Below are 138,008 nucleotides of genomic sequence, written 5' to 3'. Positions count from 1 at the left end.
ACCTTCGTTATCGCTCCTGCGTTGTCCTTATTGCAATGTTAAAGCTCCGAACAACGCAGGGTTTCTGGAGAAAAGAGTTATTTTAACTGGATCGTGTTTGAGTGTTGTGACTGCATTTAATATCAAGTGGCTTTCTCAACCACGAACCCATTCTCTGCGAGCAACTCTTCTGCAAATTCAAGCATACACCGATCGATACAAACCACTGACAATCACAACACAACTTCATGTAACCACCACCAAATGTCATCAAGCAAAAATAGTCTTTATTCAAATTTCATGGAAACAGGAATCACTGTACTTTGCAAGACAGGGAAAAAATAAAATAAAAAAATTTAATATAAAACAAGAATCTTGTCACAATACCAGAATATGGAACTATACTTCTTTTCCCTATGGATTACTGCAAGTACCTATATTTTTTTTTTTTCCTTTTGACTGTGCCATTCACAACTTTAAGTCCAAAAAATATGAAACAAAAGTAGTATGAAACTTAAGACTGAGCACTTCCACTAAACGGCATACATCAAAGGGCATCGATTCAAGGGCACAGACTGCTGAAGCCGTCCTACCTACCTATCAGTCATCACTGCAACCCCATAAACCCACCGAGGCGCAGTGCTCATTCCCTGCAAGGCTCTTCCTGGAAAACAGGGTGATTTTGGTGCTCTAGGAAGAGTTATATTTAAAAAGAACCTTTCTCTAGGATAGAAAATGAGCCGAACAGCCTTGCACCAGAGAGCATCGCAGGGAGGGAGCACTGCAGTTAACAACGACAGGCATAACCATCAGGGTTGTGAAAAATATACAGCATCGACATGTTTTCTACTTCAATCACTTGCGCTACGACTACTAAACATGTACAAAAGACTTTTCCAACCGTTCCAAGTGTGGTTGCGGCAAGGTTAGGATCTGGAGCGAGACCTTGACCGCGATTGGGAGCGTGACCTAGAGGCAGACCTAGACCTAGACTTGGACGGGGACCTAGGCTTGGAAACAGATTTAGACCTGGAACGAGAATCTGATTTGAGATTTGGTTTTGACTTGGAAATCGACCTAGACCTGGAGCGAGACACCCGACAGGCGGCTGCATCCTCACCCTCGCCCTTCGCCTCCTTTTTGTCAGAATCTGGTTTTAGATGCTCCTTTTCTTTGGAGGCTGACCTGGACCGCTCGTGGCTGTCCTTCCTTTTCTTCTTGCTACTCGGTTTGCTGTCTCGCTTGCTGCGCCTCTTGCTTTTCTCACTCTTGCTGCGGCTCCTGCTCCTACTTCTGCTCTCATCCCTGCTTCTCTTCCTACTTTTCCTTTTATCCTTACTGCGGCTCCTGCTCCTACTCTCATCCCTGCTCTTGCTCCTGCTTCTAGCCTTGCTAATGCTCTTCTCCCTGTCTTTGCTTCTGCTCTTCTCCTTGCTCCTACTCCTCATGCTCTCCCTCGTCTCCCCCCTGTCCTTACTCCCGCTCCTGCTCCTACTCTTCTCCTTGCTGCGGCTCCTGCTCTTTGCTTTCTCATCACTGTTATGGAGAGTGGCCTCAGATTTATCTTTACTTTTGTTTCGGGATTTCTCTGCACTCCTGCTGCGGCTCCTACTTTTATCCTCTTTACTTGGAGTCCTGCTTTTCTCTTTTTGGCCTCTGCTACGGCTCTTGCTTCGACTACGGCTCTTGCTTCTGGAACGGGACACAGACCTGAAAGTGCAAAGGCAACAGACAGCTCCGCTTTAGTGCGGCTTGGATTTCACCAGCACTTAAATAGCGTGCCTGATACGGCAGGGAAAAGAGAAAACAAACAGCATTCCTACGGCAAATTTAGGACGATGCTTCTCATTGAAGTGGGCAGCCCCCATTTCTTCCGACGCAAAGACATACCTGGATCTTGATCTACTCTTGGAGCGACTACTACTGGCACTGCGGCTCCTGCTCTTATGAGAATGTCTGCTTCGAGAGCGAGACCTGGAACGAAAGCAACCAGCTTAGCATTAGCACGTGTCCACGGAGAGCTCGTGATCCCCCGGCCCCCTGGGGGTAAAACCCCGTGGTATTAAAGCACTTTTCAAGCAGCCGAACGGTGAGAGCGTTACACAATGAAGTTACAGACCTAGAGCACCCTTCTCCCCGCTGCTCATCCCCTGCTGCCACGTCTGGAAGTGAGCCGGGCTGCTAATCTGGGAGAAAATGCCCAACCTGCCTCAAGATAGGGAAGCGAGAATCGCTCTCCCAATCGAGTCAGAGTTTGAACACAGTGATTCACCAGGATAAAGCGTTGACTTTAGGCTTTCATTTCATAAGCAAGCTGTTCTACGAAGGGTAGAAGTTTGCCTGAGTTTTCTTGCGACAACAAGTTCTACTCCAGCATGGAAAGGGGAAAATACTCGGTGTCGTGTGCTGAAGCAGCCCTCCCCATCACACAACGAAAGCCGCAAACCTCTAAGAAACAGGGAATGGGAGGGGGGTGTCCAAGCCAAGAAAGAACTGCGAGTCCTGGTGCTTACAGCAGAACACACTGTTCAGAGCTGAAGTGTTAAAAGCACCTTCTGTTTCATTCCGTAGGCACAGCTCCACCCGCCACGCAGCCTCCTCCTGCAAGACAGCAAGGACTACGGACCCGACGTAGGTGGGGAGGAGCAGCAGCACGCTGTCGGGTGTTCAGCTAGCAGATACACACCTTCACCAAGGAACTCCTCTCCAAACAGAGGCCTCGTTTCCCTTGGTTACTCACAGGTAACTCACACATTCTCAAAAGCTAGATTTACGGAGAACTCTGACCACTTCCACGGCGCTTTGGAACCTGCTGTATAGTCAAGTCATCGCAGCCAGATTCAGCCCGAGCTACATTATACAGAGACCTACCTCGAATGGCTTCGGCTTCTGGAGTAAGAGCGGCGCCGTCTCGATCCAGGTCTGTCTTCCACTAATCTAATCTTTCTGCCATTTACTTCTGTCCCGTCCAGCTTTTCAAGGGCTCTTTTCATGTCAGAATAGGATTTGAACTCAATCACACCTTCATTTTTCCTTCCTTTGTGTGCATCTGCATATGTCACTTCCCCTGCCTGACGCATATAATCCTAGAGGAAGAGGACAGAATAACCATTGCCTCGAATCCAGAGCCAGGCTTCCAGGCTGACCCTGTTCATTTCTGCAACGACGCTCACTCAGCCTCTTCTAGCCACACGGATGTCAGCAAGGGCTTTAACCAAACCGCGCTGGCAGTGCTAACGCCAAGGTTTCGGAGGAAGCCAAACACCACACTACAATTCCACGGAGTTTGTGTGATTAAAACCAAGGTGGTGGTGACAGGTTTGAGCCAAACGATAATTTAAGGTCTCCCATCTCGAGCCTAGTATCAAATACGCTCTGGATGAGGATAAATTTCAAATTACAGAAGCAATTAAAGAAATAAAATGCTTGCTTTCTAAGTCATGTTTTCAAAGGTAACTTGGGAAAGAGGATAAACTTAAAAGGTCAGCTATGAAAAGCCAAGAAGACTACAGGCAAGCAGACTTCCCTTCGTCCTCCGCGGAGGTAACACATCTCATTCTGCCGGAAGAAATCCCCCCACAAGTAAAAGCTCAGTTCATTTTCCCACTTCATGCTTCCTGGCTTCTCCCTTTCAATTACTAAACACCTCTGCTCATCAGGGAGGGCCTTTCTGCCCCGCTTCGAGCGAGCCGTCGGACAGGGCCACCTTTCAGCCGCTGTGGGCTTTGGCTGCAACGGGAAGGGGGCACAGAACTTCGGTTCAGCCTGGTTTCAACCCAGCTACTCCCACCTTAAGTACCCTGACATGAAAGCTATTCAAAAAAAGCAACGCATCCGGAACAGGATTAATCATGCCATGCTCTACTTACAATTTTTAATACCAGAAGCAAAGACAAGCTATTGATGGTGTGAAGCGCTAACGACAAAAGACATTTGAAGAATCTCAGTACGTACCTGAGCTAGCGTTACATATTCAATTACGGACCAGTTTCTACTACGTCAAAGTTTGCTTAGAACAAATTTTACACATCCTTAAAAGAGAACCCTAAAAGAAAGCGTTCCTGTAAGAACAAAGGGGTTTAACCATTGCTGCTAAGTTTGATAAGGAAACACTATCTTTTGGCACCTACAGTTGAAATCCTGGCTCCCTGGCCTCAATCCATCCTGCAGATAACCACCAGTCAATGCTTCACCTCCACCATACTCGGAGGTACTGTGGGCTACACAGTGCTACCCAGCGCTGAGAATCACCTTCCACTCCTCTGGACTTCAGAAAACACTAGCTTTTGGCAGAGGTTTTGCACGACCGCTCATCCTGGAAGCATCCTTTCCCTGAAACTCCCTTCGAAACAGTTTCACGTGGTGTGGAAATTCTTAACAAAGACTGTGCAAGAGCGACGCTATCGTTCCAAAGAGCTCGAGCACCTTGCAAGTTGGTGAGTAAAATCCAAAGGGAACCCCCCCATCTCTAGTGAATCCTACCACTGGCATGATTAACGTCTGTTTTGATGGGGCTCAAAGATACGATAAAACACATCTGTACGCGACGGCGGTTTGTGTTAAGGAAAAAAGTCCTTCCCCCACTGTCCAGTGGCACTGAGCCTGCAGGTGCCATTCCCAACGTCGCATTAATGATGTCATACATGCAAACACACGGCCATATTTACTTAATGTGTCTGTTACCTCCAAAATCTACTTGTTAACGAGTCTGCGTGCTCACATGCAGACAAGCTGGAGTCAAGAACGCAGCCGTGTACCAGTTTTCCTTGTTGAAACCGAAACTCTCTTACCCTTTGTGCTCTTTAATAGAGAGAGGGTAAAGAAAGGGGCCCCATACCTTAAGGTCTTGCCAACTGCAGCGGCTTGACAAATTTTCCACAATCAATCTGTATTCTGTACGGGTAGGAGGACCGTACTTATCTCTTCCGCTTCTTCTATAACCATATCCACCTTTAGGAGGTGACAAGCAGACAGCAGTACTTCAGCTAGGGAATTGGAGCGCTCGCTCTACAGCCCGGCCGGAAACCGTTCTGCCCCGTACGCTCGCAAAGGCACCAAAACTTCTCCCACCCGCTTCGTCTCCACTCGAGCCCCCCCCAGTCTAAGATGTTACAAAGCTCCAAAGCATTACAAAAATTTTACGGCAAGCACATAATTAAAACAACGCACAGAATTATAATTACGCTACGATTAACATGCAATTAAATTTAAAGTTATTTTAAAAACAGTTTGAAAGAAGAAACCGAATGAAGCCAGTTTACTCATGTTACTTACATTGCTTAAAGGCTTTCTGAATATCTGACATGAATAAAGCTTTTCAGGCACCTATTTCAGATTAATCTCATCTGTCTCTAACCCTTGGGATCCTCACCACCCAGGTCTAATGGGAAAAGGTTGCGGTCGTCACATGGCTTCCTTTTTTTTTTGGTCAGCCAAGGGCCACAAAGGTCAAAGAGCCACTCATGGAAAGGTAACCCAAGGTCAGCAAATGGAACGGGCAGTCATCTTAGCCTCAAAGGACTCTTTTAATTAAAACATTGAGGTCTTTGTTAAATCTATGTTAAACATCACATTGCAAATAAACCATTCAAATAGTTAAACGAAATGATAATAATAAAAATGGTACAAGAAATTGTGTTTATTAATTTATCAATTTAAAAAGTTTAATACAACAAGTTAATAAATATTCAGATCGACAGTTACATTTACAGTTACAGAACACTATTCACAACTTCATATCATTTTCTTTTAAAATTACTTTTTTTTTTTTTTAAAAAAAAAAAGAGCAAAACATGTTTTATTTAAAATAAGTCACAGATACAAATGCATGTTAGTGCTTACTGCGTCCAGAACCGTAACTGCTGTCACGACGTGGGCCTCTGGCATGCTCAACGATCACTCTCTCCCCACAAAGATCTTTACCATTGAGCTCATAAACGGCATCATCTGCATCTCGCAGATCATCAAACTCAACAAAGCCGTACCTAGACAGAGGGAGAGAAAAAGAATCACTCGGAAAGAACCCAACCTGAGGAACCTGTGCTCAAAACCACCCTGCGTCCCACAGCAGGGCCCTGCAGAGCCCGAGGAGCCTCTCCCCGTGCTGCCCCTCAGATGAACATCGGCTGGAACCTCCTGCAGGCTACCCAAGGGTTCAAGGCCACGAGCACGACACCCACAAACCCACTGAATATTGGGGCTGCGCTGCTTTATTCAACCAGTTTGCTCCACAGCAGCGAGGCTGAAGTGCCATTTGACAGATACAGCAGTACGTATGTTCCCTGGATTAGGATCTACCCCGATTTTTGAAGAGCCCTGGGTTCATTCCTGGCTCTATTAGGAAGCTACCTTAATTCCTACACTTCAAATGGAAATATTTGGTCATCTCTGTAAACACAAGTGGTCTGTACACCCTGCCCGAAAGGTCCAACAAGAAAGAAAATACAAAGGCAGATTAGGAAAAGGGATTTTGTTTTACTCAGACTCAATTTACTTTCGACTGCGGACAGCACTGATGGTTTGGGTGAGAAAAGCAACGTGCTCGTGCAACAGGACCGGCTGAGATACTTGCAGCTCCCCACGTACTGCTGAGGAAGTGTTTTATACCCACTGTATCTCCGCTATCCTAGCATTGGAGAGCTTGGCAACAGCAACCAGAAACGCATTTCCTGGGCAAACCAAGAGTCCACCTGTGGCCAAGAGCCCTTGCAAGAGCAGCCCAGGCTGCAGGCCCAGAGACGAGCAAAGTTTTGTGTTTGAAAACATCTGCTGCGCTAGCCCAGCTCAAGACTTGGAAGTCACGGGCAGATCAAGCGCAAGAGGAAGGACACAAATTGGAAAAAATAGATAATGCTTCATTTCAACGTTCAAACGAACGTTGTGGCATCGGTTTCCTCTTGCCAAAGCCAACACAGAGACAAAGGCTTGAGACCACTGCTTGCCTGGGAAGCCAGAGCCAGCAATTCCAGTTTAATTTTCAGAGGTATCACAGGCACCAGTGCCCAGGCCAGGCTGCTGCAAGCGCCTCATCCCCGACGGCCAGGGATCCCAAAAGACTGAGTGTAGGGGTTTTAAATAATTTCTTACAGCTGGTGCTCAGGGACAAGCTGGTGACTTGCTTATGGTTGCAGAGCAAATTCACAGCAGCACTGAAGCAAAACCCAAGCCTGCCTATTTCTAACCTGACAAGAGTTAAACATCTGTGTAAAAACCAGGAGTGTGTAGATGCCCATTATCCCAACGGGTCAGGGGAAGAGGCCAAAGAGCATCCGAGTGCTGTTTGTCAGAGTTCAGAGCCTACCTGCAGCTGAAATCCCTTCTCCAAGACCAGATCCAGGCTCCAGAGTCCCCCAGGCAACAGCCGAGGATGCCGCAGCCCTGTCCACAACTGGGAGTCAGCTGCAACCTCTCCGGCCGCTGTGGGCAAACACCTAATCCTGAACTCAGGTCTTAGCAAGCCACAGGGGGAAACGTTTGTGAGTGCTGGTGTTTTAAATAATCCAGCAGAACAAATCCCTGACATGAAACTGCTGGCCTCCTCTTTTAGGTCACTTCATTTTTAGGGTTTCTCACTACCTCCCCCCCCCCCCCGATGGCGCTACCAGCAGCTACAGCTTGGCTGTGTAATGGTACCTGTGCTCACGAAATACTGGAGAGTGACTCCAAACACCGCAAATTAGGTGGCTGCTTTCGCATGCAAGCGCTGCAGTTTCACGGGAGAAACGAGCGTGATTGATTTATAACAACTGAAACAATCACGGTCATTATTAAAGCACTCAAATTGCGACTTTCTCCCCTGCAATTCCAAAAATAGAGCAAGCGAGCGCGAACGTTTCAACGAGATCTCGCCCTGAAAGCCATCACACACGAGGTGAAGCGCCTGGTACGCACCAGCACTTCCAAGACAACGAACACCCAGACCTTTGAAGCTGGAATAACGGAGGAACGGCTGAATTCGATCAGAGCACCGTGCGGAACTTGTGCTTCCCAGGAGTTGCTCGGGGGGCACTCGGTCACCCCACATCGCACCCCAGACGAAACACAGCACCTCGCTGCCCAGCAGCGGTGGGCTGACACCAGCTCGGCCCCTTGGCCTCCCGTGGGAATTTGCTCCCAAGATGCTCCTACGTCGGCAGGACTCGGTCTGGCCAAACCGCGACGGACAGCGTTAACGCTTTGTCTTCTCCTCACTCGTTCCAAAAGGGAATGTTTATGATTTACCCTGTGCTGTTCACCTTTTTCATCTGGGAACACATAAAATGCAAGTAGCCCTACGATAAGATGCAAAAGGGACAATGAGAAGTTTCTTCTTGTCACTTCTAAGACAAGCAAGCAAGCTCATCCAAACCTGGAGATTACTTGCACTGAAAGAATACTAAAAATCATACCCCCTATCACTCACAAATGAAAGCAATACTGATCCACCTGTTAAATATGTATAATATTGCACTGTATGATCTAAAAACATGCATCAAAAACCTTCAGAAACAGAGTTTCACACCACAGAAAGCCCCAACTGCTGACACAGCCTTAACTACAGCAATCTGAACCTGCTGTTATATGACAGCAGCGCAAGTAAATCTTCTTTTAAACGTCTACTATCGCTACTTCACATGTGGCATAAAACTACTTAGTAAAAACGTCAACGCAATTTACTTCAGCTAATGTGAAGCTCCACCATTTTCCGTCCATGTACCAAAAAAAGGAACAAGCTACACGACCATGTCCTTGTCCCAAGCAATTCCAAAAGACCGAACCTCCCAAAAGGTGTTTTTTAAATCCAACGTGAAACGAAAAATGTGATTTTTCTAAAGTTGCTTAATATCTGAACTAAAAGACAGCCTCTCACCCTTCTCCTCCTTTCAGCTGCTCCCCAACCTGCATCTCTTTCAAAGCCCGCTGGATCCTCCCAGCTGGCTCCGCACCCCCTCTCCACACCAGCCCACCAGGACCAGCACGAAGCCCCCCCTCCTGGGGCATTCCCCAGGGGCCCATTTTTTCCCCACTACTCATCAACAGCTGGTGCTGGAGCCCAAAAGCCCAAGTCCCACGTGTCGAGAAGGGCCTCCAAGCTGCTGTCCCCGCCCTTTGCCCACCCGGGCTGGAAATCCACGCCGCGTCGCCGGGCGGCAATCCGCCGGAGCTCGGCCCGCGGCCGCAGGGTCGGGTCGGCAGCTGCTTTGCAGGTTCCCAACAAAAAAAAAACCCAAACCTGCTCAACGCTCGCCCCGCTCTCCTCTCAACAAACGGAGCTGCCGGCTTGGCAGCTTTCTGGATTTTGTATCACACCGTCGCTTCGGACGGCCAGAAGGTCCCTGCACGTCCACCGCTCCTCCCGTGCGTCTGGAGGAGCGAGGTAGGGGCGAGCAGGCATCCACACAGGGGGAAACGCATGAAAAACTGATTCCTGGCTTCACCTTCCTTGGGAATAAGGAATGCCATGCCTCCAGCCCCACAAACGCTCCGGGAAGGTCACTTGTAGGTGGCTCGGGATCCACTCGGGCTGTCGCTCGAGCCGCAGCCGGGCAGGGGAAGGGCAGAGGTGCTGGCAGCACGCTGCCTGCCGGTCCTGCTCGGAGCAGGCTACAGACAGGAGCGGGGCGTTACCAAGGAAAAGCATCTTCAGGCTGCTCGAAACAAACCAGTCGTTTAAATGAGTCACTGAAGTTACAACCTCAAAAAGAAAAATTTCAATTTCAATACTTCACTGTAAGTTTCGGAAGGGATTCTCTCAAGTTTCCGCACTGATGACAAACAGCATTGAGAATCTCTAGCACAACTGAACACCTTAAAGCAAAAAGAAACGAAAACCTCACCTTATTCCCCCTAATATTAGCAAAGGAAAAAAATAATTCCACAAATCCTCTGGAATTAAAACGCAATCCATTAGCAGGTCACCCGACCGTCAGCTGGGTATCGCTCTGTTGGGACACCAATTTGATTTTTTTTTTTTTTCTTAACACCAACTGCTCTAATTAAATGGGCATTAAATATTTTGGTGAGGAGAGTAAAAGGAAATCAAATCGCTTCTCTTTGGGCAACAAATGCAGACTTTGACGCTAGCTAGATGGCAGAATGGAAGTTTGAAGCGTTTAGTTTTGACCCGTGATCCTCAGCCCATCGGAGAAGTTACACCCCTCTGTCTCGCAGATATTTTCTGAGGACGAAGCTGTGAATTCTCAAAAGCTGCTCAGGGTGATGCAGGGCAGGTGAGCTCACAGGTGGGACTATTTTTTTAACCTAGTGAGACTGCAGATTGGCTTCCCCATCACTGAAGGCTCGCAGCTCTCAGAGCTACTACAGCAAGCTGCTGGCATGTTTCTAGAAGATAAAAAAGCAGGCTGAAAAGTCCAATTTTCTGGTCACTTAGTACACACACTGCTGCCACGCACCGCTCCAGTTGCCAATGCGGTTTTGGGTAGGAAACAAGAATAAGAAAACCACGAGGATACAATTAGAAACTGCAACTTGGAACAGAGAAACCTACAGAAACAGGATTTTTATTTTCCCCATCCTTCTCTCAGGTAGACATTGCTTTAAGCCTTTGAATTGAAGCTTAAATTACAATTAGCAGCTAGCGAGACCCAGCTTAGCTTTTATGACTCCGCTGTATCACATTGCAGCCTCATCCTCTTGCTCAAGCATTTCAGCTTAACTGCTAAAATACCAAACAGCTAATCTCCTGCTGGCTGAGCATCCAAGATAGCTCACAAATTTCCTTAAGAAACTGAAAGGATCTCTCAAGTCAAACACCGTGCGGTAATTTTTAATCATTTGCTAAGAATTACTAAAAATAAGGCGCGGAGAAAGGATGAGGGGGCCAGCAAGGCATGCCACAGAGTGCTCCGGGAAGGCTGCAGCGCGAGGCTATCCCAAGTAGAGACACACAAAAATCTGACGGCCCCAGTAAATTTTTTTGTCAACCCGGGATTTAACTACAACCCAACAGCAGCCTGTTGAAAGATCTTCCGGATAGAAAACTAAATAAGGAGTTCAATTGTGGAGTTAATCCTGGAAGTACAGGCCGAGCTCTAGCTAACCCACAGCCGAAGCAGCAGCAGACACAAGGCGAACAACCCCATCACATCATCTCGACTTTCCCGTATTCCTTCTGTCATCCACAACTTCCCAACTCCATCTCCCCCACGTGAAGCGACCAAACCGACTCCAGCTCTGGAATCACGTACGCAGCACCTCACTCCGAGACACAGGCAGGCCGTGCCCTCCTCCCCGCTGTACCTGTTACCGCTCGGACCGAAGACGCCACAAGCCTGGGCGGCTCAAGCGCACCCGTGAGCTGACCCCCGCAGCCACACCACCACCTCCCTGCAGCCCCTCGCTAAACGCCGAGCTGGGATCGTCGGGCTGCTCCTCAGTAGATATTTTTCACTAAAAGCAAGAAGACGAGTCCGTTACCACATCAGCCACCTAACTTGGCAGTTCTACATCTGCTAAGAAAAAGTCGACGGTTTGTTCGGGTTTGTTTTGGGTGGTTTTTTTTCTCCAACACCTGCCTATGAAATGGAAATACTTGGAGGCTTTAAATAAAACTGACCCCCTCCTCCCAAAAAAACACTTTCAAGGATACACAGCGGGACTGGAAAACAGAGCACTGGGGTATGGCAGTTATGGGCCACCTTCAACGTGGCCTGAAGCTGGGTTGGTTAAAACACTGACACGCGCACACTCTTTTGTTTTAATAATGGATTTTATTCACCTTATAAGCCCGTTAGATGTCCACCTACCAGTACAACCAGCATTAAATCTTAAGGAACCTTTTTGTTTGTTTGTTTAAAGCTCAAGGACTAACTTTAACAAGAAATTCCTCTTCTCCACTTCTAAAGTGAAATTAATAACCAGCTGCCCTGGCTAATAATATTAATAATAATAAAATCCATATTCCACTCAGCCTTTCTATGCAAGACTTCAAGTTGGGTTTCTTGTAAAAAGTAAAGACGCCCACGCTCACGAGGCTGTAAGTGTTGGGGGGAAAAACAACACCAACACCAAAAAAGCCAAAAGTCACCAAAAATAGCAATTTGTTTTCTCTTGAAAAATCCACACTTGAATGTCTCGGGCAAGTCCTGGTGGAGCAGGATCCAAACCCTCTAGATGGAGGCGGGGGCCCCTTGCTGGAACAGCACACAGGGAAGAACACAGGGTCTGTCAGGGCTTCAGCGGGGCTTTTTTTGGGGGGGGGCATCACCCCCCACCCCGGGGGGCTCCGAGAACCCTCTGCTGCTGCAACGACGCCTGCAACGGGGAATCTCTGCCCCCCCCCCCCAACGGGTTTTTTTTTGGGGGGGTGCCCCAGCGCACGGCCTGGCTCACCCTTGGGTGCTCATCCTAGGGGGGCAGAGGGGCGGGGGGGGGGGGGCGCCGAGCAACCCCTCGGGGGAGCTCCCCTCCCTGCAAAAGGGACACCCCCAGCCCCCCCCCAACCTCAACGGGGGTCCAGGCCTCCTGCCCGCCCCGCCCGTTGCCATAGGAACCCAGGCGTCCTGCCTCCCCCCCCTCCACCCCCCGGGGGGACCCAGGCGTCCTGCCCCCCCCTTACCACAGAGGCCCAGGCCTCCTGCCCCCCCCGTTGCCATGGGAACCCAGGCGTCCTTCCCCCCCCCCCCCCCCCCCCCCCCATTGCCACAGAGACCCAGGCGCCCTGCCTCCTCCACCTCCCCACCCCCGGGGGGGGACCCAGGCGTCCTGCCCGCCCCTCACAGCCGCCACCCGGGGCCGGGCCGGGCCGGGCCGGGCCGCGCTCCGCCGGCGGGGCGGCAGGAGGGGCCGGGCCGGGCCGGGCCGGGCCGGGCCGGGCCGCGCTCACCCGTTCTTGAGATCCACCTCCAGGATCTTGCCGTAGCCCTTGAAGAACCGCTCCACGTCCCGCTCCCGCGCCTGGTAGCTGAGGCGGCCGATGTAGACCCGCGGCATCGCGCCCGGCGAGGCCGGGAAAGGGGGGGGGGGGGGGGGGGGGGGAACGGGGGGGGGGGGGGGGAAGAGGGGGGGCGGCCCGCGGAGGCGGGGCTGCACCGGCGGAGCGCGCGCGCCGAGGGCGGGGCGAGGCGGCGACGTAACGTCCCGGCGTCGCGTCTGAGGTGGAGTGGAGGGCGGCGCGCGGGGGGGGGGGGGGGGAGCGATAAGGAGGGGGAGACGTCACGGAAAGCCACGCCTCCTTCCCCGCCTCCCGGCCTGGCTTCGCGGCTCTTAAAGGGGCCACGCCGCTTAGGGCGGCCGCTGTGGGCCGGCGGCAGTGTGGGCCCCACCTGTACCCATACACAGGGCACTAAGGGGGGGTCGGGGGGCTTGCGGGGTCCCCGCTCGCCTGATACGCAGGGTATGGGTGGGATCCTCCCCCCCCCCGTGGGTCTGGGGGCTTATGGGGTCCCCCTTCCCCATATACGGGGCATCACTGAGGTCTGCCTTCCCATGGGACGGGGGTTTTGTGGTGGTCTCCCTTCCCCATGTATGTGGCAATGATGGGGGTCCCCCTTCCCACGGCTCAGGGGGCTTTTGGGGTCGCTCTTCCCCACATGCCAGGCCCCGATGGGGTTCCCCCCAGGTGCCAGGAGGCTTGGGGGATCCCCTATAGGGCAGGGGCTTCTGGGGTGCCCCCTTCCCAACATGCTGATACTGATGGGCTCCTTCTCCCCCAAATGTGGGCAGGGATGGGGGTTCCAAATCCCCACACCTCAGGGTGCTCAGGGGTCCCCCCACAGCACCCCTCATCCCTGGGGACACTCCCCCCATCCCTGGGCGCCCTCAGCCATTCCTCATTCCCACCGATGAGCAACGACGTCCCTCTGGCAGATCCCTAAGTGCCATTTTTGGGGACTTATTTTTATCATTTCAGTCGACACATCAGCTGCCTAAATCACACCAAACCCCAGCAGAGGTTCATGGGAACATTTCAGGTTTAGCAGCCACCACCCACCTAAAAAAGAAAACCCACCATCACCCCCTCCCAAAAATTAATACCATGTATCTGCAACACCAGCAGCTGGATTTCCAACCGTGATCCCGCTTGTTTGACAAGCAGAGTTAAATTAATTTTTTATTCCTTCGTGCCCTGGTGTAGGAGTAAGCACTCAGGAACATTTTGTGAAAGTAAGAGTTCTCTAAAGCTTGTTAGGTTTTACTGCCGAGTCGAATAAACAAGGGAGATAAAAGCTTTGCATTATTTTTTCTGGTTTATGTCATGCTTAATAGTGCTCTTAACGATCTCAAAGTCCTTTTCTTGCTTTTTCCCCCTCTTTATTCTTCGATCAGGAAAGCGCTGGGGCACACAATACTGCTCTGCCTCCAACGCCGGCGGCTTTGCTGTGGGGATAATGAAAATGCCAAATATTGGGGGGTTAATAGCGATGGGAGAGAAGAGGGGAGCTGCTGGCAAGATCTTTGTCAGGGGTTACATCTAGCAGGCTTCTTGGTTTGTTCTTGTCTCAGTGTGAGGAGTTACAGTGGGTTAAAATGGCTTTAATATGTCCAGGCAAACGTAGCTCTTAACACAGGCTGTGAGTTTTCATCTCAAAGTCATTTTCTCTTCCAAAAGCACATGCAGCTGTAGAGGAGCCCCCTCCAACTTTGAGCAATGTCCCTGCCCCATCACACTTCTCCTCGCCCCCCAGGACCCAGAAAATGCCCCAGAATGAAAGTATGATGCTTAAGCCCCCATTTCCACACCCAAAAGCTGAGTTTTTGGAGTGAGACTTCCCCCTGCAGCAGTAATTTTATATATCAGTGTTTTCCATGGCATGTCACCCTCTGGGGAGGTGAACGTGCCGCTTGCGGCTCTTCCCTGCCATCGGCAAACGGCAGCGGTGGAGCAGAGCAGCCGTTTACCACTCTCCACCGGCGATACTCAAAAAGCCCCTATGGGGAAAAAAAATATTGCGTTGACTCAAAAATTGAGGGATACTCAGCTGGAGGATGGTGCTACCCGAGGCAGAGTGTGGTGCTGCACCACAGCCGTGCAGCAAATAACCGAAATACTTGTTCTGAGCTGGTGCAGCAGTTTATTTCGATTGTGAGATGTATTTAGGTAACATTTCACTCCTAGTTCGTCCTGTGGAGCAGCATGGAGGGCCTGCTGAAAGCCAAGAGCATCGCCTGGGCACATGGACAGCCACGACATCCACTGCCTTCCCTTCATCCATGGGGCTTGTCACCTGATTGTAGAAGAATATCAAGTGAATTAAACAGGACTTTCCCCTCGTGAACCCCTCTTGACTGTGCCTGATGATGCCACGCTTCTTTAAAGGCCGTTCAGTAGCACCCACTATGATCTCCAACATTTTCCCAGGTACTGAGGTCAGACTAACAGCTCTGTAGTTTCCCAGGTCTTCCCTCACCCCCTTCTAGTGCATGCCAATAACACTGGGTAGCTTCCAGTCAGCAGGGAACTCCCCAGACCTCTGGTAGGTGATCAAAAGCAGTCCTGCCAGAGCATCTGCTAGCTCCACAAGAACTCTGGGCCGAAGCCCATCCCTCCCCAGGGACGTGGGGACATTCAGTTGACGCAACCGGTCCATTACAATTTCATGGTCCACAAATGGAAAGTCACTCTTCGTGCAGTCATGGTCCTCCAGCTCAGAGGAGCAGCTTGATAGCTTGACAAAAGGTTGAGAGAACATCATTGACTTTCCTGGTTCGGGTTCTGAAGGGTCTTTAGCAAAGAAAAGCAGAGGGACCCAACCCCAGAAAGGGGCAGGGGTGCAGAGCACCAGTTCATTTCAATCACAAGATGCATTTAGGCAACGTTTCACTTCTAGTGCATCCTACGGAGCAGCACGGAGAGCTGCTGAAAGCCGAGAGCATCACCTGGCCACACGGACAGCCAGGACAGACGCAGCGCTACTGAAATCCCAGAGCGGGGGTTATTCCATGGAAAAGGGTACAGGCATTTCTGCACGAGGGGGGGGAAGGTGCCCAAGGGAGAAGATGCAACACCTTCCAGTTAGTTTGCAACCACAGTGGGCTGACCCCGGGGAAGATGGACATTTACCAGCCAAGAAAACCCTTTGCCTAAGGAGGGGATGGATTGAAGAGCAAATATCGGGGTTTAATAAGCTCAGCCAATGCTGCACTTCTTCCCTTTGCATCTACACATCTGTGTGAGGAATTTTTCTCAGCAGCGACAGTCATTAAAACCAGGTATCAAAATAAACTGGACTTAGAACCAGCCCTTTGGATGGCTCTATCACCAAGTGCTAACCCATGATTTTCAAAACTAATGAAGTGTAGGCAACCACAGAGCCCTCCCTACAAAACACCGCTACAACTAATAGTATTTATTTTAGCAAGAGCAAAACCAGGGGGTTGTACCATTAGTAAAAGAGAGTCTACAAATATTGTGCATCTTTATTGCCTGCTTTTTTCATTTCTGCTGCCTGTGTATGTCTTATAGGGTCCCTAATAAATTAGTGCAGGAGAACATACAGATGATTTATAAATAAGTAAATACACATATAGCCAAGGGGGGGGGTGTGGGGTGGGTGTGTGTGTACGCACAGAAATTTTTGATTTGGTGATTCGATAGGAGCCTGCGATCAAAAAACCCTCTTGAATAGCAGACAGCAATGACAACATGGACCTTTCCTTCTCCTGGCCCTCTCCAGCAAGACCTTCAGCCACAGTCCAGCTGTGGCACTGATTGTCACAGAATCCCAGAATTATTTAGGTCGGAAAAGACCTTTAAGACCATCGAGTCCAACCGTTAACCCAGCACGGCCAAGCCCAGCACTGCACCACGTCCCTCAGCACCACATCTACACGTTTTTTAAACACCTCCAGGGATGGTGCCTCCACCACTGCCCTGGGCAGACTGTTCCAGGGCTTGGCAACACTTTTTGGTGAAGAAATTTTTCCTAATGTTCAGCCTAAACTTCTCCTGGCACAACTGGAGGAGGCCTTTTCCTCTTGTCCTGTCTCTTGTGACTTGGGGTAACAGACCGACCCCCACCTCACTACAACCTCCTCTCAGGTAGTCGCAGAGAGCGATAAGGTCTCCCCTCACCCTCCTTTTCAACCCGTTCCCTCAGCTGCTCCCCATAGCACTTGCGCTCCAGACCCTTCCCCAGCTTCGCCGCCCTTCTCTGGCCACGCTCCAGCTCTGCAGAGCCTTCCCACCCTCCAGCAGATCAACACTCCCACCCAGCTCGGTGTCATCTGCAAACTTGCTGAGGGTGCGCTCGATTCCCTCATCCAGATCACCGGTAAGGACATTAACAGAACTGGCCCCAGTGCTGAGCCCTGGGGAACACCGCTTGTGACCGGCTGCCAACTGGATTCAACTCCGTTCATCCCCGCTCTTCGGGCCCGGCCGGCCAGCCAGTTTTCCACCCAGCAAAGAGCACGGCCAGCCAGTTTTCTACCCAGCAAAGAGCACACCCATCCAAGCCACGAGCAGGCAGGTCGCCAAAATCCCACCGCAATCCCTCAGCGAGTTGGCTTAAATCGATGGGTTTTTCGCAGGCGCTGCCGCGCGGATTCTTGCGGAGTTTAAAAAGCCACAGACTCCGGCGGGGTCAAGACCAAAGATCTTTGTTGCAGGAGCAGCTCTGCTCTCCCTGCCCGAGCTGCTCTTCACGCCGCCGTCCACGCGCTCGCAGCGCTTGGCTGGCAGCTCAAAGCCTTGCGCTCAGGCGGCCGTTGCTGGTTTTCGATTGAAGTACTTCTGCTCGCACCCCTTCTCACATTCGCACTTACAACCTGTTTTTCACTATTTCTTCCTCGTTTGATGCTTACTTCATCTCTCAAGGACGCAAACTGTTGCCGTCAAGGTCACTCCAGCCCAGCTCCAACCCTACAGGTTCTCTTCTGCCTGAGCAGAGCTGAACCTCGCTCCCGAGCGAGAGCACAAGGACTTTCATCCCCTCTTACTCCACCGTTGTGTTTTAGGAAGGTTTATAGCACATCTTCGGGATTTTCACTCTTCCAGGGAGCGTGGATCAAACTGGTTGTGGCTCTGGCTTTACTGGTGGAGCCGCTGGGTGAAGGAGAGGCAAAGGCGTGCGTCATGCTTGCAGCATCTCATCCCCTCACAGCTCGGGGCTACACCGTCCTCTTCCAATCCCAGACGTGGGGGTGAGCAGAGGAACAGGGGTGGCCACCAATTTGGGGGGCACTAAATAACCTGGGGTTTCTCTGCTGCTTGCAATGGATCTCAGGAGGCCGGGCAGGTGTGCTCCCACGCAGGCACCGGCCCCTTGCCCCAGGGCTTTGCTGGCCATGGAGCTGAGGGACACCATCAGCAGCTTTTCCCCTGCTTAGTATCATAATTAAGCTCAAAAATTGAAATTAAAATGAACAGAGCACTGCTTTGAAATAGCTTTTGAATGAACTCGCGGCTCTCTGTCCCCCAGCCCTGTTGCCCCGATGAAGAGCCTCGTCCTTCCCATTGCAATAACTGCGGGTGAAAACGTGTCCTTGCCTGCCTTGGGGCACAGATTTGGTGTAAGTAACGCTGCTTTTGGACACCGACAGCAGAGAGCCAGCCCCATCTCCCCTACAGCGGCCAGCAGCTGGCTGCCCAAAACCACGTCCCTCCTGCAGCCACTTTTAGCAGGATGCTAATTGCTTATGTGCAATTGGAATTAAAGCTTGAGAGGATGGAAAATCCCCAGGATTTAGGATGGGGAAAGGGCCAGGCACGTGTTCCATTTGCCCACATCCCCTGCCCACCCTCACTCACCCGACTGAGCACAGAAACATTTATTGGCAGCATCTTAAAAAAATATATGTATATTAGACACGGATTTCCAGGAGGTTCTTCTCACGATCAGTAGTGGCAGTGGGAACAGCAGCAAAACTGACTTCAAGTCCAGGTATTGCAAAAAGCCCTCCTTGCCCTGCACGTGTCCCTGAGTCTTGTCCCCACCTTAAATGCCACCACCCCAGGGCTGTCCCTGAAGGGACTACGGTGTCTTACAGCCCCCACTGGCGCAGCAGCACTGGATCACACTTGGTAACATGGCATTTTATGTTTTTTTTTGCCTTTTGAGCTCATTTTTGAGACGAAGTGATGCCAAGGGAGCCCTTCGTGCCCTTTGCATGGGCATCCCCTGCCCCCATCCTGCCAGTGTTGCATGGGCTGGGCAGGGAAAAAGTAAAAAGTATTTAAAATAAAATAAAAAAATATTAAAATTTGTTTTTTTTTCTGTAATTCAAGGTTGGGATTCTGGTGAACTTACGAGTGGAGGACATGGCAGTGGCTCAGAGGCTGCAGTAGCATAGTGGGGGCCGTGCCAGCTGGGCGAAGGGCACCAAAAGTCACCCAAAAGCAGCCAAAACTCACCTGGAGGGACAGTGCAACCAGCAGAACACCACTGACAGCTGCTAAGCCAGGCAGAAGGTGGCAAATGCAGCCCCCCCCCCAGCCCCAAAAACAGGCCTGAGGGGGAACTGCTGCTCTTTTAACACCCCGAGCCGAGCGAGCTGCCGTCCCTGGGCTCCCTGAGCTTTCTCTTGCACGCGAGCTCAGCTAAAGCGAGAGCTCAGCCCCCTTCCAGGGGCAACTACACACGCTGCCATCCACGCAAAGCTAATGAGGCTTTCAAAACTTCAAGTGGGCACCCCAAAATTAAAAAAGAAAAAGAAAAAACAATGGATCTAGAGGGTTTTTCCACCCCCCAAAGCATCTCGTGTAGCAAGGGAAGCTTGGCCGTGGTGGAGCAGCACCGGGCTCAGTCCGCTGCCGCCCGTGAGCTGCAGCTCAGAGGAGGAGGATCTGCTTGGAGGACGTGAAGGGCTTCATGGCGGCCTCCAGCGCCGCCTTGTAGTCCTGGAGCGGGACCTCGGTGCAGGCCGGCGCGGTGAGCTGCCCTCTCCGGATGAGCTGGCACAAGGCGTCCATCATGCTGGCCACGCTCTCCTGGTCTGCAAGGGAAGGAGGGAGCTCTCACCGCCGCGGGTCCCCTGCCAGAGCCACCGACCGTCCCTGGGGCAAACACCCGCCTGAAGCCCTACGGGGTCCCGGGGGTGCTGGGGTGCGGTGTGCTCCCAGCTTGGGCACGCGGGATGGGGCAAGAGCCCCCAGCGTGGTGGCACGCCACAGTCCCTGCCCAAGCCACACCGCCCAGCGCCTTGCGTTTGAGCTGCCCCGAGGACTATCGGCACTCATGACACAATTAAGAACGACGGGGACGGCACCGGCGGGGGGGTTTGGCACCCGCTCCCGAGCCGCCCCGCCGCCCCGCCGCGGTCCCTCAGCACCCGTCCGGCTCACCCTGCGCCTGCTCCTTCCGCCACTGGGTCATCCAGAAGCCGCGGAGCCGCACGTCCCGGAAGATGAACGCGCTCTGCGGAGAGAGGGACCCGCGCACCCGGGTGAGACCTGCGGGTCCCCTCCCAGCGTGACGGCGATGGGAGGTGGCAACGAGGCGCCTGGCTGCTCCGTTAGCGCTCTCATTTGGGAGTCAGGGCGCAGCGGGACGCGGAGATGCGTCTCCCGAGGTGCGGAGTCAGGGTGGGTTTGATGCTCGGCATCTGCGGGGCCGTTTCCCCCGCTGGGATTTCTCAGCGGCCCAGATCCTCCGTAAATAAAGCCAAGAGACCTGCAGCGGGATGCAAAGCAGCTCGTCCCGTAACAGACCCCATCAGTGAAATAAAAAGAAGGCTGGAGGCTCTCAATCTGCTGAGCTCCCATGGTGCTGAGCGGGAGCCGAGGGGACGGGGACATCTGCAGTGGAGCACAGGGGACATGCCCCGAGGGAAATCAAGAGCACCTCCAGTACTTACCACAGGCACCATCACGGGCTGCTTTGCCATCCCCCCATAGGTGACCATGGTCCCTTTGGGCCTGCAAGAGGAAGGGGGTGTTTGGTTATATGGTCCCCAACGAGCAGCTTTGACCTCACCACCTCTCCCTCTGCCGTACCCAACGCCACCGCTGCAGCGACGGGGCTGTTCTCCCACCAAGGGCTCCCCCAGTTACCCCTCAGACTCCACTTCGGAGAGCTCCCCTCCTGCTCCTATGCACCATTAGCTGAGTTTGCAGCTAAATACACCAGTTAGACCTGGCCAGGACCTGGTGGACCTTCAGAACTGGACTTCAGCTGCTTCGAGCCACCAGCAGCTTTTGAGACACACGGTGACGACAGGTTGACTTTGAGTCACTGCTATTTTCCAAAACCACTTCTCCACTCATCTCCCCTCTCCAAAACTTCAGTGATGGCCAACATCAGCTAACAACACCTTCAGCCACCTCTTGCACTCCAGGGGCTCTGGAGCAGGACCCTCCAGTGCTGGCTGCTGTCCCTGAGCCTGTGCCCAAGCCACCAGCCAGCCAAACTTACTGCAGATGCCGCAGCATCTCCGTAGTGCTTTTGCCTCCAACGCAGTTCAGGGCGAGCCGGGGCTTCGGGATGCTCTGCAAGAGTTTATTAAGAAGGTTCCCAGATTTTAGTGCTACTTCTGAGGATGGGACTGCAGTTCTTGAGCGAGCAACTGCTTTGAGGGAGCAGCAAAAGCCCTCAACTTCTCGGACTAAATCCTGATCTAGAGATTTGTCCTTCCCACCATCCCTGCACCTTTCCCCACAGCGCCGAACCACAGGGACAGCCCCGGATGGTCTCTCCAGTGGGATCAGCATTGAGGTACCTTAAATATATCTTTCATCTCTGGCTTTCTCAGCATCTCCTCCGTGATGACGTGGTCTGCGCCCAGGGCCATCAGCCTCTCCACCAGCTTTGGGAGATCAGGTCTGGGGGAAGAAAAACAAAAAAAGGAATCAATGAGCCAAAAAGAGTGTCACCTTCTCTCCCCTCCTGCTCAGATGTAGCTTGGGGACAACAGGGCAGAGGCTGGAGGACACCTTGGAAGAGCAAACAGGAGAAAAACCTGGCTTGGATGGGCAAGATGACCAGATCCAGCTCCCAAACTGGCCCAACCTCCTACCAACCTCCAGCCCAGGCCAAGGGCAGCTCCTGCCCCGCACGAGACCTTCTCCTCTCCCAGGGGACCCACCTGTCCCTCACCACGTTGATGGTCTTGATGCCGGAGGCTTTGGCGATCTGGATAACAGCCTGGCCCACGCCGCTGTTGGCGGCGTTCTGGATGACGGAGTCACCTGGATACAAACAAATCCAGATTTTCACGGCAGAAACGACCGGCAAATCCTCCCAGATTTCTTCCCACCCGGCAAAGCCATACCCGGCGCCAGCGTCTCGAAGTCAGCCAGCATGCGGTACGCCGTGCAGGGGTTGACGCTCAGGGTGGCGGCGCACAGCACCGGGATGTCGCTGGGCACCTTCAGCAGCGTCTCCTCCGGGAACACCCCCTGCGTCCGCCACGTCCCTGGGGTACCGGCAGCATCGCAGTCGGCGCGGGCAGAGCGGCAGGAAGGCGGGCAAGGAAAGGGAAAGGTGGTGAGTCCTCAACTCACGCCACAGCCTTAAGGCCAGCGGCAGCAGCATCACCACACCGTGCACCGTCTAAATCCTGGAGAGTGAATCACGAAACGTTTTCCCGTGTGGGTACGGCCAAAATATTGTGAGAGAGATGGATCCCCCGCTGCCTGCTGAGATTTATCACCCAGCAAACTCTAATCACTTCCCAGAGGGATTACGGGACCGGCGCTCCCTGGGCGCAGGGAGTGGGCTGAGATAATGGAAATACTCCCCATCCTATGGATGAGCCCATATATTCAAAGGCAATTTACTTAGATTTAGTCCCTCCAAATTTATATCCAGTTTAACCCCCTATCACCCATTTACTTTTTTTTTTTTTTTTTTTAATGTTTAAAAATATCACATTGGGATCTCAACTAGACAGCTTTCCTTCTCCCATTAAGTGAAAAAGCCTTTTAAGAAGAAATAGGCGAAGAATAAGCTGTTACACTAAACCAGAACCGATCGTTTTTCTGGCCATTGGCATTTTGGAGGAGCACAAGAGACATTTGTTGGAAAATAAATTCCCATGCTTTCCCATCAGAGCACTATTAAGGAGAAAACTGTAATGAGATATAACCATGACCTTGCACAGGTTAAAGGCTTTATCCCGGGTCTTTAAGTAGATGTGACAAAATGCGGTTGTTTCCAGAGAAGCACAGATTGCTGCGATGCTTTAGAACGGCGCAGAAGCCCCATAAAGGGTCTATGCTATGGAAAAGTAGTTTATTTCTAAATTCAAGTTTAGCATAGGCCACGGCATCACTACTGCTGCTACTGCAAGTGCTCCAGGGTTTCGCCTTGCACGTGTTCCCTGCACAGGAGCCCCTTCCCTGGGGACCCCCAGCCTTCCCCGGAGCCCCCCTGCATCTGCAGCATCACTCGCTGTGGCTGGGGATCAGATACGGAGCTTGCTTTAAAAAAACCCGACAACGTTACAAATGAAAATACGTGGCAGAAATAATAAAACTTAAACCAAGGTACAAAGAGGTAAGAAACGAAGACGCCTTTGTGCAGCTCCAGTGGTTACCCCGATGCTTCTTGTCTGAGACAACCCAGCCCGTTACATTTACCATGAGGCTAATACGGCACTAAATGGCTTCTGACTGCTCCTTCCCTCGCCCAACGTTCTCTAATGGAGCTGCTTCTTCTCCACTTTAAGTCATACCCAACCAGATATAATTGCTGCAAGCGAGAGGGGCACGTGGCTCTACCCCCACCCAGCAAAAACGGTGCTTTGGAGAGCAGCGCCGTCGCTTTTGGGACCCCCAAAATCCCCGCAGCAGCTCCCCAAGCTTCGCACAACAGCGTGACCATGGGTTTGCTCTCCCTGCAGGCTTGGGCAGCTCTCACCGGGACTGAGCGTCCCAAAAATCCCCTGAGAAGATGCTTTGCAGGTGGGGGGGGATGCAGAGGCGGACCAGATCCAGTGGTGCCGGCTCCGAGGATGCCGGGTTACACACTCACCGTGTCCAGCGCCCGCCGGGATGACCCAGTCCCCGGGTTTCAGCGCAGCCACACGACGCCCGACCTCCAGCACTTCCCCGACACCTTCGTTCCCTCCCACGGCCGGCAGCGGGGAGAGGATGGCGTAGGTCCCTGCCGGGGAGCCAGAGGTCAGCCTCAGACCTCGTCATACCCCAGACCTCCCCACCCCAGGAGCCACCTCCACGCCCCCCCCCCCCCCCCCCGAGACACCCCGCCAGGAGCATCACACAAGAATTAACACCCAAAAAAGACGCAGCGGGCGCGTTACCTTGGATCATATTGATGTCGGCGGGATTGATGGGGGCTGCCAACATCTTGACGTGGACATCGGAGTCCCCCAGCTCGGGCAGCTCAAGGTCCTTTAGTCTGAACAGGGAGACACAAAGGAAAAGGTCATTAATACAGGCTTGGCTCATGCTTTCTGCAGCCTGGTTTAAGCTGGAGAGAGATGCCTGTATCACCTACACAGCACGTTAGACTTAAAATAAACAGCACCATATTCCCCATCTCATCTATGTCACCGTAGCCTGGCCTCCTCCAGTGAAGAAACCCAACATCCAACTTCAGACAACCCCATCGAGACTCCCCTGCCCCCAGGAAGCAGCAGGCAGCGATGCCCTTATCCACCCCAAAACCTCCCACCCTTCGCTGGGGTCAGGAACAAACCCAAAACAGTCCTTGCACAGAAAAAAGCCCCTCCAAGAGCGGTGACATCCCCAACACCTCTGCCACGAGACTGTTTTAAATGTGATGAAGATGCTCTTACACCAAGGGAAGAGCGGGGCCGGCTAATTTAGCTCACCTCCCTCCCACAAACGCATCCTCCCGGGGTGCACGGCCCCCGGGGGAACTGCAGCATAAAACTTGTGGGATACCCTGGCTCTTGCAAAAGGAGGGAAAAGCTCCCCCAGAAAACCCAACAGCACCATGCCACAGACCAAGGGGAAAGAGGAACCGGGGGTTCCATGACTGCCTGACCCATCTCCCAGCCAGGGCAAACCCACCCGGCCGTGCCTGTCGGCAAGACGAAGGCAACTTTGACCACACTTAACCGAGCTGGGGGCTCTGCAGGAGCCGCCAATTTTAAGAGCAGTTATTTGCTGCGATTACACACCGCAAGCACGTGTCACTAGGAACAATACGCTGAATTTCTTTTCGTGGCTTGGCCCTGTGCTGGCAAAGGGGTTTCCTCCTTTCTCCCTCCAAGCTGCCTGGCTGCTTTGCAGGTGACTTCGAGGTTTGAATTAAACAGCACCGTGAGCGCATCAGAAGGCTTTTAGCACACGGGAATTTGCATCGCTGGCTGCAGCTCCGGCTAAAGGTCCTACATACGCTCCAAGAATGGGTTTGGGTGAAGGCATCAGGCTCCAGCTCTTGCTTTCAGCAGCAGCCACTCAAACAGAAAGCCCACAGCCTGAACCCTTGCTGAGCACCCTTGGTACAGGGGTGCATCGCCAAGCACAGAAATCCCCTGTCTGCACCATGCAAATCCCGCCACTCTGGCTGTCCCGACCCTGCACGGCCACCTCAGGAGGTCTCTGGCTTTTGCAAGTGTTTCCCTCTCCTAATTGACAATTAGGAGGATGAGATGTAAGGGAGGCTCCCAGCAGGGTCCAAAAACCTCACTGGGAGAGTTTGGCATCAGCGAGGTGCAGGATATGGCCCTGCAGCCACTGAGTGCGACCGAGAGTCCTGACTTTGGTGGATTTTGCTCAAAACCATGCGTTTTTGGCAAGGTGTGTGTGTGTCTAACCTCCGGGCAGGAGGCAGCAGCGGCTGCTGTGCAAACCACCTGCCACAATTAGCAGGATGAAATTAGCTCCTTGCAAACCCGCTTCAAACCGGACTGCAAGGCTTCGGCAGGAGAACACGGTGACTCCATCCTGTTTAAGGTTTAAAAAAAATCCAAAATAAAATAAAAATCGGCATTAGAAGACACAGGAATCCATTTGGAGGCGCTGCTGCCGACAGGCGCCCAAGCCTCCCGCTCCCTGGCCCCCAGCAATGCTGTCTCCACGCTGTATATATTTTTCTGCCTTGTTAGGCAGCAAATTAAATCATTTTGGGTTTTTGCCACCCTCTGCATGTCTGACTAATTGAAATCCCTTCCTTTCTCTTAAGCAAGGTCAAATATTGAGGTTAAAGTTAAGACCACGCAGCACCTCTGCACAGCATCAGCCCTACGCCAGCACCCTGGGCACGAACCCACCGCTCCCATTTCCATCCCATTAAAAAAATCAGATTTACATTAGACAGACAGACAGGGTTTTGATGGAGGCGGCTAAAAGCCAACCACTCGACAAAAATCCCACGTTACCAAGCAAAGAAACGCTCACTGGTCAGAACAAGTTCAGCAGAATTTGGCGTAACAAATTCAACAAATTGCGCAAAAAAAGCCACCGTTTCAGCTGGCCGGGGGTTTTACGGCTCGTCCTGCCCCGCTTGAGTGTTATGGGAACTTGGAATTTTCAGAAATCTGCAAAAAAGAGAAGTCACGAAGCACAAGCCTGGCCTTGCACAAGCAATGGGCCGAGGGCAGCAAATCTCAGGAGCCGCCAGCGGTGATAAGCACCATTGCACGACTAAACGGTCACAAGGGAAAGCAATCATCCACCCTCCCAAAAACCCCGGGGGTTTAGTGTCTGGAGGCACCCGGATAACGTATTGGCACGTCCTGCATTTCTAGGGGTGACCTGGGCTGGTTCAAGTAGGGCAGCAAGTCCTCGAGGCCTCCTGCCTTGAAAAAAAAAAGGCATAAAATCCACCAAAATGTGACTTTCCCCTTGCAAGGCTTTTTGGCCTTTTTAGAAGGAAAACCCCACGCTGCCACCAGCTCCTGTCCCCCAAAAAACGCTCACGATGCCGATGGGTGCGACGCCGGCTGGGTCCCTTAATTTAAGGGACCTTATAGGGAAAGCCCATCAGTGGGACACAATCGAGGACGTTGGAGCACCGCAATGCTGGGGACTTGGGCCTCCCCCTCATACCCCAAATTAAGCAAGAATGGGCTTTCTGGGAAAAACACGTGGTTTTGAGGCAAATTGAAGGAGCGACAGTAGGCAGGTGGGGGACAGGGAGGCAATGCCACCCCTGGCATCCGCCTGTGAGACTGTGGGGTGCAGGACATGGGGGCACCCCCAAGGCCCCCCTGTGTATTTGGGAGCTTCCCAGCACCCCTGGCACTGCCCCGGGGGTCCTGCAAGGAGCTGCACCCCATCCTTCCCCCCGCTGCTCCTGGGGTGGGCAATCCCTGACCCCCCCTTGCAATGCACCCCCAAAGCAGCCCACCAGCACCCCCAGACTCACACTCCTCATCTGTACCTCTCCACTGTCCCCCCACCCCATACCTATGGCCCCCACTGCACTGCACCCCCACCCCAGCCGTGCCCTTCCACCTGCACCCCCACTCTCCCTGCAATGCACCCAGCAGCCCCCCCTGCACCCCCTGGCAATGCGCCCCCAGCATAGCCCCCCCATTCCTGCACCCCCTTGCAATGCACCCCTAGCAGAGCCCCCCATACTTGCACCCCCCTGCAATGCATCCCTAGTAGAGCCCCCCATACTTGCACCCCCCCTGCAATGGACCCCAATGGAGCCCCCTTCCATACCTGCACTCCCTGCTGCAATGCACGCCAGTAGAGCCCCCCCATTCCTGCACCCCCTGCTCCAATGTACCCCAGCATAGCCCCCATTCCTGCACCTCCTGCAATGCACCCCAATAGAGACCCCCCCACCCTCCCACCCTATACCTGCACCCCCTGCTCCAATGCGCTGCAGCAGAGCCCCCCATTCCTTCACTCCCTGCAATGCACCCCAATAGAGCCCCCTGCACCCCCCACCCTATACCCGCACCCCCTGCAATGCACCCCAATAGAGCCCCCCACCCCCCCCACGCTATACCTGCACCCCCTGCTCCAATGAGTCGCAGCAGAGCCCCCCCTTGCACCCCCTGCAATGCACCCCAATAGAGCCCCCACCCTATACCCGCACCCCTGCAATGCACCCCAATAGACCCCCTGGCACCCCCTCACCCCATACCTGCACCCCCTGCAATGCACCCCAGCCCCCCCCCCCCCCCGTGCCCCCCCTTACTGCACGACGGCCGGGGGCTCCCCGTGCCGCTCATAGAGCAGCCCCCGCGGGGGGCACCGCGCCGCGGCCGAGCGCGCCCGCACCGGGGGGTTCCGCGCCCCGCGCAGCGCCCGTGCTGCCGCCCGCTGCATTCCGGCCCCGTTCGGCCCCGCTCGGCCCCGTTCGGTCCCGTTCGGCCCCGCTCGGCCCCGCTCGGCCCCGTTCGGTCCCGTTCGGCACTACTCGGCCGACCCCGGCGCGGCCACCGGCGGCGTCACAAGGGCAGCCCCGCCCCCGCCGGGTCGGCTCCGCCCCCCTCCGCCCGCCTTAAGGAGGCTCGGCCACTCCTGCGATGAGCCGGCGGGGTCTCTGCGGGGTGGCCCCCAGGGGGCAGGGTGGGGGTGGGGGTGTGTCGGGGTGTGTGTGTGTGTGTGTGTGTGTGTCGGGGTGGTGTGTGTCGGGGGTGTGTGTGTGTGTCGGGGGGGGTGGTGTGTGTGTGTCGGGGGTGGGGGGGTGTGTCGGGGTGTGTGTGTGTGTGTCGGGGGGGTGGTGTGTGTCGAGGGGGGGGTGTGTGTCGGGGGGGTGGGGGTGTGTCGGGGGGGGGTGTGTGTCGGGGGGGGTGTGTGTGTGTCAGGGGGTGGATGTGTGTATCTCCCCGGGCCTCCTTCGGGTCTGGTTTATCCCAAAACACACATGAAAATATTAACGGTGCCGGCGTCAAAGGCAGCGCCAGCTCCCTGTGCCGGCCCAGAGGCCTCGGTGATGGGCAGAGGAGCATCCTACAGCGCCCAGGCAACGGCGCCTTTGGAGCTTGGTGCGTGCGATGAGGCGTTTTGGGGAGAACAACTCTTTTTCTCTGATTTTTTTAATCGGTGGCTTCCAGCCACCCTGGAAGGGCCGTGCGTGCCCAGGGAAAGCTGCTCAGCAAAAGTTCGTCTGATGGTTATTTACAACAACAGACGCCTGTCACGAGCGGTGAGAAAAAAATCCCTGATAGTAGTTTAATTCAATGTTTTGTATAATTATCTTGAAGGAAAGGTCTCATTTATTCTTCCAATTAAAACTGATTAGATCTCAGGGAGAAAAGGGAAGTGGAGACGCCTGCCTTACTGATGGACCTGTTGCAGCAGAATAAACTAGGTTTTAAAAATAATTTCTTCTTTCACGTAGAGATTGGACTTCTCTGGCCGGGTGGTGGGAGCAGCTCGATAAATCCTGGTTTGCTCATCACAATCTGCTTCTACGTGCAATTAGCAGATCCCTTCGTTAGCGCCATCCCTCCCCTCGCCAGCCCGGGGACAGAGTGTCCCGGGGATGCTGTGTGGGTGAGAACCCCACGGCCGGGCCGGTGCTGCTGCCCCGGCGACCTTGCGGCCAGATCCTGCACCTCCTGGAGACTTGCTCGCTGCAGGGCTGGGGGTCGGCCTTCCTCCTCTGCCTTCCTCCCCTTCCTCCCTCCCCTGCCTTTGATGGTTACCGTAACTCCAGACCCTTGCCCTTCCTGCTCCCCCAGTTCCCTTCTCAAGCCGGTATTTTATTCCCATAAAATTCCTTTGCAATCAATCAGTCCCGCTGAGTGAGAAGGTGCTCACGCCCAGCAGACTTTCCCGCCCCAAACTGTCCCCATCCTGGTGACATGGTGCACACAGACCCCCTGTGGGCATCCAAAATTACCCTGGGTGCTGCAGGGGAGGGTCCCTCCGGGCTCAGGTGACCCATCCCTAAGGCTGTAGTGATCTGAAATAAAAGATTGTAACCAGCTTGCTCGGTATTTTGCTTCTTTTTTTTTTTTAAGAAAAAAGGAAAACAATGGTGTTTTTTGGGAGGCAGGGGTGAATCCATGTGAGCAGAAGGTTTGAGCTGAAGGAAAAGTCCAGTTTGGGGAAAAAAAATCCTCTTCAAAGGTGCTAACGAGGATTTTTCTGCCTCCCTGCTCTTCTGGGGTGGGATTTGCAACTGCTTTTGGGAGAGCGGGGCTTGGTGCATCCCTGCTTGGTGCGAAGGCTCTGCCAGCGGCCCAGGGGAGCAGAGAGGAGAACTTTTGTCACCGACTCCTTCCGTTATGAGAAATTTCGGTGTCGCTTGTACCAGGAAAACTCTTTGGGCGCCTGTGGGATTTGCAAGTTGATCATTGCTGACACAGCACCCGCAACCACCCCATGCCAGCCGAGCTGACGGCACCCGTGTGCTGCAGAGCACCGGCACTGCTCCTGACACCGGTTGCTCTCTCCGGGCAGAATGGGATGACTTGAGGGAACTGGATGGAGGGGCAGCGTGGGACTGGGGTGACGGTCACCCTCCTGGAGCTGAATCTACCCTGGGAGGAGGTTGATCAGATCCTGCCATGTGGCATCGCCTCTTCCCCAGGCCACCTCGGTCACGGGACGGCAATTACCGCAGTATATACCTTTCGGTTGTGTTAAATTCAACACGGCACCAGAAAAAGGCACTGGCAGGAGCGCTGGGGTAAGAAATTGGGACTGACTGCCACCCCCCGGGTTGCTGGAGCGGCTTTCCAGCCCCTTACAGGGATGCCACCAGGATAAAAGCCCGCACTGGACCAGGCGACACCCGCGGTCAGGGCGATGGCGGGTGCAGAGAGGAATTAGAGGAGCCCATGGATTTCAAACCACGCTCTCACGCTCGAGTGGGCAGCGCCCACTTTTGTGCAGTGCGATTCATCCGGGGGGGGGAAGGCTGGCTCTGCGCCTGCTCTTGCAGCTCCAGGCGTGCCCCATCCGTGCAGCGAGCTTGCCAGGGCTCGGAGCAACCCTGTGGCACCGGTCACGGCACTGCAAGGAGCCGCTGAGTGCCGGCAGAGCCACGGAGGGCAAAATAGGTGTTTCCCACATCGTCGGTTCAGTGGGATCCTGAAGACACCCGTGTCCTGGCAGCACCTGTACCACTGGGGAGGAACAGTCCTCGGGAGGCTGAGTGGGCGGCGCAGCCGTCCCCGGCATGGCTGCCCGCTTTAAATCAGCATTTCAATCTCATCACAGCAATAAAATAATCAGGGTTTAATAGCCTCCAAAACTGCAGCTTTCTGAGGATGCTCAGAGCGCCTCAGATTTTTTACAGTGGGGCAGCTGCAGGAGCAGCTCCGGGCACGATGGAGGATGCTCACGAGCGCTGGGAGACAGGGGTGTCCATGCTCTGCACCGCGTGGCAAAGGGTTAATAACTAATTACACCTGCAAAATGAGATGCTTTTCCGTACCCTTAGAAACTTATGCTTTCGCAAATCGGGGCTGGCAGACAATTTATGATTATTTTGTTAATGTTTCTCCTGTAACAAGCACAGTTTCCCGGTGATTAATGACTACTTCATAGCCTGGAATTGCTTTTTTTTTTTTTTTTTTCCTAGGAGAGATGCAAGAAAATCCACTTTGCAGTTGAGGGTTTAGGAGTGGGTGGGAGAGGAGGAAGAGGAAGAGGAGACAGTTCCTGAGCACCCGGCGCCACGGTGGGTGCTCTGGCTGGGGGAAGGAGCGATGCTCTCTGCTCCCTCCTGCTTGAAAACCCTGTTACTGTTAATGAGCTATGATGTATCACAGTCATTGATTAATTTAAGTTATTCATACTTGCTCATAGCTGGAAAGCAAAGGTGCTGCCAACAAGGTGGGTTTATTCTTTCAGGATATCCTCCCCGGAGCCTGGGGGGATGCAGGGGTGGGTGGGAGCGAGCACCCAGGAGAGCTGGGTGATACCAGGGTGACCTTTGCTGTGATTTTATCCCTAAAACCTCAAGACCTGTTGAGGACAGAGAATTTATCCCCTGGTTTACAAGGATGAGTGGAGCCCAGCCGGTTCAGCCCGACCCCAGGAGCCTCGCTGCCTCCAGCTGTCCCAGCACTTAATCAAGTTAATGTGGAATTATTAATTAACTGCTTATGAGATCGACACGCTTTTTAATTAAGGAGAATAATAATCTATTGCCTTTTTCCTTTTCGGTGCAGAAATTGAAGGTGTGTCTGCTTCGCTTAGGAATAATTAAGAAACCTGAGGCCGGAGAACGTGCCTTAAAGAGGGGTTCTTTGGGGGTGTCCTGGTGTGAGCCCACCCAGCTAGCAGCGAAGCCCCCCGCAGCCCTGTGCCTTGAGGGATGGGGAGGAGAAAATACAACCCACAGGCCCGAGGGTCAGACCCAGCAAAGGGAGGGCTCCCTCACCAGCAGCAAAGGCAGATGTGAGTGGATGCCCAAAGAAGCTCTATTTTTTGGTTTTTGAGGCATGCCAAGGGCTGCTTCTTGCCCCTCATTTTTTTTTTATCCCCCTTTAAGTTGTTTCATTGTTAGAAAATTAAAAAAAAAATGCAGAAAGAAACGCAATGTTCAGCGGCTAGTGGAGAATTGATGAGTTTTGATCCTCTGCCAATGAGAGGAACAAGGAGGCTTCATCCTGAGCCGTAAATAAGGAAGCAGAGGGAGATGTTGAGAGGATCCAGCTGTGCTGCTGCCTGCTAGCTCTGCCCGTGGACACCGTAACCCCGGGACATCGTCCTTGCTTGGTCCTTGCTGTTGCTTTTCCCATCACCGCTTTTTCCCGTGCGGTGGGTTGTGCAGCAGAGCTGGTCCATCCCCGGACTCTCACTGGTGATTAATGCAAAAATCGTCGTGTTTGGGCACCTTCCCAGCTTGGGGCAGGGCAGGAGCTGGGCCCCTGGGATCGGTGTTTGGGGGCTGGTGCTGAATCAGGTGCGGTGCCCACAGGGCATCATCCAGCCGGGCGGAGGGGGATCGTGGCCGGGGCGAGTGAGATGCTGCTTTTGGGACCCGCATCACCATGACGGCACCCAAAGGCATCACCCCTGGGTGACCTGGCAGGGAAGGGCTCTTGAAATAGCTTGAAAAGATGCATAGACGAAGAAAGGCATCAAATCAGCATCTTTTGTCCTTTTTTAAACTGTATTTTTACTTTTCTCCCCCCTGCCCGCCCTGGCTCTACGTCCCATTCTGCTCCCGTCACTGCAGACCCAAACCATTTCCAACGTTGCAGGAAACTGCGAGCGTCAACTCTCTTATTTGCGAAAAAAATTGATCAATCTCTGGGGTTTGCCGGTTCAAAAGCAGGTTGGTTTTATTCATTCCTGTTCGGCTCAAACGCCTGACGAGCTCTTTTTGATGGAAACTGCCGAGCGCATCCCTTCTCCGATGGAGTTTGGAAACCCTCCAAACTGGAGCTGCTGATGCTCAGAGGGGGACAAACAAGAAGGCGGAGAGCTGACCCTTCCCCCGGATAAAAATTCGAATAAAATAAAACCAAACAAGCTGTATAATAATAAATAAATACTGGATACAATATTGTTCCCTCCTTTCCTTTCAGTTGGATTTTAAATGAAGGCTGGTTGCACACCCGGCTCCGTGCTCAGGCTCCAGCCTGTCAGCACTGAGAGATGATTATGAGAAATTTGAGCAATATCCAAACCCCAGGTCTGAAAATAAATGGCTTTTGCAATTTTGGATGTGATCAGAGATCCAAAACGCCCCGGTTGATTTACATCCCCCCCTCCCTCAAAAAAAAAAACCCCAAACCCAAGGCAACACCAGAGGAGAGAGCAGGGAGAGTTTTGGTGTAGAATTGTTTGGTTTTAATACCTTTATTCTTTTTTTTTTTGATCAAAGTCATTTTATTGCAAGGTTTAGGGATGGGCAAATCCACGCAGCTGGGGTGGCAGCTGGACTGGGTTAAGCACGGAGCGGACAAACAGACGGACGGTGCATGGTACTCTGGAGTATTTTGGGATTCAAAGCGGTTTGTAAAAATCCCGGTAGCAAATACGATGATCCCAGACAGCCCTGGAAGAGGGGAAGGGACTGACGCTGACCCTCGTGTCCCCAGTAACGGGATTTTTAACTGTTTTGCATGGCGGATGCTGGGTTTAGGACTGCAGACAAGCGCAGAGCTATTCCCCTGCTTCACCTCCATGTTCACAGAGGTCTTTCCAGGAGTTCAAAAAGAGGCAAAAATGACCCAAAGTGAGATAAATAAGCCCAAAAAAGGGTGGAATGGAGAAGACATTTGGGCTGAGCCTGCACAGGCAGCAGTGCAGTGGCTGGGGGCACGGGTGGCCATGGATGCAGCCCCAGGAGCATCGCGGTGTGCCTGGAGGTGACACTGATGGTGCTGGTCCCTGATGAGTCCCCGCGGCTGTCACACTCCATGAAAGACAGAAACGAGAGGTTTTAGGGGGGTGGCAGAGAGGGAACGAGCACAGCCCTAAAAACGGTGTTGGGATTTCACCTTTTGAAGCGGAGCTGCTGCCTCGGGCCGTTCCCTGCAGCCCAGGAGGAAGGACCTGGGGTTTTTGCATCGCTCTAACGAAATCCCTTTAAAGTCCCGCTGGGAGAATTTGTGGGCACGGGGAGGACAGTCTGAGCTGGCCAGTGCAGGGCTGCTTGCGAGGCCAGCCCAGGGGCTACCGGCTGCCTCGCTGGCTCCAGAGCATCTCCCACACGGGCTGGGATGCTGCCATAGGCCGTGCTGGTGTTTTTGCCTGCAAATTTGGGGTGATTGCATGCAGCTCACGGGAAACGCAGGGGTAGCTTGAGAAAAGCTCCTTCTGGGCTGGAGAGCACTGTTTCTCCTTGCAATCAGTGGCTGGGGTGAAAAAAATAGCAGTTTTCTGGATGCGTGTGGTCCTCAAACTCAGCCATGCGTCGGGCACCTGCGAGGCTGTGCCACCGAGCACTCAAAAAAATGCTGTTGGAGCAGCACCCAAGCGAGGATTTAGCTCTGGGTGTTGGGTGCTGATCCTTGGGCTTCCCAATTCCCCACGGAGAAACCCCAGCGCCCTTTGAGCACAAACCAGGAAGGAGGTTGGCAAGGGGTCGGGTCTTAAACAGCATCATCTTCTAACATCTTCTAACATTTTCCTGGCCATTTCCTCCGGGAACTCTTGTTCATTCGTGGCATTGAACAAAAATAGGGAGGTTTATTTGGATGAAGACACAGAAGTTATTTCATCCTTTCAGGCTGTGATAACTCATCTAATAGCCCCATTATATCCGGCCACGGCACCGCGTCGGGCGTCTGACCGCTCGGGGCTGGATGGACAGGGAGGAGAGCGGCAGGATGAGATAATCTATTTTGTCTGTTAAGAAAGAAAAAAGATTTTTGGCATTAGTAAAAGGCAGGTGATTTGAGAAAATAACAGGGACTTATTAGAGGTAAAGATCTGGATGGGGTGTAATAGGTGGAGGTATAGAAAAAGAATGACGGGGATGTGGGGGGGAAGAGGGAGAGAGACTGGTGTAAAGGGAAAAGGGGAAAAAAAAGCAGAAGGGGTGAAATTGCTGAATTTCAGTGCAGGCTGGTGGGGCTCGTGTCCCTGCAGCTCTGCAAGTGTTGTTTGCTGCAGGAAAGGCACTGCTGGGGGTGATGCCCGGGGCAGTGCCAGCCCTGTATCCTGGGGGTTTAATGGGGAAAAATGGGGAATTATTGTGCTGGCAGCAAAATGTGGTATTCTGAAGGTAAACTAAAAATTAAAGGGTTTTGGTGTGGAAAGCCCTGGTCAGTGTGGAGGTGTTTGTCCAGCTGGTTTGGGTGAGGCCAGTGGGTGCTGCAGCTCCATCCCGCGGGTGCGAGGGTATGAGCTCGGGGCAGCCTCTCTCCCTCCATCTGCCTTTTTACAGAGATAATTGAGAGCAAAAAAAATCTTCCCCAAAGTCCTGTTGACTCCTAAGACATTCAAAGCCCCAAACCCCGGCTTTTTACCCCTAACCTGGGGGAACCCAAAGAGATGTGGTGGGGCCACGACGGCTGCGTTTGCGGCTGCTGTCACCGAGCACCCCGGAGCTGAAAACATTTATCCTTCGAATGGGAGGGATGGTTTCAGTCGAGACCATTTGCAATCACACTGAGGTCTATATTTTTCCTGCAAATGACTGTACTTGAAGAGTGATTACTTCATTTTAACTCGATTGCTCCTGCAAGGCGCTCGGGGGCTGATGGCAGCGGGGAGACGGGGCAGGGGAAGGGCTGGGGGACTGCGGGCTCATCCTGCGGGGTGCTGAGTGCTCGCTGCCTCCTCAACCCCTCAGCTTTTTCTCAGGGTGGAAGGAGAAGCTTGGGGAGGGATCAGGGATGGGATTTGACCCTGGGAATGGGATGGAGCTTGGTCCTGACAGGTTGTCACCAGCTCCATCCCTGTAGCTGCATGGAGCAGTGCTGTCCATCTGCCCGTCCCTCCTCCCTCCCTGCTTCCCTCTGTCCCTCCTTTCTTCCCTCCGTGCAGGATTAGTGCCGTGCCACGTAGGATGGGTGCTGTGCTGTGTCACCCCCAAAACCATCCCTGCGCCCCCCTCTGCACCCCCTGCGTCGCTGCGAGGCTGATCCCCCCCCCCGGCAGGCCATGACAGGCCCTTTGCCAAATTTTCCGGGGCCTTTCAGACCTGGCACACAAACAGGGTTTGAGCTGGGTGTGCTGGAGGGGACCTGTCCTCACCCACAGCCCGTGGGCTCTTCCCGCTTGTCCCCAAACCTGCTGGCAATGCGAATGCACCCGCTCCATGCACGTACACGTCCCCTCAATGCATCCCCTCCGTGCATGCACACATCCCATCCGTACATCCCCTCCATGCGTGCACACGGACCCTTCACGTGTCCTCTCCGTGCATGCACACAGCTCTGCCCTGCATTCTGCATGCATGCACACAGCCCCTCCATGCATCACCTCCATGCATGCACACAGCCCCTCCATGCATCACCTCCATGCATGCACACAGACCGTCCATGCATCACCTCCATGCATGCACACAACCCCTCCATGCATCACCTCCATGCATGCACACAGCCCCTCCATGCATCACCTCCATGCATGCACACAACCCCTCCATGCATCACCTCCATGCATGCACACAGCCTCTCCATGCATTCACCCTTTCCAGGCACTCATGCATCCCACCCATGCGCACATCACCTCCGTGCATGCATGCATTGCCTCCCTGCATCCCTTCCGTGCATGCATACATCCCCTCCATGCACACGTCCCCTCTATACATCCCACCCACGCATCCCCTCCCTGCATCCCTTCCCGCACGCACACAGCCTCTCCACGCACCCCCTCCACGCACGCATCCCCTCCGTGCAGCCCCTCCGTGCAGCCAGCAGCACCGCCATCCCCCGGAGGGGCTCCTCCGAGCCCCTTCCCCCAGCGCAGGAGCCCCCCCTCGGGAGCTGGCGGCCACCCGCACCCCCCCTGCCCTGGGCCAGCGCCAGCCCTTCGCTGGGAACAAGGCGCCTTTGTGGAGCCCCCGGCTCCCTCCGGCTCCTCTCATGCAAAATTCGGGCCGCGTTCCCCAAGACGGGTGGCAGGTCCAGGGTGCATTAAGGATCCTCGTTAAACAGCACGGATGTATTACCAAATTAATCGCCGAGGAGGTTGTGGTTGGGATTTTGCGCCCCCCGGGATTTGGGCAGTGGGCTGACGGAGCAGGATGGTGACACGCTGGGGAATGGGGGACGGTTTTGTTGCGACACGTTGGCTGCAGCAAAAAAAAATAAAAATAAACCTTTCCCGTTTCGGTTTGCAAAGCGATTGGTTTAGAAACACAATTTTGGGGTTTCCAAGGCTGTGGGAAGCGCGGCGCGTTGCTCACACAGGCTCGTCTGGCTTCAAAGCTCCGTGTTTCCAGTTGATTCCCCCCAAATCCTGGAAACATCCTGCTTCTGCTTGGCCTCGGCTTCATTTCCCCCCTCCCGAACTGGGATGTTTCAGTTCAGCTGCTGGGGAAAACACAACCCGTACCCTGCCCAGCCTGGGCAGGGACTGTCCCCAGCTCGTCCCTTGGGTGCTGTGGGACCTGGGTCCTCTTCCCAGCAGGATTTTGAGGGCTTTTCCCTTCCCTGGGGACAAGTGGGGACCCTGCAGAGCCAGCGCCGTGCCAGCCCTCTCCTACCTTTGCTGCCGTGCATCCAAGCGGGCCGATTCCTTTATCGGGCGTTATTTTCACAGGTTTTTAGTGTTGCTGGGAGAGGATTTAGGGATGGGGCACATCCGCACCCGGCTCAGGACCAGCGTGGTTGGGATGGAGGTGTCCATTGCCCTCTGCCTTCACCCCAAAATGTGTCATCCCGGCTGGGGGACACACGTGGGTGCTGGTCGGGGAGGGTGTGACACGCCTGGTTTGTCCCTGGAGCCCTGGGGACAGACACATGTCTGTGTGCAAGTGCCACCGCAGTGCTAACCTGGCTGGGGGGCTTGCTGGGAGGAACTGGTGGAAACTGGGAATGGAGGGAACATGTTGCACACACCTATGGGACGTGGAGGGGTGACACTGGGGACACCACCAGGGGGAGTGTTGGAGGCTGGCAGCTCTGGGGTGACCCCAGCCCTGCTGAGCCCCTGCCGCCTGGGAGGAGGAGGAGGAGGCGGCTGGGAGGGGGCTGTGCAGTGTCCCTGGGTCAGAGCAGTGTCCCCAGGGCTGTGCAGTGTCCCCAGGGTCAGTGCAGTGTCCCCAGGGCTGTGCAGTGTCCCTGGGTCAGAACAGTGTCCCCAGGGCTGTGCAGTGTCCCCAGGGTCAGTTCGGTGTCCCCAGGGCCAGAGAAGTGTCCCTGGGTCAATGCAGTGTCCCTGAGGCTGTGCAGTGTCCCCAGGGCTGTGCTGTGTCCCAGGGTCAGTGCAGAGTCCCTGGGTCAGTGCATTGTCCCCGGGGCTGTGCATTGTCCCCAGAGGCTGTGCAGTGTCCCTAGGGTCAGAGCAGTGTCCCCAGGTCACTGCAGTGTCCCCAGGGGCTGTGCAGTGTCCCCGGGCTGTCAGCAGGGCCACCTGCCCCCAGCGCACTCCTTTCCCCTAATTGCACCAACGCTGGTGCTCCAGGTAGGGGACACGACGCACATGGAGCCACGGGGACAGGACCATCCCCGGGGCAGGATCATGCTCCCAGGCTGGCCCAAACACAGACACCCCCATCACCTCATAGCCTTCCTCCCCTCCTCCTCCTCCTCCCCGCTGCAGGGACGATGGCTCTGTGAGACAGCCTGTTATTTTTAGCTCTGATTTAGCTGGAGCATCCCGAATTTTCCACATGGAGAAAATTCCGTGATATTCCTGTCCCGGGCATCGCCCGCCACGATTTACTCAGCAAAAAGCTCTTCAGCTCCCAGGAAAAACTCAACTTGGAACCAAAGCTTCAAGGATGTGGCCGGGGCCGGGGTTAAAACTGCGGCAGCGATGGCCTTTCCTCATCAACGCAAGTGCTGTTGGGGCGCCCGGTCCTTCGTCCGTACCCCAGGAACCGGCTCCGGGGCTGGTTTGGCCTCCCTGGTTTTCCTGGATTTGACCCCAAAACAAGAAGCCAGCTCAACGCGGGGAAGCAGCACAGCAGCATCCCCGGACGAAGCTTTGTGGCGCTGGCGGGTGGCATTGTCCCGCTTCCAGGGCTGGGAGCTTCCCGGGGCGCAGGGACACCCAGGTACCACCCACTGTCCCCCGCTGTCCCACCCTGCTGGGTGCTGGCAGTGGGTGCTGCCCGGTCCTGCAGGACACGGCTGCACCTTCGCAGGGTGCTGCTAATGCCCGGCCTTCTCCCTGTGTGATTTGGGGTAAAAAGTCCCAATATTTCCAGCGGCATTCCCTCCAGTTTTTATCTTCCCCGGGCAGTTTCCCACCCCGGGGTCGCAGCCGGGACTGGGTGACCCAAGCCTGGATCACACCGGAAAGCTGATGTAAAGCCCCCTGCGTGTCCCCCCCCCCCTTCCTCACCCCAAACCCTTGGATAAACATTTTCCTCCAGAAATAGGGCCGGAGAGGATGTCGGCGAACAAGGAGCCTTTCATCCCTGCTGGCACCGCCGACGGGGACACCCGGGGGCTGCCAGCGCTTTGTGCCTCCTCCTGTGCCCGCGGCCCCGCGGCCCCGCGGCCCCGGCTGGGAAAGTGCCGGAAATTTGTCTCCTTTTACACCCTTTTGGGGTTTTCTCCCTTCTGCTTGCTCTGAGTTACGCCGTGCACCTCTCTCCCTTCCCACCCCGGGGGATGGTGGCTTCGCTGGGTGTCACCGAGGTTCCCTGTGCCACTGCCACCCCCATAGAGCCTTGTCCAGGTTTCCATGTCACCGTCCTCTGGGGGAAAGCATCATGTCCCTGTTCCTCGAGGACATCCAGCAGGACATGGCAGCTCATGGCAGAGGACCGGGGGGGTTTTGGGGTCTGAGGAACCCCCCCTGGGGTGCACAGGAGCCTCTGTCCCCAAGCAGCAGCAGGGCCTTTGTCCCCACGGGGGCCACACTCTGCCCCGGCTCTGCACCGCGCAGCCCACGGGCGCTGGGGGCACCCGAGGGGTTGGGGAGCACCTGCCCCCGGGGTGGGTGTCACCCCCACCCCGCCTTTGCTCGGGAGGTGCAGGAGACCCACACAGGGTGCTGCTGCACCCACCCCACCTGCAGCCCCCCCCCCAACAACCCACCACCCAGCCTCCTCCTGGTACCCCCTCTGCAGCTGGGGACCCCCCCACAGGATCCGCTCCAGTTTGGTGGGGACCCCCCCAGCTGTCACCTCTGGGGGCCCCCCTTCTGCAGCTGGGGACCCTTCTGCAGCCAGGCACTCCCCTGCAACCAGAGGCCCCCCCCAAGCCTTGCAACCCCTGCAACTGAGGACCCCCCTGCAGCCGGGGAGCCCCCCTGCAACCAGGACCCCCTTGCAGCCGTACAGCCCCCCGCAACCGGGGACCCCCCCGCAACCGGGACCCCCCTGCAGCCGTGCACCTCCCTGCAGCCGGGGACTCCCCTGCAGCCGGGGACCCCCCTTGCAACCGGGGACTACTGCAACCGGGGAGCCCCCTGCAGCCGGGCCCCTCCCCTGCAGCCTTGCACCCCCCTGCAGCCGCGCAGCCCCCACAACCGGGGACCCCCCCCGTTGCACCCCCCCCTTCCGCAGCCGCGCTCCCCCCCCCCCCTCCCCCCCAACCCGCCCCCGTTCACCCGCCGCCAACTCCGCAGCCGCGCGCCCCAAGCATCCGGTGCTCCCGGGCACCCCCCTCGCCCTCCCCCGCTACCGGGAAACCCTTCCCGCAGCCGTGCACACCCCCCCCCCCCCCCCCCCGCCCCGCAGCCACCGGGACTCCCCCCTCGCACCCCCCCCTCCCCCCGCGCCGTCGCCGCGGGCGGGAGGCGGGGGCGGGGCCGGTGCTGCGCGTGCGCGCGGCGGCCGGCAGGGGGCGCCCCCGGCCTGCCCTCGGCGGCGGCGGCGGCGGCGGCGGCAGCGGCGGTGGCGGCGGCGGGGCCCGCGCGGCGCTGACGTCAGGGCGGAGCGAGCCGCCGCCGCGCGGCCGCCGCTATTTGAGGCGCGGGGCGGGCGCGCGTGCCCCGCTGCGCCGCCGCGCCGGAACCGCGGGCCCGCAGGCGGCGGCGGCGGCCCCGGCCCCGCCGCCTCCCCCCCCCTCCCGCCCCGGCCGCACCATGCGAAGCGCCCGGGCGCTGCTGCTCGCCCTCGCCCTGCGGGTCTGCGCGCTGGACACCGAGACTCCCGCCGGTAAGAACGGAGGGGAGTTACCGGGGTGCGGTGGGGTGGGGTGGGGCGGGGGGTTTCTTGCTCTGTGGGTGCTTGCGAGCTCCGGGCGCGCTCCCGGCGGTGGGGCAGGGCAGGGGGGGTCCGCTACCCCCGGTGCAAGGCGGCTGCTGCTGCCCGTCCCGCCGCCGGGGCTTCCTCCGGGCGGAGGAACGAGTGGCCGTCGAGTTCGGGACACCGGTGGCCGGAGCTCCCTGGAGCGCTCCCAGCCCGCTGGCGGGCAGAGGGGCTCGGCTGCGCCCTCGCACCCCGGGTTTGCACGGCCGGAGCTGAGCCCGTCGGCCGCCGCTCGCTCCCCGCTACCGGGGCCACCTCCATCCCTCCTCCGTTCTCCCCTCCCGCTGCACCCCCGGGCAGGAAAACTTCACCCCGGTGGCGGCGGGGGCTCGTTGGCAGGGGGAGCCCCGCCGGGCTTTGGCGGCTCAGGCGGGGAGGGCACCGCGGGCATCGTACGCCGCCGTCGGGAGCCCAGCCGGGGCGGGCGGCGGGGCCCGAGTTACCGGTTTGCCAGCGCCGCTCGGCCCCGGGGGGGGATGTGGGGGGGGGTCCCGGGGGGATCTGGGGACCCTTTGCGGGGAACAGGTGGCGGCCGAGGCCGTTCTCCGGTTGCAGCTCCCCCGGCTCGGTTTGTATCACGGGGATATAATTAAGAGTTTTATCAAAGCACGATCGATTCATTTTATTTTGTAACTTATTTTATTGATTTTTAATTGGTTTCTCCCCAAAACCCCGAGCATTTTTGCGTTGAGATCTGACGCCTGCCCCCGCCCCCCCCCCCCTCCGCGGGCAGGAGCATGGCCCGACCCTGCAAGCAGGGGCTTGGGGAAGGGCTGAAGGCAGAGGCGAGGTGCGGGGCTGGGGGGCGGTAGGGGGGCACAGCTTGCTCCCCACCCCTTTGGGAGGCAGAAGCAGGGCTCGGGTTCTGCCGGCTGGCAGAATTTGGGGCTTCCGAGGTGCTGCCGGGGGCTGTGAGTGGTTTTTGCAAAGGAAACTGAGGCACGGGGGAGAAGGGAGCGGGTGCCTTGCTCCAAGGGGACCCCAGTGCTGCAGCTTCCAGCTTTTGGGTGACGCTCTGTGCATTTAAGGTGCAGATTTGCCTGATTCTTTATTTTTTTTTTCTGCCTTTAAAACGAAGCAGCTCACCTGCATGCAGTCCCCATGTTGGTGCATTGATTTTTTTTTTCTTCTTTTTGGGTAGTGGCCTCTCTCCAAAAATTATAAATAGTGACGCCCATCAGCAGAAAGCAAAATAAGGCTGACCCGTGCGGTAGGGGGGGGACGATGCATGGGAGAAACACGAAGCAGCTGAGGCTTTCCACAGCTCATGCGAGGTGGAAGAGGTGGGAGGGAAATGGCTTCTGGTTTCCTGGGGCAGCTGGAGGGGTGAGAGGTGTGTGCTGGGGTAGGGGGAGATGCTGATCTGTGCGTGGAGCAGCCCCGTGCTTCAGGGCAGTGCAAGGAGGTGATGGGGAAACTGAGGCACGCAGCTTTTGAGGGGCTCGGAGCCTTCTGCCAGGGGAAGGGGCTTCTGCACCCCCCTTCCTGGGTGTCAGAGGGGGGTTCTTAAGCTGTGCTGCTCCGCAGTCCTGGAGCGTGTGTCTTTCTCTGGCTGCCACAGCTGAGCCGCAGCGAGGGGCTGGAGGGACAGCAGTGGGGACCTGGCGCTGTTGGTGGTGGAGCAGGACTGGGGGAGGCTTTGTGGGGAGACTCCCCCCTTTCAAGCAAACCTTTTCCTCTCGGTGGGCTTCTCCTTCCCTGCAGGATTGTATTTGCAAAGGGCAGGATCGAGCCCTCTCTTGGTGTAAATCAGGAGCGTGTTTATTCCAGCGTTTCCCTCGGTAGATGCAGAGCAGGCTCAGCCCCGCGGTGGAGCTGAAGAGGCTGGGTTTGGCTGGAGGCGAGGGGTCTGCTTGCAGCCCCCCAGCCCTATTGTAGGCTGGTTTTTACATGAATCCTGGCATTTGCTCCTGCTGATGCTGTTTGGCTGGCTGCGGGGATATCACCTGGCTTCTCCCTGCGGAGCTCAGGGCTGCATGGCAGGCAGGGCTGGTTAAAAAAAAATAAAAAAAAATATTTAAGCTGGTTGCATGTGCTTTGGGGTCAGCAGAGACCCCAAAGCCAGTCACGGGGAGGACCGGCTGCTTGGCTCTGTGGATATTCAGAAGATGGATGGTTTTCTCGCTGTTCCTTTGCAAAGAAGAGGTGTAGCGTGATCCCTTCTACAAGCTGGGAAACGGAGGCACGGCATTCCTGTGACGGGCTGACCTCAAGGAGCAAGGGGCTGAGCTGGGAGAGAAGCCGAGTCCCCTAGTCGGAGCCTCCCCACCAGCTCGGGATGCTCTTTGCTCCTTCCTGGAGCACGCAAACTTTGGCGATTCACTAAGATTTCGCAGCAGCTAAGCTGTGGGTGTGTGTCTGCCTTGTGCTTGTCACGGAGGAGGCCGGTGAGGTGTTGAAAGGCGCTGGCTGACCCTCCAAACTGTCCCTTGTCCTCTTGCGGCTCTGACGGGAACCTGTGACTTGTCACCGGTGGGATTTGCCGGCCCCATCTTTCCTCTCTGGGCTCTTTGCAATAAAACACGGAGCTTTTCCCCTCGCTAAAGGCGGAGCTGGGAGCAGGCTGGCTCGCAGGGCTCCTGGCTGGGCCGTGGGGCAGTGGGTTTTGCAGGCTCAGCTCGTTTTCTTCCTCCTTTTGCCTTCCCCTACTAGGAAAGGGGGGCAGCTCCGCTCCTCTGTATTGCACCCATGCACCCTGAAACTTCAGCAATAGGTTGCTCTCCAGGTGTACCCCAGGCTGTGTCCCCCCCCATGCTCCTCCCGGGCTATTTTCCAGCAGCGCTGGCAGCGGGGACATGCGCCTGCAGCTGCCGGTGCTGTGTGGCACTCCTGCCGTAATTATGCGGAAGCTGTTTGCACTTGGGTTTGATTGCGTTAGCAGCAATTAAGCAAATAAAATATTTGGGTTTGCAGCTTCCACTTAGGAGGTTGGTGCTGCCGGGGAGCACCGGCCGGGGGGTTGGTGGCATCTCCGGTGGCACTAGGATTGGTTTGGGGGGGAGCTAAGGGGGGGTGTGTGTGGGGGTGGTTACTGGTTGTATTGGATGAGCCACACGCTGGGGGCCAGGCTGGGGCCACCCGGGGGTCCTGTCACCCCGCTGGGACATGGAGGCTGGCAGGAGGCAGCAGGGGTGACCCTGACCCCGCGGTGGCTGTGTTGTCTCGGCCGAGTGAATGGGAACCGCCGAGCAGACGCTGTCCCCAGGGCTGGGAATTGGGGTCGGGGAGCGGAACAAATCTACCCGGCGTCCCCCTGCCCTGGCCGTTAACTGCAGCATCTTCATCAGTGGGGTCTTGGGGGGATGCTTGGAGAAGGGGGGGGGGGGGGCAGAGGGCAGAGGGATGCTGTGTCTGTGCATCCGAGCCGGCGGGGGGGGCTGTGCCTGGATGCTGCAGGGGTGTGTGCTGCTGGCAGCCCCCTGCACCAGCCCCGGGGTGCTGGGGACCGGGTCAGTGTTTGGTGTGCCTTGGGTGCTCGGGTGCCTCATCCTGCACTTCCCAGCGCTTTGCACGGTGTTTATTTCCCTCCACCTGCCTGCCGATGGGCTCTCCCATGCCAGGGTATTTTTTTTAACTCCCCACCCCGCCTTCACCAAGCACAGAAAATGTGCAAGCGTGTTAATATTTTCCTTGCCAGCTTGTTTCAGGCTTGGCTTCCCCCCCGCCGCCTGTTCTGCTGTGCCAGGGGAGAGACTCTTTCCCTTGCTTGCTCCTACGTGTGTGTTTTTAATGCCCTGGGAGTGCCATGGCCTTTCCCAGAGACCCCAGATGGTGCAAACACTCTCCAGGCTCCTGTGCTGGGATGCTCTGGAAAAATCCTGTTGACATGCCCAAGCGTGCCTGGGGCAGAGGTTTTCTGTTCCCAAGCCCTTGGCTCTTCATGTCTCCTCTCCATGCACTGGAGTGTGGTGGATCTTCACTGTCTGCGGAGGTGAAGCAGAATTTAAGGATGCTCTGAGCGATGCTGCCATTCCTGGATGGACTCTGGCTCTGTAGCCGCAGCTCCGCGGTGGAGGGTGGCAGTGCCCATTTCCCCCTTCATCCAAGAGTTGCAGTTGCCTTTGCTTCGTTTTTGCCCTTTTCTCCTTGCTCCAAAATTCCTGTTTCATGTTGTTTTCCTCTGGGTGCTTGGACCTGCCCTGGCCTCGGGAACAGGGATCCTGGTGAGTCACCTCTTGGCCAGCGCTGCACATTTTTTTTTTTTTTCCCCTTTGTTATCCAAACTAAGACAAACCAGCCCCATTCCAGAGCCAAGCCCAGCAGGATCAGGGCCTCGGCAGGGGTGTGTGTGTGTGGAAGGAGCAGGGACACCTCCTGGATGCTTGTTGGTGGCTTTGACCCCTGCCCTGGCTGTGACAACCTCCTTGCTATCTGTTGATGTTGGGTTTTTTTCCCCCCTGACTGCACCCAGGATGGAGCTGTTCCATTGCCTTGCAACTCGTCACCCCGTCCTCTCTCTGCAGAGGGCCTGAGAGCCCTGAGCACCCCAAAGCACCCCGTAAAAATCCTCTCCTGGCTGCAACCCCCCCACCACCCCCCTGGGATTTGTTGCTTTGCTTTTGGCAGTCATGCAAGAGTTAAGTACGAGGGGCTGGTGAGGCAGAGGCAGGTAAATCCCTGCTGCATGCTCAGAGCTGGGAGGTAGCACAGGCTCTGGAGAGCCTTACCCACACAGCCCTGCCATCTGCCTGCTTAAACCTCCATAAATAAGCTTTTTAATAATCTATTATTAACATACGCTATAATTGTCTTATTAGACATGTCTGGGAACCTTTAGTTACTGTGTGATTAAATGTCAAGATTCCCAAACCTCCCCTTTTCCCCAATGGCAGCTTGGGATTTTTCTTTGCAGCTTTCCTCAGATCCTGCTCTCCCATTCCAGGCTGGAAACCCCCACCTTTTATTTAGGGGAACTGAGGCTTTCACCTCTGGACAAGGAGGATTCCCAGCAATTAGTCCCCTGGAGCTAATTGCCTCCGTGTTGTCACCCTTAAAATAAGTAAGTCCTGGAGATGGAGCTTTTTCTTCCTGCTGCAGGTGGCCTGGCAGAAGCTGCCAGTGGTTTTCCCTGTGCCGGCATGGGTGGTGGGGTCGGGGAAAGGGGGGTGCCAGCCTGTGATGCCCCAGCCTTCCCCAGCTGGAGGGGGTCCTGGGGACACAGGACCTGCTTTTCCTTGCTGGGTGAAGGGCATCTCTGGGGAGGGAGGGTTGTGGAGCTGGTGGGTGCTGGAGGGACTTCCCTGGGTATTCCCCAAGCTGTTTTCTTTCCCGGCCCTGGGAGTGGCTTCTTCTACACCCTCTTCCCGGATCAAAAGCCAAAGTCCAGCTCTCCTCCAGCTGCTGGGAAGCAAAGACAAAGCCCCTGCTTGCGGGGGCAGCCTTGTCCTGTCCATCTGTCCCCCCCAGCTGCTGCTGGCAAGGGGGGGGGGGGGCACACATAGTTTGCCCTTTTGAACTGTATTTGGGTTTTTTTAATTTTATTTTTTAAATGAGGAGTGTTGTTCCTGCTTGCTGGGTGGCCGTTAGCTGCAGCTCATCCCCTGGCTGCTTTCGTGCTCCTCTGGGTCCTGCCTGGGGTGCCCCAGCCCTGGTTTGCAGCACCTGCCTGTGCCCAAATGCTGGTGTGGGGGGGACACAGATATCCCAGGGTAGCCCATGGGTTTCCTACAGCTTGAAGGGGCTCAGGTTTTGCACTCCCAATTTCTCCCACCCAGAGGGAGAATCCAAGCATGGATCATGGCACCTGCATGCTCTGCGAGCCAGGATGGGGCTGTGTACCTCTGCCAGCCCCCAAACCTGGGTGCTGGTGCTCTGCTCACTGCAGGAGCAAGGACAGCGAAGCTCCCCCTTCTCCCTGCTCCCCCCTTGCTGGGGGGGGTGGGGGGGGGTGGGTGCAGGGGGGCTGTTCCTGTGGGGTGGCTGCCCATTGGGGTGCCAGAGCAGAGGCAGTGCTGCAGTGGGAGTGCAGGGAGGGCGATGCTCCTGCTGTTTGGGGTTCAGTGGGGTCCTGGGGTGTGAGCCCCCCCCCCCATGTGTGGCAGACTTGCATCTGGAAGGAGCCTCCTGACTGTCTTTGGCCATAAACTTGTTTCTTGACCTTCCTGCCCCCCAAAGTGCTCTAGACGTTGAGGAAACAGGAGCTTGGGTGAGGGTTGGTGGGTGCTTGGTACCCTTCCTGCACCCACCTTGCACCCCCAGTGTCCTGCACTGGGTCTGGTGGCCCCAGCTCAGCACGGGGAGGACTTTGCTGGGTAGTCCCGTTGTTGATGGAGGGAGCTGGGACACAGTGTCTGCCGTGCACCCTGCTGCCGGGGAACCCCCCCTGCCTGCCCACCCAGGGGTGGGCTCTGACCATGGGCAGGCAGGGGGCTGGGGAAAGCCACCCCCCATCCCAGGCAGGGATGCAGTGGAGAGCAGAGCATTGCACCTCGCTGCAGCTGGGGGGTGTAAATGTGTTGCAGCCAGAGCGACTCTCTGAATATTTTTGTCATACACTGTTTTTTGTCGTGGTGGTTTGGTTTGTTGTTTTTTTTGATTTGACTTGAAAAAATATTGGAGAATCTCCCACAACAGAGTGGTGGTGCTGCTGCAGCCCTCCTTGGCTGCATGGGGCTGGGAGAGGGCTGATCCCTCTCTGCTCCGGGGGTCTGCTGGGTGCTGGGGACCACTTTGCTCTGGGGAGCCCTACATAGGGCAGTAAATCTTCCTGGAGCCCCGCGCGTGGATCGGACCTTTCTTGACGTTGAGTTGTGGGCCAGGGTGCAGCGGCTGGTTGGCTTGAGATGCTCTGAGCTCTCCCAGGACAGGACGAGGCGGTGGGAACGCTGATGACCTGATGTGTCTTAATGAGGCTGCTGTCCCCACGGCCGCTCTCGGTGCCTGCAGCTGACCGTGTGTGGAGACGAGCCGTGGCAGCCCCTGGACATTGGGGCTTGGCGTGCTGCTTTGTGCCGGAAACCTTCAGCCTAATTAGCCCAATTACTCCATCCGAGGAGCCAGCGCTGCTGCAGTCTAGCGTGCTTCACCCCACAACTGGACCATCAGCTGCTGGACGGGAGGAGGATCTTGCTGGGAGGCAGATCTCACCGGGAGGCAAGTGGTGGCCCGGCTGGAAGAGGCGATGACACACTTGCTGCAGCCCAGCTGCCCCCCGTGGTGTGTGGGACTCATCTTTGGGGTGCTGCCTGGGGGTCATCTTGCTGTCTGACAGGAGATGGTGGAAATGGCTTTTTCTCTGGACGTCCAAAGGGGATGGAGCATCGCGGCTGCTCGCTTATGGAGGCGAAGGCAGGCAGCGGGAAGGACTACGGACAAACTGCGTTTCCTTGCTTGGATGGATTTGGAGGTGTCTGTGGAGCTGCTGTGCTTTTGAGGGTGCTCTGCAGGGCTCTTCGGGGTGCAGCCCCCTCCCTGGCCCGTGCTGTGTGGCCTCGGTGCCTTAGTTCCACCCGAATCTTGAGCTGTGATGGCCGAGGGCTCAACAGCAGGGATGTTAAAACCTGGGCAGCAAGTCCATGCGGATCTGACCAAGGATGGTGTCTCATCTGAAGCCCTTCCCCTGCTGCTGGCAGCCCACCCGTGGGGATGAGGACCTGTCATGGGGCAGGGCAGCCCCACGCACCCTCGAGTGCCAGGTCCTGGGTCATGCAAAGCTCCTAGCCCCTCGACAGCACATCCCTGCCTGTCAGCAGAGGCACATTAAGGCCCTGTGGAATTAGCAGAATAAGTGCTCTTCGCATATTCACTGGGTGCTGCGGTTGGCCTGATTGAATTAGCGGAGGTGGGTGATCCCTCGTCACCCCGCTGGCACCTTGAAGTCCCTGCTGGGACATCTGGTTCTGTGTTTTTGGTGGCAATGGGACACCTGATGGAGGTGGGTGCTGGAGCTTTCCAGTGTGTTTTGGGGGGAAGAAGCAGCTTGGATGTGACTTCTGAAGGCCCCCCCCCCAGTGCCAGGGCAGGCTCTGGCCTCTCCCTGTGGCAATGGGGATGTGGTGCAGGTTTGGCCACTACCCATCTGGGTCTTTTTCTCAAGGGCTCTCCTATTTCTGCTTATTTTTTTTACTGTATTTTCAGCTGTCTGCTGACTGATAACATCCCATTGATTTTCTGCAGCCAGCAATCAGCCTATTTTCCTTGGATTACAACAATATCAAACTAAAGCAGTGCATTTCTGTATTGGGCTATTTCTCCTCTTATTAGCTGAACTTTTTATTTAGTATCTCACCCAAGCTCCTGTCTGGGAGCTGCTGCTCATGGTGCCCGGCTCTGGACAGCATTTCTCAGTGCAAGAGGCTGGCTCCTGCCTTTCTTCCTGCAAGGTGGCCAGGCTGTCCTGCTTGGGATGGGAGCTGGGACCTGGCCGGGGCAGGAGATGTGTGGGGAGGGGTTGCAAGGTGCTGTGCATTGGAGTTGCAGGGTACTCATGTGGGGTTGCAAGTTGCTGCCTGCACTTTCAGCACCACTGCAGGGTCCTTTCTCTGACCACCCATGCGCTCCACCGATTTTTTTCCACTTCTATCTGCATAATTAGTATAATTTTGGAGTTTTTAGTGCATTATGGGAGCACAGGCTGAGGGCACTGCAGGTCAGCCTTGCCGTGGGGATGGGGGGCAGCTCCAGGACCTGGCAGTGGGGTGGGATGGGAGCGCAGTGCCTTGGTCAAACTGTCTGCCCAGAGCCAGGTCTGCAAGTGGGGTCCCAACGGGGCCATGCCTGCGCCTGGAAGGGGAGTAGTGGGACACCCTGTCATGGGTGGGAGATGCTTGTGCCGGGGTGGGGGCGAGGCAGCAATTGCATCCTGGTCTGCAGGAGCGAGGAAAAGGAAAAGTTGGCGAAGGAAGTATCAGGAATGAGCCTTTGGGTGTCTGAAACGGTGGAGTGGTGGCAGCAGCGTGGGGGTTGGAGGAATGGGGTCTTCTGTGATGAGAGCTGCTGTGGTGGGGGTGATTTTGGGGGGGACTGAAGGGGGTGCTGCAGGTGAGCCCCCCTGCCCAGCGTGCTCGCTGCTCGGCAGCTGTTTTCCTTTCCCTGGAGCTGGATGGAAGGTCCTGAGCCTTCCCGTGGGTGGGTGCTGCATTGGGGCTTGCCAAAAATCTGGCCTTGGAGGGGTCTCCAGGCTTACAGGGAGATGCCTTCCCCTGCCTGGATGGGGAGGGTCACCCCAGCAGGGTGGGGGCAGAGGGAGGACAGGGGGTTTGGGGTGCTGCTGTGGGGCTGGGGAGCGGTTCCCCGTGCGGGAGCAACTGGGGAAGAGGGAAGGAAGGATTTGGGGTGTGCGATGGGCAGATGGACCCAGCGCCCTCCCAGCTGCCAGCACAGTTCGTGACTCCATCCTGCACCCCAGCTGTCGGCACAGTGTTCATCTTGTGCCACCAGACTCAGGGTTTTGCTGTGGGGGATGTGGGTTCAAACCCAGTGGTTCCGTGCACTGAGTCTGCCAGGTCTCAGCAGCGTGGCAGCACCGCGGTGTCCCTGCTGGTGCGGTGCTCCTGCCTGCTCCCCGCTGGAGCTGGAGAGGGGCAGGGGGTGGGTGGCTGCCTGTGTCTCAGCTTTTTGTAGGGCCTATGAAAAGAAAGTGAGTGGGGATGGACTTTGAGCAACTTTCTAGAAAATGGGGAAATTTTGGTGTGTTTTTTTTTTTTTATTTGCAAAGCAAACCTGGTGTTGTGACCGTTGCTGCCAGTGATGGAGGGGAGGTATTAAAAGCAATAAATAAGCTGCTGAGGAAAGGCGTCTGTGACTCTGGATTTACAACGTGCTGTCCCAAAGTGCCAGCTGCTTTTGTACCTAATGCCCACACCTAGGGGAGCTGGGGAAATTATCTGCCTGGTTAAAATGTAAACCTCTGGGAGCACTGGATGGCACTGGGGTGCTGGTGGAGACCCTGAGATGAGTTTTTGCCCAAGCCTCAGGGGTGGATGGATGCCCAAGCCGGCACTGACCGTGGGTGGCTGAGCCCAACTAGGGGACTGGTAAAAACACGCTGCTGATGGGATTTTTGGGATTGATGAGCTGTCTCCCCACCTTTGCCTGGCTGAAGAGTGCCCAGCTTGGTCTGGCATCTTCCTCAGGGTTGTGACATGGATCCCCTGGTCATGGGGCTCCTTTGTATTCCCCCCACGGTGGCTTCTGCCAGTGCCTTTAACCTCCTGGTCGATTCTATTCCCTGCTGTTTAATAGCCAAGGGTTTAGCTGAGCCCAGGCCTCCCCAGGCGCTGGCAGTGCGGGTGATTGATTTGCCCACGTCAGCTGCATCGCCACCTCTAAACCTCGGTGTCAATCTTCCCACGTCGCTTTCCCCAGCTCTCCCAGTGCAATGGGATGAAGGCAGCATTGACCTAGATCTTGCATCGCACCGAGACGTGCTCCTGCTCTGCCCTGACCTTCCTCCCCACTCCTCTTCCTCCCGTTCTTATTTTTTTTCCCAAGGGCTGGGGAGCGGGTGCTGGGTGGGGTGGGGGCTGCGTGGCCCTGTCGCCGGCTGGTTTTGCCATGCCGTGGCTCTTCGGCAGCGCAGGCGGCTCAGTCTTCCACCTTGAAAGGCCATAAATAACCCGGCTGAGCTGCCTCCCCCAGGCCGCCCCGGTGCTGGCTCACGTTCCATCACAGCAGGATTAGCCCACCGGCACGCTTCGCTCCCGCATCCATCACTGCGGAGAGGCGGTACCCGGAGGGCGAGAGGCTGCGGAGGTGGGGAGACCGAGGGTTTCCCCCGTCTTTATCCCCTGCAAAATGGGGTTGTTTTTGGAAAACTCGGTCTTTCCCATGATTTCTGCAGCCGGTGTCAGAGCCCCTCGGGGCTGTGTCCTGGGGTGGCTGCCGTCCTTGCCTGAACTCCTGCCAAGGGAGCATCTCCGTGTCCTCAGGGGTTCCCCGAGAGCAGCGTTTCACCTACCATGTCCTGGTGTCTCAGGGTCTATGGGCATGGGGGGTGGATAGCCTTCAGCAGGGCCATGGGGACCGCCTGATGGTCATAAAGGAGCCAAGGGTAGAAACAAGTTTGTTTTTTTCCCTTTTTAAAATTTATTTTAATCTTTTTTCCCTCTTTACCTTTTTTTTTTCCCCTCTCCTGAGGTCCCAGGTGGCTCCATAGCCTGGGAGCTGTAATTGCACAGTAAGCAATCAATAGTGGCAGGCTGAAGGTTTCCAAAGGCCTGCCTTGTTTTTCTTCCTGTGGAGTCGAAGCCCTGGCTATGTTAATTAAGTGATGGTTCATTATTAAAGCACTTGTGTTGCAGGTTAGTGGCCTCCTGGCCGGAGAGCTTAAGGGTGTTTCTGTGCTGCAGGAACCTCTCCTGACCTGGGTATAAATAACGGAGGAGTGATGCTGGTCCTTCCCCTGGGAGCAGCGGTGGCTGGATCCAAGCGCTGTGCAGGGCCAGCACTTGGGTGGGGTGTTACCTGTGCATGTCCTCGCTGGCCATGGGGCCCAAACCTCCTGCCTCGTGCCCCACAGCGTCACTGCAAAACAGCCGGGGAGCTGCAATGCCTGGTTGCACCTGCATTGGGGTGATGCAGCACCCTGGTCCCAGCGGTGCTGATCCCCACTGGGAGCTGCTTTAGGGGCTGGGAGGGAAGGGGAGCCGCATTTTGCAGCTGGATGGTGTCCCAAGGAAGGACTCCGACTGGGAAGATTAATCATCCCCTCTTTGCTTTTGAAGGAATTTTCATGATAAGGTGATGCACAGCATACCTGGTCCTTGCCCAAGCACAGCCTGACCTCGTGGCATAGCAAACCCTTCAGAGTTGTGTTTTCCCAGTTGGATTTGCTCTCTCCAGGCTTGGGGGTACCTGTAATGAATCCACATCTCACAATTCCGCTCCCCTCGGGGTCCTTCAGAGGCTCCTGGGGTCAGGCCCTCTCTGTGGGAGGCTTAACACTTCCATGGGGACCTGCAGGTAAAAAGCATACAGAGTCTTTAACAGGCCAAAAAAAAAAAAATTACAAAGGAGATTTACGTCTTCTGTAGTTGCTGGTAGACGGATATTGTTCTCCTAGTCCTGCGCTTTCCAAATGCTGAGGTTATCAGGCATAAGTGACTTATTATGCAAATCCTCCGTCTTAATATCTGGCTGCTCTCTCCCTGGAATTGCATTGGCTAAACCCCATGCATTATTGGAGCTGCTAATGTTTACACATTAGCTTCTTTGGCTAATATACAAGGCTTCAAGTTGCAAATTGATGTTTCTTACAGCTGAGCAAATTCTTTTTCTATTAAATGCAATATTTAAAATGATTTGGAGAAGCAAAACAAACTACTGGTGAGAATTTTAATGGAGCTGCTTTCCATATTCTTCTAATCAGCTTCTGTTGGGGCCAGGAGATTGGTAATGGGTTTTTTTAAATGTTTCTGTTTTGCAGAAGTGGGGAGCAGAGAGGAGCAGGGAGGGTGTTTATCGTAATCTCCGGTGTGTGTAATGCACAAAAACATTTGCAGGTGCCTGTTGTGCTTGTGCCCCAAGCCCTTTGAGTGTGCGAAGCACAGCTAAGGGAGGGTTTAGCTCCTCTTTGCCTGGACTAGAAGAGGTTTTCCCACTGCTGAGACCGAAACCCCGGGGTGCTTGGGCTTGGCTGCGGAGCTGATGGGGTGCTCTGTGCGGTGGGGGTCTCCGTCGGCGTGAGATGCCGGGATGCTGCAGCGCGGGACCTGCTCCGTGTCTGGCGTTTCTCACTGAGCTGGATTCCTTGGTGCCGCATCCCCTGGGCGAGTCCTGGACCTCTATAGCATCATCCCCGTGATGAGTCTGAGCCCCCCGCAGATAGAAAGGGGGTTTCTGGCTCCGTATCTCTTAATAACCTCGACCAGGAGCCTGCGGTATGGTATGTACGAGATCTTGCTGGGTAAGAAGTGTATCTAATTTTAGATGAATTGCAATACGTGTTGCCTATCCCCCGTGTCTGCTGGCGCCCGGAGGAAAGCAGCTCCCGGCATTTCCTTCCCGGGGCACGTTCCCGTAGGAGCGTGCTGAGGAAAATACCTTTAAATAGCAGCCGGGATCTGGGAGGTGGGAGGCTGGCTCGGCTCCGCGGGGGTGCCGGCGAAGGGATGGCATCTCGCCGGCATCTGCTGGAGCGGGGTTCTGCATCCCAGCAAACCTCGGCTCCCTGGGTGTCCCCAGGGGATGATGCCGGGCTGCTGGTGTTATGGGACTTTGCCAAATCACCTGCGTGCCTCAGTTTCCCCATTTGCAGCATTAACTGTTTATCCTGTGTAAAGAACTTGATCCTCTGATGCAGAAAAAGAGCATCTTTCTTATATGTGTTTAAGAGGAGAGGTCTTGGGTATGATAGTCCAGATTTGTGCGGCTTTGCGTAGCTTCCAGCTCCTGGCAAGCAGTGAAAACTCTGGATTTGGGAGCCAAAGGAGCTCTGCTCGCCCTCTCCCCAATCTCGGTGTGTTCGGGTGATGGCGCCCATGGGGTGTAGCCCTGTTTTGCTGTGAGGGGTGTTTGCGTGCAACCACTTGGCTGCCAGGACGATGTGTGGTGTGTCTTTTGGGTACCCAAATCCTTTTGATTTCCTGCTGCTAATTACCTGGGATAGGGGGCAGGAGCTGCTGGAAAAGGCCAGGGATGAAAAATTAATCCTGACTCTGAAAGGTCACCGGTGTTAGCTTTCCCGGCTGGTGTTTGTGCCGCGTGGCATGGGGTGCTGGGGGCTTGTGTCCCCAAGATCTTGCACCCCAGAGATGACCGTGAGGCTAATCCAGTCCTGGCTAAGCCAAGATAGGAGCAAAATGGCCTTTTCCCCATTGATTTGCTTTACTTTGCCCTGGACTGGGAGTCCTGGGTGCCTGCTGTGAGTTTCATAGCTCTGGGGAGCCTGTGCTTGCTGAAATTTGGGTAGAAATCTTTTGGTTTTTTTTATAAAGCCTTTCTACTTTTTGATATATTATTCGTGTAGCATCCCCATCTGCGGATACCCCAAAGGGTCTGGGCAGTGTCGTTACCCCCCCTCGAGGTACGGGAGTGTGCAATCCCATCAGGGATGGTGCCAGGCTGCCCTTTAGCGCGGGAGCCTTTTCAAGGCTGCTCGATAAAAGAAAAGAGAAGCCCGTGGAGCATGTCCCATGGTGCAGGAGGTTAAACAGAAAAGGTTTGAGTGTGTAATTAACTTTGAAGCGAGAGGAGCGTAGACTCGGCGGATGAAAGAGCGCCGGGCGGGCTGGTGGGCAGGCGGCCACGTTCCTCCATGGCCACGGAGATTTAATTAGATGCCGTCCATTCGACTTGGTTGCTTGGTCTTTTTTTTTTTTTTTCCACTTTCTCTTCTTTGCAAATTCTTCATTCTTCCTCTCCCCCTCCCTGGCTTTCCTCCTCTCCATCCTTGGGGAGGGTGATGTGGGGTGGCAGCAGTACCCAGGAGGGATGCGGGGTGGCAGCGGTACCCAGGGGATGCTGAGCAGCACTGGTATCCATCTCCCTGGTGAATCCATTAAGCCATCTCTTCCTTTTCTTTATTTTTTTAAAAAAACTGGGTCCATCTGGTGTTTAACCCCCATGTTAACGCTTACCCCTCTGCCTGGGCGTGCCCTGGTGCTGCAGTGGTACCCAGGAGGGATGCTGCGTGGCACCAGTACCCAGGGAGGATGCTGAGCAGCACTGGTACCAGTCTCCCTGGCCAACCTCTCAAGCCACCTCTTCTTTACTTTCTTTTTTTAAAAATTTTGGTCCATCTGGCATTTAACCCCCATGTCAGCACTCATCTCTCTTCTCCCCTCTGCCCGGGCACGCAGCAGTGCCATGGGGGTTCTGCATGGGGTGTTTAATGGGGTACACTTCGTCCTTGGTGTGGGCTGCCTGTCATGCACTGGGGGCAGGCCCTGGGTTTGAGGGGGGAGGTTTAGGTGACTTCGGGGTGTTCAGGCATCGTCTCAGGTGCATCGCACCCCCCGGGAGCAGACTGTCACGCCCCCGGCAGTATTTTTAGCAGTATTTTTAGCTGCTCTCGTGTTCCAGTCACACCTCCCACACTCGCTGCCTTCATCTCACCGCCCTGAGCTGCTGTTACCCTGGCCTCTAGCCACGGCAGGGGCTGGGAACTGGGGGCTTCTTCTCTCCACATGGTGATTTTTTTTTTTTTTAGGGCGCATCCAGACCTGGAGTGGTCCTGGCTGGCTTCTGCAGACCCCATCCCACTGCCATAAGCCCTTAGAACGGGTATAACCATCCCCGTTGCTGCAGATGGGTATTTCAGGTTGCAATCTCCCTGCCCTCCTTGCAAACATTTTGACGAAACCTTTATTTTTTGAAAGCCAGTCTGGGTTTACCCCCTCTGCCTTTCCACAGTCACCCCCTCTGGAGCTGGGTCATTGGCATTTAATTGCTCAGGTGCTAATTTTTATGCTCCTATTAATCTTGTGATGGGGAGGGAGAAGGGGCTGGAGGTCAAGCTTCTCAGCCCTACCCTTGGATGGGGAGAGATGGTGCCAAAAGCATCCCATAGCTCCTGGAAACGATGCTCTGCAAAACCTCTTTTATTTCTTCCTCTGCGAATACAAATCACAGACAAATTTGTCGGCAAGATGGAGCGGCCGGTGGAGCCGCCTTCGTTTTGCACCGTGGGTGGCGGGGAGTGGGTGGGAGGGAAGGCTCACGAGGGGAAAAGCCGTAACAATAAACCTGTCCGAGGAGGGAGACGGATCGGCTCGGCCAGCTGTGCCTCGGCCAGCAAAATATCCACCCTGTGGAATTGCATTTTAAACTTCTGGAGCCTGGGCATCGTCTGGCAGGTGGCTGAGGATCCAGCCTTGGGGTGATGGGGCAGTGGGGAAACTGTGGCACGGGACCAGTTGGTGCCGGTGGCTGTGCTGGGGATGGCGGTGGGATGTGGGTGGTGGAGATGCAGCCCGGGAGGAGGAGGGTACATCTCCTCTGATGTCGTTATTGGCTGGGAGTGGTTTATTGGGGCTGAAGGAATCGTTTTTCCCTGGGAAGTGGGGCTCTGCCAGCCTGAAACGCTGTTTGTCTCAGCTCTGGTTTCTCAGACCAAAAAAAACCCCAACACTAAGAACAAATTTCTCCCTCCCAGAATATCCCATTTCAGCAGATCTTGGAAAGAAGCACTTGGGCTCTTTTTTTTTTGATCACTTGGCACTTAGTTTCTGACACTGTTTTATTTTGAAAAAATTTTTTTTCTTTCCTTCCTGGAAAATTTTGACAGATTTGTACTTTTTCTTCCATTAGAAAGCACAGCCAAGTTTCAGACTCTTTAAAATCCGACGTGTCTCGTGGTGAGAGCCAAAGGAGCTGAGGACCTGGGTCTGTGGAGCGGGGGCACATCCGCACGTGGGCTGGGCAGACGCTCCATTTCAGGAAGGATTTTAAGCAAGCTGTGAGGTCTCACTGCCTCCAGGCATATGAATAGGAGAGAATTTGCTTTTAGTTTTTTTTAAGAAGTTTTTTGTGATTCTGAAAGGGAAAAAACCCCACAACTTGGTAATGGAGCTGGAGTGTCCCCTCTTTCTTTAAGAAATGAATGTAAAGGGGGGAAAAAAGCCCCAAATATGTTCTTACATGTGAAAGAGTTGTGAATCATAATTTTCTGGGCATCTTGTGGGCTTTTTTCCAGTGTTTGGACTTGTGTTTACACAAGCGATGCGTCTGAGCATCTCCTGGCATGGGGAAGGACAACCTGTGCCGGCAGCAGCGAGGCCATTAACTGGCAAATCCCCGGGTGGCGAGGGGAATTACTGATGTAATTTGGGGATAAAATAGGAAAAAACCCCACAGAAATAATCCCTTGGCCCAGTTCTGCTTTCACGCTGGTCCATTAGGGGATATTTGCCTTTGTTCATTCTGCTTGCTCAGGGCTTTCTTAACGTGCCTGCCCTCGTCAGCCCAGGGGCTTGTGTTAATTAGCGCTGGTGCCCTGGTCCGCGTGTAATCTGTGGGTTTAATGGAACAATAGGTCAGTGTTAACGAACCGGCCTGTCGCCCCATGGGGAAAGCCAGCCCCAGAGCTCCAGGGTTTGGGGGGCTGGGTGGTGTCTCAGTGTCCTGTCTCTGTGTCACCTCGGTAAATGTGGGGATAAGTGGCCTCTTGGCATTTATTCTGATTCTCAGCCGAGCAGACCGGGGTGGTGGTGCGGGGCTTTCGCCTTTGCTCTTTGCAAAGGATAAAAGCCAAGCCCGAACCCCTGACAGATAAATAAAAGGGCTCAGAAATACCAGCCCGCAGCTGCGGGGGGGATGTCAGTGGTGCATTTGTAGGGGTGTGATTGCTGCGGGTTGTTGGAGGTTCCAGCTGAGACCTGCTGCTGTTGTGTCAGGCAATGGAGAGACCTCCCCCCCACCCCCCAAAGAACTCAAGATCAAACCTCACATGGGCAGTGCCTGTTTCTTGGGAGAAACCCCTTGTTCAGTGACCGGCCCCTGGGAAGCAAAGCTGGGAACTGCATCCTGCTCCCACGGCTGAGACCTCCCCAAGAACTGAGACCTGCCAGCTCATTGCACTGGTGGGGGAACTGAATGGGAGAGATGGGGGATTAGCAGCAGACAGGACCATACCCTTGCTCCTGGGTGCATGTGGGGGGATGCTTGGGGCCCCCCTGTGTTTCAGGGGGGGCAGCACACCATCCCAGCAGGCCTTTTGAGGAGGGGGGGGTGGTCTTAGCAGGGGCTGACAGGTCTCTCTCTCCACAGCCGGCTGCACCTTCGAGGAGGACAGTGACCCGAACCAGTGCGAGTACAGCCAGGGTGAGGACGATGACTTCGGGTGGGAGCTTGTCCGCAGCTATATGATGCCACATCTGACGGCTGACCTGCCTCACGGTGAGTCCTCGTCCCCAACGGAGCCTTGTTGTGTCCCCCCCCCCAGGGACCTCTGCCCCCAACCCACCCTTTGGTCCTGTACCCTGGAGCTGGACCATGTGGCTTCTCCTGGTTTAATTCCTGCGGCGTTTCAGGCTCGGCTTGTCCTTGGTTGTGTGGGCAGGGTGCTGCTGTGCCTGCTGGCAAGGTGCGATGAGCTGTGTCTGTCCTCAGCGCGGTGAGGCAGGATGCTGCGTGGCCCTGGGGAGGAGAGTTTTTAACAGCACAGCAGGGACAGGGACATCAAATGGCTCTGGGTACCTCTGAGCCCTTTGTTGCTGCCTTGGTGGGGTGTTACCCTGTGCCACCCCCAGCCCACCCTGGGGCAGGGGGCTGGGGGAGCCTGCAAATGGTCCATGCGTGTATTTTTGGGGCGGAAAGCCAAGATTTCCAACTTTTCTCCCTCTGCATGTGACCTAGTCTACTGTGGCTGCATTTGCTGCCCCCAGCCCAGGTCCCTGGGCTGGCCAGGGGCTACGTGGGGGATGTTCCCTCTGCCGTGGCATCTCCTTGCCTGCAGCAGCGTGATGGCAGCAGCTCGGGCAGCTTGCCACGCTTCCTGCGGCTCTCGCCAGCGTCTCCGGCGATGCCAAATTCCCCATCTGGCGTCGAGCGCGGCATCTGCGGCTGCCGCCAGCCGGGATGCACCCAGATCCTGTCGTAAAGGGGCACCTTTGGAGCTGCTGTCCCCGCCCAGGAGCTGCAGCCACCACCTGCTCTTCCCTTGCTGGTGTGTCTGCTCGTGCCGCTTTTTGCGGGCTCACGAGAAATTCCCATCTCCAGGAGATGTGGAAAAGGGGGGGAAAAAGGTGTTTCTGGCTCTTGCAAGTGTGGGGAAGGCTCGTGGCTGTGAGTTGGAGGCATCCCCAAAGTCTTCTTGTGAGGAAGAAAATGCAAATGGACCTTTTCCCTTTTTTTTTTTTTTCTTAATCTCATTGCTTTTAAACCAGTTCTTCTTGTTTTCTGGGCGCAGCTCCTCTCGGATGGCCAGGCTGGGGGAGCAGAGCCAGCCGGGCAACCCTGGGGAGCTCCCCTTCCCCCATGGGGGTGGCATGGGCACCGTGCCTGGGTGGCGTTTGGGGGCTTTGCTCACTCCCAGCTCCATGCTGCGTCCCACTGTGACCCCCTTGGGTTGTCCCTGTACCCGCTTGCTCTGCAAGATGCACCGGGCTCAAGGTGCTCCTTGTTTTCAGGACCTGCCTGGTCCCAGTGCTCTGGCTCCTCCTGCCCAGCCTGCAGGTCGGGTCTCACGCTGACGATGGGCAGAAAGAGAGGAGAGCTGGTTTAGAGCTCGATAGTAAAAATGACTTCTTTTATTAAAACGTTAACTGCTTTATAGAAAACTCTTTACTGCTCCATCAATCTGCCTCCAGCTGTTTATCTTGTGCCTTGTTCGTGCCAGGGCTTAATTTGGCTTTTCCCCTCCACTAACCCTCCTCTCTCTTTACCTTCTTCTCTTCCCATCGCCTTTTCCTTCCTTTCCTGTCCCCGCTGGCATGTCCTGGGCACTGGGCGAGGGCAGAATAATGCTTAGCCTGCCTGTAGGACTGCTGACAGATCCCCGCTCCTCCCTTGATGATTTTCCAAATAATTGCTTTAAAGTGAACTATCCTAATTTGCGTGTGTCCTGGGAGGGATTCCCGAGGCAGTGAGGAGGGGGAGCATTGCTGGTGCTTGAGGTGGCTTGTGATGGAGGGTCTTAAACCTGTAATTAGTTGGGTTTTCTGCTCAGTTTTCAGCTGTAGTTTAAAATTGCACCAAACTGCCTGGGTTTAAAGCCTGGGGGCTTGCAGGGGGGCTGAAGGAGTCAGGTGGAATGGGGCTGCTCTTCCTGCTTGAGGAAATAACCGTGGGTTAGCGAGAGATGGGGGCTGAAATGAACGCAGAGAGTTTGAGAAATGAACTCCAGAGTGGGTGGGGAGGTGGGTCCAGCTGTCCCAGGCGGGATGCTGTCAGCCTGAGCTGCGAGCGTGGAGCATCGCAGGATCTGGCCCCTGGGAAGAGCACCCACCCCCGATGCTGATAGATGGCGACACCCAAAGGGATGTTGGTCCCCATAGCCGGAGGCTCCCTTAATACCACACAGATACTGTTTGCTCATAGTCTTGGGGCACCCAGCGGGTGCAGGGACCCCATTTTTGTGTAGTTTTACCCCAGTGTGCGTGGGGAGCTGCGCACGAGGCTCCTGCAGCCTTACTACTGCTCTTTGTGCCCCCCAGCAGCTTGGTGGATGAAGAGTATTTCACAGCACCGGGGCCTCTCCAGGGAGCACTTTCCAAAGGAGTCTCGTGGTCTTGGATTAAAATGAGTTTTTATTGGAGATCAGCCAGTTTCAAGGAGCATAGGATTTATTGGAGCGGATGCTGGCTGCTGGCCACCCACCTCTACCTTTCCATCCCTCTTTCTTTTTGCTTTCTTGTTTGGTTTGGGTTGTTCCCCCCCACCATCTTCCCTTCTTGACTTGTCTGGTTTTCACCTAAAGATGACAGATGGATGTCTCCCGTGTTGCAATTGTGATTTTTGTTTGTTTTTCGGCTCTTTATTGTTGTTGGGAGGCAGGTAAGGCAGGCATGAGGCTGCACCATCACCAAGGCTACACCAGAAGGACTCTCCCTGGATGCTTTGGGTGCACTTTTTCTCTTGCTCTCCCCCAAGCATCGCCTCTGTGTGCCAGTCTGGTCCCTACCTGCCTTCAGGCTGATGTGGGGCTCTGCAATATCTTGTCTCGTAGAAGCTCTGCTGTTTGAAGCTGGCGAGAGGAGGGATGGCGTGTGCCTTGCTCTGCAGCACCTGGCATTGCTGGGCATCCTCAGGGCTTGCAGGATGCAGCTGGATCCCAAAGCCCTTTGAGCAGCAGAGGACCAGGCGGTGGGGTGGGCCAGGAGCCGAGGATGGGGCAGGGCAGTGAAGGCAGGCTGATATTTTTTTTTTTTTTTTGAGCTCCTGGGATGAAACACAAGTTGGGGTTATTTAATGAACCTCAAGATCAAGCACAGTGTTTAGGTTAAGCCCTGTATGAATTTGGATGGGGCAGGTGCAGGATGGAGCACAGGGCAGAGCTGAGGTGGTGTCCCTGTCCTCGCCCCTGCAGAGATGGAGGTGCCCCTTGGAGGACAAGGATGCTCTGCAGAGCTCCCAAGTCTCCCTGGCAGAGGTGCAGGTGCCTCTTTTTGCTGCTGGTTGAATTTGCATGTGGGAATTCAAAGGAGATGAGTTAGGAGAAAAGAAACGGTGGCCAAAACTCCCCTTGGGGGCCACATGCCCTCCTGTCCCTCTGTAGCCTCGCTGAGCTCCCCAACTCTGCAGGGCTGTAGTCAAAAATACTGAAACATCACGTTCGTGGGTGTGTTTTCTCTTGTATGGCTTTTATTCCTAGGTTTTCCTTCCAAACTCGGTGACGTTAGAAAACCCTCTGTGAATCGGAGTTTCTGTTCCCTGCTCAGCTCTTCCCTCGCTCCATGCACGGAGCTGCCGTTGTGCTTCCCCACGCAGCCGCATTGCGATGCCCTGGTGCGGCCCTGTTGGGGGGTGACCGAGCTGTTGTCCCCACCCCAGTGAGCTCTGATGTCCTTCCCACCCCCTCCAAGGACTCTCTCCTTCAGCTGACAGCTCCAGCACCGCTTCCTGACCAGCTCCTGCTGCGTATCCATAAAAACCTTGAAGAACTAAGCCTGATTTTTTTTGGCTCTCGGAGTTACGCCGGTCTGTCCAAGGACCCCATGGTGGTGGCAGATCGGCTGTTGGTGATGGGGCTCCCCTGGGAGATGCTCACCCTGGGGCTCGGTGCAGAGGCAGGGAGTGGATACCCAATTCCCATCCTGGCTCTGATGTGTTGAGAAGAAGATCCCGTGCACGAGGAGGCACCGTTGGGCTTCATCTTCCCGAGCAATTTCCTGGAGGCAGAAGCTGCAGCGCTTGGACCTGGTTCCCTGGCACCTCTTGGCTGGCGGTGCCACCCTCTGCCTGTCATCCTGCTTGCCTTTTGCTGCCTTTTAATTGCTCTTTGGGTTTTTTTTTATTTTGTTTTTATCTCTGTTTTGTAGGTGGAAGAACTCTGCAAGACAGGGAAGCAGGGCTGGGGGGGGGAACGGGTTCTTCCCTCCTCTTCTTGCTGGGCTGTTTTGGGTTGTTCCCGGAGGGATGCAGGCAGGATCCTTGGGAAGGGCAGCACGATGGGGAGAGCTGCTCCTTCCCTGTGGGCGAGCAGGGCTTCAGCCTGGAGCTGAGGAGAAAATCCTTGGGAGCTTGTTGCTCTCCGATTCACAGCCAAGGTTATTGGAGGTGCTGAGTTATCCTTGAAGACCTGATTCAAATCCCAAGGAAGGGATGATGAACCCACAAGTGGGAAAATTCAGCTGGAGACCCTGCATGAGGACTTTGCTGGGATGGGTACAAGGCTTCCCGTGCACAGCCCCTCCAGGCTGATTTTGCAGCTTAAATCTCCTCGTTGACTTCTGTGTAACAAATTGATGGTTTTTCCTTGGGGAACATTGCTGGAAACTTGTTTCTCTTTTCATTTGTTTGATTGAAATATTATTTAGCCCCTTTTGAGTCTTTTTCTCTGCAGAGCACTTGTGCTCTTCTCTAAAAGCCCACCTGAAAATTAAATTAAACTATATTGCTGCAGCCGAGCTGGGGGAGGGGACAGGGAGAGGCTGACTTGTTCTTGGTGGTGATGAAGGGGGGGTGACAGGTCACCTGGACTAACATCTTGATTCAAACTGACCTTAAACTGAGCATCAGAGGAAGGATTTAGTGAGTGAAGCATAATATTGATGTGTACCTGAATCCTGTCCTTTGGTTTGAAGTCTCACCTGGGGGATGCCCTGGGGCTGTTTCTGCTGCTCCCATTTTGTGGGAGGTTTGGAAATGGTTTTCCTCATTGTGATTATTTTTTTTTTGGAGCAGATTTTTTTTTTTTGCTGTGTAATGCCAGTGTATGGACAGGGCTCAAAACTAACCCCAGCTGAGGAGCTGAGATATTGCATCAACCCTCTGGCTGCTGGGGATGGTCCTGCCTGTCCCCTTCCCTGCCCTGAGCTCTGGGACACAGCAGGGCTGTGACGCCTCCTTCTCTCCATCCCCATCTCTGGCTTTGCTGACAGGAGTTAAGCTAAGCTTTAAAAACTGGGATTTGGCAGTTTGCATAGCTCTTGCTGCAGCTCTGCGCTTGCCCTGCCTGGGAAAGCGGCTGGATCCTGGTGGAAACTGAGCACCCACTGGGGTTGGGGCTCAGGGGGGACCCTGGCAGCAGTGGTGAACCAACAGGGAACAAGTTGAAGGGGTCTGGGGGACCCCCCAGTCCTGCTCCATTTGCCTGGGAGGGGTTGTGCAGCCCTCTTGCCCCCCCCCGGATGCCTGGGAACATCCCCTGGAGCTGCCTGGCAGCATCCCAGCTGGACCGAGAGACCAGGGAGGAGCAAGCTGCTGTCCCCGTGGGATGGGTGGTGGCAGTGCGTGTGCAGGCTGCCACCCTTTTGTCACCACCTGGCTGGCCTGCTGTCTCCTTGAGCTCCCTGTGCACTGGTGTTGCTGGCGGGAGCACCCCGGTGGGGCTGTGCTGGTATTTTATTGGGGTGCATTAAAAAAGCAACTAAAAAAACCTCACTGAAAACCAAAACCATCTCCTGCAAAAAAAAAAAAAACCAACCCAAACCAAAAACTCAGAGGAGTTTATAACTCCTCACCACCTCTCTGTGAGGAGCTGCCTGTCTGTGTGGACCCTTGTCTGTGCTGGGGGGATGCTCTGGTGCAGGATGTCCCAACACAGGGACAGGTACCTCTGCTTCTCCTGCATTAACCCCCCTGCCAACCCATACCCTGGGCTTGAAGCTGGGACCAGTCACGTACAGAGGAGCTGATATAATTAGCACAACAGGGAGCAGTGGGAGCCTGCTTTTTCCACACAGCAACACTGGGAAGAAAGTTAACGGGGGGAAAATAGCACATGGGGGAAACCCTACCAGATGAGTGACGCGCAGATGCGTTGCCACCCGTTCGTGCCCGTGGAGCCAGACGACCTTAATGGATATTCTCTGCCTCTTAACGTAAATTGTCAGTTTAATTTTAGTCTTGGTCTCTTTATTTTGGTCCTCTGGCTTTTTTTTTTTTTTTCTTAAAGGGAGGGGATGAAGAAGGGCCTGCGTTTGTTAACGAGAGCTCGGCAGATTAAGCGGGCGGCGGTGGCTTTTGGGACGTGTCCCCTGGCGCAGGGCGGGTCGGTGTTAGCTCTCTGTGCTGCCGTCGCCCGGACCAAATGGAGCCGATCTCATTAGTGCAGAAATAATTTTGCCAGGGGGAAATGAGAGGGAAAAAAAAAAAAAGAGAAATATGAACATAGTGCCTTCCCTTCACTTGGTGGAATGTGGCTGTGTTGACTCCGAGAAAATAAATTGTTATCGTTTTATTTCACCTTCAATATCTGCCTCGAGGGGCCAGGAGCACCAGGCAGCCACACAGATCAGTGACATGGTGAAAATTTTGCTTTTTGATGATTTTTTTTTTCCCCTGCCCTGGCTTCCATCCCTGAAGGATGAGCTGGAAGATGTGCTGCGGTACCCGGCACTGCGCCTCCCCAGCTGCTGCTGTGACCCCCCTGGGTGTTTTGAGGTCACCCCAGGCATTTTGGGATCAAATGCTGGGGGAGACGGATGGGTTGCCCCCATGGTCCCTTGCTGCCTTTGTTAGGCTTTTCTTGATGCCGCTTGCTGGGAGCTGATGGGAGGAAGGCGAGTGAATTCGTTTACATTAACCAGTGGTAAAAGCTATTAATAATTAAGCGCCTACTGTCAGGAAAACAATGGTGAACTTGAATAAATGGCCCAGCTTTGTTACTTACAGCTTCTGCCGTTATTAAAATAGAAGGGATATTAATAACTAAAGGCGAGGGGAGGGTTTGGTGGGGCAGCTTGCCATCTGCCCCATGTCCTGACCCCACGGCAGTGCCGGATGGCTCCAGGAGCTGCCGTGAAGAGCCGGGACTCCTGCATCCCCCTCCTGCCTCCGCACTGCCTGGGATGGAGCATGTGGGGTGGGGAAGGATGCTCCCTTTGGGATTTTCATCCTACCTACCCCATAAGTACAGCTTGGGGCTGGGACTCCCGGTTTTGTTGCAGGTGATTTTGGGTGATGGGAGGTGGGGTACCAGTGGCTGCTGCTGGGGGTGGGGCAGGGGGGAAGCTGAGCCTGGGGCAGGCATCCTGGAGACCCGCTGTGCCGGCATCCCGGAGAGCCGTGGTGCTGCTGCTCGTTAAGCTGACGAGTGCTTTTTTTTTTCCCCCCCCCCCTGTGAGCACCTGCTGAGCACAGTTTAAACTCAGCGACAACTGCGTGGTAAATGATACGAGGCGATGGGAATGGAAATTAAACGGCTGGGGCCCAGCTGGGGAGGGGAGTGTTGACGCAGCCGAAGCTGTGAGCATTAAAGGAAGGCAGGCGGAGGGTCTCTGGTGGCATCGAAGCCATTACCGACCCTGGCATCCTGGGGGGGGGACACACACATACCAGCTTATCCTGGAGGCAGTGGGGCTGATCCTTCCCTCCCATTTTGGTGTCCTGCTGCTGGCCAAATAGGCATCCGACGCTGACTCCATCCCAGGTCCCTTGCTCCTGTCCTGCATGGAGCAGCACCCAGTGGGACCTGAGCATTGTTGCTGGGTTGTGTTTGCAATCCCACGTCTTCCACCTTCTCCATCCCTGCTGGCAAAGCTCCAGAGATGTGGAACGGGGGGATTACTCCACACTCTCCCCCCCGCTTCTCCCTCCCACCGCAGGCTCCTACCTGATGGTGAACTCCTCGCAGCACGCCCCAGGCCAGAAAGCTCACCTGCTTTTCCAGGCGCTGAGCGAGAATGACACCCACTGCCTCCAGTTCAGCTACTTCATGTACAGCCGGGACGGCCACAGCCCTGGCACCCTCAGCGCCTACGTCAGGGTGACGGGGGGCCCGGTGGGCAGCGCCGTCTGGAACGCCTCCGGCTCCCACGGTCGCCAGTGGCACCAGGCGGAGTTGGCTGTCAGCTTGTTCTGGCCCAGCGAGTACCAGGTGAGAATCCCCCCCCCCGCCTTGCATAGTACAGACCCCCCCCTTGCATGACCCAGACCCCCCGGCAGTGAGTGACCCCTCTGTTTGGTGTCGCAGGTCCTCTTTGAGGCGGTGGTCTCCAGCGAGCGCAGGGGTTATCTTGGCTTGGATGATATTTTGCTCTTGAATTATCCGTGCTGTGAGTGTCAGGGGAGGGCACCCAAGGGTGGTGGCGGGGTGGTGGGTGCCTGTTGGGATGGTCCTGGGGAGGGCTGATGCCACGGTGCAGTCTGGTGGCACCTGGGTGCCCTATTGTCACCTGGGCTGGTGGAGCTCCATCTCCTGGGTACCTCTGGGGCTGCTTTTTCTACCTCCATCCCCACCAGCTCCAGCATTGCTTCAGTTTTTATAAAACCTTGGAGAAGCACAGACTGAACGCACGGCCTGAGTGTCCCCATCAAGAGAGGCCACCTGGGCTGGTGGGAACCTGAAAGCCCAGGCTGTCCCAACCCGTTGGCTGTTGGGGTTCACCCTCTCTTTCTTCCAGGCTGGGGTAGATCTGCCTTCCTCTATCAACCTCATAGCTGCTGTCTGGCACCAGTACTGTGGGATACTGGAGGGGGAAGGCTGCATCCCTCCCTGGGACACCAGCTGGTTGTACGGGGACAAACCCCTGACTGTGGACTCGAGATCCTGCCCAGGAGCTTTGCTGTGGGCTTGCTGGGGAGGGATCCTGGCGAAGCTGTGAGGATGGGCATGGAGCCCATCCAGAGCTGGGCTCCAGCCCCAGCATTCCGGGTGGGTTTTTGGGCTAAGGTGGGGTTTTTGCAGCAGTACCAATGCTTGCATTCCTCGGCAGCAAAAGCACCTCATTTCTCCCGCCTGGGCGACGTGGAGGTCAACGCGGGGCAGAACGCCACCTTCCAGTGCGTGGCAGCCGGCAAGGCCACCGAGGCCGAGCGGTTCCTCATGCAGGTGAGCAATGGTGGCAGCGAAACCAGCATCTCCACCATCAACCCCATGCCTTGCTTCTGCAGCGCCTCCGTGCCTCCCCTTTGGGAGAAAACCACGTTGGGCAGGGGGAAGAAGGGCAATCCACCCCACCCTTTTAAGCAGACATCATTTGGGGACGATGTTTGGTGGCTCGGGATGTCACGCCGTGCCTCCTGGTGATGTCTTGTCTCTCCCTGTGGGGCAGAGGCAGAGTGGCGAGGTTGTCCCCGCTGCCTCCGTGAAGCACATCAGCCACCGGCGCTTCCTGGCCACCTTCCAGCTGGACGAGGTGTCCAAGGAGGAGCAGGACCTCTACCGCTGCGTCACCCAGTCCACCCGCGGCTCAGGCGTCTCCAATTTTGCCGAGCTCATCGTGAAAGGTGGGTGACTTGTTGTTGCCCACCAGGTTTCCGGGTCATGGATGGGCTATTTCTGTTCTGTTGTTTGCAGAGGAAGGTGGGATGCTTGGGGCGGTGGGATCGCAGTTTCTTGCTGTGGGTGAGTTGCTACGCACGGATGGTTCAGCATAAAACCAGGAAACTACCTTTCCTGGTGGCCTCAGATCATTTATTTTTGATTGCAGTAGGTGGGAGTTAATTAATTACGGTGAAACTGCGCAGCACCATGCTAGGCAGCGTATCTTATAAAGATAATTAAGATTTGATCAGATGAAACCCTATTGCAGCTGTTAAAGCCTTACTAAAAGTGATGGAGGGCATATGTGTGGGCTGAAGTTTAAAGACTGGATGGTGTTGATCCCCACAACCCCTGGGCAGGGGATCCAAGTTTGTCCTGCAGCACAAAGGTGGTAGGTTTGTTTAGGAAGAGGCATTGTGAACGTCTCCACTGTAGCTAGTCAAAAATAAAGTAAAACTGTGTTACCTGTGGTTGTGCCAGTGTTGGCCTGGCTCCAGGGCTGGGGATGCCGTGGAGCTGCTTCTGGAGGAGGTTACTTCACCTGCCTCTTCCCCTCTCTCTTCCAGAGCCCCCCACACCCATCGCACCCCCCCAGCTGCTCCGGGCCGGCTCCACCTACCTCATCATCCAGCTCAACACCAACTCCATCATCGGCGACGGCCCCATCGTGCGCAAGGAGATCGAGTACCGCATGACCTCGGGGCCCTGGTCGGAGGTCCACGCTGTCAACATGCAGACCTATAAGCTCTGGCATTTGGATCCGGACACAGAGTACGAGATCAGCGTCCTGCTCACCCGGCCCGGCGAGGGGGGCACCGGCAAACCAGGGCCGCCCCTCATCAGCCGCACCAAGTGCGCAGGTGGGTCCCACAGCGCATCCTGGTCACTCAGGTGGCCTTGGGTTGGTCCCTTGCCACCCTGAGCCCTGGGCAGGGAGTGCAGCTGGGGCTGGATGGATGCTGAGGCTGTTTGCCAGGACAGCCCAGGAGCTTGAAGCATCTCTCCTCTGATAGATCCGCCTTTTATTGAGTTTTTAGCAGCTCTAAGCAGCATCTCGGGAGGGGACTGCTAGTTAAACCCACGTTGTGATCACGGCCGGAGGGTAGCAGGGTGCGTGGGTGAGGCCAGATCCTGAACCAACTCCATCAGCCTGTGCAGAGGGGCTCAATATCCATCCAGTCCAAAAATGCCCCGATGGATGGATGGTGGGTGGGTTTTTGCTGGTCAGTCAGCAGCGGCCGGGTGCGACCTCGGTGCAGGAAAGCGCAGAAACAAGAGATGCCCGGAGTTAGGAGCTGCCATGCGGCTGGTTTCCATCCAGCAAGCACTGGTGGGAGGTGGCTGCTCCTCCTCGGCTGGGGCTGCAGGCTCGGGGCTGGATCCAGCTCAGGGCATCCCTAAATCTCAGGACCGGTGTCCCTGAGAATGAGCCCCTTGGCTGACCCTAGCGAGGTTCCAGTCTCATTCCCTCCTCGGAGGGAGCTGTAGATTATTCTCTAGTGCCTGGTTTTGAGTGGCTGGTGCCTCTCAATATTTCTTTTAAAACTACGTTAATCTTCTGCCACAGCGGAGGGGTGATGGCTCTGGCTGGGGGGGTCGACTGCCTTCCCACACACGGTGACGGCCTGGGGGTTAATTCAGGGCAACCCCATCTCTGCCGAAGCCCCCTCGGGGTGTCCCTGGGGAAGCATGGGGTGAGCTGGGGTTTCTCTCTGCCAAAATGCCCCAGCAGAGCCCATGGTGCGACCATGCCGCTGGTCTGGGCGGTGATGGGGGGGCTTCCCAAAGTCTTCTGACTCCTCCGGCACGGTGGGGCTGCAGGGGAGCCTGTTTCCTCTGGAGGAGCCTGACTTTACATCCCTGTGGAGGGTGACCTGGGTTGGGGGATGTCCCCAGCTGTGGTGGGGCTGGGACTGGGGGGCTGGCGGTGGCGTTTCAGACGCTGCGTGGCAGCTGCTTTCCTGATGCTGGGGTTTAACTGCTGGTGATTGAGCAAAGTTCAAGGCAGCGAGACGGCGTGATGGAGGCACAGGGCTGTCACTCCACGTTCACCCCAAGACCTGGCACCACCATGGTGCTGGGCTGGGACCTTACACAGAGAAACCACATCCAACCCCATGAAAGCGGGAGTCTGTGCTGCTGAGCTGGGAGGGAGCTGGGAGCATCACCCCACAGGGGGGAACCCACGGGCACATCCTCCCTCCTTACACGCCACAGGAGCGGAGCAGGACACGGCCGTGGCCCCAGGGCTGTGGGGTGTCCCCGGTGGCTTTGGCCGTGGCTGTGGGGAGCCCCACGAGCAGGGTCGGCTTTGGGGACGGGACGGGTGTGCTCAGGCGTGCGAGGAGAGTGGTCAGTGCCAGTGCAGGGCTGGAGGGGGAGATGCAAACCCTGACCTGGGTATCGCAGCGAGGCCCTGGCAGCAGCTTTTCATCCCAGATTAAATTTTGGAGATGCTGCAAGAAAGCCCAGGTTTCCATAGCACCTCGAAGCTGATGATGGGTGCTGTTTGACACTCTGTGTCCTGTATTTAGCTTCCTATTTTTGTCAGGTTCAGGCTCTCCCAGCTCTTCCCATGTGCTGTAATGATGTATTTTTCTCCCCGGCTTCCCCTGGGTCACGGTGGGTTTGCAGATGGTGACGCAGCTGCCCTTCCTCCACCCAAAAGGCGGCTGCAGTTGCATCCTCCGAGCCTTGCCAGCCCCTCTGCCCAGCGCCGTGTCTCCCACATTTTGCAGGACCCAACCCTTGGGAAGGAACCCTGGAAGATGCTGCTGGGTAGATGCATCCTGCAGCAAGGGGCGAGGGGAGATTCCCCACAGGGCCATGTGCCGCCGGCCATCATTGGCCCTGGGTGCTGTCCTGCTGGCTCCCCCTGGAGTGTTTAAATACACTGGAATAAAGAAGAGAGGGGCAGGTTGAAGCCTGGCACCAACCGGTGCTGCCCAGGGAGATGTGGGGAGCTCTGGAGGCCTCGGGGAGAGATCCCTGTGCCCTTGGCCACCCAATGGGAGGGATGCCAGTGGGTACCTGGGCTGAGCCTTGGTGTGTTTTGGCAGAGCTGGCTGCGGCAACAGGTTAAATGCAAGGTCCCTGCTGTGTGGGGGCTGTGTGCCTGCAGCCATGCTCATCCCTGCCAAGACCAACTGGGGTTTTGCACAGACCCGCGAGGGGATCAGGACCTGCAGGAGCATCCCCCGAGGTTGCAAAAGCTTCTTGCAACCCTCAGTTGCGCGAATTCCTCCCCAGTACAAATCCCAGGGGAATTGCCTGGGGAATTAGCTCTGGGATAGGATGGGAAAAGACCCTCCTTCCCTCTCTGTGTCCTTCCCACCACCCTTGGGTATGAAAAGGAGTTGCTGCCGTTAACCCAGACGGCCTGTGTGCGTCTGCCGTTGGCAAAGCAGCTCGGCTCCTCGTTAAATCAGACTTCTCCTGTTCATGTCAATTAGATCTAATTAAACTACTTCCCGATGATGGCACTCAGACTCTGTCCTTTCAAGAGCCTGACATGGACTCGATGAAAACGCGAGGGCTCCCCTCACGCAGACACGTTTATCTGGTTATTTGGGGCTGCTCGTGGCACAGATGCTCCCGGTGACCACTCTGTGCTGGTTGGGAGAGCAGGGCTGGTACCTGGCTTCACCTCGGGAGGGGAAGGTGAGCCAACGGGGGGGGGGCTGCTGTCCTGGCAGTATTGATGGCTTTGTGACACAGCGATGTCCCCAGCCCTGTCTGCAGGGCAGCAGCATCATCCTGTGCTTGGGGCTGGTCCCAGCTTTGGGGTCAGGGTTGCTCTCTGCACTCTCCTGGCTTGTTCCTGCGCTCTAAAAGGGCTTTCACTGAGAATACGCATAAACCCACGTGATGTTTTGCTTCGTCGCTCATCTCTCCTCATCTCTCTTCCCCCGCAGAGCCCATGCGGGCCCCCAAAGGCCTGGCTTTCTCCGAAATCCAGTCCAGGCAGCTGACGTTGCAGTGGGAGCCGCTGGGTTACAACCTGACCCGCTGTCACACCTACACTGTCTCGCTCTGCTACCGCTATTTCGTGGGCACCGGCCACAACCAAACCTTCCGGGAGTGCGTGAAGATGGAGCGTAACGCCAACCGCTACACCATCAAAAACCTCCTGCCCTACAAGAACATCCACGTCAAGCTCATCCTTTCCAACCCCGAGGGTCGCAAGGAGGGCAAGGAGGTGATATTCCAGACGGATGAGGATGGTGAGTCTGCTCGGGGAGGTGCGTCGTCCCCAAAAATGGGACTCTGTGGCGTGGTGCACATCGGTGGTGCTCGGCCAGGGGCATGATGGGAATATCTCCCGTGGCTGTCGCAGCCCCAGGGCTGTGTTAAGAGGAGGCGGGAGAAAGGGGCAGTGATGGTGGCTGGGGAAGGGAGATGCTGGGAGCGACTTGGGGGGACTGGAGGGGGATGTCACTGCTGAAATGCTGCCCTTGCCCTTTGAGCGGAGCGTTGTAGCCATGCCCGGTCTGGCGGAGGGTGTGAGAGTTGGCCGATGCCCAGCTCCTCCCAGCACGGGTCATCCTCGCTCATCCCTTAGCGTGGCACCAAAGCCTAGCAGCGATGATAACGACAGTTAAAACAACAAATGCTTTGCACTTAGGTAACATCCTTCAGCTGCTCGGTCGCTGGTTAATTTGGCATGGCTACATTTTTGGGAGACTGCTGTTAACCAGAGCCTGGTGCGGCTTTGCTTGGCTTCCCCAGTGCTCTTCCCTGGTTAAGTTTGCTCTCGGGCACGTTTGGGTTGTGCAAACGAGCTCTGTGGATGAGTGTGTGGATAAGGGGTGTCTGGCCCTGGTTATTTACCAGCAGCGTTGCTCCCGACCAGCCGAGCTGTTTCTCTTCTCCCCATCCTGGCTGTGCCCCAGGGTTTTGTCCCTGCTGCTGGTACCCAAGCAGGGCTGGCATCCTTGTTAGAGGCTCCACTGTTGCTCCAGAACTCCTGGGTTTGGCATCTCTTACTGCTGCCCAGCCCTTCCCTGAGGGTGTCCTGGAGCTGGCGCCACTGGAGAGGTCTTCCAGGTCTGGCCTTACCCTGCACCGCGGTCCCTGGCTGCAGCTCTCCATCAGCAGAGCGCTCGGGTCGTTCTGGGCTCTGGAGATCTGGAGAACGTGGCAGGAGGTACAGGGCAGAGCTGGCTCAGTGTCTCTGGTGCCACCCATCAGCGATGGGCCTCATCCAGGGCTGGCAGCTCCCGCTAACGACTCCTTCTGCTCGTCACGTCCTCTTCACTGCCCCGTCAGCGTCTCCTCTGTGTGCCGTGGTGACTCGGCCACCTTCAAGGACAGCTGGGCAGCCCCCAAAAGCTGCCGCTCTGATGGCTGGTCCTGCAGCCGGTGGGATGAGGGGGGTCTCATCCTCGTCCACAGAGGGCAGCAGCAGTTGGGACTTGCGTGGGGTGCAAGGAGCTGCTGCGCCCCAGGGTGGGTGCTGGGTGCCGAGCGTGGCTGGAGCATCCCTGGCTCTGGCAGAGTCACTAGCACTCGCTGTATGTGTGTCATTAATCCCTGAAGGACTTTTTAGTATCAAGAATCAGCAATTAAGGTGCAAGAATTGATAATTGCAAAGGATCCAGTCGGCTCCAGAATCCCTGGATGACCCCTGAGGAGAAGCCTGCCGTGAAATCCCCCCTGCCTCGATTTGGGACCCACCGAAACGTGCAGCTTGTGCGTGCGCCTTGCTCTTCGCTCCCATTTCCCAGGCTGGAAAGCCAAACTCGCAGAGCTGGAGCGAAGCCGGCAGGGTCTCTGGGTCCCGTTTTCATCTCTAAAGCCTAAATTTGGCACCTTTCTTGGCGCATCAGCACTTTCAGCATCCCCAGCCCTGAGCCTGCCTGACCGGGGGCACCCAGCTTCCCGCTCCTGCCGGGTTGTTTTCTGGCTGTAATTGCTTCAGCTGTTCTCCCCGTGCTGTGACTGCTCCAGCTGTTTTCTTATGGAATATTAATACAGCAGTTCCAGATGTCTTTCTGCCGTACTGTAGTCACTCCAGCTGCTTTCCCCTGTGCTTTCATTAACCGGGGCTTGTGGCTTCCTCCTTGGATTGAACCTGGGGCTGCCTGTACGTTCGGTCTCGGGTGGGATCAAGCGATGGATATCCACCTATGGATCTGTTGCAAATACTACACGTGGGCTTGGCCCACTGTCTCCCTGCCTGGCAGGGTGATGAGGATTTGAGTTCCCACAACGGGGTGATGAGCAGCTGCCCGTGCAATTAAGCGAAGCGGGCGAAGCCTCGTTAATAATAGGACCCTTGATTGTGGTTTATTTTGGCAGGAGGTCAGCTTTGGTTGCGGCATCCGCTGGTGCAGCGCTGGGGCTTGTCTCGAGGCGGGCCCTGGTGTGGGCTGCACCCCCATCCCGGGCTGTAAACCCTATTTTGGGGCTGGAAAAGCCATTTCTGGGGCATTCATAACTGGGTCCAACCGAGGGTGGTGTTCACAGCGTCCCCCCTGGGGAAAGTCCTGCTGGCTCCTGGGTGCGTGGGCAGGGCACTGAGCGAAGGGAGCGACGCATCCATAGGTTACCTGGCTGGTGTTTAAGTGCCCCATATAGATCCAGGGAAGGTCTGTGACCCACAGCTGGAGATTTTTGGTCTATGTCTGCTTGAAATGATGAGACTCAATCCCTGGTGCTCGTGGAGATGCTATTGCAGTGTGTTGGTGTGTGCAGGGAGCCAGTTCCCTCCCTTGCAGGCAGGGTGCATGCAATGCAAGCCAGAATAAATCTATATCAATATGTAAATAAATAGATGAGTGTATATGGGTGGCAGAGGGGTATACACAGACCTGGGAGCTGTTGTGTGCCTCTGCCAGTCTCAACCTGGTGCATGCCCAAGCATGTTGTACCTGTACCTGTGTGTGTGTATATATATATATATAAGACTATATAGGCTACATATATATATATAAATACCTACATAGGTACACATATTCCTCCCCTAAAGGATTCCGTAATTCTCCGTGAATTTAATAACTGCCTTGTGTACACGTGTAGGACACGGCTCCTCTGATTAAATTAACTTGTAAATCAAGTGGAAATTGTGTATTTGCATGGTGGGAAGCACACAGAAGGTGATCCCTCTCTCTCGGCCCCGTAATTAGATCTGAACAAAAGCTGCAAAATAAAAAAAAAGAGAGGGGAAGAGCTGGTGTCCCTCTGCAAGGAGAGGGGGGTGTGTTTTGGGTGCTCAAGCCCTCAGCAGGGGATGCTGCTGGTGAATCGTGGCCATCGCCAAGCCATCGCCTCTCCTGTCCTTCTCGCTGACCCCCTCAGGTGAAAAAAATCCGTGGTAAAGCAGTGGATATTGATCCCGGTGCTGTCGATCGCTGTTATTGTTTGCGATTATTATCGTTGTTGGTGTTAATTAGAAGGGAAGGCTGGGGCATGTCAAACCTGGCTGCAGGTTTACTGCTCGCTGCGGGGAGCGCTGGCAACGTCTCCCAGGGATGCTGGGGGCTCCAGGGGGATGTGGGTTTTAGGGGAAAAGGGATTTTTTTTTTTTTTTTTTTGGCTTTCCTTGCACTGGTGAACTCAGGTGAGCTCTGCCAGTGATGGTGCACGGGGCAGTGGTGGCGTGTGCCGTTGGAAACGGGGTGCGGTGCCAGAAACGGTACCTGCGGGGTTTGTGCCGTGGCGTGGGGACCTCCACCCGCCGTGGCGAAGTGTCACCAGTGGGCCCAGGAGCACGGCGGGAGCATCCTTGCCCTGGGGAGCCACCGGCCCCATCTGGTGGCATGTGCTGGAGCTGGGTGATGCGGCAGAGGGGACGTGGTGGCTCGGTCACAGGGGACAGCTGCTGCAGCGGCCTGGAGGGGTTTCCTGGGCGATTTCTCCTTCCGACCCGGTTTCTTGCCGCATCTGAGCACGTCCCCTTTCCTCCCCTAGTGCCCGGTGGCATCGCCTCGGAGTCCCTCACCTTCACCCCGCTGGAGGACATGATATTTCTGAAGTGGGAGGAACCGGTGGAGCCCAACGGCCTCATCACACAGTACGAGGTACGTCCCGGCCAGCTGCGACACCTGAGGGCGACCCACGGGGACCCGGGAGGGTCCTGTTTGAGGGGGGATGCAGTGGGGGAGATCTGGGGCGACTGCTGCTTTCGGTGGGGATTTAGGGTGGCTGCAGCATTGCTGCTGCTCCGAGCCCTTCGTTTGGAGCACGGATCCAGCCTGCGTTCATCGCCCTGCGAGCAGGGTCTGTCCCTGCCGGGGTGTCCTGCTCTCGGAGTCGCTGGTGTTATCCAGCAAAGGCTTTTCCAGTGAGCTTCTGCTTTTGATTTACCCCAAAAAGCGTCTGCCTTCCAGGCTGCCCCCATGACCCTCCCCTCCTCTGAATTCGTCCCTTTAACCCCTTCTCCACGTGCAGCCGGGGTCTCTCCCCTCTCCCGCGGCCTCTGGCGATGCTCTGCCCTGTCCCTGCAGATCAGCTACCAGAGCATCGAGTCCTCCGACCCGGCGGTCAACGTGCCCGGCCCGCGGCGTACCGTGTCCAAACTACGCAACGAGACCTACCATGTCTTCTCCAACCTCCACCCTGGCACCACCTACCTTTTTTCGGTCCGGGCCCGCACCGGCAAGGGTTTTGGCCAGACAGCGCTCACCGAGATCACCACCAACATCTCCGGTAGGTTCCCTTGGGCTCTGCGCCTGGTGCCGCAGCCTCTGGTGCGCTCCTGGGGGTGTTGGTGACTGGATGCTGCTAGTGAAGGATGCTGTCGATGGCAGCCATGGCGTGAACCCCCGGCCAGCCCCCAAAAACCCATCCGCTGGGCTGAGTGTGGGTGTGTGGCTGAGGAGTCCGGCCAGCCGGGCACACCGGTGCTGTCTGAGCTATCAGTGTACAAGCGAGGGATTAATTTGGCTTTTGTTAATGAGCCTCACAGTGCTTGGGGCTGTTTGCTCGTGTCCATGGCATTGCTATTAACTGCTGCAAATGGGCTGAGATGAGCCCTAATGGGGGCACTGAAATTGGAAAGCGGTGCCGGCTGGACCCCAGCTGCTGCTAGTGGTGGCTTGGAGACCACGGGGACCTGCTGGGTCCTACAGGGGTCCCCCACCTTGATCTGGGGGTGCTGCTGGGATGCTTTGGGTGTGCTTATGCCCTGGCAGGGATGCTCACGCTGTGCTGGCAGCTCAGAGCGGTGCTGTGCCTGGGGTGCAGCTCAAGGCTGGAGCGTTCGGGTCCTGTCAAGGATGAATCCTGCTCCCATCTCCTCCCCTCTGCCAGACCAGTGTTGATAACCCTCCTTCAGCACACACCTACAGGTCCTCTCCCAACTATAACGCTTGTTCAAGACCTTGAGGGGTTTTCTTTATTTGGAATAATTCACATTACACCACGTGTCGTGGGCAAGGCTGCTTGTGCCTCAGTTTCCCCCCCTGAGGGCGGTGCGTGCCTGGGGACCAGGACTCACCGCTGCCTGTTCTCCCCTGCTCCCTCTGCAGCTCCCACCTTCGACTACGGGGACATGCCATCGCCGCTGAGCGAGTCAGAGAGCACCATCACGGTGCTGCTGCGGCCGGCGCAGGGCCGAGGGGCTCCCATCAGGTAAGGCTGGGGCTGCGCGAGGGCGAGACCCCCACAAACGGGCTGGCGCAGCGTGGGCGGTGGGGCCGAGCCTCAAGGGAAGGGCAGGACCATCCTTTTTTTTGACAAAGCTCCCCTCTGCCTGGCCCTCACCAGCACCTACCAGGTCATCGTAGAAGAAGACCGACCCAAGAAGCTCAAGCGGGAGCTGGGTGGGCAGGAGTGTTTCCCGGTGCCGCTCACCTTCGATGACGCCGTGTCCCGTGGCTCTGTGCACTACTTCGGGGCCGAGCTGCCCGCCAGCAGCCTCACCGAAGCCAAACCCTTCACCGTGGGGGACAACCAGACCTACAGCGGCTACTGGAACCCACCGCTGGAGCCCAAGAAGGCCTATCTCATCTACTTCCAAGCCATGAGCAACCTCAAAGGGGTGAGTAGCCGTGGGACCCTGCTCCATCCAGTGGGGTGTCTGGAGTCCTGGCTGGACCAGGCAGGAGCCCAGCTGGGGTCTGGGGTGGGGTCAGAAAAAACCAGGACTTTATTTTTTAGATGCCCGTCCCTTGGCCCCCTACTCTGAGCTCCCTCTCAGTGCCCTGCCAGTGCGGGGGGAGCTGGTGCTCTGGGCCACCCTTACGGCACATTGGGGTCACAGATGGGTGTCCCCCTTCTTCCTGACAGCCCTGGGCTGTGCCCGTCCGCCTCCCAGTGCCAGGAGTGGAGGAGCCCAACCTCTGCTACCCGCTGTGGTACCGGCCGGGACCCCAGCCAGCACTGGTGTGGTGGAGACCACCTTCCCGGGGCTAATCCTGGGGTGGAAAAGGACCTTTTGGGCAGCAAGAAGAGCTGTGTGCGCATTACTGGGACCCACTGCTGACACAGCGGCTGCTGCAGAGAGCTCCTGGGAAGTTGCCAAGTTCCCGGGCTGCCCTCTCCCTGCCTGCTGCTGCCTGTTCTCTCGGTGAAACGGTGGTAGCAACCCTCGCATCCCCCTGGGCTGATTTCCTTCAAGTCACTGGCGGGACCACTGGGACCCACTGGGGATGCTTCTTGGCTTCACCGGCTCCAACAACTCCCATCCCGCCCGGGGGAGGATTGAGCGTGAAAGCGAAGCAGCTGGACCGTGGCAGCATCCTTATCCTGTGTGGCTCCATCTTGCTGGAAAGGTGCCGGTTTTTGAATCCTTTCCTCTTCTCTGGGATCTTTCACCTCGCTGGGTTGTAATTAGGGCGGAGACGGACAGGGAGGATCTCATCTCTGGCTTGTGCGGGCACTGCTGGATAATAACTGGTGGCTGACGCTGTTTTATAGCCTTCCTGCTGGGAGGCAATGGATTTGTCCCGGCTGCTATCGCACGTTGCGAAAAAGCTGGATCCCGGCTTGGGGTTTTCATGGCTTTTGTGCCAGATGGAGCAAGAAGCAGGAGACGCAAGAGCTGGCGACCTCGGGGAGAGCGGTGCTGGAGCCGGCCCTGCCCTGGGCAACCTGCATGGGCAGGTCTCAGTCCGAGGGTGGATGGAGCAACGTTGCCAGCACTGGTGTCTCGAGGGGCTGGAGGATGCTCGGGGAAGAAGGCAATCCTGCCAAAATGGCGCTTTTTATTTTGCAACAGAAGTTGGATGCGTGGAGAGATGGAATATTTTAGCTGAAGCCATCCCTAAAAATGCAAATGCAGAAACTGTTGGAGACCTGAGCTGGAAGCCCTTGGCAGCACGTACAGAGCACCGGGGCTGGGGCTTGAAAACTTTGATGGATGGAAAAAAACCCCGCCGTGAAGCTCTGAATGGTGACCTGGGAGTGTTTTGGCTGTAGTTGGTGACGTGCTGGTGACCTGTGGCTCCGCTGGGTCTGCTGGATCCCTCCTTTGATGATTTTGAGCTTTGCTGTCCCCTCTGTGCCAGGAGCTATGGCCTCAGCTAAACCCGGGGACGCTGGGGACAGATCATTCCGCAGCATCTCTTGGTGTGCATCCCCCTAGGAGCTCCTTTGGCTCAGCAGCGGGTGCTGCGGCCCAAATCACCTGCGAACTCCCTTGATTTGGGGGTCGAAGCACCAACGGACCAGCCTTGCGTCCGCCCGGCCTCTTTTGGAGCAGGGAGCGGAGCTGCCGGGATGCTCATCCGACACTGACCCCCCCCTTTTTTTTCCCTCCGTAGGAAACCCGGCTGAACTGTGTCCGGATCGCTCGCAAAGGTGAGCCCCCCTTTTCCCAGCCGGCGTGATCCCGCCGAGGCTGCGGACCCGAACCTGCGGCTGCGCCGACGGCGGGGGCCGTGCCGCTGGGTGTCGTTACCAGCGCTGGCGGCGGTCGGGGTGCGTGCGAGGGTTTCTTACAGCCCCATCCCACGCTCTTGTTTCCCACTTGCTTTGGTGTTTGGGTTTTTCCCTTGGTTGAGTTTTTCCCTCAACTTAAACCGCCGTTACCATGGTGGCAGTGGGAGGCTGGAGTCTGTGGTGCTGGGTGCTGAATCCAGGGATGGAGCAGCTTACGTTGGGTGTGACAAAGGGTGGCACGAAGGGACCGCCTCACCCCACAGGAACAGGGAGAGGGACTCACCCACGGTCATAGCGTGGCACTGCCAAGCCCTGTAACTTCTCAGTGGAATAAAATGAGTTTGAGGAGCAATGTGCATCCCATGGGACAAATCCCAGTGTTTTCCTGTCAGATGTTACCTGGAGTTGAGTGTTGACCCCTTCTGCCTGTCCTTGTCCCCTGACAGCTGCCTGCAAAGAGAGCAAGCGTCCCCTGGAGGTGTCACAGCACTCGGAGGAGATGGGCCTGATCCTGGGGATCTGTGCTGGAGGGCTCATCGTCCTGATTATCCTCTTGGGAGCCATCATCGTCGTCATTCGGAAAGGGTAAGGAGACCTGGTGTGGCAGCGAGTGCCTCTATCCATCCCCTCCTCTCAGCTCAGCCCTTCTCCACCATCCCAGCACTAACTGGGAGTTACTGCCATGCTGGGCAGATTCCAAGCCCATCCTTGAGCTGGGCTTCCATGTGCTTGTGCATCCCATCGAGCACAGCGCCCTCCTTGCTCTGTGACACCAGGCACGTCAAGTGGCACTGGGAACACTGGGGACCAATGAGCAAAGTTCCAGGGACGTCCCTTTGCCCTCGGGGCTCTGGAGTTTTGTCCCCCTGTCCCTCTTCCCCGTGTTTTTAGTGTTTTTGCTGCTTTTTCTGATGCTTCTTGGCTTTGTGGTGCTCTGCCTGCCCCCAGGGTGCGGGTGCTTGGACTGTCCTGCATCCTGCTGGGCTTGTTTTAATGGGGAACCACTGAGCTTCCAGTCACATGTGAGCAATCTCTGGCTGAGAGCCTCCAGCTGGCTCTCAAGGAGTCGTTAAAATTTGGGTGCATGCTGGAGGGGAGGTCTTCCCAGGGCTGACAGTCCTTGGGGACCCCCAAACCGCTCTCCCACCCCCGCGGGGATCCCCACGTTCCCCAGCTTGCTGGCTGGGGAGCTGAGCACGGCTGGCGTGGATGCGGCCGTGACCGTCACGGTGGGCTTTCACTCGGGAAGCTCGGTGGGGTGGGAGGGAGGGAGGAGAACGAGGGCTTTTTGGGACACTCACTCCCGGGAGCGTTGGGGATGCGGCCGCTGCTTTTCACTCGGGTGCAGCGCCCTGGAAAGCCGCTTCTTACTGTGCGGGGCTTGAGGCGGTGCCGAACCGGGGGTGCTCTCAAAGCAGGGGAGAAAGGGCAGCAATTAAATGCCTTCCCCGTGGCTCGGGATGATGGGAGGAAAGTATGTTAACAGCCCAGGGGGAGAGACAAATAGCAGGGCACAACCTCAGCCTGTGTAAATCTGCAAAGCTCTTTATGGCTTTGTTTGCCCTGAAAGGATTCTTGCTGACTTACACCAGCTGGAAAAGCAAGGGTGTAGCATCCCTGTACACTGCGAGGGGTGCAGGACTGGCTCGTGGCTCCCCGCCTGCCCTTGATTTGGGCTGATGCCCGTGCGTGTGGCATCAGCTCTGTCATCACGGAGCGAATGCCGGCGGTGCCGGTGTGTTTTTTGGGAGTGATGCCGTGGGTAGGAAGCCACGAGCGTGGCTGCTGCGCTCCATTGCCAGTGCTGTGGGGGTAGGAGGGGGAGCAGCTTTGCTCCAGCATCCTGGGGTGAACCCGCTGAAGGACAAACCAGAGCCACAAATCAGACCCAGTGCCAAGGGCCCTGAATTTGGGGCTGTTGGGAAGCTGGGATGAGCTCATGAATCTCCGGAGTGTTTTGCTGTTGGAAAAACACTGACATGGTGGAATGGAAATGGACCCCCAGGATATGTTCACCTCTAATAAATGATGCACTGGAAACACGACATCCTGACCACATCTCTCCTGCTGGGGTTGCCTGGCCCCTAACTGGCTCCCCGGGGGTGCCCAACATTTTGGACACGTTTGCTGTTTAGCCTTAAAAGTTCTGGAATAACCCCTTGGACCAGGATACCATGGACACCCCACCACGGGTGCGGGGATTGTGGTCACTCTGCGAGCTGGTGCTTGGGCTCTGCTGCCGGGATGCCGGCTCCTGCCCAGAGTAACTAACCTACAGATGCAAAAGGGGAGCCAGGTTTCTTTACGGTGCATTTAATTTTCCAGCAGACGAGTTGCCCCGTAACCCCCCTTCCCTATGCTGGAGAAAAGCTGCTTATGCAATTTTTGCTGTTCTCTTTGCACGCTTGCCAGGAGGAACTACTATTCTTATTCCTATTACCCGTAAGTAATTGTCATTCTCTTTCTCCCTCGCTCTTCCTCCCGGCCACCTCCCTCGCCCTGCTGCTCCAACAAGTCCTTTTCTCTGCTGAGTACATTTTAAGGGCCTCTTTGGCTCGGGGAAAATAACGCTGCCGAGCTTGTTAGACACTGAAGGCAGTGTAAAAGGGAAGGGTCAGTGACTCTGGGTTGATTTCTGGAGTCTGGCACCATCTCGTAGTGTCTTGGCCTCACCAAGATGCCGAGATGGGCTCAGATCTCCTGTTCATCCTTCCCCTGGTTTAGTCCCTGCTCTGGATTCTTGGGAGCCTGATGCTGCCTCTCAAAAACACTCAATAAGTTGTTTTTTTTTTTTTTTCTTGCCTAAATCTGTCAAATCTGAGATGTGAGGTTGTGTTGCAGTGAGAGCTCCTGGGCTTTCCCAGCATCTTCATTAAGTGCCTAACAGGGACCTTGCACAGGGGGGAAAAGACTCCCTGGTGGGTGCTGAGCACATGTGCAGTCAGGGGGTTCAGCCTGTCCCTTAGGATGGATTTGGCCACTCAGTGTGGTTTCAGAATCATGGAATGGGTGTGTTGGGAGGGACCTTCAAAGGCTGGCTAGTCCGAGCCCCCTGCAGTGAGCATGGACATCTTCAACTAGATCGGGGTGCTCACAGCCCCGTCCAGCCTGACCTGGGATGTTTCCAGGGATGGGGCACCTACCACCTCTCTGGGCAACCTGGTCCTGTGTCTCAGCACCCTCGTTGTAAAAAATCTCTTCCTTATATCTAGGCTGAATCTCCCCTCTTCTAGTTTAAAGCCATCACCCCATGTCCTATTGCTACAGACCCTCTCAAAGAGCCTGTCCCCAACTTTCTCACAAGAGACCCTTTAAGCATTGAAAGGCAACAAGAAGGTCTCCCTGGAGCTTCTCTTCTCCGGGCTGAACAAGCCCAGCTCTCTCAGCCTGTCCTCACAGGAGAGGCGTTCCACCCTCTCATCAATTTTGTGGCCTCCTCTGGACCCGCTCCAACAGCTCCATGCCTTGCTTCTACTTCTCACACGTGTGCCGTGCAGCACAGTGATGCATTTGGCGCGTTGGCTGGTCCCATGTGGCAGCGAGGTGGTGTGGGGCGATGGGTGGGTAATGCCTGGGGAGCTGGGGCTGGGAGAGAGCTGGGGCTGCCCCATGCAATGCCAGCCGGCGGGGGAGAGAGCCTTTGCTTGCGCAAGGGGCGCTCCCGGTTGTTCCAGCCATTGGGCATTTTGGGGTGGGGACATTGAGGATGAGCAGCTGGAGTTGCTGCAGCCGGCGAGGGATGATCCATGTGGGGCTGTGACTGGCTTGGGGCGCCACAAAACCAAAGCGTGATGACCGCTGGTGGAAATAATCGATTGTGCTCCTTGAAATCGTCTGAGCCCGGTAGCTTTGGGGGGATCTTACAGCCCTGCTTATGTGTGCTTCTTCCCCCTCCTCACCTTTGCATACCCCGCAGAAAACCCGTCAACATGACCAAAGCGACCATTAACTACCGCCACGAGAAGACGCACATGATGAGCGCCATCGACAGGAGCTTCACCGACCAGAGCACGCTGCAGGAGGACGAGCGCTTGGGGCTCTCCTTCATGGACGCCCACAACTACAGCAACCGGGGTAAGGACGGGGGAACCATGGCATCCCCCCAGCTCCCATCCAGGTGCAGCAAGGGTCCCTGATAATCCCTAAATATCTCAGAAACAGCCGAAATATTTACCTAAGGCTCAGTAGCAGGTATTGCATCTGTTTTAGCCTGATGCGTGTGGCACATTGCAGGCTTTTCAACTGCCCTGCGTAAACCTCCAAGGGCATCGATCTCCTCAGTGTCTGTAGTAGCTTTTATCATCATCCAGTTGCTTTGCTGAAGGGAAAGCACTCGTGGGTGGCTTGAGCTGGGTCCCTGCACCTCGACCTCTTGAAGCAGAGATCTGAGCTTGTGGCTGGGATTGTTGAGGCCGTTTGTGGGCTCAAACGCTGGCTGGAGCCGCCTGAAGCTGGGTGAACCCCAACTCTTCGACGACGCTGAGGTTGAAAACTTTGCACCAGCTTTCAACCAGCACATCCGATGTGGCTCTGCTCCGCGGTGTTCTGCACAGCTTTGGGCTTCGAAGGGTTAAAAAGCCACCACGTTCACATCAGAGGGAGACTGATAATTTAACATCCACTGGAGTGTGCATTGCCGCGCTGATTTAGTTGTAAAATAACTCGTTGGATGCCCCAGTTTCAACCATATGCTAATAACATCTGTTACAGTAACTTCAAGATGCTGCTTACACACGGCTCTTCTCCACCGGCTGCGGGATTAACACGCTTCCCAGCATTGTCTCATGGATAATAGAAGCCCAGAGGGCAAACTTTTCCTCCTCTTAATACGTCTAGCTAGGTGGATTATTTTTTGGTTGCTGTCCTCGAAATGCTCAAAGGCTGGTGGGTCTCGTGAGTGGGCTGAGCTGGGGCTGCTGGTCCTTGGATTCTTTAGGGAAGGGGGCTGTGGGGCTAGATCCTGCTCCCAGCTGCTTGCTTGCTCTGCTGCTGGCTGCTCCTCATCATCCCTCTGCTTGGAGGGGATGCGGGGAGCTCGGGCTCTCTGCCACAGCTGGGGACGGCCTGTGCTGCGGCCACCCCCTGCCTATAAGCATCGTTAATTAACGAAGGTAAACGAGCGGGTTGCTCTGTGACTGGCTGGGGGCTGTTCCCCGCCATGCCTCAGTTTCTTTGCATTTAAAGAAAGTCACTGATGTTTCCCACGGAAACCCAAGCAGGTCCTCAGCGTGTGGCTGCAGGGAGCTTGTCAGCACCTTGCAAATGCCCGCAATGAATTTCCCATTAAACCCAGTGGCCGGTGGCGCGCCCGTCAGCCGCGCCACAGGGCGCAGCGTGGCCCTCCTGCGCGTCCCCGTGGTTCAGCCACGCGTCGGCAGCCTGAAAGGGAGATGTTCCTGGTTGCCAAGGGGTTGGAGCATCATCTTCTTGGGGGCTGCAGTGACTGATGGAGACCCTGCTCTGTGCCTGTGTTGCACGCATGTTGCACCCACGCTGCACCCGTGTTGCCCAGGCAGCCGGGAGGTGCAGGCAGGGGGTGAGGGGCTGCTCCTTGCATTCGAGCAGACCGAAAAAACCCCAAGCCTGGGAGCTTTGTGAGCGAGCTGACAAGGGTGGCTTTTACAGGTGCTGTTAGGGGAAGCCTCACCCAGGATGCACCGTCTTGCGAAGCTGCTTCCCAGCAGCGTGTGGACGGCGTTCCAGGCTGGGCGCCGCAGGATCCGTACCTGCTGCTGCAGGATCCGTGCCTGCTGCATCTCTTGGCAGCAGCGGAGAGCATGGGGTTTTGTGCAAGCCCAGAGTTCAGGGTCTGGTGTGGGACCTTGCCCTGACAAATGCAGGCAAGGTCTTAGTCTGGCTCTGCTGGTAATTACACAGCAAAGGCATAAACCAGGTAAATACTGCATAAACTCCCCCATTAAACAGCAGTGAGCTCCATTTGTGTCAGTGCTAGGAATAAGGCACCGGTATCTGGCAGCGAGGAAAATTAACTGTTAAGCTGGGCTGGAGACTTTGGCAACGCGGTTTTTCAAGTCAGGACTTTGTGTGAATATTTGGGCACGTAGCTTGTACTTGTCTGCATGGGAATTAATTGCTCCAATTGATGGGAAATTAGCTTATTAACCCCCTGATCTTGCCCACTGATTTCTAAGAGGTCTGCTGTGGTCCTAAAAGGCTGTAATGGGCGTTTTCAGCTTTGTGGTGTAGGAAGAACTTCAGAGAGCACGGGGAGGGGGGGCTCCAAAACGCTTGTGGTCCCCAGAGACAGACAGGCTGCAGCACCAGCGTCTCCTGGGGATGTTTCCAGGTGCCTTCTCGCTTCTCTGTGGGTGCAAGCAGGTGATGGGGACGTGGTCCAAGGCTTTGCTCCCCTCGCAGCCCTGTTTCTCCCTCCCCTTCTGCAGGTGACCAGCGCAGCAGCGTGGTCAATGAGTCCAGCAGCCTGCTGGGGGGCTCCCCCCGCCGCCAGTGTGGCCGCAAAGGATCCCCGTATCATACTGGGCAGCTCCATCCTGCCGTGCGGGTGGCGGATCTCCTCCAGCATATCAACCAGATGAAGACGGCAGAAGGCTACGGCTTCAAGCAGGAGTATGAGGTGAGAGCATCTCGTGCCGGCGTCTCGGGGAGGGCAGGAGGTAGGATGGACGAGGTGGCATGGGTAGGACCCGTGTGCAAGGAGAAGATGCTCCAGACCTGGAGCTGCGGTGCTCCCTACAGCAGGAGCTCGCAGCTCTCCAGGCAGACATCAGCAACACATGGGGTGTCCCTGGGTCTGGATCAAATCTCTGGTCCTGGCAGCTCAGGATTTAATTGTTGTCTTGAAGAGGTCCCTGAGATGAACCAAACCAGCTCTGCTAGCCAGCCTGTACCTCTCCTGGCTGCAGTGCGTCATCCCACCTCTCCTGGGGGGGTTGGGGATGCTTCTCCCTTGCTCAGGTCCTCCTGGGCACCACGACATCACGTTCTTCAGCTCTCCAACATGCTTACCCTGTGATACATAGCCTAAATCCTCTGCAGTCTGGCAGCTCCCAAGGCTGTGGAGACCCTAAGGACAGGATGTGAGAGACGGTGATCCCAGGGGGAGGGAAGTCCCTGTGTCGTGTCCCCCCTCCCACCCTGAGCATCGTTGGCCCCCTCATGCCCATCCCACCACGTTGGGCCGGAGCGCTTGTGATGGAGAGCGCTATTCTGCACGCCTCTGCCGCAGCGCACCCAGCGGGGCTGATTTCCCGACTCCTCGGTGTCCCACAGGTCCAGCGATTGAAATTTCCCAGTGAAATTACTGTTTAATGCTTAGTTGTTTCAAGTGCAGGAGCTTTCTCTCCCCCCTCCCCTTTCATGTATTGGACAAACCAGGGCTTGCTATAATCATTAGTGCTCCTTGAAAAACTGCTGTATGTTCTTGGAACTAGTCATTTGAAAGCACTCAGATATTACAGGAGGGGAGAAAACATGTAATTTCCTTCCACTTTCCTCCTCTTACGCCAATCTGTGAATGTTACTGTTATTACACACAAACCTGTTCTGTGCAGGGGAGAGAAAGGGGCTCGGGAGGTTTAGAAAAAAACCACAACCAGCCCTGGGGAAAAAAAAAACAAACCAGGCAGTCTGTAATTTGCTGGAAAACGGGGTATTTTGTGGATGCAACAGAAGCACATAGCTGGCAGAGCCTGCTATGGAGCTGGAGCCGCTGGACCCTGGTGTTGGGGTGGAGGGACCACCCTGTGCTATGGAGCTGGAGCTGCTGGACCCTGGTGTTGGGGTGGAGGGACCACCCTGTCTGACCTGCTCCCTGGGAAGATTGTGGGGCTTGGGCAGGGAGGACACCCCACAGTCATGCCCTCGGGTCGTGATGGCCATCCTTTCCTTACAGAGTTTCTTTGAAGGCTGGGATGCTTCGAAGAAGAAAGACAAGACCAAAGGGAGACAGGATCACGTGTCGACATGTGAGTGCCTTTAGCAAAGGCTTAGATGCCCTAAACAGCTTGAAAAACCTTTTAAAGGGCTTTGGGGGATTTTTTTTGGTAGGTTCAAGGCAAGGAATAAACTGGTGGGGTCTGGTTGGTCAAGGGCAGCAGAAAGGTCCTTGCTCAGTGCAGGGGTCTCAGTCTGAGAGCTCCTGTTGGGATTGGACACTGGAGCAAATAGGGCTGGAGCTGCACTGGAGCTGGATAATTCTAGAGGATGGGGCATCCTGGCGTGATGATAACATCACCGTGATATTCTGGGGGGTGCTGGAGGGCCCCAGATAACCTGGAGTGTGTTTTCTTGTATGGACTTCTGAGAAACTGCAGCCCTGCCCTAGGGAGCTGCTGGTGTGGATGTGCAGGATGAGAGAAAGGGATTAAATGATGAATTTTTAGGACAGAAGATTGGGGAAGGGCTTAACCCCACCGGAGAGGTGATGCTCCTCACCAGCTCCCTCCAGTCAGTGTGGCACGACCACCTTGCTCCTTGCTGCATCTCTGGTGACCTCCCTGGCGCTCCAGGAGCTCTGGTGCTTTCCACCTCCTACATGCTTTGTCCTCAGCTTCACCCCTTCCACTCCAGCATTGTCTGGGGCCCCAGGTGGACACTGAAGCTTGGGCAGAGCTTTCTGCTCATCTCTCTGGGCTCTGGCTGTCCTAGTGCCCTGCTGGGGTGGACGGCAGGGTGCTGCAGGGTGGGTGCCCTGCGTCTTTGGCAGGACTGGGCAGAGTTCAGGGAGTTAACCGCGCTGAAAGCTGCTCACTCGTGTCCCTGCTCGTCTAAACCACCGTCTTTGGAAAGGTCTCCATCAGCTGGCGTTTATTTCTGGTGCAAAGCGATTGCGAAGGGTGCCCAGGAGCCCTGGGACACGGTGGGTGACGTGCCATCCCCATGCTCACCTGCCTTGGGCGCTGACAGTCTCTTCTCCATTCGCTCTCCAGACGACCGTCACCGAGTGAAGCTGCACCCGCTGCTGGGCGATCCCAACTCGGACTACATCAACGCCAACTACATCGATGTGAGTGGGGAGGACGGTGCCTGGCTCCGTGGCGGGGGGGGGGGTCTAGGCTGGAACAGGAGCTTCCCATGGACCCTATGGGCTGGCTGGGTCTGTCCAGCAGCGTTTGGAGGAGCTTAGACAGCCCAGAACGGGCTGACCTGTGTGTCCCTGAAACACGCCGTGAAGAGTCTGCCTGATTTACTTGTTGGTCATCAGCAATTTCTGCTTGCTGCGTCTCTCCCTTCGCTGCTTTCTCCCTCCTTTCTCCTCCTCTGTTCCATCCTCTCTTCTCCCCTCGCCTGCTCTCGTGGCCACGGATCTCCCTCTTCCCTGGGCGGAGGATGCAGCGGTGGAGGGGGCCAAGGGACCAGCTGGGGGTTCACGCTGGGATACCCCCCGATCCTGTCGGTGCCTGTGAGTCTGGGCAGAGCTTGGCCCTGGTGTCCTGAGAGCGATGTCCCCCAAAAGCGATGTCCTCTGTGGCCTCCAGTAATGCTGAGAGCAGGGAGGGTGCAGGAAGGCTCTGTTGGGTCCAGGGCTTGAGCATCTCCTTGAAGCCACAGCAAGGCCCGCTCTTCCCTCCTTTCCAGAGGATGTCATCTGGCAGTGGTGGCCTGATGCCACCGTGATGGGTTCCCTGTGCCCGAGCAGCATCCCCATGCCTGTCCTCTGTCCCCATCTGTCATCTTCCCTGTGGCTCTCCATGACCCGCTCTGGGGCTGGTGCTCTAACCTGTCTCTTGAGCTGTGCCTCACTAATATCTCTGTCTCTGATCTTTTTCTCTCAAACCTGTGTCCCAACGGGATCATTAAGATTCGGATTAACCGAGAAGTAAGTAGATGGTTCCCCTCTCCTCCTTTCTCTCTGCTCCTGTCTCCTCCCAGGTGTTGTACAGGGCAGTGTGGTGTTAAAAAGCATCAGGGCGAGGCAGGCTGGGAAAATGGGTAGATAAACTTGAGTATGATCCAGGGAAGGGAAAAGAGAAGTCTCCATGGCGCGTCCTCCCTGGGATGATGGGGAGTAGAGCCCATGTGCTCGGAGGAGGCATTGAATTCAACCCACAAAAATCCCCTGTGAAAGGACCTGTGGTGGATGAAGAAGCTGCCATCACCTTCACACGTGTGCTGTGGTTCAGCTCTGCTGGACCCATGGCCAAGGCGTGGGACGCTGGGTCCCTGGTCTCTTTGGAAGCGGCCTTGCTGGGACATGATTTTTGGGCTGGCACGTCCCTGTTAAGAGTTGGGAATGGCCCCGGTAAGTGGATGGGATGGAGGGGAGTCAGGCCATCGCTCAGCACCATGTGGCTGCTGCAGGATGGGATCTCATTAATGAGGCTGTCGTGGTGATGTTGCTGCGGTTGGCAGTGATGCCGGCAGCAGCAGGAGCCGGGGTAGAGCCGGTGGACCCCAGGATGCCTGCGGGGTGCTGCTGGGGATTTTGGTGCAGAACCGGGATGAAGGATGGGTGTTACATGAGCATTTCGTGGCACGTGGGAGGTGCACCCTCCCAGGACAGGGTGCACCGGGTGCAGGGTGGCTGCTGAACCTCCTTCTCCTGCGGTGGTGGGTAGCGTCATACCAGCAGCTAGGACCTGGCCTGGCAGATATGGAGAGTTGCTACCAGTTGGGTGACTGGGAATGTTTTATGGGTCTGTGCCCTGGCTCTCAAGTGTCCCAGTTTCCCCCCAGCTTGCGACTGACATCTCTGCTTCCCTTGCAGGGCTACCACAGGTCCAACCACTTCATAGCCACGCAAGGTGAGTTGCCCTTTCCCTCCTCTCCCTGCCCTCTCAGCCAGCGGTTCAGCAGCTGATTTAGCAGCTGGCTTTTGTCCCCGGCGGGATTTAACCTTGGCGTGGGCAAGAAAGGGACAGAATGGGACAATTTGGGGCCAAACAGGGCGGTAGCAACGCGCAGCAGCTCCCGTCCCTCCTGCCGTCCCGTGGCACCGCGCATCCCTGGGGGAAAAGGCGCTTTAAACGCTGCGGGGGCGTTAGTGCTGCAGAGGCAGGAGGAGAGATGCGGTGGCATCACGGCACTGCCCATCCATCCCCGGCGGCCTTCCCTCCATCCCCCAGGGCCCAAGCAGGAGATGGTGTACGACTTCTGGCGCATGGTGTGGCAGGAGCACTGTTCCAGCATCGTGATGATAACCAAGCTGGTGGAGGTGGGCCGGGTAAGGACCCCAACCCCTCCCTCTCCCTCCAGGCTCTGGTTCTGCCAGAAGCTTCCTCCGCAGAGCCAAAACCCCGTCCCATCCTCTCCTTGCAGGTGAAATGCTCCAAATACTGGCCGGATGACTCCGAGATGTACGGGGACATCAAGATCACCCTGGTGAAGTCGGAGACGTTGGCCGAGTACGCTGTCCGCACCTTCGCTCTCGAGAGGGTATGGTGCCGTTCCTGCCGGCCGCGACCTGCCTCACCCTGCCCCCGCAGGCACAGAACAAACCGCCTTGGGCATCCCTAACCATCACTAGATTGGCATTTACCAATACCCCATTTATTTACCCCAACATGGGGCTTTCACCCCCGGTTGAGGTGCAACTTCTGAACCCTGGGCATGCCAGTAGCTTCTTCCTTTGCTTTTTCCCCGGCTCTGCACCCTCCGCCGGGGCGAGTGGCTCAGCCCTGCTCTGGTTTTGGCGGTGAGTGAGTATTTAATTTCTGTCTGAGCACCGTGTAATTGTGACAGGGGTGAAGGATGCTTTTTCTCCTCCGGGCTGGAGCGCAGCTTATGTGGCCATTACTCTCCAGTGTGGTACCTGGGGATGGAGCCAGTGCGGTGGGATTTACCTCTTAATCTACAGGAACGTGGAGTTACTGTCTAGTTATAGGGCAGGTAGCGAAGATGCTAGTGGAATGAGACCTGTGGCTGCTAGTTTTTAACCCCCTTGCAGCTGAGGAGGAGGGAGGTGTGGGGCTGCTGAAGCGGCGGACTGCTGTGTGGTCCATCTGGCTGGACGCTTAGCTGGCAAAATGATGGATTCTCAAGAAAATCAGGTGGTTGGATGGTTTTGCCCTCCCTCTGCGCCCTCACTCCATCTCACCCTTCCCTTGCAGCGGGGCTACTCGGCCCGGCACGAGGTGAAGCAGTTCCACTTCATGTCGTGGCCCGAGCATGGTGTCCCCTACCACGCCACGGGGCTGCTGGCCTTCATCCGCAGGGTGAAGGCGTCCACGCCACCCGACGCCGGCCCCATCGTCATCCACTGCAGGTATGTGCGAGGCCGTGGGGCAGAGCTGGCTGTGGGGGGAGCGTCCCCCTCTGGGATGGGGTTTGGGGGGGGTATGGATGGCCCTGGAGGAGTGCATGCTGTGTCTTAGGTGGGTGCTTAGCCTCTGGCTCTGATGCTAAAAGCTCTGAATGATGCTAAAAGCTCTGAATGATGCTAGAATACTCAGCAGGGAAATATAAAATGTATAAATTGGGTTCGTAACAAGGAAAGACTGGGGCAAGGAAGGCACCGGGGCTGATGGCATGGGGTTGGATGTCCCTCTATGATGGCATCCAGCTGCAAAATGTCACCACTGGGCTGGCGGCAGCAGGGATGGGGGGGGGGGGATGCTGTGGGTGGTCCAGGGGGACAAGCAGTGAGCAGCGCCTTTTGGGGGCTGCCACAGGACGTGTTACTGGTGATACAGCCCTGTCCCTGTGGGCAGGGGTGGCACGGGGGGGACGGGCTGCTCAACCGCTGCTGATGGCAACGTCAGGACCTTGGGTCTGGGTGAAGGGAGCGGGTTGTGGGGGGCAGCAGTACAGCCCCATTCCCGGGGTACCCGCAGCACTGTCCCCACAGGGCTCAGCCGCTGGGACACGGGAGCTGGGAGGAGACCGGTGGCACATCTGAGGGGGAGCGGTGGCTTTCTGTCCCCTGAGCAGGCGGGTTAATGGCTCTTCCTCCCTGGGCAAACAAGGAGGAGCTGATGAGTGGGAGGGATTTTTTTTTTTTTATTTGATTTCTCCCTGTCAATTGCCTCATCAGTATTCATTCACCGGCAACAGCGAGTGTGATTAGCGCCCGTAGCCTGTAATCACTGATAATCACGACGAGTGATTCATCAGCCCCAGAAATTAGTATTTCACTGGGAAAGACTTTGTAGGAAAGGAGAGGGGGAGCCGTTCTGTTCCTGATGCGTCGCGGGGGGGGGGGGGGGGTGTTGCAGCATCCGTAGATCTTTGGCTGTGAGTCCAACCGTGCCAGGATTTGGGATATCTCTGTTATCTGGCTCCAGGCATCCTGCTGGGCTCAGCCTTGACCCAAGGGTCTGCCCTGGGGAAGTTCAAGACCCCCTCTGTGCCAGGGGTACCTCCCTGCGCTCTCGGGGCTTGGTGCTGAGCATCCTCCTCCACCCTTTTGGGATGGGATCCCCGAGGACTGTCAGGACTCGGATGGTTTAGCTGCTGGCTTTAGGGTAAAAATCATGTATTTTGCTGTCTTAAAGCAAAAGTGAACCTAGACGTGGGTGCCCAGCCTCCCACCCGCAGCCTGACCATCATGCGGCTCCTGGGCTGCTGCAGCGGTGTGTTCGGGTGGGTGGTGGGGAGGGTGGTTTAAGGCAAAACCGGGCTCTGATTATGGGGGTGTGCAGAGTGCTGGCAGCCCTGCCTGGGCCCTGGCTGCCCCCACATTCACGGGCAGGGGCCGTGTGTTGAACCGTTGCCCGCACAGACCTTGCTCCGTGCCCGCCAGCGTCCCGGGCTGCGTGCGGATGCTGTGCGGACTGAGAACTGGGTTTTCCTCCTCCGTCCCCAGCGCCGGCACGGGGAGAACTGGCTGCTACATCGTCCTGGATGTTATGTTGGACATGGCTGAGTGCGAGGGCGTCGTGGACATCTACAACTGCGTGAAGACCCTGTGCTCGCGGAGGATCAACATGATACAGACAGAGGTGAGCGGGCGTCGGGGACAGCTGGGGACACGGGGGGGCTGCTGTCCCTAGTGGTTTGTGGAGGCTCAGACCCCTGTCCTCACCCTGAAAGGAGCAGTACGTCTTCATTCACGACGCCATCCTGGAAGCCTGCCTCTGCGGGGAGACCAGTATCCCCGCCAGTGAGTTCAAGCCCACCTACAAGGAGATGGTGAGGATAGAGCCGCAGAGCAACTCTTCGCAGCTGCGGGAGGAGTTTCAGGTGAGCGGCCCCAAACCCTCTGCACCCCCTCTCTGCAACACCCCCTTGCTCCTCACCCTCCTGGGAGCCCACCACTGCTTGGGACCAGGGGTGTCTGGCCCTGGCGCGGGCAGGCAGGGGAGCTAAGGGGAGCCCGTGTACCCGCAGACCCTGAACTCTGTGACTCCCCACCTGGACGTGGAGGAGTGCAGCATCGCCCTCCTGCCCCGCAACCGGGAGAGGAACCGCAGCATGGACGTCCTGCCGCCCGACCGATGCCTTCCCTTCCTCATCTCCGTGGACGGAGACAGCAACAACTACATCAACGCGGCCTTAACTGATGTGAGCATGCTGCGGGGAGGGAAGGGGTTGGTTCAGGTTATCTCAGGTGGCTTTTCGTGGCAAAACCTTGCTTGGTTTGAATTTACAGCCTTGTTTTGCGCAAGGCCCAGCTGCGTGTCGGCAGGAGGAAGGACTGGGACAGGCATAGTGGGGTCCTTCACCCCTTCTTTTGTGTAGCAGCATCTTGCTTGTCTTGAAAGAGCTTTTCGCTTGCTCTCGCGAGTCACACACGAAGGGTCTTCATTTATTTTGTAGCAAAATGGAGCATGGGAGGGAGAGGAAGCTCTGGGAAGGGTTGGTAGCATTGAGCCCCCCTGCCCCATGTGCTGCCAGCGTCGTGCTGTGCATCTTCCTGCCCATTCTCGCCGTGCAATTCAAGGGCCCCAAACTGGTCCCAAAACCTCTGCATGTCCCCCTGGTGCGGTCAGAAATGACATCCATAAAGGCAAAGCTATTTCCTACCTGCTGATGACCACAAAGCAGAGCGGAGAGGATGTCACGGGCTGTCAGCCCGCACTGAGCAATGGGTCATTTATCACCAAACCCACTTTCCTCTCCGGGGTGCTAATTGCCCAGGCAGCCCTGAGCCCTGCTGCATGCTGGGCACCTTCCCTGAACCCTCCTGGTCGCAGCTGAGCACTGGCACCCGGCTGAGCCCTGCATTTTTCACCCCACGGGTGATTTATCACGCTGCATCTTTGTGCAGATCTCATCTCCCTGATACCTGCTCTCGCAGCAAAAAGCAGTTTGTAAAGCGGAGGTGGCTGGGGAGCAGCACCCACTGGGCTGCAGGCTTTGGCTAGCGTGGGCTGGGAGCTTTGTTTTCAGCTTACTTAGTGTTTGCATATCCATTTTATCTTTATACATCACTGAGTCTCCCTTAATCTCTGTTACGGGGTCAGAGAATAAAATTTATTTTTTTTAGGCAGAAAAAGCCCTTTGGATGAAATTTTTGCTGAAGGGATAAACCCCATTTTTCTCTTTGGGGGGGGGGAAGTCTCATTTTCTTCAAGTGCTGAAGTGGTTTGCTCAGCCAGTCTGTCCTTCTGTCAGGTTGGATTGGTCTGTGCTGCCCGTCAGCGGTGCTGAGCGTGGCGCTGGTGCTGGCAGCAGGCTGGCAGAGCCACGCTCTGCTCCGCGCCGGCTCCTGTCGTTTATGCTGGTGCCAGAGGATGGGGGGTGCCAAGGCAAGCCTGGTCAACACCTCATGAAATCTCCCTCACTCCGCTGCTCTTATCGCCTTCCTCGAGGGTGAAGAGCTCTCGCTGAGAGCCGGGGGATCTTGCTGCCGCCTCACGGACAGGGCAGGGGGAAAGGTTCAGGAAAGGCATTTCCATGCACTAAATGAGGAGGTTTTGCAGCAGCCAGAGGACTCCCCATGTGCTAATTCACAGGCACTGAACATTTGCTGCTCTGTACCTGTATCTGAAGAGGCTTGAGCTAAAGTGTGTCCATTTAAAAGTCTGATTGATGTGGTGTTGAGCTCAGCTGTGGGCTCCCAGTCCCTTGGCAAGCCGGCATCAGGATGACGGAGGGGACAAATCTCATTCAAAGCACGAACAAGAAGTTCAGTAATTTTTTTTTTATTTCCTCCCCACCCCTTCCTTCCTGCAGCCTCTAGGGCTCTTTTGTTTGCAGGTCTCCTTTTCTCCCCAAAGAAACCATTGAGCCCAGGTCAATGGTTGTCTCTTTGCTGTTCTCGGTGCCCGGCGGTGTTGGGGCACTGTGGGTGGGGGTCATGCTGTGGGTGATGCTTTCATTCGGGGCAGGGTGCAGAGCTGGGGGCTGGGGCCATCTGGCAGCCACGGCTTCTGCTTGTTCTTGGCTCAAAGGTGACATCTTTTCCCTGGTTATTTGTGCAAAATAGCCTTTCCTGCGAGAGCAGAAAGCAGGTACTTTCATCCTGACCAAGGGCAAGGATCACTTAGACTTGTCTTTATAGCATCTCCCCAGCACCAGGGCGTGGAGGGACAAAGGCTGTGCCAGGGAGGCCAGCTCTGCTCAAGCATGGAGAGAGTGGCTTGGGTGCCACTCATCTTTTGGTTACGCTGGTTCTTGTGGGTGCGACAGCAGTGGCTTCAGTGCCGCTGCCGTGTCCCTAACGGTGCTCGTCTTCCCTCTCCGCAGAGCTACACCAAGAGCGCTGCCTTCATCGTCACCTTGCACCCGCTGCAGAACACCACCACCGACTTCTGGCGGTTGGTGTACGACTACGGCTGCACCTCAATCGTCATGCTCAACCAGCTCAACCAGTCCAACTCCGCCTGGGTGAGTGCTGCCCGCCCTGGGAACCGCGCCGGCCCTGCCGGTGGCCCTGTCCTGCCCTGTCGCCGTCGCCTCGGCAGCGCTGCAGCCCCTGCCTTGCTCGCTCAGCTCCTCTGCAAGGGGAGGTGGGACTGGCTGCAGCACTCAGGATTTATCCCCTGTAAGCACAGGGCTGGCTGGTGGGAGCCAAAGATGTGTTCAGCAGCAGACCAGCCTGGCGGTGTTGGCGTGGTGTTACTGTACCATAATCTTTGTGGATGTCCCGGGGAGATACGAGGTTAATGACAACTATAACCATGTTCTTATAAAGAACTGATTTTTATTCCCTTTTTAAAAAGGGGAAACTGAGGAACAGGGGATTTCCCACTTCCATCTTCCAAGGGCGCTCACTGGTGGCTCGTGAAGGCTGCTTTACAAATCGGCCTGCTGCAAAGCAGCTGTCCTGTGGGTTTTACGGCGTGACGGGATGTGCACATCTGCCAAGCTGGAGGGGAGGTGTCCCCTGTCCCCTGGGGGAGAGGGGACAGAAGCTGGGGAGTGGGGGCCATGCTTGGCCTTGCCTTGATTTACTCTCCCAGTGCTACCCAGGGTGATGCCTGGAGAACTCTTGCTGCTCCCAGAGCAGATGTAAAACTGCTGCAGGTCTGTAATGTTAATTCAATGAAGAAACTTACTGGGTTTTTACATAAAATTAGCATTATAGACTCCTAATGGATGTCTGGAGAAGACTTCATTAGCTGCCTTATTTTATGACTTGAGATCAGATACTCGATGTAAATGACCCAAAACGGCAGTTGTACCATTTGTTGCAGGCAGGCTCTTTGAGGGGGTCTGTAGCGATAGGACACGGGCGACAGCTTTAAACTAGAAGAGGGGAGATTCAGCCTAGATAAGAGATTTTTTTATGACGAGAGTGCTGAGACACCGGAGCAGGTTGCCCAGAGAGGTGGTAGGTGCCCCATCCCTGGAAACATCCCAGGTCAGGCTGGACGGGGCTGTGAGCACCCCGATCTAGTTGAAGATGTCCCTGCTCACTGCAGGGGGCTCGGACTAGCTGGCCTTTAAAAGTCCCTCCTAACCCACCCATTCCATGATGCCGTGATCCTGGGCTGATGGGAGAGGTTCTTCCTCCACCAAGTCCGAGTTGTGACCCCTGGAGGCGACATTTATGGCTTTGCCAGCTGCAGGGCTGTGGTTATCCCCAGCTCTGCTGCAGGACGGGCAGGAGAAGCCCAAGGGTGCTCCCTGCAGCCCTGCTGCCCCTTGCCCCTGTTCTGAGCTGGGGCAGGAAGGGGCACGGGCTCTGGAAGAGCCCGGAGGGCTGGGTTGGGTTTGGGTGGCCGTGGGGGCTGGTGCAGCTCCTGGGTTGGCCCCACGTTGGCCTTTTGCTGGGTTTTGCTGAGCGCAGCGCCGGCGCCTGGGGCCTTTGGCTTTCGCGGGCTGGAGCCAAACCCTTCGTGTCCCTGAAGGCCCCCCCTGGCCCCGGTGTCGAGACAGCGACTGTGAGACTGCAGAGACAGGACAGGGCACCTTGAAAACGTTTATTATTCAGAACAACAAACAACATTTTGTTCCTTATTCCTACACTAACATGTTTCTACCTCTATGTCGCTCACTCGCTACCTATGGTCGCCGCTATTTCCAGTCCAGCCCCCACTGAGGTCCAAGCCCGTTGCCGGCAGTGGCAACCGTGGCCAGCCATGGAGAGCAGACTGGAGGCCGGCCAGCCCCGGGGGGTGGCACAGCGTCGCGTGCCCCGATGGGAGCGCGGGGAGCCCCACGGCTGGCGCCAAGGGCCCGTCTGGGGCAGGAGATGTGACACGGCGGGGTTGAGCCGTGGCTGGAGCAGGAGCCGCCTCCCGGCTGCCAGCGGGGCTGAGGCTGCGGCGCCGTTTTGGTGGGGAGGGAGCGGCGCTGCCCGCCTGGGCGGTCGTGCCAGCCTGTGGCTCGGTCGGCGTGGAGCTGGGGCTTGCAGATGGCCGGGGGTCGTTCTCCTGCTCCGCAGCTCCTGCCGCCGGCTGAGCATCGGGTCGTCTTCTCCTGCGGCCTCCCTTCCCCGTGGGGCGCAGCAGGGGTGCAGCTGCGGCTCTCTGGGTCTCGCCAGCCCCTTGCATAAACCTCCTGAGGCAGCCGGGGTCATCCCTTGTGAAAAAGGGGTTGTAGTAGAAGAGCAGCTACAAAATGGGAAGGAGAGGAGTTAGTTGCCATTGCTGCAAGAAGGAGAAAGGCAGAGATCCGATAACTAAGCATTTGCTTCAGCAAGGACGAACACGGGCAGGAGCAAGGACTCTCTGGGGCATTTTAAACCTCGAGTTCAGGCTGAACAAAATGTTAGGATCGGGTTTGTGCAGGGTTAACCACCCTTGTGTGCTCCGCACGTGGGAGCAGAGAAGTGTTGGGTTTTCAGAAGCTGACCAACCGATGGAGAAACCCAAACACCCCTAGTTTTCAGTTTTTCAGGCACCTCCTGAGAGTGGAATGGAGATGTTGGGAATAACGCTGAAGCTGATGCGTATCTTGTCAGCATTCAGCAGATGCCCCAAGAAGATTTAAATGCCTGGTAAAGGCAGATACAGAGGAAGCACAATGGATGGGACGATCTCTTTGTTTTATAAAGAGTTCAAAGTAAGCAGGAATAACCAAAATCTTTTTCATCAGCATTTCTACTCCTCCACAATCCTGTGTCAAGAATTCCTGCAAATGACCCATGAGACAAAATCAGGCCATTTGCTGCCATCCCTGTCTCCTCCCTTGCAAAAGCTCATTTCATCTGAACGTGAACCTCTCTCCCACCTCGAATGTCCCGAGGGTTCTTCTGTGTGCGGGGGAAGTGACGTACCTTGCCCAGAGCAGACCCTGCTGCTGCTATTGCTTGCAGCTCCTTGATGGAGATAGATATGAGAGAATCCTCTTCCATTTTGCGGAATCCATAGAGGTTGAGTTGGAGGATGAAGCCTTTCATGGAGCCGCTTTCAAAGATCTTCAGGGGTCCCATCCTCCCCAGCACTTCCTTTCTGAAGAGTTTTTCTGCGATGACGATGTAGTTTCCATCGTTGCCCCACCAAATTGACTGGAAGTCATGGCTGCCAACGATCTTCCAGAGCTTTTTGAGGAAGGAGCGGGCTGAAGACTCGCTGGTCTTGGCAGCCATCTCCGAAAAATAAAAGGGCAAGAGGAATTCTTCAGTGAAACCTTGAAGGGCTTTTTCTTCTGCGGGAAATCCGATGGCAGGGTTCCCACATTCTCCCATGAGATCTCCCGGATGGTCAGGAGAAGGAGAACCTTCCCACCAGTCTGGCTCCTCTGGGTCGGAAGCCCAGGGTGCCGAAGCCCAGGAGGCCTCTGGTGACGTTGGCTCCATCTGATCTTCCCGGTTCACAGCTCGGTGCAACTTCCAGCCGTGGCCCTTTCCCCGACCAGCCACCCTTGATCCTGCCGGTCAGCAGAGAGAAGGGCTGTGGTGTCGGCTGCCTGGTGAGGCCCCCAGCGTTGCTGTGACACCGGTGTTGCGTAACGGTGACATCAGAGCGTAGCACCCGTCTCCTGGCAACAGGAAAGGGAAGCTCTACAGCAGAAACTGCCAGAAAGCCGTGTTTTCTTTCCATGGAGAGCGCTGTTCTGAGCCCCAGAGTGCATCCCAGTGTGTTTGCACTCGGTCTATCCTGCTCGGGCAGTGCAGTGTCCCGTTGCCCCTGGGAGCTGGTGCCCAGGGAGGGACGGGCAAGGCTGCAGCATTGGGCATCACCATACCCCAGACGTGAAGCTTCTCCCTTGGGCACCTTCCCCCCCGTGCAGAAGTGCCTGTACCCTTTTCCGTGGAATAACCCCCGCTCTGGGATTTCAGTAGCGCTGCGTCTGTCCTGGCTGTCCGTGTGGCCAGGTGATGCTCTCGGCTTTCAGCAGCTCTCCGTGCTGCTCCGTAGGATGCACTAGAAGTGAAACGTTGCCTAAATGCATCTTGTGATTGAAATGAACTGGTGCTCTGCACCCCTGCCCCTTTCTGAGGTTGGGTCCCTCTTCTTCAATGGATCCATTTCCAGCTGGGTTGGAGCCCTGGGCAGTCATCAGTGGCCTGAACCTGAGCAAGAGCAAATGCACCTGGATTCTGCACCTGGGAGGGAGTGAGGCCGGGCACTAGGATGAAATGGGAGAGGACTTAATTTTCTTTAACAGTGAACCTTTGGAACCCAAACGTGGAAACTCAATGACACTCTGTCAACCTTTTAATTTATACCTTCTCTGCAGGACTGTGTGGTGTTTTCAGTAGAGGAAAGGTTTGGTTTGGTTTAGTTCCTGTAGGTCTCTTCCCAGTAGCTCATACAAGTAATGCACCGAGTGTGTTGGCTTTATTGAAGTCCATCATGCAAACATGACCATATGAAACCAGCAGTGATGGCAAAGGCTTTAGCTGTGGTCCACGAGACAGCGAGCAGGCATTTGTGGACTGCTCAGGACATCCTCTAAGCAGAGCCATGAAGGATGTTTTCAACCGAAGGTGTGAGAAGCGGGTTCTGGTGATGGCTGCTGCCTCTCTGTGCCTCTGCAAGTCCAGAGGACAGGGTGTCAGTGCAGACCCAGCACCCAAGGGTGTCTCTGGCATGGGTGGGCAGGCTCTGCAGTTCCAGCATGAGGATGGGGCTGGGCACATTGCCACAACAAGCCCTGGCTGGCAGCGGTGGCTTCCCCAAGCCTTGTGGGCTTTGCTCCCTATGGGACGGTCCTGCCTGGCTTCCCTCTGTGTGCAGAGAGGTGTTGAAGGCTGGAGGATGGAAAGGCTTTGCCTGGAAGTGTGGCTGTGGTGGAGAGCAGCTACGTTGCCCGAGCACCGGGCAGGTCCCGCTGGGGAGGGGTGACTGGTGTTCCCACGTGCTTTTTTCACCTTGATTCACGTTTACCCTTGCACGTTCTGGGGTATCTGCTGGGGACCAAGTGCCCCTTTGAAAACCCAGCCCTGCAGCAGTGCCACCATCTTATTGTCCCCCCACCGTGAGCATCCAGCACCTTCCCTCTGCAGCAGAAACATCAGCTCCCAGTGAACCCAGCTGCAGTGGACCACATCAGGGAAGGAGGCAGCAAAAATGATTTTATTTCTCTCTGTCAACCTGTTCTTTCATTCTCTGATCCAGAATTGCCATTCAGCCTCGCAGGAGTTGCCTGCTCCTGTGCCATCCTCTCCCAGATCCCCATCCCCTGCAGTGGCCACTGTCCCCTGGCACTGTCCGGTGGGGACTCTGCCATTTTTCTTCATTATTCAGCTCTGCCTCTCTCTCTGGGTGTCTATTCTTCAGGGATATCTGTGTTACAATATTTAGCTGGTTCTTAAATGTTTACCAGTTTAGGACCAACAGGTAATAAATCAACCTTTGCAGCAGGCAGCTCTGAAAGGTGACTTAGAGGGTATATCCCTCACTTGAACTACGTCTTGCCAAAGGAAGTTTTAATATCCAAATTATAGTTCTGAGTCTAGGAGGCTTAGAGATCCTGGAGATTTATAGCCCCTATTAATAACCAATTATTTCTCCAACACATTTGCCATGCAGTTAGGCCCAAGCCGTTAGATGGCCTGAAATGCTAAATGCCCTGTTAAAGTGCGGTGACAAACATCATATATTTTGTGTCGATGCTGGTTTCCCAGCTGTCACGGTGTGAAAACAATCGCCTCTGTGACCCTTGGACCAAGCCATCCATCAGTGCCGTGCTGGACCCGTGTGGGGGGAGCAGGAGTCGCTCCCCAGCCCTTTTCTGGGCTGCAGGCTGGGATTGCTTTGACTTGGGGGGGTGTCCTGGCCATGGGGTGAGGGGGACTGTCATCCCACGTTGCTGTCGATGGCAGAGCAGCTTCAAACGCCGTTGGCTTTAGAGAACAGACCTGGAGCAGCCAAGTCCTGCTCCATCACTGTGCGGGATCAGGCCTGTGGTTGTGGGGGCTGAGGCATCCTGCAATCCTCCTGGACCAGCAAGTCCACCTCCAGGGGCGTCCATCTCCAGGATGTTGCATTTGTGCAGTGGAGGGAAGGCTGTATGGATACCAGGGGGTGGACCTGACCTTTGAGCTGAGGGATCCTCCATCCAGCGATGTGCTGTGGGTCCTGTGTGAGCCATGGCGTTGTGGGTCCGGTATCCCATCTTGGGGCCACCCCCCCTGTGCCAGCAGCCCCTCTCGGTTGCCAGAGCCCCTCAACTGCTCTATTCCACTTGACGTTACCTGCGACGCGTGATGCCCTTTCCCCGTGCCCCAGTACATGTCCCCAGTCGTGGTGAGCTGTACGTCTTCTCTCCGCAGCCCTGTTTGCAGTACTGGCCTGAGCCGGGGCTCCAGCAGTACGGCCCGATGGAGGTGGAGTACATTTCTGGAGTAGCCGATGAGGACATCGTGTCCCGTCTCTTCCGAGTCCAGAACATCACACGGGTGAGGGTCTCTCCTCTGGTTCCATGCCAGTGAAGGGTGGTTGGGGGGGGTTTCTGCTTTACACGTGTCTGTGTGTGTGTCTCCGTGCCCCCCAGGCATCTGCTAGTCCAGAGGTCAGGGTTGGGTGAGCTCGTGTGCAGGGGGTGGATTGCTTTTGTTAGCCTCTGCGTTGGGGAAGGGCTGAGGCATCACCGAGAGCTTCTTTGTATGAGTGTAGACCATCTTTGGAGAGCAGAAGGATGATGCATCTAGTGAGGCCATGCAGTCCTAGAGCTTGTGATTGTCCATATAAACAAACTGAATGGTGCTGGAGGTGCTGGTGTCTTCTTCAGCCTAATCCAGTTCTTCCAGAGGATGCAGCCCCAGCTCTCCTCCTGGCAGAGAGGAGCCTGTAAACTTGCCATTGTCTCCATCTAACCTTTCTGGAGTTCACAGCTCCTTGCAAAATGTTAGATAACTCTGTAGGAAGACCTTTGTCATCCTGTCTGGAGGTCCACCTCTGCCCAGCCACGCACGTGTCACAGGATGGAGACTCCCCACACGGGCACAGCAGCTACCCTGGGACCAGCAGAGCCCTTTTTCTGCGGGGTGAGAAGATCCACACAGGTTTTCACCTGTTGCTCTTGTTGCATTGACACTTGGCTGGTTCAGCTTGCCTTTGAATGAAGAGAAAGGCAGTGAAGTGGGGAAGGGACAGGAACTGCGATGAACAGCCTGCGTGGGTGCAGAACTGTACGCGGGGAAAACCAAGCTGATTTGACTACCAATGCCAGCCATGAAGAGGTGACATCTCTTGAGGTCTTTAAATCTCCCAAGGGTTGCCAAGAGGCTGAAGCCAATGCCTCAGTGGAGGTCATTGGGCAGAAGGGAATTACGGAGCTTGGAAGGGAACATGCGGCTTGGCTGACGGCCTGGCTGGGAAAGGTGCTTCGATGTGGGAGCTAGTGTTGGAGGAGATAAATCCTGATTATCTGGACTCTTAACACAAAGAAGGCTTTGGTTCGCGCTCCCCATGGAAGCATCTGGCATTTCCTGGGTGTCAGCACAAAATCCTTCACCAAATGTGCTTTGCTCTCGAGTGGTAGAATATACCCTGTGCTAAATTAACATGCAGCGTGATTGAAATCTCTGGATCTAAGAAGAGATTTCCCCAGGGAGCAGATCGCTGGAGGAGTGCTGGTAGATGCATGGAGCTGCTTCTTGCCAAGTCTTGCTGGCTAGAGGGGAACCGGGCATTGGGGGGTGTCACGAGTCCTCCTGAGCTTCAAAACGGATCCCAAAGCTTTCCTTCCCGGGCTGTCAGAGGAGTTTTCTTCTGGTTTAGCTCCACTTACTTGTTTCTTCTTCCCTGTCTGCCTTCCCAGCTTCTAGTTATAAGCAAAAACTTGGGCCTGGAGAGGTCAGCCCATCCCAGCCACGTCGCTGACCCAGATCAGAGGTCCCAAAAATGTTCAGAAAAACGCCTGTGCATTTGGGCTGTGCTGGTTGGAGCTGGCACCGATTGCCCCCAGCACCCACTCCCCAGGCTGGGGCTTCCTGCAGAGCCACAGGAATACCTGGTCCTGCTGGTTGGAGATGGTCTGGTGCTCACCCTGCTCATCAGGCATCTGAAATTGGGTGGACGGAGCCCTCCAGAGCTGAAGATCCCTCATCTGCATCTGATCTCCCCTTTCTCCTCCAGTGTGTTCTCCCAACACGTGTGCTGCCAAGCCCTGAGATGCCCCGAGTACTTCTGAGCAAGAGCCCCACATCTACCTGGCTAAAGCCTGGCCTCGTTTAGCTTTGTGGATGTAATCTGCCTCCTGGAGCCTGCTAACCAGATTAAGTTTCAAAACTAACCAGATTACCAGGGTATTAAGGCGCATTTCTACTGCTCCCCACCTCTGTGGGCAAACACAACAAAAACATCCCCTAGGATTTTCTGCATGCAAGACAAGGATGGGATGGAGAAGCCTTGGGGAGGCTCAGGGGTCTGGTGGCAAGTTTTGGGGGATACAGAGACAGCCTGAGATGCTGTGAGTTAGGATAAACCGTGTCAGTGGAGCTTCCCCTGGGTGAGATGGGGTGGTGGAATCAGTGTGAGCTGCGGAGCAGAGGGCTGAACCATCCGTCTTAAAGCAGCAGGAGAGGATTTTCCTCTCTTCCTCTCCTATTAATGCATGGCAAACCCCTCTTGCCCTCCATCAGACCTCCAGTGGAGGCAAATGAGGGCAGCCCATGGGTTCAAGCTGATGAGGTTTGCTTTTCTAGTTGCAGGAGGGGCACCTGATGGTCCGGCATTTCCAGTACCTGCGGTGGTCGGCGTATCGAGACACCCCGGACTCCAAGAAGTCCTTCCTGCACCTCCTGGCCCAAGTGGAGAGGTGGCAGAAAGAAAGTGGCGATGGCAGGACTGTGGTGCACTGCCTGTGAGTGTCAGCTGGAGAGGAGTGGGCTCTGGCATGGGGGGAGATGCCCCCAGCTCATGTGTCCACAGTTCTGCCTGGAAATCCTCTAAAAAAGCCCTCACCGGGGTGTGTTTGTCCCCAGATGGTGCTGTCTCTCCCACAGCATGAGTTTTGGGTGAGGCACCTTGTGGTCACAATGTCAAACCTCCTCCTTGAGATGGATGCTCAGCGGGGGTGACACCCGCTAGCAGCAACCCTGCCGTTCACACCGGTCCCCTGCTCCTGTCACCGTGTCCTGTGTGTGTAGCAGGCTCCAAAGGGACATGTCAGGAGCTCCTACCGCTTGCTTCTCATCGAGGTGGACATTCTCTCCATCCCCCTCTTCCCAGTTGGGTTTGGCTCACAGAAACACCTATTCATGCTCTCCTCAGATAGGACACAGCACGTTTGCAGATCGGTAGAGACAGCAGGCGAGCCTTTACTCAAAAATTAATTACAGCCTCGTCCATCTTCATTAGCCGAAGGATAATTTGAGAACCTGCTTTATAAAACTCTGGCGTCACTTTCCCTCTTCCTCTCCCCAGTCCCCTTTGCGGCTGGGGACCAGACGTGGTGGTGTGGGATGGTTTGACCCCACGATGGGGGAGGTACCCAGCGAGCGGTGTGCTGGGTGACCTGTGAGATGGTTCCTCCAGCCAGCACTACCCACCAGGTCATCGGCCTAGGGTCACCCTGCAGATGGGGAGAGGGTGGTAGAGGGACACGATGGCTTTCCCAAGGTCACATGAGCAATCAGTCCATGGCAGGGCTGGAAATGGAGCCCAGATCTCCAAGAACCAGCCCCGATTGTCCAAAAAGGTGTTTTCATGCTCTCTTGTGAGGACCAGAGGGCAGGTTCACAGCTCCTGCCACCACGTGGGTCTGATTGAGGTCCCCCAGTTTGGGAGGACTCTGGGATATGAGCCCCTGCTTTGGGACATCCAGGATGCAGGGATGGATAAAGAAAGGGGGAATTGGAGGGAGCAGGAAGATGCTCTAATGCCATCTTCTCACCACTGACACGTGTTTCTCCCACCAGGAATGGAGGTGGCCGGAGTGGCACCTTCTGTGCCTCCACCATGATCCTGGAGATGATCAAGTGTCACAACATGGCAGATGTTTTCTATGCTGCGAAGACCCTCCGCAACTACAAGCCAAATATGGTAGAGACCTTGGTAAGCACCAGACACTGCTGGTGTCCAGCCTGGCTGCTGGTCCCCGTCCATCCCTCCTGCAGGGAGGTGCTGGCGGATGCTCACCTCCCAAAACGCCTCCTTTCCCATCCCAAATCCTGCTTAGCCTCGTGGGCATCCTCATGCAGAGCACGTCTCGGTGAGCATGCCAGCACCGTGCCACGGGCTGGGGTGGGCAGGGAGGCAAGGCAGCTCTTGAAAGCAGCCTTGGGCTAGCCTTCATCTCGCCATGCCAACACGGCCTTGGCGTCGGTGCTGGGCTTGTCAGAAACCCTTCCCAGGAGCAATAAGGCAGGTTGGCATTAATTCATGGGATGTAATTGCAGCTCTTCGGCAGGTTTGCAGCACTGGGAGCAGCTCTGAGGTGGAGTCGAGACAAATTCGTGTTGGAAATATAAAAGGGAACTGCGTTTTGAGTGAAATTAACTGGTGGACGAGCTGCTGTGGGCAGCGATGGAGCCACGTTGCGTGGCGGGGAGGCGGGAGGTAGCAGCAGGTCAGGGTGAAAAGCCCAGGCGCTCGATTAACAGGACAGGGGATGGAGCAGGCGCGTGTCCATCCCCGTGGTGGAGGAATCCAGGTGCCTGGTGATGTTTTAAAAGCAAGTCAACCGGAAATGTTTACCCTGTTTAGATGATAAAATCCCTAAGTTGCAAAATGAAATGGTTGCGAGGAGGGGATGTGATTTGCATTAGGAATTAAAGTGGAGGAGAAGGAGGGAGAGGGGAGCAGAGGGAGGGATGCACATAATGGAAAGATGATGTGACAAGCATGAAGCCACCAGACCCATTGGGCTAAATTGCAAAGGTATTAAAAAAAGGCAACATTTCACATCAGGACACGAGCGTCCTCCAGCCTCAAATGAACCTGAACCATCTATTCTGGGAATCCCAATCTACTGGAGTCACTGGGAGGCTGGATCCTCATGCAGTGTAAAGAGCCACAGCCCAGCAGAGAGCAGCTGGCACGTAGCAGTTTCCCACTGCCCGTGCATCTTCCCCCTCTATTTGCCTGTGGGGTTTATTTTTATATGATGATAAATGGAAACAATCCCTTTTCTTAATCCAAAAAGCATTATGTGCTTTTAATCTAAGCTGTCACAGCCTCCTTGCTTTGAAGCCCTTCTCCCCTGCTGCCTGCTCCCACCTGGGGTCCCCGAGCAGCCGCCCACCCACGTGGGGGATAACAGGATTTTCGTGCCGGTGCTCTAAGCTGCTGGTGAGGATTTCGGGAGATGAGCTCTCCCCTTTCCCTCCCTGCTGTTGCACCCAGGATACCCCCACGATGTCCAAGTGCTCACAGCAGCATCAGAAAACTGTTTTTTTGTGGTTTTTGGGGTTTTTCCCCCCCCTACTCTGGCTGGTTTTGCTTGTTGGATGCTTGAAGGAGCAACATCTCCTGGGGATGGGCACTTCCAAGGTCCGAGCTTCCCCGTAGTTTTCTGTGCTGTGAGTTGTATGAGGACAGGAGAGCATGAGAACAGATCACGTAGAGGAGGACAAGGATGGATGCGACTGCCTTCGCAAGCTCAATTTCAGTGATTTTTGCTATAAAACCAGGAACCAGCCGCGCTGGGCTTTGCCTTTGTGCAGCTGGGGAGCCAGCTAGGGAGCTGCTAAGGGTGGGAAGATGCTGACACCCGTCTGTAGCTGTCTCAGGAAAGGGAAAGGATGGGAGAGTGAGCCTGACCTGGTCATTGCAGGTGGGTCAGACTTCGACCCGAGTCCCAAAATGCTCATTTGTTTGGCATTTACCTTGGGAAATCTGGATTTTTGGAAGCGAAAGCTCTCAGAACTTCACGCCTCTCCCCCCCCACAAAGCAAATGTCCAGAACAAATCCTTGCTAGGGGTGGGAAATGGCATCTTTTTTATCTGCAGCAAGAGAATTTGTGATGAGGACCGTCTCGGCAGCCGGGGCCGGGCATTTCTGGTAGCCCTGCGCCCGAACCGTGGGTGCTCGCCTCAGCACGCTCCCCATTTGCAGCCTCTGCTGAACTCAAAAATAAGAACTCTCCTCCATTTCATGCCCAGGGTTTTACTTCGGACACCTCTGACCCCAGACCCCGTCATTCCAATGGCTCTGCCACCCTCTGATTGACACGTGTCAGTCACTGTGGTGGCGGGGGGGTTGGCCATGGGTGAGGTCGGTGGAGCCCCGCGCTGCTGCTGCCTGGTTTGTAACCTGGTGCAGTGAATAAACCATGTTTTTGTGGTAAGGGGATGTTGTGTTCCTTGTCCTTCCTTCAGGGGAGGCGAAGGTGCCTCGTGCCCCCGGAAATTCGGCGTGTGCAGTGCTTTTGGATCCGGGGAATGGGTCATCCCCTTCCCCGGCAGTGAGTGTCGCTTGCCGAAAGCAGAGTTTCTCCTGGCTCTTGCCTCAGCAGGGCTGTCACGGGGGACAGGAGAGGGATGCAGCCCCCAGCAAGGCATGGCACCTGTGTTCATCCCATGGAGCCCCTCCCAGGCTTTCCCTTAGGGCTATGGAAACGTCCTTTGCCTTGAAAAGGGATAACTTTGGGAAATAGTTTACTCCGGGATCATAACACCCTCTCTTCTCTCTCCGAACAGGAGCAGTATCATTTCTGCTATGACATAGCACTGGAATATCTGGAGTCCCTGGAGACCAGATAGCACCTTGCCAGGAGAGGGGCGGCAAGGGCTTGCGCAGGGGTCGTGCCGACCGTGCGTTTCGCACTCGGACATTGCGTTAGCGCTGAAGGCGAGGAGGGAAACAGCAAAGGGCCCGACGGGAAAATCCACCAGATCAAGGAAAACGCAAGGACGTGGGGACGTGTCGGCCGCTCCCCGTCTTCATCCTCCGCTCTCCATCTTTCCTTCCTGCCCCGAGCGTGTCCGAGCAGCCGCAGGTTGGATGCCCCAACTCATCCCGTCCCTGCATCGCTTTGGGTCGCGGTCGTGGGGTCGGTGTGTGCAGGATGCGGCCCCGCGGCGCTGCCTGGGCACCTCTAAAGCAGCTGGAGAGGAGGCCAGGAAGGGGAGGAAGAGGGCGGAAGGAGCCGAGGCCATTTCCCAGCGGAGAAGGATGGATATTTGGAGAAGAGATGTTGGGTTTTTAATTGTCTGTGGAATTGAAGCTGCTCTTCCGAGGGGCTCAGGTGGCTGCCGGCAGGTTTTGCCCTTGGTGGGGACACGCACTGAGCCGGAGCAAAGACGCTGAGAGGAGCTCTTGTGTTTCTGCCCGTTCCCACCATGAGTTTGATCTTCGCTTTTTTTAGTTCTGTGAGTTGCAACCTTTTGTGTGTCCAGCCCTGGACAGAGCAGGGACAAGGGATGGGAGGTGGGGGGGGTCAGGGCTTGGCAGCTGCCCGGGCTCACGCTGTGGCACGGGGGGCACTGGGCCCATGATGTCCCTCTGCAGGGACCCGCCCGCACCCCTCCTGGCACCTTTGCAAAGCTTTTCAAGTGATGGTTCCCCTGTGTCTCCCCACCGTCATCTCCATCCGTTTAGTTCCTCCTGGGCTGATCCAAAGGCACCAGCCCCCGGGTCCATTTTTAACCCTTCCCTTGTGAATCGCTGCACGTGAGACGCCTTTGGTGCCCAGAAACAAAATCCTCAAGATTGGGGTCCATCCCATATGCCTCCCGCTGCTGCCCTCAGATGCTACTTGGCTTTTGCTGGGGTTGGCAAAGCGGGACGGTCGGTTTTGGTGATGATGTTGGCGTGGGGTGAGCTGTGCTGAGTCGTGGCGGTGCTTCAGGGCTGGGCAGGGGGAGGTCCCTACGCCCCCGCTGCTGTCTGGGGACAAGCGTACGGAGCCGGTGATTGAAGGTACCTGATACTTTTTTGGCTTTGTCGTCCTGCTGCAGGCAGGTGTGAGATGTCACTTTTTCCTCTCTGATATTGTGATAATTACAGGGATTTCTGCTTAACAGCCTGTTTGTAATAAAGCTGTGGTCAGGGTTTTCTCGCCCTGCAAATGGCCTCAAGAAGGTGCAACCAGAGGGATGTCTTGGAGACTTGAAGAACCCAGGGGAGGTTGCTTCTGTCTTGAGGGCCACGCAGAACCCTTCCCCAGTCATTTTTTGAAGGGATGGAGTGGAACAGATGAGAAACTGCCCTCCGTGCGCTGGAGGTTGCATGTGGGCAACCCCATCCTTCACACACCCCCTCATCCTCCAGCCCCAGGGCAGGAGAAGCTTCCTTGCCCTGCCTGCCTGGAGGATGGGGATCCCTCTCCCTGGGGAGTTGCCTTCAGATCCGCAGCACGCCTGAAAGCTTTGGAAGGTGCCATTTGCCTGGACCAAACTGCCGCAGCGAAGGCTGCAGAGCCAAAATGGCTGCGCCCTGGAGGAGCAAACCCAGGAGATCCTTCCATCCACCTTCCAAGGGTGGAGGAGAGCAACAAGATGAATCTCTACCCTCTCTCCACCTGGGAGGGTGTCCCGTCTGCTGCCTTGCAAACACCCAGGGGTTCAGCAGCATCAGGAGGTTTTGCCCAGACGCTTGGCTTTCCTGCGTGCTCCCAAAATAATTCACACAGCCTGACAATAACTTATTCCAAGGGCTATCCAACATTATTCCCCTTCCTTCCATCCCTGTTAACCATATCCCCATGCTGTCTCATGACCAAATGGGTCTTTTTACCCCACCAGAGCCTGCGAAATGGTCCAGTTACACCAGTACCTGGTACCACCAGTACTCGCGCTGCAAGCCTTGACTTGGAATAAATTAGTGTCCTTTTCCCAATCCCCATCTCTCTGTAAATGTGTCCGTGCTGTCCTAGGGTGCTGCAGGGAAGGCGCTGAAGGGTGGGTGCAGAGGGGTTCCAGGGTGCAGAAATTGTTCGGTTTTATATGAAAATGGCTGAGCTGAGCCTCTGAAATTTCTGGGAGTGGGATGGTGTTGGCACTGTGCAGCCCTGGGGGCTGGAGGGATGCTGCTGCTTCATCCCAGACCTTCTGGGAGCCTGGGCCACCTGCATCCTTCCTCTGGTCCAGAGGGAGGGAGGATCCTGCAGTGCTTCACGGGTAAAGTGTTGCCAGAAAGAATTAAAAAAGGAAAATTGAAACCCCATTTAGTCCTAAAGAGAGACAACAGAGACTGAAGGAGCTGTATATATGTTTTAAAAGTGAGATTATTTTTTTTTTCTTGATATTTCCTTGCTGAATGACTCTGGGTTTTTAGGGCATCTCTTGCAAAGGGCAGACTTTGAAATCAAAGTGCTATAAAAACCACCCGATCTCCCAACTCCTACCGAGATGCTCATAGGACATGAGGCAAGGACATCCTGTACATAGAAATATATATATAGAAATATATATAAAAAAATATAAATACTGTTCTTAAGATGGATAATGTTTATTGGTATTACAGATTGGAGTGGTGCTTTTTTTTTTTTTTTAAATAAAAACAAAACAACAACAAAAAAAAGGAAAAAAAAAATATGAAAACCCAAGAAAAACACCAGATTGGAACGATTTTGTCTATATGCAGAAAACGTGATCCCGAAAGCTGGCAGCATCTAAGAACTGCTGCCAAAGGGACTGGCACCGTGAAGCGGCTCCACCGCGGAGGAGGATGGTGCGGTGGGACTGCGGGCGGGATGACGAAGGTGGGACACCGTCTGATGTGGATTGTACCACACTTCCAGCTGTCGTTAACTGTTTTTTTATTATTATTATTATTATTTTTGGCTTTCTTTCCTTTTAAGAAAATCAGTTGCATAAATAAATGTTCCAAATTTGTGATGGCCTCTGGATTTCTTTCGCCGGCTCTGGTCGGGGAGCTGTGATGGGGGGAGCCCTGGTGCAGGTCCCCACCGGGCAGCGTGGAGAAAAGACGTGCGTGGGCTGTGTCTTGGTTTTTTGGGGGAGCACATCTACAAGGTCAAACTCCGGGACTGCAAAACCTTCGTGGCACAGAGGAGCCGTGTTTGCCCACCACCGCTCAGAGGAGATGGGGTTGCCTTGGGCTTGCAGGGCTTTGCTGTTGGTTTCCTCCTAATTACAGCACGGTGAGATCTCGGATGGGGCGAGGCCTGCCAGCCAGCCTGTGGAGGTTGGATGTCCACTACTTCATGCAACGCTTCTGATGGAAGCTTTCCGCAGATGGAAAAGGTTTTACGGAGGAAGAAGAAGCGGCACATTTCCCAGCTGGAAGGTAAAATCCTGTTGTAAGAAGAGCCTTCAGGAGAAGAAAGCTCCTGCATTGTCTTCGGTGATTTATTTATTACAAAGTGGCCTTCAGTTAAACGTGTTGTGATATTAAACACTTCCAGTAACACTTGAGTCTTAATTTAATGGAGACCAAGGCAAAAAAAAAAATCTAATTGACTCGTCAGGACTGTTTTTCATCTTTAATTAAGGTTCGTGAAGGATGCGGTAATTACATTTTACCAATAAATAATCAAAAGGAGGGTAATGCAAATTAAGATCAAGAGCTGCACTTGCGAAGGGCTCTCTCTGGGTGTGCTCGTTGCCTCTGGGCTGCGGGGTCAGCCCTTGGCAGGGGTGTCCCTGGGGGTGCACTCGTTGTCCCCAAACCCTGCGGTGCTGTCCTGGAGGGCAGGGTGGCCTCAAGCCGTGGCAGTGCCCTGGGTGCCAGGGGACACGAGCTGGGCTGGTCCCTGCAGCCCTGCGACCTCCAGTGCCCTGTTCCCTGGTGGAGGGGGGGGTTTGGGGGTGTTTGGGGACATCGGCCCCCGCTCAGGGAGGGGCTCCACACCAGAGCAGCTCCCCAGCAACGCTGCAGCCCCCAAGCCATCAGCAATGTCCCACTGCTGCCTGTTCCTTTCCCTTCCCACTTGCTGTCCGTGGTGGTGACTGTGTAAAAAACCGACCCCGAAACCCAACCAAACTGGAAAGCATCGGATAAATTGTCATCTCCAAAAAACAGGAGGAAGAAAGCCTTCTGCAAGGTGGTGGTGGTGGTGAGGCTCCAAGCATCTGGCTTCCCTGGCTCCCCGGCAGCAAACAGCCCAGCCCCAGGGCACACAGCTGGGCTGGCCACCGGCTTGGTGGCTTGTCCATCCAGAGCTGCTTTTGATTTGGTGCCTGGTCACCCTCCTCCCTCCCGTCCCCTCCCTGCCGGAGCTGGAGCCTCACTCTTCCCAAGCTGTATTTCAGCCACAGCTCGTTGGGCGCTCGCTGTCACTGGCTGCTAATGATGAAAAAAACCTTTCCCCCTGGTTTTATGAGAGCCATCATTCCATGAGCTGGTCCGTAATGAAGAGAGAAAGAGCAGCTGCTCCCTCAGGCCCTGCTCCCACCAGGGATGAGGAATTGCCCCTTCTCCGCTATGCCCCATTAAGGTAAAAAAAAGAACCATTTCTGCGGGTTCAAGGGTGGTGGTGGTTGGGTTTGGTGGCTCTCTGAGGCCCCAGGAGCTTGGGGAGGTGGGTTGCATCACTTTCCTTCCTTCCTTCATCCCTGCAACATCTCGAAGAGGCAGGGACAGCCCAGGAGCACCGATAGGTACCTGGCACCATCCTGCGGATCTGGGACAGGACCAGAAGTCCAGGTCCCCGTCCCATGGAGATGTCCCTCCTGTCCAGCTCTGGCTCCTCAGTGTGTCCTGGTGAGTGATGTGCTGGCGGGTGGCCCGAGGATGGGGAGGGGACAGAGTGAAATGCCTCTTTCCTCGGTCTGCAGAGCCTAGAGTGCCTTGGCACGGCCACAGGCGCCCGGGTCTGGCTGCCGCTCTCCACCAGGCGTGGATGGATTAGAGGTGCTTAGAAGGAGCGCTTTGCATTTCAATAACTAATCCAAACGTGCTGTCCAATGCCCAACTTTTAGCCCTTGGGAATTTTTCACCAACTCAACGCCTCCTTTGCGCTGTTATCTGCAGCACACAAACCCCGGTGGAGCTGGTAATAACTTCCCAAAGCCAATGTCATGGTATTGTTGGAGGTGACCTGGATATTCTTGTTCTGTTCATGGGCTCGTTCCCTAATCTGGGCTGACACACAGCGCTGGATGTGCCAGGGGAGCCCAGCTCTGGCCCCCGGCGGGTGCCCAGCAGTAGCTGCAGAGGTGGCAGGTGAGACCTCTGTCCCCATCGACCCCCATCCTCCTGCCTAGAGGGGTTGGTGTTCCCAGTGGATGCTCTGCTCTGTCCTTGCCAGCCCCACCATGACCATCCTGCCTCATGCACGTGCCCGTTGGTGTATCACTGGGTATGGCCCTGTTTCCCACAGCGGCCACTTCTCTGCAAAGACCCAGCTCGAGCACATGATGTCCGACCAAATCAAGGGATTGAGAAAGGCACTGGTCTTCCTGGGGCAGGAGCAACCCACGTTCCCCTCCTTCCTCCTCTCTGCGGCAGCAAGTAATGGGGTACGCAGGGAGGTTGGTCCTTGCACCACCGCTCCTGTCCTCAAGGCTCAAGGCGGTAGCGGTGGCACCGTTGGTGACACATGTACCCGTACGTCAAAGACTACGGGAAAAATGAGGTTAAGATCCCACCTATGAGCCTTTGGCTCATGAAGGTCTGTCTGCAGGCAGAGCTCCTGGAGAGCCTGCGAATCAAGCACATTTTTGGGACACGGTGAAAGTCGTCAGGATGGTACCCAGCTCTCATCCACCCATCCCAGTAGCTGGAGCCACCTAGTTGTCAAGAGACATGACCAAGGTCACTGAAGGAGTCGTGGGCAGAGCAAGGGCTGCCTTTTGCCTCTTCTCCTTCAGTGCTTCAGGTGAAGTGGGTCCCTTCCTGCCGTGGGGGCCCTACCTGGGTCTCTCCACCCCTGCCCCTCTCAGCAGCTTGTGGCAGGTCACCCTCTCAGCTTCTCCCTTGTTCCTTTGTAACTGCAATTTTAAAAGGTCACGGGCGAGGGTAAAAGGAGGGCTGGGGAAAGAGTGTGCTAAACCCTCCAGATTAACTTCAGCAGATTAATTAATTAAAGCAAAACCTGGATTCAGTTAGTTACAGTCGCTCATTTCTCGCCTGTGATGTATCTGCGAGGCCAAGTGCTGTCGATGGCTCCAGATGGGCAGATCATCTCCATCCCCTCTCTGATCCCCAGCCCCTGGAGACCCTGCCGAGCATCAACGCTTCCCAAGCTCCTTCAATGGGACAGGAATGGGGACAAGCCTGTCGTGCTCCCGTCCCTGGGACAGCTGTCCGTCCTTGCTTTGCAAATGAGCCCAGCAGCCCGGATGGGTCATGAGCGGTTGGTCTTGAAGGCACCAAAATATGACCTTGGGGACAAGTGGGTGGTTGGGAGGTGCTCCCTGCATGCTGGGCTCTGGGGTCCTCCTCAGGCAACACACTGGCTTGTGCTGACATAGGGCCCATGTGTAAAAACTTTTTATTTCTTACTTCTGTGCTCCCAGCAGCAGCAGCACCAGCGCTCACCTCCGAAACTGGGAGCTGGAGCGGTCCAGGTGGGTGAGCTGGCATGCTGCACTAACCCCCTCCATCCAACACGTGCCATGTTTCAGCTCCGTAACTCAGTCTGTCCCGTGCAGATATCCCTGGGGTTCACTTACGCTACAGCCTGGTTATTCTCAGCCCTTGGCCCTCTGGGTGTGGGTGGAGACGGAGAGCTCCCGGGTCCATCCAGAGCATGATCCCAAAATCTAAGGAAGCCCTAAACCGGCCAGTGTTTCGCCTGGGCTGCTTGTGGGACTTCCCTCTTGCTGTGATGGGGACCCCCCCGGGAGAAGCAAAAGGAAAGCTCCCTTCTGCTAACATATTAAAAGAAAAAAGAGCCCCCCCCCCCCCCCCCCTTTCATTTCTGGTTTAAGCCCAGGGCAGTGCCTGATGTCCCATGTGAGCAGGATGCGATGCTGGTGGCAGCCTGGTCCAGGCTGGGGCTTTACCTCTTTGCTGAGCAGCAGCAGTGGAAGCCAGAGCCTGGAGGAGGAGGAGGAGGATGAGGAGGAGGAGGCAGGCGAGACATTTTGCCTTGATGTTTCCCCCTGACCTGACGTTTTGGTTCTGAGCGTGAGGATGCCTAGCAGAGAGCTGGGATTTCCCATTGGAAAAGTGCTTTGCTGGAAAAACCCCTTTGCTCACCTCTTGGGCAGCTAAGAGCAGCTGGAACACAAGCAAAAAGCAGGAGCAATTTGTGGTCAGGACTGGTTTTATCGCATGAACTGCTGGTAAGGATCTTGCAAATTCTTCTCCTGCCAAAATGTCCCTAAATTTTTTACTTGCAGGAGGAAAAAAAAAAAAAAAAAAGAAAAACAGCTCTAAAATTGAGCCATTTCAATAAAAAATAAATCTCTTGGGGAGAAAAGATGAGTTAGTACCAACGTAGCTCAGTTCATTTGTCGGAAAGAAGTGCGTGGCGGGTCCGTGGGTGGGATGACCTTGTGGGCTGACCTCGTTCCCACAGACAGCCCGGCTCTGCAGGGTTGCTCCCAGCACCACTTCTGCGATGGGCACGGGGAGCGGAGGCTGAAGAGCCCTGTGCAGGCTGTGCCGAGCTCGCCGTGCCCATGCAGCGAACCGGCAGCACAGACACCGCGCTTTGCCGGAGACTTCGCATCTCTCCAGTGCTGCAAATGCAGCAGGGTAATTTATTTAAGTAGCCTTAATGGTACTGTAATCTATATGCTGATAGTGTCACCTCTAAATGTTCCATCAAAAGGCTCAATGGGAAGAATTTGTATTTTGAAATAAATATTTCCTCACGGTGTGCAAAATATCTAATCATGTATTTATCCTTAAGTACTTCCAAAAGTCAACATAATTATTCCAGTCCCATTAAGTTTAATTTGCAGTAAATTATGCATTTAGCTTTAAGTTGAGGTTGCTGCTTAGAGTCAAGATAAAGCTCTTGCTATTTATAAAGCAGTATTTCAGCGCGGATATAAAATACAAATGGTTGGACAAGAAAATCCTGCTCAGAAGTTTGGGAAGAATTTCAAATAGAGAGGCTAACAAAAAAAAAAAAAAATCTGTAGAGTAAGTGTCTAATGACAGATGTGTAAGCACACTCAGTCAACTAAAATGAACTCCCAAACAGCTTACAGGGGCTTGGGCTGCCAAAAGAATTTTCCTCTGGCTAGAAAATTTGATATTTTTCTTAGGATGCAGTTTTGAAAAACAAATTAATCATTTAACTTGCCTCTTAGTGTCGTGTCTTTGAGGTTTACAGGACAGGGAAGGTGTTCCTGCTGGAAGAGGTAGAACAGCTTTTATCTGTGATTTATTTGCGGTCTCAGATGTCCCTGCAGATTAATGGCAGCGGATAATTGATCCTCCTCTCCCTGAGCAGCCTGGAGCCCTTTGAGTCAATGGGAAATATCTGATGGCCAGCGATGGGTGCTCAGTCTGCCCTTCCATGTGAAAGGTTGCTGGAGTCACATCTCCATGTGCTAGACCCACGTCTCCACGCGCTGGACCCACGTCTTCATGTGCTGGACCCACGTCTCCACGTGCTGGACCCACGTCTCCACGTGCTGGACCCATGTCTCCATAAGCCAGACCCTCTGCACTCCGGGGTCAACGGCCAAGGGACATTCTCCTACCCAGTCCCAGGAGGTGAAGAAGGTAATGGGAGGACTTTCAGTCTCAAAGAGATTGTTTCGGTGGTGCTAGTGGATTGAAAAATTGCCCATTTGCTGGCGGGCCGGAGGGTGGTCCCTTGGGTAAGGCAAGGGTTGGCTGTTTGTTTGTGTTGGTGGTTCTTTGGGGGACTTTCAGGACAGGATCTTTCAGTGCTTCACCTCTCCCTTCCTAAAACTGGGATGACCTTGCCCGAGCTGGAGTCAGTGGGCTGCTCCCCTGTGCGCAGCATCACTGGGGAAGAGCTCAGGGCAGTCCTCCGTACTGGGCAGAGCATCTCCCGTCACTCCCTGCCACCCTGGGGACAATGCTCCTGCTGTCCTCCTGCCCTGCCCTGCTCCAGCAGAGCTCTTGGCCAAGGACAGCACAGTGCTTAGCGAAGCAGGACTTGCTCAGGGCGCCTGCGATGCTGCTGCTGCCCATTAAAAAGGGCTCAGCTGGTTGCTAAAGCTGCCAGATTTCTAAAGAGGAGGCACTCAGCCGTGTCTGAACTTCGGGCCTCTCTTGGGGGCAGTCAGAGATGAACGCACCCAAAATTACGAAGGACTTTGGAAAACGAGAGCCTGAAGCATCCCCGCAGGGATACACGGGGGCTGCAGCCAAGTCAGCAGCGGGGTGAAACCATCCCTGGGACTCAGGAAGGTGAGCTGCTGGGAGCCTGGAGGTGGCAGCCGAAAAACCAATGCAGCCAAAGGAGCGGTGCGGACGGCAATTGCCTATTTAGTGACTTTGGGGAGGTTTTTTGCCTGCAGCTGTGGGATTTCAGCTCAACGCCAGCGAGGCTCAGGCGCTTTTCTCCCCCATGGCAGGGTGGGAGGTGTAGAAAACCACCCCGTCCATCGTCCAGCCGAGATCACGTCCCCACCTCTGCACCAGCCCCCTGCCACCGAGCCCTGACACTTTCCCACTGCCGTTCCAGTGGAAGCTTCCCGCCGCTCCCCTGGGGTGCCAGCGCTGTTTCGTCTTCTAATTTGGGACGTGATAGGCAGCACCATTTCCCCGGCACCTGATGGGCCACGTCCTTTGCTCCGTAGACCTTGAACCCCTCCTGGCTGGAGCCCCGCTGTGGCGGAGCAGTGGGTGGGTTTAGGGAGCGGCGGGCTGTCGGCAGAGCCATCACCCTCTAATGAAACAGCACGCCAGCACCTCGGGCAGCCCGCACCGGCACTGCCTATTTGTGAAGCTTTCACTCTTCTTAAATGTATGGTGTTTAAGAAAAAAAGGGAATATGGAGCAGCTCGTCTCCGCCTGCTCTGTGGGGCGCAGTGTGGTTTGAAGAGGGATCGGCTGACTCGGCGTCTCTGGGATTTTTCTGTTTTTATAAAATCGAAATTCATTAGAAATGTCTGGCTGGGAACTAGGTTTCAGCTTGTTTTTTTTTTTTCTTTTTTTCTTTTTTTTTTCCTTTCCCAGGACTAACTTTACAGTGAGAGGTGTCTTGATCATGGCGGGGAGGCTGGAGTGGCTGCGGGAAGGGGAAGGCTGTCCCCAAGCTCGGCCCCCAGGATGCCAGTGGCTCTGCAGGTCCCTGGGGATTCACTGAGGTCCTGGCGAGCACGTGGATGGGGGGCTGTTGGGGTGGGATTCAGAAAGTTCTTGCTCCAAGGAAGGATTGGAAAGTCTCAAGAGGGTTTTGCCTGTGTAAACCTGTACTGCATCAGTCCCTGCCTCCCTTTGCCTCCCTTTCTGCCTCCTTTCCAGCAATCGCATCCGACTGTGAGCGTGTCTGGCACAGGGAGGAAGGAGAGCTGGCCCCGAACACCGATGGCCGGTGCAAATAGGTTTGGAGTTGACTCGAGAAATGCTGCTTCAGACGCAAACAAAGTTTCCTGGGGTGAAAATTGCCGAGGGGAGGGAGAGGAGGGCTGGCGTTGCAGGAGCAGGCAGCACAGTGCTCTCCTCTCTGATTGCTTTCCCCCAGCCTAGACCAAAGGTGTTTTCAAGCTAATGTGCCACATTTGGGCTTGATATCAGTCAGCCAACCTCGACACTGATATACCAGCCACCAGCTTAGTTTGGCCTGGGGAGCCTGGTTCTGGTGTGAGTGGCCGGGAGTACGGCTGCGGCGCGGTACGGCAGCACGAAGCCGGTGCAACGCCAGCTCCGGCGACAAGTTTTTCCTTGTAGGAATTCTTTTTGCACCTGAACAGCTATCAAAATAATTTTGTTGGATTTGTAGTGCCTGGTGTGGACTCACACAGGGCTCCCGGGATGCTGGCCCCATCCTCCAGGCAGGGCTGGCTGCCCGAAAAGTGGGTATTGCCGGCAGCCGGGCTCATGGGCTGCGGGGAGGTGGGCAGGGGGGGCTGGATCCCTTCGGAGGGAGAGCAGGGGGATGCTCTCATCGGGTGTCTGCAGCGGCATCCAGATACAACATGCTGGTGGCAGCTGCTTTGCTCACCCTGGGGAGGTGGAGGAACATCAGGGCGTTGGGCAGGAGCCTCCTCTGAAACTGGGACTTAAGCACTGAAATGCAGAAACTTTTCCCAGAGAGCGATCAGTTCACGGCAAACTTCACACTTATGTGGTTTTGGGGTGGTGGTGGTTTTGGTTTTTTTCCCTTTCTTTTCTTGATTTTTTTTTTTTTGGAAGGAGAACATATTTTACCACATCAAAAAACTTCTGCTGAATAAACACTAGAGACTGAACCCGCTCTGGGTATTTCTCCAACCACTCTTTTGGAGCTAACCCAGCAGTCCTGTGCTCTATAGCTGTCATGGTGATCTTCTACCCAAATCCCAGGGATGCCGCCTGATGCCCAGATGTCCGGACCCTGCCAAAGCAAATGGGGAAACCCTCCATTTTGGGGGAAAGACACATGCTTACGTACAAGAGCAGTGCCCTCAGCTCCCTGCAGCCCCGTTTGCAGGGTGCAGACCATCCTCAGCCCCAAGAGGCTGCAGAGAAGCAGGGACAGATGAAGAGCTGGGCGAAGCAGAGATGAAATGCTGCATCCAAGGTCGTGAAGCCAGTCAATGGAACAGCCAAGAGCTACACACCAGGCCCGTGTGTTTTAGGTGATCTTCAGACCAGGTCACCCTGTTGTGCAATGCAAGGTATGCTCTTGCTACCAAACCGTATTCCCCTTTTTGCTTTCTCTTTCCTGAGAGCTTTTGGAGACCATTAAGAGAAACAAGAGGTGTTTGCAAGGTTAAGAGACTCAGTGTCTAAACTTACCATAAAGGTTTGCAGTAATTTACAGCTGTAGGCAGCAAGCGCTCTTCATGGGGGGAAGGGAAATGCAATTTAAGAGAACAGAAATAAATAAGAAGCCGCAGCAGCTAACACTCTCTGATTTAATCCCCAGCCCACGAGAAAGATTTATTCCGTTATCTGACAGTTTGATCACTCCAGGAATCCCATAGGTCAACGCATATCTACTGTTATTATCTCTGTGCTGTTTCCACCAAGATGCACAGGGAAGATTTGTTAAAGAAATGAACCAAAGAGGGGTGCTGATAGGGGTGTAATAGGTGGGACCCCCAGAGACCTTTGTCATGGAGATAACCCAAGCGATGTTTCTACACAGCGGCCTGTGTGGGTTGCTCTGTGCCGTGGGTGGGAGGGAAACCTCGTGGGGTGCGAGGGAAGCTTGAAGCTAAATGTCTGCTTGGGAATAGAGAGGATGTAGAGCTGGTGTGGAGGGAGGTCTGTGCAGATGGAGCAGCCTCTGCCCAGCAGCCCCACCGTGCCACGGGCTGGTGTCCACGCAAGCGGTGCAGATCCACGGGGCAGAGCTGGGGTGACCCACCGTGGGGCTGACAACGTGGAGCTGGCTGGGGGGAAGATGCTGTGAGCTGACATCGCTCAGTGCTCCAAGCTGCTCTGGGAGCTTATTTCCACGGTCCTCCGTGGGCAGCTTCCTCACACACTGATCTCTGTTGCCCCACTGACTTTGGAAGGTAGAAGTCTGGCCCCTGAGCAGCTTCTGGGACCAGACTTCTACCCAGAAAGGGGGAATCTGCTCACTGCTATGGGACTGAGCCCCTACATGGAGGGTATTTGTGGCTCCACTACCTTTGGTGGGCGTGAGCAGGCAAATAGGAGGGCACGCCTTGCACACTCATGTGCAAAGAGACACCCAGGAAAGGGAAATTTGGTCACGAGGTGTAGACAAACCCAAAATACAGCGTGAAGGGACCACATGAGACTGGCATTAGGCACCCAAAGCAGCTAGGAATCCTCTTGTAGGTCCATTAGAGCAGGGAAGAGCTGCCCAGCCTGTCAGAACAGGGAGAGGGAAGCTCCTAAGGAGGCTGATGGATGGATGAACCATTAAGTCATTAACCCTCATTAGCGAGGGCAGGCATGTCTCAGGTGTTTCAGAGGTGGTAGCAACGAGGGGGGCAGGACCTCAGGGACAGGGAAGGGTTCATATACAGACCCCTGGGAAGTGAAGGGGTTTTGGGTTGGTGGGATCTGCTGACTGTCATCCTGAGGTGCTTGAGCAACTGCCTGGTGAGATGTTGGAGGTGGTGTGAGGTGCCTGCACGACGGTGGTGCTGGGCCTCTTGTTAGACTGGGAGAAAGTGGTTCCTGCAGCACAGATTCACCAAGGGCTTTGACTGCTCACCATACTTCTGTGTCCTTGTTTTGTTTCAGTGTCTGAGCCGCAGAGCTGGCTGTCCAAGTTGGTTGTCTTGGAGGCTGCCGTGTTTGGAGTCGCTGCAGGAGGGATTGGAGGACCCTCCCATTAGGAAGAGCCCTGTGCTGTGCTGTGGGACACCAGTGTCATGGGCATGGCACTCCTCCGAGCCATGCAGGTGCTGGCAGGCAGGTTTGCTGCTCCGGGTGCTTCTTGGTTTAGATAGCAGAAAAGGGTGAGTGGGAAACACCCCTTTAAAACCCTGAAGGAATGGAATGCAAGGTTGAAAGACACCCAGTTGGGCACCTGCAATGTGTTTCCTTCCCAGTGGTTCTCCCTTTCACCCTGCTTGGCCACGGGTGCCTCTTGTGCAACCCCAATATCCCTTTCTGTCTGGGAGGAGCCATTGAAAAGCCCCTCTGGGATACTTGTTTCCCCATTCGGCTTTTCTCTGCAAATTAACCATTTCTCAGTGTTTCCCCTCTTCTTCCCTTGCTGTCTAATAATTTCCCATTGCAGAGCGTGCCTTTTGCTGTCGGAGCTGCCTGGGAATGGCACCAAAAAGCCACAGGAAACTCTCCTACGCAGTCAGGCACGTAGCCACAGAGACATATGCAGAGGGAAATACAGCCCATACCAACAAACAGCCAGCATGCAGATACACAAACAGCCACAAATAAACAGGCTCACACCCCCCAGCAGGCCTGAAACACATCCACACAGGCAGATGCTTTAGCAAGCCGATATGGAGATGCTCAGATACACAAAAATGCACCTGCATGTATAGGTTTTCCCCTTCCACGCTGCTATAGCAAGAGCAAATGCCTTGAACACCCATGCATGTGCTGCCCTATAGATGGACCACTTGGCGAAGGCCTCTGGGCTTGAGTTTCTCTGGCTGAAATTAAATATATTGCCAAGATCCAGAAGCTGAAGTTGTTTGCAAGCCTGTCCTTGCCCAGTTTCGTGGCTTTCACGGGCTCTTTCATTTAGTGAAAGGCTGGCTAATGACTGCGCAAGGGTGGGCAGAAAACTGCTGGCCAAGGAAAGGGTGTGAGATGGGTGGATGGAAGCCTAATTAGCAGTGTTGCCTTAATTGAGCAGAGAAAGGGGTTGGAGGCTGCATTTTTTCTGTGGGAAAACGTTATTTTTCTCCTGGTCCAAGTTTTTTTCCAGGATTAACTAAATAACTACCAACAGCCTGGCTGGCCTCTGCACACCGTGTCAAGACGGGAAGGTGTTTGGCTTGGCTCCAGGAAGAATAATTTTTCCATGGAAAAGCCTGCCAGGGTCTTCTCCCTGGGATGATATCCTGGAGTGGGAGCAGAGCAGGGCACAGCCCTGCCGCTTGGGAGCTGGGCTTCACTTAAGCTGTGAGTGGTGTGGCAGGAAGCTTGAGACCTCAAAATGTGACTGTTTCACAGAGAAAAGAGCACAAAAGTGCTCAAAGTCCCTGGGAAGGAAGAGGCAAAGCTAGGAAAAGAGAAGGCTGCTGCTTTTTATCTTTTTTCATTCTGTAATTTTAAATGTTTTCCTTAGAGGAGCTCACAGAACTTCATGTTGACATTGGCTCTTCAGGCAAGAGAGAGATTTGTGTCAGGCTGCAAAATATTTTTCAATCAAAATAAAAAAGTAGCATCAAAAGGGGAATAACACAACGCTGTGTGAATGTCGAAACCTGGTATTTTCTAGTGCTTTTCTCCTGGCCTTGCCCTACCCCAAAAACCCCTTTAAAAACCTGCTCCGCTTGGAGTGCCTTTCCAACGGAGCTGTAACGACAGATTTCTGTGGGGCTGGTTCTCTGTTGCCCCATACCCCACCCCACTGTGCATGTGTTTCCTTATTGAGTCCCTTTCCTTCTTTCTTTTGCCAGGGCTGAGCACAAGCCCTGCCCTGGCTGCACAGCGCTGCAAGCAAGATTGCAGGCGAGACCACGGTGGCCCGGTGCGGGCTGTGGCCCTGCAAGGAAGGGAGCAGCGATGGGGGAGGAAACCCTTTGCAGCGCCCAGACCCTGCCAGTTGCCTTTATATCCTTTACTGATATTTATTCTGCCCTGGAGCCAGCTCTGCCAGGTCTACCCATTACAGCTGGGCTTGCTGTTAGGCAGCTCGCTCTATCACCGTGCGTCTCTGGGGGCAGACGCAGCGCGACACGGCGCGCAGCCGGGCTGCCGGCTCGTGGCCAGCAGAAGGGCATGAACCTCCCAAATTGACCAAGGCTGCGGCCCCTGCCCCTGCTCTGCAAACGGCTGACGGCCACCGCCATCGGCGCCGTGCTGGGGCTCACGGGCTGGCCCAGCAGCCAGTCGATGGCAGGGCTGGCCAAGCGCGTTGGGTTGGGATGGGCAGGAGCCTCGCTGGAGGTGAGCAAACCTCGGCACAAGCAAACGCCTTGGGGGTTCGCCCAGCGGGTTTTGCAAGCTGTGCTGGTCACACGGAGCTTTGCTTCACCACCTATTTGTCCTCCAGCTGCTCGTTTTCACCCGAACTCAATGTCTGTGCTCCTCTTGCGGTGGGTTCTGCTACAGTTGCTGTGAAGGAGGAGAGCATGGGGACGCTGTGTAGGGGCCCTGAGCATTTATGAGGTATGAGCAGTGGTGGGAGGCCAGGAATAGGCCAGAACTGAACTGTAGCTCTTTCTCTGCTAGCGTTATCATCTGCTAACGGCGTGTGATGGAGGTGGGATGGGGTGATACTTGCAGGGACACCCACGGGGCAGGAAAATGCTCGTGTGATCCAGCCAACGAAGTGAAAATCCGGCCGTGCTCTACAAGGAGGAGAACTTGGGTGCTTGTGCGTAAGGCAGCAGGAGGGCTGGTTTCCTCCATGGTTGGGAACTCTGGGCGAGTTGCTCCATCTCTTGTTTCCCCTCTTGATGTTTGCCTCTTCCCCTCTTGAGCTCTCTGTGGGGCATCTTGCTGCCTATAAACTGCACTTAACGCATTCACGAGCACAGCAGAAGGAAAAGAAAAGGGCTAATTGTTCAGAATGCTAAATAAATATTGTCAGGATGCTCCCAGGATCTCAATTCCCAGCGTGGTGCTGGCTGGGCTCCTCTGTGCTCCCTCTGCACAGCAAGAGCCACGTGTGACACAACCTGGCTCGCTGCCCTCAGGCTGGACAAGCCAGGGGCATGCCATCCCCCAGCACAAAGTTTGGGGTTCCCCCACCCCTGTTCAGATGCACCCAGGTCCTCATCATGAAGGGAGATGCGACTTGGGAGGAAAAGCTGTTTGCGGAGTGTGGGGCTTTGTGGTTTGGCCCTTTCCTCGGTGCTGTGTCCCCACACCTGAGGCACTGCTTGGTGAATGGGCAGTTTTGGGCTGTGCAATGAGCAGCAAAGCAGCAGGCCAGGCTGCTGTAACGCCAGGAGGTGCCTGGGCACTCACCCAGAGCTAGGACTCGTTGCCGAGCATTTAATTAGAGTCTGAGGAAATTAACTTATTTTAAAAAATTGTGTTCAAGGCGTGGGCCGTGCCCATTTGAGAGCCCTCTGCTTGTGCCAAGGAACAGCTTGGTAGGGATGTATCTGCACGCCCTGCCTGCATCCCTGCTGGCTTTGCCCGGGGATGTGTGCAGGGGGGCAGCTGAGCTCTGGTTCAGACTCTGTCCCGCTGCCACTCAACGCTGCCCTGACCACGAGCTGTGAGCCCATCATCCCAGGTCTCCAACAACAGCAGAAAAGCAAGTCCAGAGGAGACCATAAAGGTGAGGTAAGCATGAAATGTCCTCCGTGGCGAGGGCCTTGCTGAGCCCACTGTGTCCAAGTGAGCTGTCTACCCATCCCATCCCCACGGACCCACCTGCATCCATCCTCGGGGACTGGCCTCCTCCCTGTGGAGACCCTTCCTTTCTGTCATCTGTCTCTGATGCATCGTGGTGAGATCTCTAACGTGTCCATGACCTGTTTCAGTTTCTCTCCCTGCCAGCCCCTATTTAGGGCCAAAGAATTTCCCAGCCTTTTGCTACAAGCTGGGTCCTGCATCAGGCTCAAGCAGACAAGCCTCCTGCTGTACCTGTACTAGTCTGAGATGCATTGCACCTTGGAGAGACCTGTTTCTCCGCATGCATTTTGGAGTCTTGGCCGGCCAGCTTGGGTTTAAACATGGGTTCACACATCCACAGCTTCAGGAGAAGCTGTCCTGCTGCCTGAGACTCTGAGAGCACTTTGAAAATGTTATCCTGTGTCCTTTTACAGAGGCCCTGGGGTGACCCAGAAGAAGGAAAAGTCCAGTCCCTCAGGTGTCTGGGCCCTTCCGTGCCAAATGTGCCGACCTCCGCATCCCCACCGGCAGCAGGAGCGGTGCTGGAGGGGTGGCTGCGTGCGACGGCATCTCAGTGTCGGTGCAGGGGGGCGAACGACAGAAGGGCTTAATGAGGGTTTGAAAGAAACATCTTGTAAACTTTGGAGCAAAGAAGCTGCAGTTTGATTTGAACATGTTTGCTTGGCAGGGGCTGCCCGGGCCCCTGCTGCTGCTGCTGCTTTTACTGGTGCTAATTAGGCAGATTTCCATCCTGCCTGTCGCAGGCGCTTCTCCTGGAGGTGGCTGCAGCGGCAAGTTCTGGCAGGGCTAGCGACCCACTGCGGGTGGTGGAAGGGGTCAGTGTGTCCCCTGCCAGCCCTGGCTGGAGATGGCTCATGTCCTGGGGGCAGCCCATGTGTCAGTCGAGCCTTCTGGGATGGTGACATGGCCCCAGGGAACGTGTGTCCTGGCTGGGGTTGCTCCTCTTGATGCGAAGCACTGATGATGCTGATGGAGGATACTCCCAGACCCCTGGGACTCCTCGCTGGCCCCAAAGACTGGGCAGACACCAGGACCCAGCTTTGCACAGAGCACCCACGTTAGTACAGAGCACCCCGAGGTTTCGGCAGTGATGTGGTGGTCCAGAGCAGGGAGCACTTAAAAACCTTTACAAGATCGGGACTAATCCTGCTCCTGCTGGAGCTGGCCCGTGTGCACTTACCTTCCCATTGCAACAGTCTGCTTCTTTTGAAGCTCAATAAATATTTCCTTTGCCCCGCTGTCTCTCCCCTTTGCTCCTCCTCCGGGACAATATCTTGCAATAACCAAAACATCTGCAAAACACTTCCTCCCACCCCAAAAGCACTTTTTGTTTTCTTTTTGTGTTTTTTTTTCTTTTTTTTTTTTTTTCCCCTGGCACAGCTTCACATCATCGGTGGCTGTTCCGAGACAAGCAGAGGCAGCGAAGGAAACCCGTGCTGACCTGCCTGGGCCACATCTGTGCCGAAGCGGTTGCAGATGTTTTCCCCATGTGTCTGCGCAAAGCTGGGCACAGGAGAGCAACTCGCTCCGGTCACCAGTGTAATCCATCTCCTTTGTTTGATGTTTGCTGGGAGACAGGTCTCTCTTAATCTATTACGGTATCATTAAAAGGGAAAATGTTTGCTCGGTAGGGCCTCAAATGGCCTTTTAAAACTACAGTAAAAATGTAATTACTGGCTCACTTAGGAATTTAACCCTTTCTTGATGCTAAGATGCACAGCTCTGTTTCCAGAGAAGTGGCAGCAGATCTACAGAGACGGGCCTGATTCAGAAACTGGGACGAATAGCCCAGACTTGCCTGTCGGGTAGATCCTCTGATATCTCTGTGACTGTTAGGGATGTGCTGCTGTTGTGATGGAGGAGGTGAGTGTTTCGCAAGACGCTTTGGGATCTGCAGGTGAAAACGTTGGCATTTAAGACAACATTCATCTCGCCCAAGGCTTAGAGATGGCATGGCTTCCTGAATTTGGACGCCACCCCCTTTGAGATGCTCAGGCTTTCCAGGCTTCATCAGGGCTGGAAATAGCACCCCCCCCCCCCTCCCCGCTGTGCCAGCCCTGTGTGGAGGGGCTGAGCCCACGTTGGCAGATGGGATCTGGAGATCGCCTCCATCCAAGCAGCCCTTACACCTCGCGGGTGCCAGCAGCCCCTGCCATATGGGGCCTCCCAGAGCTATATGGACGCACGGAGACAGGCCTGAGGGTGCATCAGTCTTGCCCAGCCCAGGGATCCCTGGGGCACTGTCATTGCTGTTGTGCCTCCATTTGTCATCACAGTACGGGCAACAGCAGGGCCAGCTCACGGGGGTGTTTATTCCCATGGGTTTGTCAAACATGCTCCAGAAACAGAGCCAGCACAAGGATGTCATCCCAGTAACTCTCTATTTTCACATCAGCTAATGCTCCTCAGGGCACATTGCTTTGCTGCGGTTGTTCCTTTGTCTGTTTAGACGAAGAACTCCGCAGACCTCCCCTGCGTAGCTCCAGTTGGTGCCGCAAAGAGTGCGCCACATCCACACGGGGTCCTGCCATGGAAAAGCCAGCCCTAGCTTCAGCGTTGAGCAGGCTCAGCCCACCGCCAGAATGCTGCTGGAAAGGGGAGAAGAAACCCTTAACTGGTAAAACCCAATTATTTTTACTAGAGGGGGGGAAAAAAACCCCAACCCTTTATTCATTCTGCACGTGTGCTTTAAGTCGTAGCAGTCGCGCCGTTGAGTGGAACTTAATTATCTTACTGGGGAGGCAGGATTACTTAGTGCTCACAAAAAGAGAGGCACTTCACACCGTGCGCTGAATGCGGCCGAGGTGAACAGGTTTCCATTAAAACCAGCATGACCCCAGCTGCCTGCTGCTGCCCACAGCTGTCTCGGGGAGCAGCTCGGCCAACCAGGGCAATTGGCACCCGGCTTCAATCCGGCTCTGCAGCCTGGAGAAAGGCTGCTGCTCTGATGCTTTTAAAGGAGTTTTAATGTTCCTTGTCAATGAGTTTTTTGCCCTTGTTAAGATAGCAGGGAAGAGGCTCTCATTTAAAGTGCTGCCTTAAAAACCCTTGATTGAGATGAGATGCTTGAAGGTCCTGGTGGCCCAGCCACATGTAGGACTGGAGAGGTCACCTTGCTTATTATAGATTAAGCGTCATGTTGATGCCACAGCCCTGGTGAGGAGCTTAAACCTTTGTGTGATTTTAAATTTCATTAATTTCTTTGAAGAGTCTTCCCATGGGATAATATACCCAGAGGAAAAATTTGTCCCCTGGACCCAAATCCTCAGTAGTGGGTGCAGATGCCGCCATCCTGCTCGTGACCTTGGTCTTGCTGAACACCTCAGAGGAGCCTGGTGTGAGCACAGAAAGCTGGAACTTTTAGTCCCAGCTGGGGCCTTGGCAAATGTCCCCAGCCCAAGACAGAGGGACCTGGATTGGAGGGCTTCAGGCATGCTTGTTCTGGCTGAAGGAAACTCTTGTCCCTCTCAGGTTAGCATCTTCTTTCAGAGCAGACGAGAAACCAATTTTACAACCACCAGCTCCTGCAAAGAGCTCTTGCCAGACAGTGGGTAGTTTTGTGTCTAACAGAACAGCTCCAGTATCAGTCATTTTCATCAAAGCAGTTGGTTCGCAACTCTTCTACTCTTGGGTTTGTGGTTTTTTTTTTTTCTTTTCTTTTTTTTTCCCCCCCTTTCCCTGCATGGTCCAGTGCAATTAAGAATCATCTTCATGGCAACAGCTCAGGCCTGCCTGAGTACAAGCTGGGATGTTTGAGATTTTGCCCTGTGTCCAGTAAACGAGCTGTGGGATCCAGTTTTGGCTGTAATTTTGACCGCTTTATAACAAAGTGTTGAAGGGAGACTAGTTTATAGCATGACCCAAAGGGGAAAGTCCCAAAGGACCAGCACGTGTGCAGAAGCCAGAAGCAACCTCAGCTCCAGTGCTCATTGTGCAGGGAGGGGGGTTGTGGGTCCTGAGGATGTTGCTCTCCCCTACCTCGCTCCAAGCCACCCCTCTGTAGGATGCCTTTAAGTTTGAGTTAAACGTGTGAGGCCTTATTTTTGTCTCAAGCTGCTTCTAAGGATTTCTAGCTTGTGTTTGCACCCATGAAGTAGAAAAATATAATTTAATGACAGGTTAGCCTTTGGCCTCCCCATTGCCCAGGTGCTCAGGCAGAGTCCTCCGTTCAGCTGTGCCTTTCAGTGCTTCTGCCTTGCAGCTAAACCAAGGACAATCACCTGGGGAAAGCAAACCCCTCCCTGCTTTTCCCCCAGCCCCATGAGATGGACCATGGTGACGTTCAGGGTCCTGCAATATTGGAGGAGCAACTGGTTCACCTGCACCCTGTGGAGGAGCAGCAACACCAAGGAGAAGAGGAGAAAGGTACGCTACTGCTTTTGCTGATTCCTGGGCTACTCCATGCTGATTCTTTCTTTCTTCAGGGTTTGTTTCCTTATCTGTATTTCTGGCTCTTTATCCAGTAGAGTTGAGGTGTCCTCTTTAACCCGTGCTAAACGTTTCCGTTGCTGCTGCTGTGAGTCAGCCCAGAGGTGGTTGCATTTTGGGGCTGGGAGAAGTGCGGTGTGCAGGTAATGTTTTGCAGATGACTTTGTCCACCTTTCCCTCTTTCTGACTCGAAGGTGCAGGGGAAGGGCTGTCTGGACAGTGGGGGAAAGCCGGTGGCAGAGACCAGCTGCTCTCCTGAGCATGGCCAGGTAGTTACAAGAGCTGCTGTAGGAACAACCAGGAGGCACAAGAAGTAGGGAAATGCCTCCCCCGCTGCCCCCCTTGGCTTGGCCCATCTCTGCAGAGGTTGGTACAGGAGCAGTGAGGGGGTCTGGGGCTGCAGGGGAAAGAAGGTTCATGCCCAGCTGATAACTGATGCCTGCAAGCAGGTATGGCTGCTGCTGTGCCCCCTTGGAGATTGGGGCTGAGTGTCCTCCCCCTCCCACCCCTTCAGGAGCTGCTTCCTTCACCTTCTGAAGGAGCAGGAGGGGGCTGTAATTCCCCTCTGCTTTCAGCTACAGGTTTTGTGCTAGTTCCCTACAGCAAGAGATGTCCCAGGGAAACCTGTCAGCCCCATCTGCTCCTGCAGTTTGCTCTGACCTGGGGCTGAAGCAGGGGAGAGCATCCTAAACACCCCTCACCCTGGGGCTTCTGCAAGCCTACCCCATCCCTCCCACTCCCCCTTCTAATACAAGACTGGGTTTTTTCACTTCAGAAAAGTTAAAAACTTCTCTTTCCATCCCAAGGGAAGGCAGGAGAGACAGCTTGGATTTATGCTAAACATCCAATTAGCTGTCCCCTAGGTTTGAGCTAAGACAGCGCAGCAGCCTGGCCTGGGTAAGCCTCCCAAGACAATTTGGGTGGATGAGGAGTGGTACCAATGTGCCTCACAAAGGCCAGCCTGGCTCCTGTCACGGTCTGCAGCGGCTTGGCCAGCACCTTCCTGCTGCGTGACTGCTGCGATGTTATGTTGCACGTGCTCAGCATCCCTTCAGCCAGCTCTCACTGATGGGAGAGGGGGAAAACATGTTGGGGCAGGGAATATATTAGGTACGGCAGGTCCTTTCTGTCCCACCTTGCCAAAAGTATAAGGATTTTTGTGCCGCTGGAAACGCTGTTCTTCTCAGCTCTCCCTCCTAAGCACTGACCAGGGTTGTTCTAAGCCCTTGGTAATTTACTTGATCCAGTTCTGACCGTGTGCGTGAGGGTCTGGTTGAACGAAGCATCCCTGGTAACATCTCTACAGGCAGGGTAACCCACCCCAAAGACCCCAGAATGCCTTGGTGCAGGTTGTGCACCTCCAGTTTGATTTAAACCGGAATTACGCAGCTGGAGGTCTGGCCTTCCTGGAACAACCGGCCAACATCCGAGTCTGGAGCCCTGCCTCGGCAGCGCGAGCTACGTGGACGCAACCAGGCTCGAAACCCACGGTAAGAGCCATGACTTCGTCATGCCACACTAGCGCAGCCCTTCCCAAAGCAGAAGTCATTCCCATGCCAAGTGTTTTGGCAGCCGGGCTCTGCCTGCCACAGGCTCGGAGGCTGGTCTTGAAGGCAGCCAGTATGGGGCACGTCCCACGCAGGTGTAACGGGGGCTCTGGACCTCGCTGTAGCACATCGCTTTGCTCTCGTCCTTTTGAGCTGACAGTAGTTCTAGCTCCACCTATTGTTATGCAGCCGAAATTCATACAGAACTGTAAGCGGGTAGTTATGAAACTTCCCGCACACCTAACGAGGAACGCCGCATGAATCCGCAGTTATTACCCTTTCCCGATAACCCAGGGAAGCTGGACGCTGCCGGAGGGCGACTGCTGACTTTTTTGGGAAAGCTTTTGCTCTTCAGGCTGAATCCTCATTTGCAGTCAGTTGTTTTCCAGTCCCACCCGTCGCTTCATTCCCCTCCTGGTTGCGTCCGCTCAGCTGAGGCAGGTGACGTGGTGTCATCCCGTTGCATTTTGGGGACAGTGCTCTTAGCCGAGCTACAAGCTCCTCCCTGCGCTGTAGCTCTCACCCTGTCCCAGCCCAGTTCTTGCTAGACTCCTTCGGAAACCTCTCCCTGCCTCTCCCACATGCAAAAAACCAGAAGCCTGAGCCTGCCTGGCCTTGAGGGTTGGATCCTGTTGGTTTGTGGAAGCCCCAGTCCCTGGTACGGAGCTGGGGGTGCATTTCCCACACCCCATCCCTGGCTCTCATAACCTTCCTGGAGGGCAGACGTGCTACACAGGCAGACAGCTCTCTGCCTGTCAGCTATGCAGCATCCCACAAGCATCTTGCTCTCCACTGAGAGTGTTTAATTACCTTTAATTACCCCTGACTTGTTTTTAATTGCTCCCCAATAACACATTCTGAATAGGGAAGGAGGAGCGTGCTCTGTTACAGCTACAACACCCTGAACTTTTCTCCCTCGAGTTCAGAAGAGATTAATTTTTCATGCAAAATTTTGTGGTTTTCTGTCGATCTTACCTAGCCAGTTGTTGCTGGGAGCATCTCTTTAGTGCAGTCCCAGCCCCAGTGGGCTGGTGGTTGTTATGCCAGTTCGTGGGCAAAACAGTCCATCTCTGTCTTCTCCCCAGCCTCTAGCTGACCTGCTACGCCAGGCTGGGGACAGCAGTGGGACTATAACAGGATCTGTCACTCCTTAGCTCCATCCTGCCCAGACCCCTCTGCGTCCTCAGTCCAGGTCCTTCTGCCCTCTCAGGCACTCTTCTCTACAGCTGCGGTGTTTCTCATTTCTCTCCACACCTTGACATAACAGGATGAAATTACACTGCATCGAATTTCAGCTGTCAGGAAGAAAAAACCCACCATAATAATGGCAAAGTCTGTTAGACCATGGAATAATCTTCCAGGGGAAATTGTAGGAGCTTTACTTTTTCAGTCGTTTACACCTGGGCTGGACAGAAACACCAGGAAAAAAAAAATATACTGGGAGAAATGCTGTAAATACAAGAGCACCTGGGGAATAAGGTGGCTCTTGCACTGGCCTTGTCTGACCTTGACTTGCTTCTTGTCTATCCTGAGATGTAAGGGCATGCTTACAAGTGGGGAACCCGCTTCTAACGAGGGTCTATTCTGTAGCAAGGAGGTAAGACTTCTTAGATGCTCAGGTACTATGGGGTTTAAAGAAAACCAAGCTGATTGGGTCTGTCAGCTTGTCTGCAAGTTAACTAGGCTTGGTAGTATTCAGCCTTTATATTTATTGAAAATCAACAGTTAGAAATTGAAGCTTGGTTTTAGTTGCTGACATTTATTGCTGGTATAATGTATAGTCGCTCTCTTTGAGCCATGCAAACATGGCTTTTGCTTTGCTCCCTACTAAGCCCGTCCTTTGGATAGCAGAGGTGGGTTTAGCAGAGGCTGGAGGAGCGTTAGCCTGGCACAGGGTGCACCCCACACGCTCCTGCATTTTCCCTGGAGTGCTTTTTCCTGGGTGTCGCTGCCCACGATGTGACCAGTGAGGCCGACCCGAGGACACAGCCCCTCTGTGGGGGGAAGGCTGAGTGTTGTGTCAGCCTGGGATTCATGATCTGAGCTGGAGATGCTCCAGCGAGCTGAGCGTTGCTGCCTTTGCTCTCCTTTCTCAGCACCTTGCCTTCTCGTTCAAGGTGCACAGTGGTATGTGGGCGCACGGCTCTCTGCAGTCACTGAGTCTTGCATCTCCTGGGAAGGAAACTTTTGGGGTGTCCCTCTGCAGCATGCTGTCACGCTCCCATCTCCTGGTGCTTCGTGGCAGGCATCTTGGAGCTGGGTCCACTGGAGGTGTCAGGAGTGTTGCAACCAGGCTCGTGAGATGTTCTGCAGAGCCCAGGCAGCTACACCTCCTTAGGACGCTTTTCTCCACAGTGTAGATATATTCAGAAAGACCCAGACTCATACCTGTGTGTATATGGACACGATGTGCTACTCTTACACCAGGTGCTACTCTTCTACTACATTTTTTTCCTCTTCTTCATGAAACTTTGGTGGCTCTGAGCCCATTGCTAGCAAGACAGAAATGGCTTCCCAAGCTTTGGGTCCCAGCCGTCCTGGACCCATTTCTGGGCTGGGTGCTTGGCCTCATGGACTGTGCCTGTGAGCTGAAAGCAGAGGTTCACATCTAGTGCAGCACCTTGTAGTTAAGGATTTTCATGTGAAAAGTGCCAGAAGCAGACCACCTGCAGTCCCACATCTTTTCTGGGAGGAACATGTTGTATGTGAAGGAGTGTCTTGCTTGTCTCTGCTGTGAGATGGGCACAAGCAAGAAAGTGGGTGCTGTGTAGGGAGAGGGTCTGCTCCTCACTGAGACCGGGTGTGTAGTTCAAGCCAGCAGGAGGGATCCTCCAAGGGACAGAGGTGTTTGTGGCTTTTTCAGAAAGGTAAGGCCAACTCCTTTGGGCTACAGATGCACAGTACGGAGTGGGAAAAGGATGCTCACGTGAAAAGGGCTCGTGGCACAGGCAAGCTCCCTGGTTGCAGCTCTTTTTTTTTTTTTTCTATCCAGGCTGGGCATGATTCAGCCCCAAATAAACAGAGCTGTAGAACAGGCTGAGAAATTTTGCTGCAGTTAAGCCCCCTACTGAACTAATAATCCTATTAGTTTCCCAGATGCAGTGTTTTGCAACTGGGTGTTTATCAGGATTTAATGGCTATTGACTCGTTAATATTTAAACATTAGCACATGTTGCCATTTCAGCGGTTTGCTCTCCAGAGTGGAGAGGCCCTGGGTCTTGCTGTTGTTTTGACTCCAGGACCTTAAAATACCAGGGTGTTTCCAAAGACATCCAAGCAGCCAGGCACACGGATATATGTAGAGCTGCTGAGTTTAATCCCGGCTCTGATGCCCAGGCGAGGGATGGATTCTGCATTCATGAGCGCCTCCACAGCTGTCCTTGGACGGCCCTCAGCCCAGGCCGTGGCATTTGGAAGAAGCTCCCTTTGATCTCCAGGTTTCCTATGGCTCTCCCTCTCTCCTCCAGACACATCTCCTTGGGGCTGCGGTTGCTGTAGCAGGGCTGCGGAGAAAAGGATTTCAGGCTTCAGCGCTGTCAAACCGAGATGCTTCAGAGATGAGAAAGCAGGAAGAAATCCCTCCTTGCAAGATTACACTGTCTCCTGACCACGAAAGTTCAGAGCAAAGCAAACGCTGAGTGTTTATCGGAGGTGCTGGTCTCACTCTCCTCTCCTGCACCTCCATCTCCTCCCGCACAGACCCGTGCTCCCAGTTTACACCAGCGCTAAGCCTGTGCTCAGACCTACTGCACCTCCAGTATCGATCCTGAGCACAAAGCTGCTTAAACTTACAGGCATGCACACGCTGGTGGGAGAGACTCCCTGCCAGCCCACACCTGGCCAGGGCAGAGGGAGGGGAGCAGGTACTCAGCAAAAGCAGTGTGAAATCCATTTACAGGAAGGGCGATTAGTGTTAATAGCACCTGAAATTGATAGAAGCACCAACAGATCCATTTTTAACAAGCTGCCTGGAGAAGGTGAATGCAACATCCAGAGATTAATAAAGCAGGTAAGTGTGTGCTCTTCAGAGAGATGACAGTGGAAGTTGCATTAACAAAAGAGCCAGCACAAGGACAATTTGGGCAGGGGAGAGAGCTTCCCAGCTGAAAAAAGGTGGTGAAACAGAGGTCAGCAAACTTTCCAGAGATACCTAGGCTTAGGATTGGAAAAACCCCATCTGTATTCTTAGGAGACAGCCTGTGAGTACATCAGCGATGAGGAACAGCCAAAATTTTTAGCAGTTTAAAGGTGATGGGAATTATGAGAGTACATCTTATACCAGGGGTGAGTAACGTGGGTTTGTCCAGCTTGAGCAAGGCATGGAGCAGGCGAATGCTGGGACATCTGCTGATGCCTGTCCAGCAAGAACACCTCAGTTCTGATACGTGTTGATGTCCCCAGGGCAGACAGCCTCATCCCTAGATTTTAGGGTGTTCTGGAGCCACATCATTGCATCTAAACTCCTGCTCCTCAGAGTGAAGGACCTCAGCATGTAGGAGACTAGGTAGAGGAGAGCAGAACATGGAGACAAAAACCAGGAGGCACAAACCTCTCTGAAGAGATGGTTGTTGATTGGTGTGGTTTCAAGACAGCAAGGAAATTCTGCTGTCAGCTCCGTGCCCTTGGGAACCTTCTGTTATCTCCGTGGTATTTGTGTGTTGGTGTCATCAGGCTTGTAGGAGAGACAGAGATGACTTGATTAAGAAGCAGCTCATCTCTTAGCCTCCTCTTGGCAGGCTCTGAACAAATCAGGAGCTCAAATCAGGTTTATCTGGCAGTGTGAGCACAGAAAGTGTTCTCCATCATAGGAGACTTCATTTGGTCTTTTAGCCTTTCCTCCTCTTTTTCCAATTTCTTTTCCTTTCTTAACACTGATTATGTAACTTTTCTTGGGACTGATATTTAACATGTCACTTACCCCCACCA

At 55.3% G+C, this 138,008-nt stretch overlaps 3 protein-coding genes across 10 annotated transcripts; 1 reads left to right on the top strand and 2 right to left on the bottom strand.

Moving 5' to 3' along the window:
- Window positions 1-244: 244 nt before the first annotated feature.
- On the bottom strand, window positions 245-12,909 carry SRSF4 (serine and arginine rich splicing factor 4). 2 transcript variants are annotated; one of them, XM_086480512.1, is made up of 6 exons: window positions 12,803-12,909; window positions 5,821-5,963; window positions 4,817-4,929; window positions 2,851-3,065; window positions 1,870-1,953; window positions 245-1,689 (listed from the first exon to the last, which is right to left on the bottom strand). In XM_086480512.1, the coding sequence occupies exons 1-6, from the start codon at window positions 12,907-12,909 to the stop codon at window positions 906-908; spliced, it is 1,446 nt and encodes a 481-aa protein (XP_086336638.1). In that variant the 3' UTR covers window positions 245-905. The 2 variants fall into 2 exon arrangements, with proteins under 2 accessions (XP_086336638.1, XP_086336639.1); XM_086480513.1 differs by lacking the exons at window positions 5,821-5,963; window positions 12,803-12,909 and adding an exon at window positions 5,254-5,391.
- A 6,221-nt stretch (window positions 12,910-19,130) lies between these two features.
- Window positions 19,131-28,072, bottom strand: MECR (mitochondrial trans-2-enoyl-CoA reductase). Of its 3 annotated transcripts, none has more exons than XM_086479518.1 (10): window positions 27,942-28,072; window positions 24,118-24,215; window positions 23,829-23,960; window positions 22,126-22,269; window positions 21,940-22,042; window positions 21,574-21,676; window positions 21,270-21,343; window positions 20,713-20,773; window positions 20,201-20,273; window positions 19,131-19,851 (listed from the first exon to the last, which is right to left on the bottom strand). In XM_086479518.1, exons 1-10 carry the CDS (start codon window positions 28,070-28,072, stop codon window positions 19,688-19,690), a joined length of 1,083 nt encoding a protein of 360 aa, XP_086335644.1. In that variant the 3' UTR covers window positions 19,131-19,687. The 3 variants fall into 3 exon arrangements, with proteins under 3 accessions (XP_086335644.1, XP_086335645.1, XP_086335646.1); XM_086479519.1 differs by lacking the exon at window positions 27,942-28,072 and adding an exon at window positions 20,440-20,489 and having other exon boundaries at window positions 20,201-20,308; window positions 20,720-20,773; window positions 24,118-24,198; XM_086479520.1 differs by lacking the exon at window positions 27,942-28,072 and having other exon boundaries at window positions 19,131-19,841; window positions 20,188-20,273; window positions 24,118-24,198.
- Window positions 28,073-41,311: 13,239 nt separating this feature from the next.
- PTPRU (protein tyrosine phosphatase receptor type U) lies at window positions 41,312-109,892 on the top strand. Of its 5 annotated transcripts, XM_086479947.1 has the most exons (30): window positions 41,312-41,384; window positions 59,124-59,252; window positions 67,064-67,335; window positions 67,432-67,513; window positions 68,174-68,289; window positions 68,513-68,687; window positions 69,291-69,584; window positions 72,639-72,947; window positions 76,636-76,745; window positions 77,172-77,373; window positions 78,195-78,297; window positions 78,433-78,706; window positions 80,430-80,466; window positions 80,994-81,132; window positions 84,464-84,621; window positions 86,952-87,142; window positions 88,421-88,493; window positions 89,457-89,533; window positions 91,235-91,271; window positions 91,593-91,690; window positions 91,786-91,902; window positions 92,577-92,731; window positions 94,271-94,406; window positions 94,498-94,647; window positions 94,795-94,968; window positions 97,096-97,236; window positions 103,517-103,642; window positions 105,893-106,050; window positions 107,108-107,243; window positions 109,830-109,892. In XM_086479947.1, the coding sequence occupies exons 1-30, from the start codon at window positions 41,312-41,314 to the stop codon at window positions 109,890-109,892; spliced, it is 4,305 nt and encodes a 1,434-aa protein (XP_086336073.1). The 5 variants fall into 5 exon arrangements, with proteins under 5 accessions (XP_086336073.1, XP_086336075.1, XP_086336077.1 ...); XM_086479949.1 differs by lacking the exons at window positions 41,312-41,384; window positions 59,124-59,252; window positions 67,064-67,335; window positions 67,432-67,513 and adding exons at window positions 82,960-82,989; window positions 90,329-90,346 and having other exon boundaries at window positions 68,269-68,289; XM_086479951.1 differs by lacking the exons at window positions 41,312-41,384; window positions 59,124-59,252; window positions 67,064-67,335; window positions 67,432-67,513 and adding an exon at window positions 90,329-90,346 and having other exon boundaries at window positions 68,269-68,289; window positions 105,899-106,050.
- The last annotated feature ends 28,116 nt before the right edge of the window (window positions 109,893-138,008 follow it).

This window comes from Leptosomus discolor, chromosome Z (genome assembly GCF_034619465.1).
Source record: "Leptosomus discolor isolate bLepDis1 chromosome Z, bLepDis1.hap2, whole genome shotgun sequence".
Taxonomy (NCBI): domain Eukaryota; kingdom Metazoa; phylum Chordata; class Aves; order Leptosomiformes; family Leptosomidae; genus Leptosomus; species Leptosomus discolor.
Note: the sequence above shows the minus strand (reverse complement) of the source record. Positions and strands in the feature narration are given on the sequence as shown.

What these genes read in the sequence shown, in the direction of transcription:
- PTPRU (XM_086479947.1), top strand. Translation starts at nt 41,312, where the DNA reads ATGCGAAGCGCCCGGGCGCTGCTGCTCGCCCTCGCCCTGCGGGTCTGC. An exon ending in CCATGAGCAACCTCAAAGGG is followed by an intron (nt 78,707 to 80,429) that starts GTGAGTAGCCGT and finishes TTCCCTCCGTAG; the next exon opens with GAAACCCGGCTGAACTGTGT. An exon ending in CAAATATGGTAGAGACCTTG is followed by an intron (nt 107,244 to 109,829) that starts GTAAGCACCAGA and finishes CTCTCCGAACAG; the next exon opens with GAGCAGTATCATTTCTGCTA.
- SRSF4 (XM_086480512.1), bottom strand. Translation starts at nt 12,909, where the DNA reads ATGCCGCGGGTCTACATCGGCCGCCTCAGCTACCAGGCGCGGGAGCGG. An exon ending in GAGGTGGATCTCAAGAACGG is followed by an intron (nt 5,964 to 12,802) that starts GTGAGCGCGGCC and finishes CCCTCTGTCTAG; the next exon opens with GTACGGCTTTGTTGAGTTTG. An exon ending in GCAGTTGGCAAGACCTTAAG is followed by an intron (nt 3,066 to 4,816) that starts GTATGGGGCCCC and finishes CTCTTCCTCTAG; the next exon opens with GATTATATGCGTCAGGCAGG.
- MECR (XM_086479518.1), bottom strand. Translation starts at nt 28,072, where the DNA reads ATGCAGCGGGCGGCAGCACGGGCGCTGCGCGGGGCGCGGAACCCCCCG. An exon ending in CTTCGAGACGCTGGCGCCGG is followed by an intron (nt 22,043 to 22,125) that starts GTATGGCTTTGC and finishes GTTTGTATCCAG; the next exon opens with GTGACTCCGTCATCCAGAAC. An exon ending in AGATGAAAGATATATTTAAG is followed by an intron (nt 21,344 to 21,573) that starts GTACCTCAATGC and finishes AAACTCTTGCAG; the next exon opens with AGCATCCCGAAGCCCCGGCT.